Source organism: Chiroxiphia lanceolata, chromosome 15 (assembly GCF_009829145.1).
Source record: "Chiroxiphia lanceolata isolate bChiLan1 chromosome 15, bChiLan1.pri, whole genome shotgun sequence".
NCBI lineage: Eukaryota > Metazoa > Chordata > Aves > Passeriformes > Pipridae > Chiroxiphia > Chiroxiphia lanceolata.
The window spans coordinates 16,899,422-17,041,160 of record NC_045651.1 but is presented as its reverse complement, the minus strand read 5'-3'; the positions used below and the strand labels follow the sequence as shown (position 1 = coordinate 17,041,160).

The following is a 141,739-nucleotide window of genomic DNA, read 5'->3' as shown; positions in this document are numbered from 1 at the left end:
TGCACTTCCCCTCAGTGTGAAATCACTGTCACACTGCGTGGGAATAATTGAGAGGTCACAGGGGATTATGTGAGCATTTATGTTTCATTCTGGCTTAAGTGATATCAACCAAATTGTTTCCGTCTTCAGTAATGCTGCATTTGCTTCTAGGCCTTGAAAGAACAATACATTTATTAACTGCACATATTTATCTGTCACAGAGATCTCAGGTTTTCAAATGTTCAGCTACTGAACACACTGAAGTTTCTCTACCTGGGCTAAGGAAATGAAAAACAAGATAGTTAATGGTTTCAGAGCATAACACATCCCACCTCTCTCAGAGCAAGGCAGAACATTGCTGTAATGGCAGCAGGTTTTGCCAGGGAACCTGATATGTGGTGTTCAAGTCTTCGCCCACCCCTGCATGAGATGTGTCACTCCCTTTTCCCTGTTTTCCTTTGTCTTCCCTGTACTTCCCCTGTTGCTCTCAGCTGAGGAATGGCTCCTGCACTGCCTGTTTCTCGATTTTCTACTTTAACTATTAGCTTGTCCTTCCTCCCCTTCAAAAGGCAGGGACTTCTGGTTTGGAGAAACCTTCACACCATTGAAGTAAAACCTCTGGTTTTACTGAGCAGCCTCTCCTTTGGATTCACACTGCAGCAGAACACATTCCATGAGGTAATTAGCAGCTGTATTCAGGGGACTCCAGGGAAGATCAGGAGTGCTGAATTTTGAGAGGATGTTTGTATATCTGAGGTAATTTTGTCTCATCACAGCCTGTGTAAGCTCCCTCTGCAAGAGAACAAAGGAAAGAATTATCCAATGAGTCCAAAATACACTAGGAAAAATGACTATTTTCTTTCCAACAGCTGGAGCAACTGTTCCTCCATTAGATCTAAAGAGTGCTGTTCATCAGAGGTGTAAGAAGTACAGCTCTTACCATCAGTAACTCCCCACAACCAGCTAGAAAGGAAATCTGTTTGAAGCCCTTCAAAGTGTAAATAAGGTACTCTGCCTGACACATTCCCTGAAAATCAGGCTTTTCACTTGGAAAACGCCCTTCTGCAGTCAAGCAACTGTGACGTGGTTCTTAAACATTTATCCACAGGGGCAAGAAAATACTTAACAATTTTGATATTAGTTCCTCCACAGAAAATAATTAATCCCAAACAAATAGAAGGTGGTGGCAAAGAGCAGAAGTCCCAGAGCTGCTGGGTTGGTGTGACTGAGTAAAGCCTCTTGCACAGCCCCTGGTGGGCGATGCTGGGACGTGGCAGTGCCTTCACAGAATCACTGAGTAAAACAGATGTCCCTGCACTGAGTAGTTATTTCCACCTTTTTCCCCCCAGTTTTCTTCCAGCAAGAAGGTTCCTGCTTGTGTTAGGATTTCCTCTTTCCATGGTGTTCTCCTTGCTACCTCTGGAGGCACACAGCACATAGGCAGAGAATTACTGATTTCCCAGGGCCAAAGCATTTAACAGCAGAGAGGAGTTGATTATCTAGTCTCCTTTGACCACCCTTTTAAACCTGATAATTGCTTTTACCTGAACACACTGAGCACATTTCTACAGTAATTTAAATACTGGTCTTTTATAGGGAAAGTGCCACATATTATTACCAACTCCAGAATAGCATTTTCCATCACTAGCTCTCAGTGGGCTTTGCAAAGTCAATTCCACTTCACAGATGGGGAATCTGCCATGTTCAGCAATGAGTTTATTCACCCCAAACCATCTCAGCCAGCAGCACAACAAGGAAGGAACATGATCCAGACAGCCAGGATAGTGTCAGATCCAGCTGGCCATTTAAAATGGAAAATATTTCATTATTTATTCTGGGAGGATTTGCTAGCTCAGCCTCCCTTTCACACCTTTTTTTTTTTTGGAGCGTCATAGATACTCTTATTCTTTCTGGGACCTTCAAGGTGTGCTCTTCCTTCTCCTCAGCTGGGATGCAGTGGATGAAATCTGCTTTTCTGAGCTCTCACCCCGAGCCCACGCAAGGTTTTTCTGGATTTGGTGACTTTAAGCCCCCAGTTCCCTACTTACCCCAAGCCCTCAAAATAAATTTTTAGATGGGATTATGTGGGAAAACGCATTAAGAGAGGAAGAGGTTTTAAAAATAGCCTAGCAGCTAAATGTGGGTGTAACCTCCTCTAATTCCCCCAGTATCTGAGCACAGGGCATGGGGCTGGACTAGCCTGGTGTTGGTAAATTTGAGCCATATGCAGGACATACACTTCACAAATAGTAACAGCTGGCAGCAAACCACAGGCCAGAGAGCAAAAAGGAAAGGGCAGCACAATCCCAGTGCTTAAGTTTAATCAACAGTGCAAGGATAAAGAGGAAGAAATTAAGATGTGCCCAAATTATCCTAATTGTGATGGTGTGACTTTTAGTTGCCATGAGACGTTGTACAAAACTGTTCATATTTCAAGATTTTATATTGTAATTGCTGAATTTAAGTACTATAAAACCCCCAAATAAAGGAAATATTTATTTTAAACACAATAACAGGGCTCTTTATTTTTTAACATTGTTTATTTTTGTCACATTCCAGACTTCTCATAGCTTTTTTACTGTGTGCTGCTATTAAGGTGTTTGTGCTTTTTTTCCCTAGCAACATCAGTGACCACCTGCAAAATGCATGGGGGAAAGCTAATGAAAAATTTTAAATATGTGACAATGGAAACGTGATTTCAATAAGAATTGGAATTTGCATCCTAATTGCTGTGATCAACAAGGGCTTGTAGACTTCACAATTCATTAACTCTTCCAGTTTCCTTATTGCACAAGCTTTGCTGCTCAGCAACATTCTTTAAATACTTCACAGACACCTCCTGACACCAGATTATGTCTTGATGGAGCAGAAATCGCTTCTCCCAAAAAATCCAGGATGGACAAGAGAGCCCCAACAATGCTTTCCATGCAGCCCCAATAACACATTTTCTGTGTCACCCAAACTCCTTCCAGTTTCAGTTCAACATGTGGGAACAGCAGTTTAACTCACCTCCACTAAGTATTTTTTTAGTCCCAGCTTCTTTTACCACCTCTGCAGGTAAATTATCCTCAGTTACAATCCTGAATCACAATCTGGTTACTTGCTCAGACCCACCATCAATTGAGGCTGCTAACAGAAAACACAAGGATAACTATAAAATACCTATTAATTTTGTTAATTTTTTTGTTTGTTTGTTTGCAATTTATGTTCTGTAAGTCAATCTTCCTCCCAGAAATGCATGTTTTCCCTCATCTTACCTTATTGTGCAGATTCCTCATGTGTTATCTGTGTGTATCCCCATAACATGCCATTAATTCACAGTACACTCAGTTGTTTTAGGCATGGATATTGGAGAAACATAATTAAAACAAGACTGCAGTGCCAGAGCTACGCAATTTCTTTTTGTTTTCTTCTTTTCTTTAGATATTGAAGGGGTCAAAGTCACTGTAGGGGTTTCAGTTTGTGAAGCCAAGCCTGTGGCTCCATGTCCTGGGTGAAGCTGCCCCTCTTTTCCCTGTGTCCCTCCCCAGGTCACTGCCTGAGCAGTGCCACAGCATCTCTGGGAGGCTCTTTTGCAGGAAAAGGATCCAAGTTCAAAATACCCATCTTTGGTCAGGGTATTTTAGTCCAGATCAGCCCCTTGACGGGGTTCACTGCACAACCCCCCCGTGCAATCAGGCCAGCAGAGCTTAGGGAAAAGATGTGGGACTGCAAACAAACAGCACGACTGTTTGGGCTGCATCAGCCAGAGCTGCTGCCAAAAGAAACACTGATCAAGCTGTACCAAATATTTGTTTTGAAACAATTTTGAAATATAGTTTCAGAACACTTGTAGATGAAGTGTGTTTAGCTGGGATAAAAGGATACAGCCAAAGCTGAATCTGGCTCCTGATTATACAGAATAAACAGATACAAAATTGGACCGTGGAGCCTAAATAGGTAATTTCGCCGTGCATATTTAAATACTGGCTATTTAACAACAAAAAAATTAAATTAATGTTTTAAATCCCTCATGCTTATCATCCTCCTCCCCAAACTACAGCCTCTAATCAGTGTTTAGGAGTAAAGGAGGTTCCTGGGCAATGCTGGACCCCTCACTCAAGTATTTCCTCACATCACTGTAAAAGTGTACAAAAAATAGCTTTTGGCTGAAATGTCCCTTCTCACTTTTTCACATCAGTTTTATTTTTGTTAATGATGCTGAGGCTGGAAAACTTAAGAAACAGCTGTAGTTGAGAAACCATACCTGTAAAAATGTGTGGTTTAACATGTAAGAAAATACCTTTTGTTCGGTCTATACGTAATGTTTTTCATCTGACAACTGTTTTCCCTTTAAATGATAAAACATTAAAACCTGAACTAAAAATAATCCTGTTGACTGTTCCAGTTCAGGAAATTTCTATGAGCCAAGTTTTGTTGTTTTTTTCCCTGGCTGTTATTCCAAGTTAAGTCAGCTCAGCAATTGCTGACTCCACAATCACAACTGCTTTTGTACAATCTTCATTTGCTTTCTTTTATTTTTGGAAACTATGACGAAACATCAGCTGGAACACTCAGTCCAGTATTTTCTTAACTCACCTGGAATAAAACAGCAGGTGATCATCTGCAAGAGAAATATAACAACTCTGTAACAATGCAGTGTAACCCTAAAGGATGTCTCAAATCCCTACCTGGAAGATGCTTTAACAAGTGAGGACGTTTCTGATGCTGGTGTTTAAAATCACCAGTGGGTTGTAATTACAATAACGATTTTAGGCAGCAATAAATATTTGAAGAAGGGCAGTTCTCACCTTCCCAAATCCTTGACCATTCTGGCAGGCCCTAAAACCAGCATTTCTCACCTTTTAGTAGTTCTACATCTTTGTTGTTCCCTCTGTGCTTTGAAGGAGAATTTAATTTTGTTTCTTGTAAGAACTTGGCTGTCAGCTCTGGTAAGAATCTGACAGCAAAGGGTGAAATGATCTCTTAAGTTATATTAAAGAATATTTTCTCTTAAAACTAAACCTGTTATTTAACAACTCAGAGAGCCAAATCCCTCACGAGTAGCTCCAAGGATAACGGCAATTTTGTACACTAAAAATGGAGTTTGTCAGCAAAGGACACAACAGACAGTTTTCCTTTGCAGCGACAAATCCCGGGGCTACATCAGCGCAAAAGACACGTGTTTGCGGTTCCCCTGGGAATTCCCAGGGTGAAGGGATACCCTCGATGGAAGTGGGGACGGTGATGCCACCTCCCCGCAGGCTCCGGACGGACGGGAGGAATCCCTGGATTTCGAAAGGCTCCACAGCCACACCTGCTGGCTGGAGAGCTCGGCACAGCACGAGCTGTGCTGGGAGATTTGGGGAGAAATCACTCCAAAACAACGTGTCACAGAGGGGTGTGCTGCCCCCGGTGTGCCACAAAGAAAAAGGGTCAGCGTTTTAAAGAAGTGTCCTGTAAAAACCTCTCTTTGTGGCCAAGCCGAGCCACGACAAGGTAAAAAGCAGAAATCTGAGCTCCCACAACTCCTTGGCCTTTCTTTACACGTGAAAAGGTATCTGCTATTTCAGGTGGGGGGTTTCCTTTACTCACCCTCTGTCTGGGTGGCAACAAAATGGTTTTTCTTCACTGTTTCACTGTGTGATTTCTCCTCGCTCTGCAATGGGATGGATCTGACACTTCTCCAGGATACAGTTATGCCTTTGAAGGAGCAGGCTCAGCACACTGAAGATGTGGCCTGTGTCTCTGAGTCTACTCTTGTGTAGGAGAACATATAATTAATGATTTGTGGAAGACCCTATAGAACTTTAGGGAAATACTTCAGGCTTTTGGGGACCCTTTGGGACATTCCTGGGCTCCTCTGATCATCTCTGCTGCACACACACACACAAACCAAGGATAATTTGTTCTACAGGAGCAGTTTACCATTGTGTACATAACTATGAACTGATAACTGTTCATATAATTAGATAATCCACAAATTCATATCATTAGGCTATTAAGAATCTTCTCATCTGGTGCTATTCAGTGTCCGTTCTCTACTTAAATTATCCCATAATTTTTTTGTCATTGCAGCTCCTTCAGTAACATCTGGGGTGTCTGGGCCTTGTTCTGCTGCTGTGTAACCTAGTTCATGGTTTTTGGCTCATCATTCTGAATTGGTACAGCGGGTGGGTGGAAGGTGAGTTATTATTTTAGCTCCCAGTTCTAGGGTAGGTAAGGGCCCCAGAGTTTTACCTAAATTATACTGGAGAAAATGTTCCCTCCAGGGCACTCTTCTGGCTGAGGACTGTCCCAAAATACTCCTCTAATTTGTTAGCTAGGGGTTATGAATGGACTGTCAGGGTGGCTGTGGCAACTGTACATCGACTGAAAGCCATCTCACCTCTCTTTCTCTCTATAAACAAGGATCTGTCCCTGTGTCTTTATTCCCAAATGGCATTTACATGTGCTGCCCTACCCTTTATGTTTCTGTGGACACGATTCACAGCATGAACAGAGCCTGAAGTCCTTACAGTCATGCAGTTTTTGGGCACGGAATAGGAAACAAGGCAGGCACCATAAGATCACCAATGCAGATCTTCTGGGCAGCCAGGACATGCAGCAGCTCTGCCTGCAGAGTCTTCCCCCAGTGTGCAGCAGCATCTCTGAGCATGTCAGAAGATGCAGCAGGTTTGCAGCCCAGCCCAGGTGGGTTCAGGCTTCTGCCAGCAGTGTTTCCAGAGCTCATCCACATCCTCTTCTGCATGTCTCAGGGATACCACCCAACTTTAGAACTGCCAGCCTGGAGCTTCCTAAACTAAAGGGCCCAGGTGAGAGAGGTGGGATCCCTATTCCAATAAACAGAGGTATTCTTCCATAAACAGTTTGGAACATCTGATTTAATAGTTTAATTTTTGCCTAACTGGGGTCATATGAAGCATTTTCTGAGGATTTCTGCTTCTCTTCCTTGGCTGTTGGGATGAAAAACAGATGCTTCCAACCTAAACAAATAAATCAGATGTCTGAAATGGACGGACTGATACCCCTCTAAATGCAGAGGAAAAGACCATCTTCCTGTATCATGTCCTCATTCTGAAAAAACATCCTCCATCTCTCCACTTCCATTTATCTTCCAGCTACCACAGCTGGGTGGTTGTGGCCACTTCCAAAGTGGGGCACTTTATATTGTCCCTTTATGCTGTCTCTGTGGGATTCAATTACGTGGAAAACCCAAAAGAAAACCCAAATAAACATTCTAAGACAAAATAAAACAAATCCTCCTGGAATCTCTCAGAATGTTTGAGAGATGTTTCTCAAAACGTGGAAGGATTTTGAAGGGTTACAAAGCCCTCTGAGGAACCCAAGCAGCCTAATGGATAAACTGCTTTCCCTTTCCTCTCTCATGCACTTCAAAGCTCTTTTTCATTTTAAGTGTTAAACTTAGCTGTTACAATTCGAAACCTTCTGAAGATACATCTGTAACACAGAGTCAACCCACCACCAACAAATTCAGTGGCTCGGGAGGTTTCAACGATTTCCCTCGTAGAGATTTCCCTCTACAACTATCAGAGGTCTGGAAGGACAGAACAGAAGCAGAGGAGGACGGAGTAACCCCTCTCAAAGCTGTAATCCAGCCACGGGAGGAAAACTCGGCCTCTGGTCTTTCCTTTTCCCCGTCCCCCCACGGATGAATGAGATCCTTCATTCCTCTGCAGCGACTGCATTTTCGATTGCAACACAAAGAATGAGTCAGAAGAGCCTGCTGCTGGTGAAAGCTTTGCTGGTCTGTCATCAGGAGAGTGCTTCATCATTTTTTTGTTTGAGTTTTCATGGTGTTAATCAGTTATGAGAAATGCCTGGTATCGCCACGAGCATCCTGAACTTGTAAAAGAGCTTTTTTCGCTTGCCATTTATTTTAAGACTTAATGAACAAGCTCTCTTTGGGGAAGGAGACATCTTAGGTATGCTCTTAAAAATGAAATAGAGCAAGCTAGTAAAAAAGAAAATGCATCTCAATTAGATTATTCTTCCTCCATCTGCTCTTTCAGATCTTTTTATGGCAGGAAATTGCCTATTGGATTTTTGATTTTGCTTAATGGAAATGGCAAAACTTAAATCCATTCCCATTCCCACTGACATCAGGGGAAACGAGATTCAATGTCTGAACAGAACACATTTTTTTTAAACCATTAGTGTCTGCAACTGCATCTCAGTGAATATAGTAATTATAACATCAGTGAATTTAAATTAAATGAAATGCTTAGAAAACCGTGGATGGCACTTACACTTCTGAGTCTCCTTGGCATTTCTGAAAATCCTAACTTCTCCAATTAAAAGTTTCTGATGTGCCACATTCCTCCTGTGTGGACACCCCAATTAAACCCCCTGAACTCCCCATATGAGTTAGGGCAACAGACTGGAACTGAACAGGGTTTCTAACAGGAAATGGGGGTTTTGATAAGAAAAGCATCTCCAGTAAGGCAGTGAGCTGGGAAAACCTTTTCCCTGCATTTTTAGGATGCTAGGCTCCAGGAAGTAACATCCCTGAAAATCCTGGGCTCTATAAAAAAATCTCTGCAGAAGTGTTCAGCTGCTTGACAAACAGGACGTTGTGATCTGATAATAAATCGGCTGGTTAAAAGAGATATAAAGATTGAATACCATTTTCTTCTTGTACCCACGTGGGGATTGGTAAAATACATTCCAAACCTCTCCCCAAAAAGCCTGCTGTCTTCCAAACTGAGATGAATCCAACTGCCCTGCTGTGTTCCTGCCTGTGCTTCCCCTTGAAGAAGAGGGATGTGTAAGAGCAGATCCTTCCCGCTGACTCACTCTGCTCCATAAACCCTATCCAAGGTTTGAGACTAAGGGAATTATCCTGGCTTGTTAAGGAGCTATTTACCTCAATATTTATAGTTCAGCACTGCCAGAATAACTACAGCAGGGCACTGTTGTTGTTGTTATTATTATTACTAAGAATAATAGTAATCAATATCTAACAGCATGAATGAGAGCATGGCTTATAACAGGAGTTATCACTCCTCTCCACAATTCCAAACCTCTACAGAATTCCATAAGAATAGGAGGGCAATAACAGAATTTTATAAAATACAGAATAAAATCTTCAGTGGGAATTATGTACACACTTGGAAAAACTTCCAAGCTACCATGTTGTTACCCATGTGTGCTGTGTCTCCAAAGTTCCACACTGCTGTTCCCTCACTTTTCCAGCATTTTCTCTGGCATTGCTCCACAGGGCTCTTGTCACTGATCATCACAGGGGCTCACTGCCAGCACTGCTGGATGGTTTTGATATGGACAATATGGAAAATCATCTGCAGGGCAAACAGGCACAGGGTACCTGGGAATAACACAGATTACCATCTTCTAGATATTCATAAAACAACTCTGCTGTTTGGTTGGTGCAATAACAGTGCTGTATTTAGAGATAAACCTTGCACTGCTCTGAATTTGGAACCAGAGCATAATGGTAGCTCTGACCTCATATGTAGGCATATCATATGTCACCATTTTAATCTAGCTTTTAGATGATTATTTTCCTTTTGCTACTCTGACATTGTATCCAGAAGTTCATGTGCAGGAGACAGCTTCTTCTGTACCAGCTGAATTAGAGGTGCCCTCCCCCTCCAAAAAAACCCTCATATATATTTTCCATGTCTTTTGAAACCAGTTCAGGAGCCCTGTACCATCATGTAACCACATCATCTGTATAAACATCACCGGGGTAGCTCATGTTTAAGCAAAACCTAAATCAGAAAGTTCAGTAATTCCACTTTGTGTTAACAAAATATTCTTGGACGAGATCGTGGCATATAACAAAGGAAGGGAAAAAAATAAAATAAACCACCAAAATAACCCCAAAACAGTTTAATAAGAATCAGCTTCTGTTTGTTTTAAAAGTTCTCAAGGCATGAAAGTATGGACTGAAAAAAAACCCTCCTGCTCCATCAGAACTGGCTCTAAGGCACACAGTGCCCTCATTTCCCAAAGTCATCAATGTCCTGATCCTGCTGCAATTAGCAACTGCTAATGTAGGTGATGAGCAAAAGAGAGCAGGGCTTTGGCACAGTACCCAACCTACCAACAGGACAAACCAGAAGTGATTAGAAGAGATGAGACAGCACCAAGGAGAAGGACAAGGTGGGGAGGCAAAGTACTGAACACTTTTAACTCTTCCAAATTTCAGAGGAGGGTCCAAATTCTCTGCAGTGGCACCACTGCTACCCCAAGTCCTCCTCCCATCATCCATCCAAGGTCTCTCTACTGGGTTGTTCCAATTCTGCAGGTCATTTCACACCAGTTGGAAACCTTAAACCGTGAAACAAACCCTTGTTCTTAATAAAGAATTATCACGTTTGATATCTGTATGACAAATCACTACAATAAAGAAAAGGTGTGATCTAGAAGCAATAACATTTTATTTATGATCAGTCTTTCCCTGAGTTCTTACTTTATTGTTGTGAAGGTACTCAGATGCTTTTTCCAACTGGAAAAGGTATTTTTAAGCCCTTTGTTATCCAATCCATGGAAATAATGCTGAAGCTCCTCTGGAATTGTATGATGGATAAATTCCAACACTAAGTCTTTTTTTCCTACCTAAATACTCAAATCAGGGTGACAATATTCTTATGACAAAATCCTTGTTGGTAAAAAGAAGAAAAACAGTTTTGCCATGGCTTTTTATTTCAATTCATAGGGACTTCCTCTTTAAAAGGCTGATAACAGGAACTAGAATTTGCTTAATTAAAGATTGTCATTAATTTGAAAACATGCTAAAAGTCTTTGTCTCTGCTCCCTCAGCCTTCCTCCAATATTCACACACATTTACCACATTATTTTTCACAGTGCATCTCCAGTCTCTGAACTAACACAGCTATGCCAGGAATAGAGTAAAGAAGGGAGCAGCTCCTTTCATTAGCTTAAAATGCCCTCTTGACTGTGTTTTATTTACACTAATAAATCATAGATAGGAACTCCTGCACTAAAAGAATCACAGTAAAAATGTACTTTTTCACATTGAGGCCCATTTACCACTTCATTTTTACATTACTTTCTGTTGATATTTTGAAGCAGCTTTAGGTTAAACCCAAAGCTAGTTTTAACCCAATATAAAAGTATCTGCCATTTTAATTACCCTTTTTTTATTATTTTAATTGAGGGCTCCACTCTCCATGGTGCCACGTCTCCTTCATGCCACCAAGAGCCAGGACATCAGTCTGCATTTAGAGGGAACCTCGAGAGAAGCTGAGGGACCCATATGGCAAAATGTGCCATTATGCCTAATTAAAAATTGATAAGAACTAAATTTTTAAAACATCCAGTTACTGCAAAGAGTGCAAGTGGGCTGAACATACAGCACAGAAGCAAGAGCCCAAATTTATACCTTTATAATCTGACTGCAAGTTATTGTTCCTGTACTTTGCAGAAGTTCAATTAAATCAGAATGAGCTGCTGTGTCTAGCAAGGAGAAAATCCAACCTCCCTTATGTCCAGATTAAAATTCCAGCAGACCTTTCATGGACAGAGGTCTGAACTCAAACTAAACTCTTAGAGGAGATTTCCCCACTGCCACGTCTTTTGAAACCAGTTCGGGAGCCCTGTACCATCATGTAACCACATCATCTGTATAAACATCACCAGGGGTAGCTCATGTTTAAGCAAAACCTAAATCAGAAAGTTCAGTAATTCCACTTTGTGTTAACAAAATCTTCTTGGATGAGATCGTGGCGTATAACAAAGGAAGGGAAAAAAGTAAACCACAATGCTGAAATATCTTTGCAAGGAAATACTTGTCGATGACCCCTGTTGTGTTTGGGGATGGCACAGAACCGGTGTAACAAATACACCACCCCTTTGGTGGCCAATGTGCACTGGGCATGCTGGGAAGGGAGCCAGAGCACAGTGATGTAATCCCCAGCTGACAAAAAGGGCACCTGGGGAGGCTGGGGCAGGGCAGAGTGAGCTCCAACCCCGACCTTGGAACTGCAGAACCAGGAGAAGCCTCTCAGCCAGCTCTGCTTTCCCTCAGCCACGGCCTGATGGAGCTGAGGACAGGGGAGAGCTGATATGGAAACAGCCACAGCAACACCCAGGCAGGATAACCAGCAACTCCACACAGCCCCCAGAAAGGAGTTGAACTGAGATTCAGTGACATTATAATGGCAGTGATGCATTTAAAGTCATTAAGCAAGGTGGTACTGGAAATAATTATCAGCAGCTTTAAATCTAAAGTGCTTATTTAGTGCAGATTTCATGTTGAGGCATTTTAAACCACCTCTGCAAGGCCAGAGCCTCTCTCTAATTGTTAGCTGGGACTGACAATATATATTAATTTTAAAACATACATGTGCCATGCAATCAACAGAGCAGAAATTGCAGGTGGTTCTTCAGAGTTAAAAAAAAAAGCTTTCAATTTATTAATAAAACTGCAAGCTACACATGTTACTGCCAGGTGGGATTAAAAAGAAAATGTTCCATTAGATAATGTCAACACACTGTTCCCCAGTGGTGTCAGAGGAGAAGACATATTGTCACTGATGAAATATGGCTGACAAGGTTCCCAAGCCAGGTGGGGACAACAAAGGATTTCAGGTTTAACTCCAGTTTGTTGCTGGTGTTTGGGTTTTGTTTATTTTGCTGGGCAGGTTGAGGGTGACTTGAGCTTCAAAGGACAGAGAGCTGCCCTTGGGGCAGGGGATGCCCTGTCTGGGCACTGCAGCTGTGCCTGTTAATGATGAATTAATTAATGTTCTTAAATGACACTAATTATGTGTACAGGTCCAAGCTTGCACTTGTTTTTTTACAGTCTGCTTTAGCAGGAGCTAAATATAAGCTGTAGAAAGGCAGAGGAGCAGCAGTGGAATGTGAAGTGAAAATGTCTGTGTGATGGGAGGAGGAGGAAAAGTCCAGAGGGGGGGATTGCTTGGCAGAGACCATTCTTCACTAGTGTGGAGAGTAATGTTTTAGTGCCTGGGGAATGGTAGTTTCCTATTACCAAACCTCTTGGAAAAGCTTTCTCCCTGCAGCACCAGGCTTTACATGAATCCCTACACTTCTGTCTCACTGCTGGCAGCTGAATGTTTCCACTGGGGTGGGTGCTGGGTTGAAGTACCCAGAGGTAAAGCCTTGCGGAGTTAAATCCCACCCTGTGTGAGGTACCAACTCCAAGCAGTGTCTGATCAGCCTCTCCTAAATCCTCCAGTCAGTGGGTGCTGCAGCGTGGGCCTGGCACAAGCTTTCTCAACAATCAGAACTGAGCCTTGTGCTCTGTTAAACCCTGGACTGATGCTGCTCAAGCACCTGGATGGCTGGAGGCGAAGGGAATGGGCAGAGGACGCAGACAGTGTTTTTTCCTGTCACTTCCTTATGAGTCCCATGATGATTTGACCTCCTAAAAATCGCCTAGAAGCAAAGCAGAGGCACATGAACCACACTGACCCCAGTTCAGGGATAACTTCCAAGGCTCCACGGAAAACTGGGTCACGAATCCAAAGAGACCTGCTCCGTCTGCTGGAGTAATGGGATTAAAAGAAGGGCTCTGGGAGCCAGGACACCAGTCTGCCTTTAGAGGGGACCTGGAGAGAAGCTGGGGGACCCATATGGCAAAGTGTGCCATTACCCCAAATTAAAAATTGATAAAAACTTGAATTTTTAAATCACCCTGTTACTGCAAGGGGTGGAAGTGGGCTGAACACACAGCACAGAAGAACCCAGCTGTATAACCCCGTAATCTGACTGCAGGTTACGGCTGCTGTGCTTTGCAGAGGCGCCGTTAAACCAGGCTGGGCTGGCGTGCGTGGCGCGGAGAAACCGCAGCCCGATCAACGCCCAGAGCGGGATGTTTTCAGCGCACGACCCGGCCGGGCGCACACGTTCCGGTTGTTTCCCGGACCCTTTTCCCGGTCGCTCTTCCCGAACTCCTCCCGGCGCGGAGCTGCGCACGCGCCCCCTCCTCCCCCGGCGCAATGGGCCGGCCCGGCCCCCCCCCGCCCCGCCCGCACATGGGCCGGCCCGGCGGAGGCCCCGCCCCGCGCGGAGGGAGCCGCCATTGCGGGTTGTTTGTGCGGTCCGGCGGGCGCGGAGGGAGCGCGGGCCGAGGCGGCGCGGCGGCCGCGGACTCTTTGCCCGCCATGTCCACCCCGGCCCGGCGGCGGCTGATGCGCGACTTCAAGAGGTGAGCGGCGCACGGAACGGGGACCTGCCGCCCTCCTGCGCCTTCCTGCCGAGCGCGGGGCTGGCGCCGAGCCCCCCCGGGGCAGGGGCGGCGCGGGGGCTCCCTCCCGGGGAGCGGGGGATCCCACTGAGGCGTCGGGCTGAGGGGAAGGGGGGTCTCTCCGAGCGGAGCGGGGCTTTGTTCGTGCCGCCGAGCCCCGGCGCCGACGGCTGGGGGCGTGTGAGGATAAAAGTTGGAGCGGTGGCTGCGAACGAGGGCACCCCGGGAATGCCCCGGGAATGCCCCGGCGGGGGACGGGGCGTCGGGATGTCGCCGTGGGATCCCGGCGCTTCCAGGTGTCCGTGGACACCTCCCCCCCCCCCCCCGGCAAACACCCCCGGTATCCAAAGGCTCCGGCTTTTGGGGTAGCTCAGGCAGGATTTAGGAGCCTTCCAGGCTTGCAGTGTCTCCTTGAAGATTAAGGGTTTTTTTGGGGTAGGCTCCTAAAAAAACGAAGCGCACACAAGCCCAAGTGCCCTTTTGGTTGGTACGTACCAAAAACCGAAGTGCCCGTCGGTGTTTTTAAGCACATGGTGCCCTCTCTGAAGTTGCGTGAGGAATCTTTTGTGTAATGCATGCGAACTCCTAAAGGAGCAGTTATTAGTTGCACTCTTTTAAATGTTAATGGCCGAACCACTGACTCTGGAATAAATTGTTTCCAGTCTGACACGTAAACGCACTTAGAGAGTGTGGAGGAGGGTGGGGGTTCCTTTGTAGGATTTACAGTATGTCCTGGGGTTTCTCTGGGCTGGAGTTGCTCAGGAGTAGCTGGAGGTGAGTCAGCTTTGATAGTGTCTCTTTTTTTAGCATAGCGATGTTATCCCAGGCCCTGAAAATACATCAGTAAACAGTTGACGTGTATTGTAGTTGCGCGTAAGGCTACAGCAGGAAAGCCCAGTTCGTGGATTTCCAAGAAGTAGGAGGTTTTTTGGGACGTGGAGCCCTCCCCCGCTGTTGTGTGCGAGTGTTGGTGTTTGTTAAGAGGGTGTTTCTTGATTCCTGTTCAAATCAAAACAGGATATTCAGACTTTATTGTGTTTGGTTACACAGATGACATGAACCAGTGATTTTTTTCAGGCTGAGTGACTAAGTAATTTTTGAAGATTGCAATCAGATGTGGGTTTTATGCCCTTATAATCCTAGAATGACTGGTTTAATAATTTTGCAGTTAAGGCTGGAGAGAAGACTTTAAAGCTGTTGAAAAGTATAACGAAGCATACACAAAGCAAATAAAACTTATTTTTCATATATATGACGCCCCAAAACTTATGTAACCTTTTCATGTAATTTTTTGTTTTACTCTGCCCTTTCCTTCTTATATATTTGTTTAGCCTCATGTTACTTGTACTTCACCACACTGAAACAACACATCATGTGCTGTGAACTCTGATTCACGTCATCAAATACAAACTGCTTTCAGATACTGTGACTGTCAGGAGCAGTGAGGAGAGAACAGTTCAGCAGATTTTGTAGCTCCTCTAATTTGTTTGACTAAACCAAAAGTAAAAAAAAAACCACAACCCAGTTTTTTTTATTTATTTATTTATTTATTTATTTATTTATTTATTTATTTATTTATTTATTTATTTTTGCTGATAAAAAGGGATTACAAACACCACATTTTCCTGAGGTGTTTAAGACTTCCAGGTGCCGTTTGCAGTCCTTGCCAGACCCTTTCTGCAGTTAGCCCCTGTGACAGTAGGGTGCACATGTGCTTTAAAGTTGATTTAACCCCCGAGCCGTGTTCCAGATGCATTTGTGAGGCCAGTGCTCAGGCACTGCTGCTGGCAGGCAGCCCGGCTGTCACGGAGCAGGGAGTCCTGTTCCTCCTTTCCCTGACCAAAATAGTAGGTGGTTTATGCTGTTGATCCTGAGCTGTCTGAACTGCATGTGCTTGGAGAGCAGGGATGTAAACACGGGGTTCAGAGGGGCTCTAAGGCAGCACCATGGCTCAGCATCCATGGACACATGGGGTTTATCCCAGGAGGCAGTGCTGGTGCAGGAGCATTGCCTGGCTGTGCTTTTGTCAGCTCTCAATAAATCTGCATTTGCACATCGACATTTAGTTAAAATTTGTCCCTTGGTCTGCAGAGCTTTTCGTGGCAGCTTGTTCATAAGTTGCTGTGATGTGATCAAACCTCATGGTAAGACTCCAGAATTCCTTGTGAGGCAAAGGCAGTCACTGCATTTTCCTTATTCTTGCATAACTGGAGGTAGAACACTGAGGAGGTTTGATCAGGCAAGTTGTTTGGGGCTCACTGATTTGTGTTGTTCAGGCTTTCATGTGATGCTTAAGCAGAAACCCTGACACACAGAAGGCTGGGCAGAGGGGAGTATTTGAATCCTGTTCTTTGGCTGCAATACATGTTTCTGTCTGCTCCAAGTTTATGAGGCTTTCAGTAAGTAACATACTTTAGGATTAAGGAACTAAAAATAATTTTAAATGCTCCCGTGATTGCTGTAGAGATAAACACATTGTTGAACTGGTAGGAGGGAGCAGTACACAGGTTTTCCCTTTGCTCCCTTTTGAAGCAATCAGCTTGCCAGTCAAAATAGGCTTCTACCAAATTTAGCCACATTGCATGCACGGATCTGAGAATGCAGGAAAAGCTCCACTGACAGTCCCTTGTGCTGAGTCCCAGCAAGTGTGTGCTCTGTGTGAGTGTCACTGCCTGGATCTGTGTGAGTGTCACTGCCTGGATCTGTGTGAGTGTCACTGCCTGGATCTGTGTGAGTGTCACTGCCTGGATCTGTGTGAGTGTCACTGCCTGGCTCTCAGCTCCTGGTTGTGGCTGCAGCTTTTTCTCCTCTTCATGGTGGCAGCCAGCAGCAATTGCTCTTTCGTAGTTCACTATGCAGCACTGTAAATCCCAGCTGTCCATGGTGCTTTAAGTTATTTTACAGTTAATCCTTTGTTCCCTGAACACTTAATCAGACCTGTTGGGCTCTTGGAGTGTCTCAGAGTAAAACATGAGAAAACTTTTATGTGCATTGCCTTGTAGGTTTGTCTTTTAGAGTATGGATAATCTGCATGTAATGCTTTGTGTATTTTCTGATTTGGAATGAGAAAATATTTACAAAAGTGGATGTTGCTGTTAAGTTATACTTGCAGGTGGAAGTGTTCCATCTATATAAGACTTGTCGTTCTGTGTTTCTGATTTTTAGATTGCAAGAGGACCCTCCTGTGGGTGTCAGTGGTGCACCATCCGAGAATAATATAATGCAGTGGAATGCAGTTATATTTGGGTAAGAGTTTTTGGTCACTAGGAAATTCTATACCAGAGGGCTAAATATAATAATCTGGTGTTTGTTTTTACAATTATTCTTTTTTTCTTCTGTACATAAAGTCAGCAAACTGAGAAGAATGAGTAAGGATGCTGCTGTGGTAATAATTCGTTTTCAGGAATAAAGTGGAACGCATAGGGAAGAAAAACTTTAAATTTTAAATTTGTTCAGCTTTCTATGTTGAATAAAGCCTGCATGTGGCTTAATGAAAGGGTTAGATTGTGTAGGAGTTGGGTTATGAAAAAGCAGAACTCCTCTTTAAAGTACATAAGCGTCACATGTTCCAGGCCATTAAATCCAGATGTATTGGCAGTGATTGGATTGATTCCCAGTGGGACGAGGTACAGGTTCTGTCTGGGAAGCTACATGTATCCTACAGAAGAGGAGCTGGCTTAGTATCCTTTCGTAAAACTGCAGTATGTTTGCTAGTAATCTGCTCATTAATTCCAATCTGGTCACATAATGGCACACGTATTGCTTGGGATGATGATAAAGTAGATATCCCAAATAGCAGAGTGACTGTGGAGGAGTGTCTTAGATACAACAAAGCTCTCAGAGATTGCTTCTGCATGCTTCTCTAAAGATTTAGATTATGGCCTCTACCTATATCTTGGAGAGGATGAAGAAGATATAAATTTGTTGAGTTAATTTGCCTGTGTGGAAGTAGGTAATGATCACTTTTAACTGGAGTTTCTTTTCAAAACCTTTCAGGCCAGAAGGGACACCTTTTGAAGATGGTAAGCCACTAACTTTTATATTCTTTGTCATTCTTATAAATATTGCCAGTATTAACATTGTTCTGCTCTGGAAAAATAATAGATGTTATCTGTATATAATTTGAAAGAAACCAAGCAGGTGAAGGTTTGTTGGCCATAAAAATACGCATCTTGATCTAAGCAGTGTCTTGTCACAGTGGCTGATGGTTAGTTAGGAAGCTGTGAAGTGATGCTGCCATCAAGCCTTGTTTGTACATGTACACCAGAGCTTTTAGCAGGGGATGTTGGCCTAATGCTGCCAGATGTGTTTTCACATCTCCAGAGCTGAGCTCAACAAGACTCTGCTTTTCTCGTTTCATCTTCCTGGCACGTTTGATTCATTGCTGTTCTCCTAATGAAGAACAGGTGAAAAACCTTGAATTGTTCTGAATATAGAACTCAGTGAGGGCGAGGGAATCCCAAATTTGTACATAAACATGAAAGTTGGTGTGTAATGAACCTCCCTTAGGCATATGAGGAATAATGAGTTTAATAATTATAGTATTATTGCAGTAATTGGCAGCAGATGGGTTTTTCTCTGTGTTGGGTTGGAGGAGTTACAGTAAATTATTCACTGATCCATAATAAAGGTTTTCAGTGAATCAGTTATGAGCTCCAAAGACTGAGATTGCTGATTGTGGAATTCCAGTGGTTTTTTGCTGGCACCACAGTGCCTTCTTAATGAAACGCCTTCAAGTCACCCAAGTCCACAGAACCAGCATGTTGGGTCACGGAAAAAGGGGAGGGCAGTGGGATAATGTTGGCTCTGGCTGCCTTTGCCATGCATACAGTGAGTCTCCAACCTTCTACCCAGCTTCTGCTGCTGGGTTTATTATTACTCTTAAATTTCATTGTCACTCGAAATACATGAAAAGAAATCAGACTCAGTGTTGTTTGTTTATGTAATGGTGAGAAGAAATATTGATCATGGAGCACATAAATTAATTTCTTGTCTATGTTCCTGGAGATGTTCTTTTGTTGTTAGTTATCTGATTGTCCTTATCTCTGTTTGGACAGGTACTTTTAAACTAGTAATAGAATTCTCTGAAGAATATCCAAATAAACCTCCAACTGTTAGGTTTCTATCAAAAATGTTCCATCCAAATGGTGAGTGAATCATCTTTATTTAGCTGTAATACCCATTAAATATTATGGTGTGGTCATGTATTCTCTAAACCTCCAGAATGCTTAACAGCTCTTCATCTCTCTTCATTGCCATCTCCTAAGTAGATGTCTAGGACAGCAACTGCTTGATGAAAAATTAAGAGTTATGATGCTATTAAGAAGCAGCTATCTGCCTCTTCCTAATCAATATGTACCCTCAGTAGCAAAGCCTGTGAGTATTTTCAGCAGCAGCTGCACTTAGGTTGGTTTCAAGAGGCAATTCTGGTTGCAGCTTCCTGCCCCCTTCCATTTAACAGCAGTTGTGTCTGTGCAGCCACATCGTGACTGCAGGGACCTGATGGAGCCAAATGTTATTTATTTCTACTGGGCAAGATTTCAAGTCCCTGCTTTTGTCCTGTGCTCTGGACAGAGCTGGACTAGCACAGGGAGAACATGAGGATGCTCAGTCCCAGAGGAGGCAGCTGACCTGAACTCAGTGGTGAGGGCAGCACTGGGAGGGTGTGCACTGGGGTTCCTCCCCAGCACTTGATAGGTTTGGCTCAGATATTCCTGCCTGCATTCAGGTTTTATTGAGAAAACCCCAAACCCTGCCTCTTGCCCCTCTGTAGCAACAATACATCATGTCCTGGGCAGGCCAGTGTGTCTCTGCCAGGGGGGTTGTGCTTTGTTGGGTTTTATTGGCACAAACACCTGGAGCACAGGGGTGTAGGACTCAGTGGTGAGTCTCAGGATCACACAGACTCCATTAATCCAGACAGAAGCAGGATTTCAGGCACGCTTTCCCATATTTTCTGTTGTCTGCCTTGGTGCATCTCATAGTGAGCACAGGGTACGTGAAAACAGGGCAGGAACTCCCCTTTCCATGTGTGATGGCCTGAGTGGGTTCTAGTCCTGCAGTAAATGCCTTGCTGTTCCCTGGGAGGCCTCTCTGTGTGACAATATGGATCAGTCACACTGGAGGAGCAGCAAACCCAGTCTGCCCGTTCCTGTGCTAATGCCAAAATCTTCAGACCTTCCCTCTTTTCCTCTTAAGCGTTCTGCTAATTTCAGTAATAAATCTCCAAAACACAACGTGTCAAGCTACAGAAGCTTGTGAGACATAACTGCTGTCCTCTTTCCTAAAGCATTAATTTATGCACAGAGTGCTTTGGAACAATAACTCTGCCTTGAACAGTATGTAATGAACTATAAATCTGACAGGTTCTAACTGCTCTCTGTTGTGTTCGCAGTGTATGCGGATGGCAGCATATGTTTAGATATTCTTCAGAACCGCTGGAGTCCAACATATGATGTTTCATCTATTTTAACTTCAATTCAGGTAACTTTGCATCTGTTTTACCAAACAATGATGTTGTTTGTCTCTATTCCAGAATACCCAGCTCAGTGATGGGGATAAGCCAGGCATCTCTATCGAGGGGAACTTCAAACCCCTGTGAGCTAAGCAGTAGCTTTTCAGATCAAATAAAGGCAGAGGTGCTGACCTACATAATTACTGAGTCTGAGCTACAAAACTGCCATTATATATTTTTGGGCAGGAAAGCAATTACTGATTTGGGTTCATTTTTAACTGTTTTTAGTCAAGATAGGACATCAGCTGCAGAAATTTGCCTAGTGTTTCAAACACTGACCTTTATCATGAAGCTCTGCCCTTTGAAGTCCTCAAAGGGACAATACTGCTGGAACCTGCTACTTGGAATAAGTGAAAATGGCCTGGCACAGCAGAAAGGCACATTTCCTTTTCTCCTATGTGATTCTATTTTTCTACAGTGAAGTTTTGTAGGAGACATTGTAAGCCCCTCTTCAGTCCTGAATGACAATAGAAGTGTAATTATCAAATAGTCAATTAGCTTCATAGTGCTGACTGGCACAAGGGACCCTGTCCCTCTTAAACTTGTGAACCTACAAGTGTGTGCAGCACTAATGCTTAAGCAGGGTGTAATTTGAGGTTCAGCAATGTAATTATGGGTACCTAACCATGAGTTTAACCAGGTTTTATTCATCTGGCCCTTCTGAGTCATGTCTGCCCTCTGAAACACATTTGACTTGAAAGTTACAACTTGATTTTCCCTGATTTAAATGTGTTGGTTTGTCTCACATTATGTTTTCCCCTCTTTCCAGTCTCTGCTTGATGAACCCAATCCAAACAGTCCAGCAAACAGTCAGGCAGCACAGCTTTACCAGGAGAACAAACGTGAATATGAGAAAAGAGTTTCAGCTATTGTGGAACAAAGTTGGAATGATTCGTAACAGCTGCTGTGTTACTCTCCATCCTCCTAATCCTTATGTACAATTTAACTCTCAGTAGAAAGGCTACCAGAAATTTCAAGTGCCACAGTTCTATGAATTTGCATAAAGCCTCATTTGCAAACAAAATTAAGCCCTCCAGTTTAGGAAAGCTAAAAGCTTGTGTATCTCGATTAACGTCCTTTTTATTGCATGGTATGAACTAAGTTATTGCTACATAAATTTGTAATATATCCTGTTTGTATTTTTTTTCCAAGTGTATAATGTTGGTGTGGAGTTTTCATGACAGAATATACACATTTTGTAAATCTGTACTTTTTCAAATATTGAATGCCTTATTTTTGAATTCTTTAGATTTTTAAATTGGAGAAAAGCACTTAAAGTTTTTATATATGAATATTTCATGTAAAACTGTTAAATACATAACCTTAGTGCAAGACATTCTGCTCTCACTCTGTATCTGTTTCCAAGGGCTCATTTTTAGTTCATTTTTCCTTTTGGTCTATGCTGATGATACCATGCACTTTACAAACAGGAAAGTTAATCCATGATGTAACCATCTCCACAGGATGTCTTTGCTTCTGCACCAGAGCTTAGCTTGATTCTGTGTGTCCTCAGTTGTATGAGGAAGAGTTTTGGTAGCTGCTAATCACAAATGGGGAAACAGATGTAACTATTTTGCTAAAAGTCCCACTTTAAACCAGCAGGGGAGTTGGAAACACCACCTGGATGAACCAGGCTTGGTGCTAATGTATTCTAATAACTTTTATTTTTCAGGGAGATTGTATTTTACCAAGTTGTAAAATATTGTCATCTAAATCTGTCCTATATTCACACACTGTAATATAGTTTTGAATACCTTCCAGTAATTAAAGAGGTGTCCCATTAGTTTCCCTTGGGGGTGGGGAAAAAATTAATCACCAACAGAAGAAAACATGCCTGCAGATTTAATGGAGTTATTCTTTGAGGCTTGGCTGTGCATCACCTGGTCAGGTCTCGTGTCTGTATCACAGAGGTTCCACATACTTCTAAACTGCTGGTTTTAAAGAAGTTTGGCTTTGCTTTTGGAAGTGTTGATGTGGTGGTAATTTCTTACTGTATTCTGTAAATCAGGCTGGGTGACTACAGTAAAGAATTAGGCCGTTTTTTTTTTCTTCCAGCAGCAAAATTGTAACCCCTTTGTCATAATTCCAACCAGCATTACATATGTATTAAAACCTCCAAATCCTATACCAAAATACAACTCACTGTTGCCTGGAAAGCAGTGGAAGTTTATTTCAGCTAGAAGAGAAAATGTTGTTTATTTGCAACAGTCATGACTGAAAGCCTCAATGCACTGGAACAGGAATATCAGTTTACAACTCACACCTTGTGAAGTTCTGTGATTTTAAGGAGCAGCACTCTCAGGTTTAAAACCAGCACTCAGAGTATTGTCAAGGCTCTTAGGAGCTTGTGGAGTAAAACTGCTGTAGCTTAGACAGGAGTCAGTGTGCAAAGGCACAGTAACAGAAGCATCAGTGCTAAGCAACAACTGAACTACACTCCCATGAAGTCAGTTTGCTTTCCTTGAGTTGATGAATTTGTGTTTAAAAATTCTTCAATCTGCATCTGATTAACGGAAGCCACAGAGGATCCAATTTGCCTTTTGGCTGTGGTGGAGTTACAGTAACACTGGCAAAGTGGTGCTGCGTGGCCTGAAGCAGCATCAGGGCAGAGACTTTTTTTGTTCACAAACACAGTGTGGAAAAGCTTCCTGTTTCTAAGAATTAATCAAAGCTTTGAAGATTATTTTTTTAAATTCTACCTCCTGTTTCAGTATTTTTGTTCCTCTGACGTGTGCACGAGAGTCATTAGTATCCACATTAATTTGATTATTCCTGGACAACCACTTTGGCCTAGTTAGAGATCAGTGATGCTCAGAACATGTTTGTGTCTCTGGGATGGGGGCAGTGGATGTCTGAGAAACATAATTGGAGCAGAAGGAGGTTTAATTAAGTGATCAAGCACTGCAAACTGCCTGAGCTGGGACCCACAATTTGCAGGGACACGTGGGTGTCTGAAGGTTCTGCTGAGGGCGGAATTTGGAGCCTACACTGAGTAAAGTCTCAGTGGAAAATGTCCTGCTGGCCTCAGACAAAGGTGATGATTGTGAGTTACTGTATTCCCCGTGTATGGTGGGGAGGGACATTCCCTTAATTCACATTAACACTGTGTGATGGCTGTGGCAGCTGGATATGAACGTTGGGGTGGTGAGATTCCGGGTTGGATGAGAACCCCGGGGTAGACACTGGTATAGAGGAACCAGCATTTCTTGAGGTGGGATCCTGGAGCCCCTGGGGGGCTGCACAGTGTCCCACAGAGCTGGGGAGGGACTGGTGACTTCTGTGAGCCCTCCACCAGTACATGAAAAATAATCACAGAGCATAGATCAAAATCTGCTAAAACTTTGTAGAGAAACAATTTATTGCCAGGAGTCCCATGAAATTTAAGGACCAAAAGGTTAAAGTACATCAGTTTACAAGAGCACAGTTACCTTCTTAAACGGTGCACTGGTATGCTTGATTTTTTAATTAATTGATTAGGAGATACACTAAGCTTGCTAGGACAGTGGGATTAATTAAGGAAGGACTGATGGGTACAGGGTGGGGGGTTTACAGCTTCTCACGGGGCTTTGGTTCATTGATATTAAACAGCTCATGATCACATCTTTTCCATGGGATTCCATATAAAGATTGAAAATCACTGTAGAGACATCTTTAAATTATTCACCCCAGAGTTTTTGTCCTGTATATCCAAATCATTCCCCTGATTTTACAGGTGGAGAGATGGAGAGCTCCAGGTCTGCAGGATTTTAGTGTCAGGAAGCCCCTGGCAGGGCTGTAGGTACGAGCCATTCCTGGGCATTGCCCACCCTGAGTTTCAGCTCCACCTTTGCCTTCAAGTTTCTCGTAGCAACATTATTCATAAAGAGGCATCAAACACTGCACTGCTTGTGCTGCTTTCTTCAGATCTCGGTTCCCTGAAGATGTCTCATCCAAATACAGTCCCAAGCCAAAACTACAGGACTTGGATCTCCACAAATGTGATTAACTTCACCAGTGTGAGTCGTCCCATTGGGATTCTTACCGTACTACAGATAAATGTGTGTAATTGCAGAATTGAGGCCTTAGGCTGTGAGAAGTGAAGAAATCACAGCTTAAGGTACTATATCTTCAGCTTCTTTGTGGGAGGTTTTGTATTAATAGTCAATTAATCCAATGTGTCAAAACAAATAAAGCTTTAAATATTTAGAGATTAGGAGGTGCCTAATAAGAAATTCACAGGGAAAAAGGAAGGTTCCTGATCACTACAGCAGCACTGAGTAATTCAAAATAGAATAGGTAGGATAACAAAGGTAAATTCTTCACATTTAACATGTCATGGTTCTGCAAGGATTTTTGATGTGTATAAAAATGCACCAGGAGAGGAAGAGCCTTCTCATCCAGCCAGACTTCCCAACCTGTGTTTTTGTTTGAGCCTTTTTACTGTTCGTGGAAGCTGTCCCAGGCAAATACTATGCCTTTATTTGTTTAGAGTTGTTTTTTGGAAGAAGAAAGACGTGATCAGCAGGCAGTCTGCTGTAATGTGTGAGTTGGCAAGGCAGGTTCCCCACCTCCCCTCTGGACGGGAATCTGTGGTGAGTGGCTGGTTGGACTGTGAGTGGGAAACAGGGACCAGACTGTGGGTGAGTGGGCAGCTCCAGCACTCTGTTTAATTTGTTATTTAAGTATCAGAACATTTATCTGGCCTTCTCTCCCTGATTTTGGTAATCTTTCTAATGGAGGAGCTTCAGGTGAGTGCAGGATTCCTGTCCCGTGTCATGGCAGTGGCGATGGCTCACAGATCCTCCTCAGTGCACCCGACTTCCTTAGAAGGTGTGGTCTGTTATAAACCCTTGGATCCAGCCTTGGGCCATACAAACACCATGCAGCCAGAGTGGTAAATGATTTAGGAGGCATTCTTTTTATTTCATTGAAGTTTTGGGGATAAACCTAGTCCAAAACTGGGAGGTCAATGACGAACTGTGTATTACTGCACAAAAATGGACAGTTCTGTTGAACACAAGTCTTCTTTAGAGTTAATATCTGGAAATCTCTTCATATCAAAAGAAGAGTGGTGAAAGAGGTGAAGGGGAAAGGAGCTAAATCTAAAAAAAAAAAAAATAAAAATATGTAGAATCCAAGAACAAAACCCATTAAGAACCCAATGCTGCTCTGCTGTTGCTGTGCATTCAAAGGATATGAGTCATTTCAGAAAAGAATGTATCTTGGATTATGTGTGTGTACATAGGAGAGGGCTTTTTGAGCTAAACCCCTCAGTTAGATAGGAGTGTTTGAAAATAAATGGAATTTAGAGTTTGAGGGGTTTTTTTTGCTTAGCATTGTTATTGCACCTTGAGTTCATCTCGTGCCCAGCCACCATGAGCAGAGGACAAAAAACAGGCAGAACTTTTTAGACTCTGTGATAATGACTGTAATTAGCATCACCAGCTATGGAAATTGCAATATTCCCTACAGGTTTCTTGTCATTATCCCATGTTTCTGCAGTGAAAATAAAGATTTTTAGACAGGGTATCTTCTGTGTTTAGCACTGTCCCACTAATGGTAACGTTCCAGCCTCCGTGACTGCGTGAATCCATTCTTAATGCTTGTGTCTGCTGTGGTCTGTGTGAAAGCTGTATCCTGCCAGAAAGCAAACATGCTCCTGTCAAACAGTGGATGTTGTTCAGCATCCAGAATGAAGCCTTTTTCTTTATGATGTGGTCAGGGCACGTAGCGTGGGATTTTCGGAGCTGGTGCAAATGTTACTTGAAGAAAGTGTGTTTTAAAATCCCAGTTTGTGAATGTTTTAATTCACAAGTTCAGTGGGGTCATAAAATGAATTATTTTTGCCCTCAAACACGTGCCAGGGCTGGGTCAAACTACTGTATGAAGGCAGGGTTATGTCCTGATGGCACTGATGGAACTGAGACCTGGCTGCAGAGGCTGCCAGCGCTGAAGGTGGGCAGATTTCCCTGCCCAAGCCTCCACCTGTAGCACAGGGTGTTAGACCTCAGCCCCTAGAACTGAAAATATCTTGAGCTCCTTCCCTTGTTTTTCAGTTTGGGTCGTTAACTGCCGTGTCTGATGCATTGCTGAGCTGAATAATTTTGACAGCTGCCAATTTGGTACACATACCATGGGCTGAGCTGGGAGCCACCAGGCTGGGCAGGATTCTGCTCTACCTGGCACAGCAACAACCTCGGGTACAAACCTAAATGTTCATGAGGGAACTAGTTGGGCAGAGAAAGGTCACCCCAAGCATCTGAGACCCTCAGTGGTTTTTATCCTGGATGAACCTCTGCTTACAGAAATCAGTGAACACGCCCATGTTGTTTTCAAAGCTGTGCTGAACTTTGAACTGCTCGGTTTTTTAATTACATTGTTCATGATTGTCACCATTTATTTATTATTTATATTTCTGTTCATTTTGAAGCTGATTTGGGTGTGAACAGAAGATTATGTGGGTTCAGGGGTTTGTCTAGAATTCTGACACACACTACAGTGTCCAGTAAATGTAAATATTGTTATTTTATCACTTCACATTAGTGCTTTCTTGATGGGAAAAAATGATTTAGTTCTGAAATATGGTCCTTCACGGAGGCTGAGAGGCAAATTGTCTTCAATGACTGACCAGAGCGGGAAGAAGGCAGAAATGCCATCTCCTCTGAATTAATTATGAACCACACAGCTCTTGCTATTATCTGTTTACACATTATTGGCCTTGTGATGTGCTGGTGAGAGGATTTTCTTTCACTGTCTGGTCCAAACGTACGTTAAGTCCAATTTCATTAAGAAGGCTGCTCGCCTGCCCTGGTGAAAGGGTCATTGTGTGAGTTATTACAGTGTTTTCTTTGTGCTCGCTTCCCCCAAATTCCAGTAACTATTTTGTAGAAAAGTTTGAAAGTGAACTTTTGATGCCTGTGAAAGCTGCTTCATTGACTTTATTGACTCCAGAGCCTGAAGTTCTTTATCCACAGAGATCTTTAAAAGGACACTAAAAAGTTTCAGCCAAAGCTTATAGAATTTGGTGCTTATAGTTAAGTGTTATGGACCCAATGCTGTTCCCATGGAGACCTAAAGGAATTTTTCCATTGAATTAAGTGGTAGCAAAGCATACCCTTTATTAAGTGGGAAAAGGAGTAGACTGGAGAACTCCATTTGTTGTTCCCAGTCTTGTTTGTGGGCTTGCTCTGCTGTATAAAGAAATAAACCCAGGGAAATTTTAGGTCTTTTCACTGCGATTCATCTGCTGCAAGCTCAGTGTTTGTGGGTAAGGGGGTGTGTGGTTCCAGGGAGATAACCCACAGGGCAAAGGCAGAGCTCTCCTTGTGCTCGTTGCTGGTGTCTTTCCCTGGAATCTGGGATGTGGAGAGGGTTCCAGTCTCCCAGCTCTCCTGCTTGGCAGAGGCCAGTGGGACAGCTGGCTGCTGTTCCCAGGTGGTGTCAGTGCCTCCTATTCCTGAGGACACTTGTAATGTCAGTTTGTTGAAACAGCAACTTGTTAGCACTGAAACGTCAATTATTTACCAACACCCATAGAAATCCCAAGCAGACTCACATTCAGAAAGAGTTTTCCCACTCTGGAAGTTTGGGATGTTCTCAAGGGGTTGTTGGAAGACCCTGGTGAGCCCAGCTTCCAGTAGGGGCTCTGCCACAGGCACATGGATAGATCCTGCAGCTCTGGGGTATGAATTTACAGAAAAAGATGAAATTGAGGCCTCGAATTGTGCAATATGTTGCTAAAAAATGTTTTTGGTTGAAGCTGTGTCATGAAATCCTTGGCTACTGAAGTTAACAGATTTATCACTGATTTAGCTGGAGTGAGGATCTTGTCCATAATGAAGTCCTTTCATTTTGTCTCACTGAGATTTCTCTTGTTCTTTCTTGGTGCCTCATGACACATTCACTCCATCCTTGTCTCAAACAAAGAGAAATTATACTATCGTGATCGCCCTTTAAATATTTTCTATTTGAGGACCTACTGAAAAGGCTCCAGAGGCAAATTCTTGGTTTAGAAGTTGCTATTTATGTCCAGACACATCTGAATGTCGTTACACTTTGAATGTTGTAGTTTTCTTTGCAGAGATGGATGAGTCTAGAGAGGGAACACATTACTTTAAATTAACTTGAAATAAGCTCTAACCAGCTCAGGGTTCTACTTGTTGCAACTGGCTCCCTTGATAAAAATCCATAACAAACTAAGAGACACCACAAGGAAAATTCTTATTTATTGGTGTTTTAAAGCAGTGCAGGAACAGGTTCTCAATCTGTGACACTGGATTCTGTTGGCATATTAATACTTGAATTATTGTAGTGTCTCAGACTCCTGGTCGTGGCAAGGAGCCTACATGGACTCTACACAAACAAATCCAGCATACTGTCTTTCCTCCAAAGGGCTTCCAGCACAGGCAGGTGATGACAGGAACAGTCAGGCACAGAAGGAAAGTAAATATAACAAAATTATGAATTAGTGCCAAGAAAGCTACTGGTCTCCTATTGCTAATCAATTATCAAATATCATCATAAATCAATAGTTCAGTCTGGAAGTTTACACATTTCATAAAAGCTATAATTACAGAGTCAGGCACACCTGAAGTAGGAACTGTCCTCAGGGTGGGCATTTCAGCTCCAAAACCAGGTTACACAATGCAGTTTTCATAGACCAGGTGATCTCCACCTCTCTTTTTCTGCAGTTCTGCATTTCTGAAAGTATTCTAAAGCACTACAAGTTAAATTGCTGCTTGTTTCTGGTCTTTCCTGCAAACTGAATTTGCTTACCAAGCAGATAAGGCTTGTGAGGGTCAATATGAAGAGCAGCTCAGCTCTCAGCTGGCTCTCCTAAAAAAAATGGACCCAAAGCTCCTGCAATTACACCTTCCTTGCTGTTTTGTAGGTATTCATGTCACAGCATTCCTGTGTGGGTTAAATTAGCAAATACATGACTTTCTAGGATTTTTATTTTATGAGAAACAGATCCCCTGGGTCAATCATGAGACTTTTTGTTTCTGAATTTGTTGCAGCCAGGGCAGGACTCACGGCGATGTCAGCAGGTGAAGTGGGCACGTGCAGGTACAGATCCCAGAACAGAATCATAGAACCACTTAGGCTGGAAAAGGCCTTTGAGATCGTGGAGTCAAACTGGCTCCAAGCCAAAATCTCCTGGATCTCAAGGGTGGAACTGCACAGACACCGAGTGCCTGATGCATCCACACTCAGCTTGAGTGGAGTGTTTGTGCAGCACCTTGGGGGACATTGCATCCCTCAGCCTGGCCAGAGAGAGCTCAGGTGTGTGCAGGAGGACAGCGAGGCTCTCTGGTTTTACATCACTTTGAAGAACACAAAATGTCATCAAAACCTCTGTGTATCAGTTTATCCAGCTTAATTGTCTCACTGCTGACTGCACGCTGGTTCCATTCATTTTTTAAAGGACGAAGCAAATATTTCAAATGAATGATCAAAAGAATATTTTACTCTTTTCACATGCCGAGTACGGAGTCTATGAAACATTTATTCAGGAAATGAAGTATTAGGGCCTGACAGATATCTCCAGCATCACTGAATAAGCAGGTTATCTGGAGATTTCTAGTGCAAACAATCCCGTGCTTTGATGAATACACGAGTAATGCCATTACAGGGGGTTGGAAGCAAGATTAGATTGAAGGTGCAGCCATTTCAGCAATTATAATAAACTCTGAAAATTAAGTTGATCACAATGAGGAACATCTTTTTTTCATCTGTGTGTTTCTTAAGCAAAGAATAACAGAGCGTTTTTGCTTCACAGTGTAAATAATAATATTTTTATTGAGCAGGTGGCTGGATGTAATGGAAAGAGATTGATGTCTGGTATCTGAGGGAATTCTGCAGGAGGATCAGTGAAATGTTGCAGTCCTACATGGTCATAGCTTATGTTTGTCCTTGGTTTTGTGTATGACATTCATCTGGGATGTTGACACTTTATTTTCACTCAGTGTTGTTGTCAACATGATGCAGCCCCTCTCTGTTAACTGAAGTGTTTAGGAGCTCTGAGACCTCAAATTGTAATTACATTGCCTCAAATGTCAGGTTCTTCAACAGCATATCACTGCTGGTGATAGAAACCTAAGCAGCTTAGGTGATATAAACCTAAGGAGCTTAATAGCTCCACGATGCCATATAATGTGTGGGGAATCTCCCTGCGCAGGGAATCTGATAGGGGAGCTCTGAGTCACGGTGACAGCTTCAACAGGCAGGCAGGCAGGGAAGGCAGGGAGGGTGTGATGAGCTCAGAGGAGGTGAGTTGATGATTTGCTATTTATAGATGCACGGAGAGGCTCAGAGACAGGAACTCCAGGCAGAGCCACGAAAATGAGTCCTCGTCAGGGCTGCGAGAGAAACACAATTTGTAGCTGGCAGAGTCTCAGGGTGCCCTGATTGTACAAGCACGTGGGCATGCCACAGCAGCAGCCTCTGATGAGAGCCTGAAATGCAGCACATCGGAGCAATTCACTGCTGGATTTCATCTTTCTGTTCCTTGGTGAGCGTGTTTTGTTTTTTGCAGAGAAAGAATGGAATGATGCCGTGTGTCCTTTACACCGAGAGCAGTCTCCTCTCATTATTTTAAACTGAACGAGGGCCAATTTAGACTGGATATAAAGAAGTGGTTTTTTACAGTGAGGGTGGTAAAACACTGGCACAGGTTGCCCAGAGAGGTGGTGGATCCAAGGAAACATTCAAGGCCAGGTTGGATGGGGCTTCAAGCAGCCTGATGTAGTTGAAGGTGTCCCTGCTCATTGCAGGGTATTGGGCAAGATGACCTTTAAAAGGTCCCTTCCATCTCAGTTCTATGTTTATTATAGGGTGTCATTCAGGAATTACCTTTTCCAGTTTATTTACTGGAAGATTTTCTCTCTTGTCAACCAGTTCTGGAAACTAGAGTTATATAGTACATAAATCCAGTAGTCTTCTCTTCATAAGAGACATTGATGATTACAAAATCCAGGGAGAGGAGAGAGGAGAGAGGGAGAGAGGGAGAGAGGGAGAGAGGGAGAGAGGGAGAGAGGGAGAGAGAGGAGAGGGGAGAGGGGGAGAGGGGGAGAGGGGGAGAGGGGGAGAGGGGGAGAGGGGGAGAGGGGGAGAGGGGGAGAGGGGGAGAGGGGGGAGAGGGGGAGAGGGGGAGAGGGGGAGAGGGGGAGAGGGGGAGAGGGGGAGAGGGAGAGAGGAGAGGAGAGGAGAGGAGAGGAGAGGAGAGGAGAGGAGAGGAGAGGAGAGGAGAGGAGAGGATAGGAGAGGAGAGGAGAGGAGAGGAGAGGAGAGGAGAGGAGAGGAGAGGAGAGGAGAGGAGAGGAGAGGAGAGGAGAGGAGAGGAGAGGAGAGGAGAGGAGAGGAGAGGAGAGGAGAGGAGAGGAGAGGAGAGGAGAGGAGAGGAGAGGAGAGGAGAGGAGAGGAGAGGAGAGGAGAGGAGAGGAGAGGAGAGGAGAGGAGAGGAGAGGAGAGGAGAGGAGAGGAGAGGAGAGCGAGCCTTCTCTTCCTCAGGCTGAACACACCCAACTCTCTCAGCCTGTCTTCATAGGAGAGGTGCTCCAGCCCTCAGAGCATCTTCACAGCCCTGCTTTGGAGCCTCTCTAATAAGATATTTTCTGCCTTTCTTGCTGCAAGAAAAAAACACCTTTTTTTTTCCTTCCCCCTAAGTGAGTGACTGCAGCTCTGCCACTGCTCCGGCTTAGACCCGTCGAAGTCCAGGATCAATGTCATGCCTGTTTTCCAGATGCTGAACCGAGTGCTTAAGGCCCAGCTCAGAGCCTGCACACTGTTAAATCCTGATGAGCTCGGTGAGCACGGGAGGAGCTCATCACCTCCGCGGATCAGGCCAGCCGAGCCCGTGTCACACGCTCAGAAAGGTCAGCCCCATATTTACAAAAGCCCATCAGAGCTGAATTGTGCCCTGATTGAGGTTACACCGTGAGCAAGCCGTGGCTGTGCTGATGTTGACGCGATTTCCTGAGGAGGTAGAGCTCAGGCATTTATTTCTGATGGCTTTGCAGGGCTCGCAGCCTGATTTGTATTCAGCTGCTGCTTATTGAGGCTGGTCATCGCTCTTGTAAATGGGAGATAGGAAGAATTGCTATACAGAGAAATATTTCCTCTGTTTTAGTGTAGATTTTAACTGTCACCCTCTGACTCCCGATAACCAAAGCCAGAGTGATGTGTCTGGTGCTCTCTGCCCCACACTCCCAGTTATTTATTCCCCGATGTGCAGGAAGGAAGGAGACGTGCGCAATCTCCATTCTTGTTACCAGGAATTGTGCACTTAATTCTCTGTGCATTGTACTGAAAATGAACTAGTAAGATGTGTTCTGCATCAGCAAAAAGGCTCCCTTATTCAGCTGGAATGAGAACATGCACACTTTAACTCGGGAGTAAAGAAAATCGCTGTAAACGATTTCTTTAAACAGAATCTGTTGGGTTTTGCCTTCAATTTTTGCTGAGAGCGAAGATTCTGCAGAGGTTTTTTTTTTCTCCTTTTTTCCTACCCAATTGCTAACCTTGCTGTTGCATGAGTTTCTGCTGCTTCTAGCACTTTTCATTCTGATGGCAGTTTTTCATCTCTTCACTAGCTTATGGCTAAAACAGTCCCTGTAACAGGAATTTCAGTTACTCACTCTCCGGAATAATTATTTCCATTTGTTCCCACTCTGGTCCTGGGCACGGGGCTTCCTCGTGTCTTACCTTGATGGATCTGTCTTACAAAGTCCTATATTTCTTACAAATGTCTCCTCTGCACGTGTCAACACCAGGTGACAGCACGTCCCCGAGACATATTTTGAGTCGTTCTTAGCTAATACTTTGCCTTTACCTGTTAGGACTTACAATCAGCACTGGAATTTTCCCCGTTGGCTACTCAATTAATAAAAATGCATCGCCACACACGTGCATAATTAGGGAAATGTCTGTAATCCTGTGACTTACTCTGTCTGAAAACTTTGCAGAATGCTTCGCAGCAGCGCTGTGCAGTCCCGCTAATCACAGCGCAGGCTCCAAACAAGCACGGGGAATGGGGCGGGTTCTCCTTGCACTGCTACTCAACAAGTCCCTAAAATAACCAGGAAAACACACTCAAATTGGAATCTCCTCACCCACTGTTCTCTGTGTTAGCCACTACCTACATTTGAGGTGTTGTTTCTGTAGCAAAAGATAGAATAGAAAATGACAACTCGGGGGTTTTTACCGAGGCAAAGTCATTTGTACGCCGGGTGATTGTCTGACAGCACAGACCCACGGTACCCTGAGCTTTTAAAATTACATTTATGGATGGATCTGAAGGTTCTGAAGCTGATAGAACTCAATTAATGAAAAAAATCACTGAAATTAGAAGAAGGGTAGCTTCTTATCTGCTCCATCCACCCAACAGGTGAACACCATTCTGTGCAAGGTTTTTTCCCACAGAGGTGAAGGTAAAACCACTGCAGTTCTGTACAGGCAGACGTTGGGGTACAGCATGAGCACCTTCACACCAACCAAACAGCCACATACCAGGCACAGGACCAATGTTTGGAGCACAAGGCAAGGGGCTGCAGGGACAGCAGGGAATCCCTCTGCAGCTCCCCGTGCTGGCACCTCACCGGCTGTCCTCACCCACACATCTCAGAGATCATCTGCAGGAGGAAGCCACCTGCTACAACTGATCTCTACATTGCAATCAATACAAGTAATATCAATTTTTCCTGGCTTGGTTGGCACCACACTTGACTAACCCATAATAAGCCACTTTACATGGAAATCAGTGTGGGTGCAGCCCTCGCTCCAGGACTGTGTTGGTTTATGGATTCACGTAAAGTTCTGCAGCAATACAACTTCATTCTGTGGAAAAGCCCTCAGAGAGTCATCAACCTCCTCTGGCATCAAAGTGTGGAAATGTAAAGTGAAGGCTTAGGACATTTCAGCTGTATCAAAGTTATGAATTCTGCCTGAATTCATGAGGCTGTTGTATTATTTAATGCCTCGCTGTACAAAGACTCAGAGGTTTGTTTCAAAATTTATGTTGTCTGCTTCAGGTCTGAGCTTAAAGAGTTCTGAGAGGAATAACCCAGTGTCATTTACTGCAATAATCTGCTGGAGGGAGGTGAGGATGCTGACCTGGATGAAAGGCAGAGGAAATCTGGGCTTTGCAAGCAACTGACAGCAGTGGAAAGCCCCCAGCAGAAAGGAGTAAAGGCAGATGTGTATTAAGGGCTGTGAAGAGGGGACTTATCTGGCGATGGGAGAAGTGGTACAAACACACTGCAGGCAGGAATCATGAAGCAGCCCATGTCCAGGGAGCCCAGGAGGCAAATGACAAAATTAAGGCAGAAGCCAAGTGATGATGTGGGTTCTGAAGGACTCAGAATTGCCTGGAGATGTTTAATACACCACTTAAATCTGTGTGCACTCAGGCTGTGGAGGAGTAAATGCCTTTCGCCGGCTCTGAGAGCCCGCTCAGCCTTTATTCCTCAAGGGTTAAACTATAAACTGAAGTACCCTTGACTGCAGAGCTCAAGAGAGGGTGGTTTTGAGTATCCAGCAGTCTTAGAGGAGCTGGAATGCAGAGTCTCATTCCTGAGTGGTTGTGCCCGTGCACAGAATCCAGGGCTGTGTCTGCACAGACCCACTTGCGGCAGCTCCCGGGTTTGTGCCGCTCGTAAGCCCTCCGGTATTGACAGGAGGGGTTTCAAGGGTATAAACCTGCATAAAAAGAGAAGTGGTCTTTAAATAATAAATAAAAAGAGCCATTTAGAGTGTCACCACTACAAGGATTTTCTGCTTGCTGGGAGCAGTGCCTTGGCACTCGTGGACTGTGGAGCCGCTCAAGGAACGAGCCACGATGTGATGTGCAGTTCTTGTGTTCCTTTCTGTGGATGAGCACACACAAACAAAACACTGACCTCAGTTCAGAGCTTCTAAATTCTACCAAAATCCCTTTGGCTGGTGTTTCACGCTGGCCAGGCATTGCTGGCAACAGGCACAGGGACCAGAGCAGGTACAAGAAGAAACCACGTGAAGCCAGGAGAACATCCCAAGAGCAGATGCCTCCTTTGGCCATTAACATTAACATTCCAACCAATTAACATTGCACAAGACCTAGCTCAGGCATCTCAGGTGGGAGATCTTCCTGGGATGCAGGAGCTGGGACAGTGACCTCTCCACATCCATCAGGAGCCAAGGCTGTGCCCTGGCCTCAGAGCTCACCCTGCCTGACACGGACTCCTCACACAAACATGGCCCGTGACTGTGGCTCCACCATTCTCAGGTGGTTTTGTGACTAACTTCTTTCCTCCTCATGATGAAGGACGTGTTGTTGCCTTCTTCTCCTCGGGGATTAGTCACTGACAGGGCTTTTTGTGAATATTATCAAGCCCCTTTATTGGTAGTGTTGTGTCTCCCATAAAACAGCAGAATGACCTTGAGTCAAACCGTGGATGGGACACAAAGAGCTCTTCCATACAGCACAGCCTGCATCTCTTACCTGCATGAATTAAACACCAAGCCAACCTTTTCTGCCTCGTGCAGGGCCCAGGGAAGCAAAGCACAGCTGGATTGTGCTTTATGTGTGGTCTGTCACACCTCAGTAAGACACCAATCCAGAGGGATCCATAAAAGCTGACTTTCAGGTTATATTCAGTGAAAGGGTGGTTTTCTTTACCCTCCAGGGTTTACAGTGGGATTTACACCCCTAGGCTGGAGGACAGCTGGTTGTGTGACCGTGTTCAACAAAACCATCCACACTCAGGGACCAGTTTTCTTTATTTTTGGCTGCCTTGTGGCTTTTATTTTCTCTTCGGTCTGGTGACTCTGTCCTGCAAAGGAAGTGTGTTTAGAGAGGTACCTCTACAGTTGCAGCCTTTTCATTTTGTTCTCTTTCCCTTGTACAGGATATTTAACTGCTACTGCTGGAATGACTCTACAGTTGGTATACATTCCTAATTATTGAACACCCATTACAATTAAAGTACTCTCTTCTTTGCAACCCTGGGGATAAATTTTAGAGTATTAGATTTATTTCCTTTTCTCAAAACCAGTGTAAAGCTAAATTTTCTGAGTTGCCCCTGGGTTTCATGCTGCAGACTTGGTCAGTCAAGCATGCAAAAATCTGGTGAAATAAACCCTAGAGACCGGGTTTTAAATGGGTCTTTCACCATCCAGAATTCTCTTCTGCTCAAAGTGGTTGCCCAAACTCAGCACACAAGCCTTAATAATAATTAATTACTCCAAGCCAGATAATGAAAAAAGTGGTATGGACAGACTCCATGTAAGCATAGCAGTAAAAGCATTAAATTTATTTTGTTCTGGTGCAAACCATCAGTAATCAAATTTCCATTACTCAGTGATGGGTGCGAAGAGACAAGAAGAATACTGAGTCAACAGAATTCCAATTACAGTTCTGTGAGTATCCTGCTTAAAATATGGCAAAGCAAGGAGCTGTTTTCCCAGGAGGATGGTCTTCTGATGAGTAAGCGTGGCTGTGAGTATTGCACCGTAGGAAGTATTTGGCAGGAACAAGAGCAGTGAAACAAACCTTTCTCAAGTGCCTCTGAAGAGAGGAGGAAAAGTGGTTTCCTTTGTAGATGAGTCAGTCTTGCTCTGGAATTGCTCTAGAAAGCATGGAGAAGCTTAAAAGTATGATGGGACTGTCTGTCAGATGTGATTCTTCATGCTGGGTTTACAGCACAATACTATTTCTTCCATTTATTCTATTTTGGAGGTACTGCTCAGCTTTGGGTGGGTGGTTGTGCCAGGTGAAGGAGGCCATGAGAAGGTACAGAGCACAACCATTCCCTAGGAAAACATGAGCAGCCATCCTTGTAGCTGGGGAGGAAGCAGGTTTGGTCCCAAAAATGAGGGAATCAGGAGAGAGGAGGAGAACTGACTTCACTACAACCTTCATGCCTTTCACAACCACGTAACTTCTCTGGGTTTTGCCTCAAAACTGTATGTTTTTGCTACACCACACATGAGTTTGAGAGGTAATTAATATTAATAAAGCCCATTATGTAAAATTAGCCATAGACAGGAGATTCTTTAAAAGGTGAAATCACAATAGTCATGACCAGAGTGTCTGTGTTGCTTGGAAACTGAGAGCTGTCCTGGGCTGCTCCTCAATATTTGCCTTTCATTACAGATCTTTCCCTCTACTTGTGGAAAAGGAGTTTTAAAGGAGAGAAATGACTGAAAAGTCTTTCTCTGAGCATTGGTGTTTTTTGCAGTTGGTTCTTGGGCCTGGCAGGTGAAGGACCTGTGGAAGTTCCTTAGCAATGTTGCCCTGCAAGAAGCAGCAGCAGCAGCACAGGGGGATGCAGGGCACTATGCTTGTTTGTTTGGGGAGTATTTTTTGGGGGGATCCTAATTACTGATTTTTCCAGTCTGCCTTCAGGAATTTTGGGATTGGTTCCCAACCAGGTGTTGTGTCTGCCAACCCACCCATTTGCTGCAGAGAACTTTGGCCACGGACCCGCGAGCGCATCCTGCAGCCACTCCAACAGCTCTGCCCCCAGCATTCAGGTACAGCCTTCACATAAAGCAGCCACATACCCCTGAAAAAACTGCAGCAAAGGAGCATAAGCTTAAAAATAATCACACGAGTGGCGTGTTCAGCTAATCAGGAGTTCCGATTGTCTCGGCATTTCTGCTCACAAATCAGACGTATTTCAGAGGCTGAAGCAGGGAGTCACCACTGGAGCCTGATTACATATTTTAAGTGCTGCCTGATTAGATTAAACTTGGTGCTGTTTATGGCTGATTTTGAGCAAATGGGAAAAATCAGAGATGGGATCCAGGCACTTTAAGCTGATCCAGATTTCGAGAATGAAAAATTCACAACTCAAACTCAGACCCAGATCCAAGTTTTGTCCTGAGGCCCCTGCCTTCAGAGTAGACTGATTCAAAATCTTGCAAGGACAGGCTCTGGGTTATTCCCCTGTAGTAAACTTGTACTTGCTTAGAAATAACTGACTTAATTCTTAAGGACTCTGGAGGGCTGGTGTCCTCGGCGCTGAGTTCACCATAACAAAGATAAAGTGCTAAACCACAGAGTGGTTTACTTAAACACAGAAATATGTATCAGAAGGTATTTCATCAGTTCCTCCAGTCCAACCCAACATCTTTGCAGGTTAGCACACGTATTCTGTTTCAGCCTTTTGATTAATTGCATGGTACCAAAACCATACGTATTTATAGCTTGCAGAATTAGATAAATTCTCCAGATGTGGCTTCCTTTTAGTTATGCTGAGATGAATAGAGATCAAAGCCTTTGATCTTTAGCCTGACTGAAACCTGCTGCTGACACAGGTCTAGAAAATGATGCAGTGAGGGGAACTGGCCACTCTCAGCTTGCTCCAGAAGCGTCTCAAGCAAAATGTATGGGAAGAAACTTGTGAAGGATATTTCTATACACACCATTGAGTCTCTGCTCCTGAAAGGAGGAGATGGTTTTCAATGAACCTTTTACTCTTAACAACATATTTAAATAGATTGATTTTCTGTTCCAGCTCAGAAGTGATTTAGGACCTTTCAGTGCATGGATATCCTCTATGATACACAGAACTGGCAGGAAATGTCATCAAGAGCTAGTTTATAGCCTCAATTAAGGCTATTTCCATTGCTCCAGATGTGTAAAGCAGACTTATAGCCGAGTTCCTGGTATAGTGAACTCCCTGATGCATCCTAGGCTCAGCACTGCCAGCTCAATGATATCTTCTTCATGACCCTTGGAAAAAGTGATGAATAGCCAGGGAGCTGCAAATTCAGACTGAATTCTGGCAACGCGAACACTTTATACAAGTCTTGGCCAGTCAGGCAGATAGCACAGTCTGAAAACTCTTATCTGGTCCCACAGGCTGTTCCAGCAGCCACAGCTGCAGAGCAGTGCAAGGTGATGTGTGGCCACTTCTGCCCCTCTCTGCAGCTTCCTAAGCCCCACCCCATGGCCATAAACCCACAGCTCTTCAGGTGATATTGCCAGGAGAGTTCTGACTCCCATGGCCAAAACTATCCTGAACTGTTTTCTGTAGAAGAAGCTGATACTAGAAAAACTAAACAAAACAAAACAAACCCACAAAAAAATCCCCAACCAACCAACAGCAAAAAGAACCCTCAAAAACTTTAGGTTCAAGCTCGCCAACAAAAAAAAAAAATCACTCAAAGACACTACAGTACAGATGACCCACAGGAACCTGGAGAAGGGGTGAAAGAATAGAGAGAAAAGGATTATTAATAAGAGTGAAATAAAAAGGAGAATGGGCTGCTCACCCATCAAATACACTCTGAGTGTGCAGCAGAGTCGGGAAGGTCAGAGAGCTGATGCCTTTTATCAGAAATAGAGGAATCACCCAAGACCAAAGCAACAGTCAGAGGAGGTTTTGGAATTGGCTGGGGCTGACTTAATCCTGCAGTCCTTGAAGAACTGGCTTCAGTAATCTCAGAACTATTAATGGTATCTCTGAATTCATGGATGGGCCAGGGTGATACCAGCAGACATGTATTGCCTGTCTTTAGAAGGTGGGAGAGGTGAGAGGAAAAAGAGCAGGAGAATTGAACAGTCAGCTTACCCTCAAAATCCAGAAAAATGCTGCAGCAAATAGACACATACCTGGAAAATAAGATGAGCAACAGCCAATACAGATTTGTCAAGAACAAATCCTGTCACAGTGCTCTAAGTTAATTTTAAAGAGTAACAGGCCATGGGGATAGAAGAAAAACAGGAGACATCAAATATATTGACTTCAGTAAGGCTTTTGACACTGATGGTATTTTGCTTTTTGTCCCTTGCAGCATTTCCCTTTCCTTTAAAATTCCTTTAAAAATAACCCAGAGAAAAATGAAAACCTATTATTAACCAATTTAAAAGACCCTTTTAAGTGTAATGGTTCAAAATAAAGCATAAAACAGAGGATAAGCATTAGAATTTGTGAAGGGTGCCAGGGCAAACTTCTCCATGCCTCTCAGGAACTCACAAGGGGGCTTAGATCCCCTCTCAGGTGATGAGGACTTACAACCCCTCTTAGGGGATGGGGTGTTTGTGTCTGTCCATCTGTGACTACAAGGAAAGACCCAAGGAATGAGATGTCTTCCCACTGCAGGCTCACTAGGGGAGAGCACAGTGTGAAGGTCTCATTTTCCCTGTTCAATTCAGCCTTCTAGGAACACAGACCACCCTCAGGGGCCACCACCTCCGTGTTCAACCATCTGTTTGGGAGAAAGGAGCTCAGGGAAAGAAATGAAGACATTGTGCTGCGTGGGTAATAATATTTTAGCAGTCAAAATGTGTGATATTTTGAACAAAATACGTTATGTATTTGGGCATGAGGCAGGTGCAGTTGTACATATGAGAACGAGGATGTTGGACTGGTGGATTATGTCCCTTTACATTTCCCAGAAAACTGAGAAGTCTCCCTCCTGCTTCGTTATCTCTGCACGTCAGCACTGTTGTAAAACACATCACACACATTTCTTTCCTTAACAGCAAACTTCTGGCCATGCTTAATTACTGCCATTGCCTTTTATTCTACTTTGTGATGATTTGACTGTTTTACAGTGCAGAAAGATACTCTGCCTTCAGATAGGATGCAAGCTGCAAAATTCCATCTCCCTCTGCCTCTTCCAGAAGTTTCTTGGTCCTGACAGTTTTACTCTGCTGGTGCATCAATATTTGATATATTTGTGATAAGCATCATCTCCCTTTTAAAACTTCTTTTTTCCCTCAAATTGTGTTACCACTCCACTAAATGTCCCAGCTTAGGTAAAGGGACACAACCACCCTCTTTTCTTTCTTTTTCTTTTTTTTTTTTTTTCTGTAAGTCTGGCATTCTTAACCACTCTGTTACAAACCTACCTAATGGAGACCACTGGAAATAGGGAATGGAAAATGGATGGGACTGTGGAGCATGAACAATCCTCTTGTTTCTGAGATAGGCACAATGCAATAGTATGGAGGAAGCAAAGATGGGCACAGTAGAAAAAAGATCAGCAGTAAACAGAGAGATAAATGACCAGTACACAGCTTACAAGCCAAAATATGGCCCTCTGGAGCTGTACAGAGTGAGTAATGGGCACTTGCACCAGGTATAATGTGTGGTCTGAGCCCTCTCACCTCTCTGGGCTGCTCAGCTGAACTGAAGCCAAGCACAAGAGCAGTTTATTGTCTTCTGTAGCACTCAGGTATTGCCCTGAGCCTGCTGTTCAGCCAGCACTGTGCCTCTCAGAGGAGCAGATTTTGCCCTTCAGCCCTTATGTGATGTCCTGCTGTCACACCACACCCAGCAGCACACAATCACCTTCTGCAATTTTATCTCCCTGTATATTTTTATGGCATCACCCTCCATCCTGCTCCACCTGTCTGTCCTCATCCCTCCTGGCCTGCAGCTCTGGAGCAGGCAGCTGCCTCATCATTAGCTTTATCTGCAATGAAAAAAGTTTAAAGTCTCAAAAAGCCCCAAACCCATATGGTTCAACATCTGATTTGTTTCAAGTCACTTAAGTCACAGGTCGGAAACCCTCCCTTGTGCATATGCCTTGGAGGCAGGGTGTGGATTTCTCTGGAAAAAAGCCTCCTGTCTGCCTTTGAAGGGAGCAGCTTTGCCTTTGATGTAGCCATGAGTGAGGAGATGGCTTCATCTCACGGTGTGTTCCCTTCACAGATACCATAACTGTTGGGCATTATTTGCAGTTCATACAGAAAACTAAAAGCAGAGTCTTAAAACACATTGCTAACCCTGGCCAGGCTGGATTTAGTAAGATTTGGAGCATGGTATGGATGCAGGTATAGGTATTGGCACATATAAGGTGCAGATATTGTCATTATTCTTTGCTTTCAAGGGAAGGGAGTGTTCTCCCTGGGACAGGCTCCAGCATCAGGTGAGACCACTGACAGGCATTGATGACCCTGAGCAGCTGGGGTCCCTCTCAGCTGGGACACACCCTCAGCTCTGCCCAGCAGCCCATTTAAGCTCAGCCCAGGACCCTCAGCCTTTCCCTGAGCTGAGTCAGGGAGGTGCTGGTCTCCAGCTCAGCCTGTGCTGCCCCTGGACCCCTCAGTCAGGCTCAGCTCCGTGGACTTTCTGCTGTGATGGACCTGCTTGGGAATTGCTGGATGGTGTCTGACCTGGATTACCCTCCTTGCATCTCACCTTGACCTGTGGCTTGTCCTCTGACCTACCCCATCACCACGAACCTGCCTGATGCTGCGGGCTCTTGCTTGAACCTGGCTGTGACCCGTGGGTCTGCTCTGCTCACCTTGCTCAGGTACCGAGGGCTCTGCTGGGTGTGTGACCAGGCTGGGCTCCTGCCTTCCATCCCTGTAAGCACTTTTAAACCCTAAATCTGTTTGTTTTAAACTCAGTTTGGTGAAATGACTCATGGCAGGGGCTGAAGAAGTCGGTAAAATGTGACTCTTCCCCAGGACTACAGAGCTTGTGCTGGGGAGATGGTGGTGTGCAGGGCTGCCTTCTCTCTCTGGTAAATGAAGGTTTATTTTGGAGGGGTAAATGGATTAATGCAGTGTGGGGTGTGCCAAGTCCTTTTTTGGGTGCAAGAGGATAGTGGGGTGTTCAGGTGAGCCCGTGGACTCCAGCTGGACCACCAGAGGTCTATGCACCTGAAACCTTATGAATTACAAAAAAAAAAAAAAGGATTATAATGATAGGTGATATGAATGGTTAAAAACATAGTTCTGTATGTCCAGGTTATCAGTGTAAAATGCTGGCACCCAACCCAAGACTGAAACCCAGGGGTGTTGGTACTAACTCTGCCTCACTTCCTAGTAATACCATCTGTGAAGCAGTCTCCTGATGTCTGATACTTTTCTAAAGAAGTCTATGTGATATGGCAACAATGCAGTTTTATTTTGGTGTATAATTGAACTGACCAATCCAAATAACTGCAGGTTTATCCCTAATTGACGTTGAATCTAAATTCTCATAGCCACTGGCACCCATGGCTTGCTTTTATATTTTCAACCATTTCTGCTGCTTTTGCTTCCCCTCACAGGCCAAGGAGCTCCCTGTGAGCACCACAGACCTGTGCTGTTGTCTCATGGTTAGTCATCCCATGCACTGCTCCCATGTTTCTGCACTGGTACAAACCCAATGTTTTGTTTGGATTAATCACAAGCTGTAAGAAACAGTTTCCTGCATCCTGACATTGGCACTGAGCTCTGTCAGGGGGAAAACCCCCCTCTTTTCTGGTTATTAAATTGTCTATCCAAAGTTGAAGAGTGTGTTGCAGCTGAAATGCTGATAAAAGCACTAAATGTGGGGCTGCTAATACAAAGCTATAGCAGCAATTTAGTTTGCTATCAGGCAGTAAATAAGACTTACCTGCTATTCTTTGATCAACCTTTTTCTGTTATGAACTGCATGTGTTGACAAATTATGTCACCAAAAAGAAATTCGAGTCTTTGATGAAATAACAGGAAACATGCATGTGCTGGAAGTTTAAAAATGCGCTTTTAAAAAGCTGCTGTAGGATTTTGGAGAGTGGGAGTCTTGCTCGAGGTGCATGAGGTTGGAGATGGGACATGAGGGGTCTCAAAGCCACCCTGAGCCCCAAACAGGCTTTGAGGAGTGTTTTAACCAGAACACTGGAGCTGGTTCTGGAGCCACATCAACCAGATGTGGCTGATTCTGCTTTGGGTTTGTGACAATAAACTGGCAGTCTCTGTAAATGGGTGGAAATGGACGTTTCTTTGGAGGAGAGGCACCTCAAAGAGCAGCACCGTGTGGTACCACATTGTGACAAGCAACTGCTTAAGGGTGAGGTTTGGATCCATGGCTTTGACATGGTGAAACTTCATTATTAGAATGCTGACAGTGGTGCTTGAAGGGAGCTCAGACATGAGTCTCGGTCAAATTCCAGCTCCCTGAACCGTTTCCCAGAATGTTAGACAGGCCTGAAACCAAGATGTTTCCACGGCTGCTTCTTGAAAAACACGGCAGGAGAGCCAAGTGAAACGAGATCCCACAACAAGGGAGAAGTGTGAAGTTGGAAAGCGCAGATTTGGACCTGAACTCCCCCAGAGTCTGGAGGCTTTTCGATCCAAATTCTCCTCTTGCTCTGCCTCAGAGTGTGAGGCTGCCCCTTGCATCCTCCCTGCTCTGAATTCTTCCCAAGTGCAGGAGGCAGAAAGACTCCCAGCCTTTCTGAGGTCAGGTTTTTTTCTCCTGTAACTAAAGTCTGCAGTCAAAAATCTCTAAAAGCTGGTTCTTTCCTAACTATAGGCATGTGGTTGAGGTTGGCTTTTGTTTAGTGTATAAGGTCTCAGACTGTACCATGCTGGGGTCCAGCTGGCTCCTTACCCTGTCTCCAGCAGTCTCAGCCTCACCCTGACTCAGAGGCTGCAGAAGAGGATCCATGAGAAGTGGGGGACTGGCTTAAGTCTTGATCTTTGCCTCTGGATACACAGAAATTCTTACCCACACAGGACTCGGGTCTCTCCTTGGCTGTTGCTGATTTATGAGCACCCAGACCTCTTCTAGCAAATCTAACAGCACACTTTGCCAGTTTTGAGCTTGCCTCTTCACCCTAATGAACATTAATTGACCACTAGATTAGATAATAGAAAGAAATGGGGAGGGTGGGGAGGCCCTAGTACAGGTTGCCCAGAGAAGCTGTGGCTGCCCCATCCCTGGAAGTGTTCCAGGCCAGGTTGGATGGGGCTTGGAGCACCCTGGGCTAGTGGAAGGTGTCCCTGCCCATGGTAGGGGATGGAAAAAGATGAGCTTTAAGGTCCCTCCCAACTCAAACCATTCTATCATGATTAATCAATATTACAGTTAAATTATCCTTTATGTAGTAATATATTCAAATGAATAAGAATTAAGCTCAGAGGAATTATATGGGAATCTTTCATGTGTCTTTCCAGTGGCTCCAGCACTCACTGATCTGAATTCTCATCCCCTCCTCCTCAATGTTTCCCAAGGGAATGGGAGCTGGGCAGCAGCTCTGCCAGGGTAGCACTTCAAATCGACCTTGTCCAGCACATTTCAACCATGGCTGCTCTATGAATAAATTCATTTCTCCTTCCCCACTGACTGGCACATGCAGGATGGTCAGGCAGACCCCACAATTAACGGGGAGAGACTCACAATTCATCTTAATCTCTCTCACATAGATGGCTCAATAAATACATTTGATTGCAGCTTTGATGGAGCTCCAGCAGCTGCCAAAGAGCTCATGAAATCAGTGTGTTCAGTCAATTTTTAACCTGCAGAAGCACCCAGTGAAAGGTGTAGATCCATTTGTTGGGAAAACAGCTGAATTGGAGAAATGAAACATCTCACCAGGAACAAATATTGTTTGACAAGGTCGGGGGTAGAAAAATACTTTTCATGGTATTTTTCTGCCTGAGGCACCTCCCTTTTGCTGCCAACATAATATACAGGAGGGATGATGGTAGCAGTGGTGAGATGGGATTATTGACACCTTTCTCCTCTTCTTTCTTCCTGCTTCTCATCACGGCCACCAGCACAGTATGGGAAAAAAAACCTCTATATGAAATTCCTTTGCTGCCTTTTTGCTAAATTAACCTGCACAGGGATGATTGCCCTGGAAGAGGAAGGGGATTAGCCCTTCAAAATCCTTCTGATCCTCAGATCTGCAAGAGTCTCACAACTCCTCCAGAGACATTTTTCACTCGTGGTAAGTGGAGAGGAGTCCATGTGCTCCTTCCAAAGGTCTGGAAAGAGTAACTAGGGAAAATCAACCTACTGCAGCCCCTTAGGGGAAATCCTGTGGATTCCCAAAGCTGGAGAGGCTTCTGACCACCCCTTTGGGAGTGGAGGTACAACCAGGTGGAGCTCTGCCCCTGTCTGAGGCTGCTTTCTCCTGGCTCGGGGCTGTGCTGCAGACACTTGCCAGCTGTGGCTGCCCACAGAAACGGGCTCTTTAACCTAAAGGGAGGATTGTGATTCCAGACAAGCCTTGCTGCACCACCTGTGCAGGGGCAGGTCTTTCTCCTCCCTTCTCCCTAAAATTAATCCATTTGTTTTGTCTACATCTGCTGGATCTGGCAGGAGAATCTCTGTGAGTCCGAGGAGGAGGAGGTCACAGCTATGCAGGAGATGAGCACCTTTTAAATTTAGAAAAGGACTAGAGCTGCTGTGGGAAGCCTGGGATGGATTTCTTCTAAAGCCTTTTTTTTACCATTTGGGTGATGTGAAGGGGACTTGACATAACCTGACTTCAGGAGAAAGCCTAGAGTCCGATCCAAGAGCAGTAAAATGTCTGTGGACTCCAAACTTGCCCTAATTTGAACTTGAAAGTGAGCTCCAAAGCCCTCCTGCTTACTTTTGAAACTATAACCTTCTCCTTGTGCAAGTGAAGTTTAACCAGCTTGCAGGCTTTCAGATCCCCATCCCTGTAAAGAATAAACACTGCCTTCCCACCTTACTGATGTGCCCTGCACTGCAGGGAGAACAGCAGTGCCTGTGGAGGAAGGTGTGGCAGGATTATTTTTTTTTTCAGCTTCCTGTAGTCATCTCCAAAATGCAAAGGCTTTTATAGACTTTTTATTCTATTAGTGTAACACTGAATGCCCTCGTTCTTCAGGTATTTATAGCAGCTTCTGCAGCTCCCATAATAACTCTTGGTGGCTCAGCACCTCACAACATGATGTCTTGTTATCCCCATTTCACAGATGTGGAAATAGGGCACACGGAAATTAAGTGACTTCTGCAGGATTTCCTATAACCCACTGCAATGCCTTGACTGTAACACCACTTTCACCTAACTTTGTAGCTCCCATAGTGTTCTGTGGGCTTCAATATTCTCTTAATTTAAGATTATATAGTAAGAGATATAAATATCAATTTGAGAATAGTGCCCTCATTTCCAGTGGTTCTGAGGAACCTCTGATGTCTCTGGACTCAGTGCAGACATTCAGGACCTCAGAAATTTAGGCTGAGGTTTAGTTGCTCAAATAGCAGTAGTGTACTTGCAGAGACTAACAGGAGATGGAGGGCTTGGTTTATTCTTACAGGTACCCTTGGTCCCAACCAGCAGCTGAGCTGCAGAAGAACCAGAGCCAGGCTCCTGTGAACCCAGGGCAGCAGTGGGGTCAGGACCCCCCAGGAGCTGTGTGGGCACACATGGAATTGTGTTATGGAACAGTGAGGCTCTTCCCCCTGGCCTGGTGAGGCTGCAGGGTCTCTGAGATACCAAACATGCTGTTCTCCTTCCATGCCTCAGTTTCCCCATCCACAAATTACATGTGGTGACAGTTAACCACCACACCGAAGTGGCAGACAGCTGGATTCTTTTCCAGTGAAGTTATTTCTTGCCCCCCTGGACTAGACATGCCCCTGAATGTTTCTGTGCTGCTGCTGGACATGAGCTGATTCAAACTCAAGTCTGGGTGACAAAATGGTTCCTTCTGGGTGCAAACAGTTCCAGGTTCCACAGCTCTCATTCAGAATCTCTAAGTCTGATTTTCAAACTCAACTCTTTTTATCCTGGTTTGCCACTAGGGCAGCCTTACTCTGAGGTGTGAAACTCTTGGTGACTTCCCCAGCATCACCAGCTCTGGTTTCAGGTCTTTGACAGGAGTGTGATGTAGGGCTTGGATTATTCAGATACTTGATCAGTGTGATGTTTTGCAAGGTAATATGGTGGTGACACATTATAATTAAGCTCTTTACTACTATTCCGTAATGATGGAGCAGCTTTGGGATGTGTGGTGAACACAGTCACTGAAGGAGACATTTGGGCAAAGGACTGGTGTTGATACAGGTATCCTTCTGTAAGCTGATGGATATACTCCTGCTCTGGGATGGTTTTATGCATCCAGAGATGTTTCCTTCCTTTGTTCTGCACAGCAGGCCATCACAAAGCTTGGGCATCCCCAAAGCACCTGTGCTTTTTTTGTGCCATGAGGAACAACTCTGGCTAATCATAAAGAATCACAGAATGGTTTGGGTTGGAAGGGACCTAAAAGATCATCTTGTTCCAACTCCCTGCCATGGGCAGGGACACCTTCCAGTAGACCAGGTCGTGAATGGTCCAGTGAGTGGCACTGGGCTGAGCTGGATCAGCAGGTGCTTAGCATCAGTTCCCATCCTCCCCAAAAAAACATGCAGAGCTGAACCTCCAGCTTTGTTGAGAAGGAGAGCTTGCCCTGTCCTGAGCCACATCGCACTTGAGACTGTGTTGGAAGCTCCAGGAAAATGGCTTCTCCCAATCAAACTATACGAAGGCAGCAGTTCATACGGTTCTCATTAACCTTGCTCTGGGAATATCTATTACTTCCAGCCACAGGGTCTGGTACTGCTTGGTACTGAACACACATGGAACAAACCATTCCTGCCCCACAAGAGCCAGCAGTGCAAAGCTGTGCCTGCTTTGGGGAGGTTTTGCTGCAGCACATGGACATCAAAGGTCTGCAAAACCTCTCGTGTCTGTGTGTTACACAGATGGAATCTTGGAAAACTGGTAGGTAGGAACACAGGACGTTTTAAGAAGGATTACATATAGTGCAGTACAATAGCCCTTTATAGCCAGGGCCTTAATGTGCTGCTGTTCATGGTGGTAATTAGTTGGATTAAGTTGTACTGATATAAACAAAGTATTAATGACAGTTGCAGTAAATGGAGTGAGCAGCACCCGTCCCGTGCCGGCTGCAGGGACATGGCCTGGCATTTGGGATGCAAAGCCTTGGGTGTTTGTGCTACTGGGGAGGGCATTCACAGCCAACCCATGGACCTCCAGCTGCCTCAGGTGCTAAATAGAGCAGGATGGGGAACAGGAGCCCTTCTGGTATCCCAGCAGGCAAGCAGGTACCAAACCCCACACAGGCAATGGCAAATACCTCATGGTGTGAGAGATGGAGGGCTCAGAGGAAGAGGTGAAGCAGGAAGGCTAAGAAGTAGAACATAAGATCAGATTACAGCTTTGTTTTAATTGCATTGTTTAATTCCAGTTTCTAGTGCTCTGAGACTAGACATCAAATAGAGTGTTAAAATTATTCGAAACCAAGCTACAAGTCTCAACATCAGAACGCCTATTACACTTATCTGTGACCCTCTTAACATTAAAACCACCATATTATTATTATTGTAGGTTTTCAGATTATTATTAGGCTTCTGAACTCTGCTGCAGCTTGATTTATAGAAACTGCTTAGTCACTGGCAGCAGAGCTGCGCTGGGAGTGGGAGAGATGCTCGCTGGTGTTTCAGCAGAGGCTCCTGCCAAGAAGCAGCCGCTGCCCTTGACAGATCATTGAGAGCTGGTGAGCGTTTCCCTCTCTTGTAGAACTTCTGGAATAGCTGCAAACCAAACTGACCTCCTTCCCCGTGAAGAGCAGGGGTGAAAAAACTCCAGGCTCAGTTAATCCCCTCCAGTTGTTTGGGGCACATTTATGTTGTGTTTTGCATGGAAAGCGATCCTCTGGTTTGCCCTGTGCATTGTTGGGAGCACTGCTCTGGATTTTGGGGAGGTTGTGATCCTGTGAAATTGGGATTCAGGCTTTGGAAGGAGCAGTTAGACAGGACAGAAGCAGCTGGCAGTGTGGGAAGAGCTGCTGTGCAGCCAGGTGGGGATGGGATGTGGAGGGGCTTGGCATGGTCCAGGCACTGGGGCACTGAAGAGCACTTTCCAAATTCAGTGCAGGGGCAGGGTGCCTGCTGCTTCCTCCCAGCAATGATGGTGGTGGTGGTTTCTGTGACCCCACCCACAGCAGCAAATGCTCTGAGCAGAAGTTGCAGGACAGGCTCCTACAAGAAGGGTGTTTTCCCTGGGTTGTACATGCACCAGGGCATAGTAAATGCTAATAATTTACAACTGTCTGAACAAACCAATTACAAACCTGTTACTTTCAGTTATTTGCTGAGTAATGACTACGCTGAGCTCTTCATAAAGCACAGACAAAATCACAGTCCTCAGCCCTGTGTGCTCTGAATGGGTAGGGAGTGATGCTTTGTCCACCACCTCTTCAGTCAGGCTGCATCATCCCCAGTGCTGGTGCTCCAGCAGCCCTGCAGGTCTGAGAGCAGCAATCCAGAGTCCTTTGAAACCTGCAACAGAATTAAACTTTAAAAAAAAAAAAGGTATCAAACACTTCCATCCTGATTTCTTTTGTGGACATGTTTCAGAATCAGCTAGTGGAGTGTGCCTGTTTGCAATGTGCTGGTGTCCTGGAGGTTTAAATGGGATAGTTCAAAGAACACACATTGGGTAAGGAGCTTAGGCTTTAGTAAGCCATTGCCAGACACTTTCAGGGAGCTAACAGGAGAAAAACAATGGCTCTATTTGGCAGAGTCCAGTGGATGAAAAGTACCAAAGGTATAAAGTCCAAAACTGCTGAAAGTGGTGGAAAAATAATGGATTAGTTCTTTTCTCCTGACTCAATACCTTTATTCTTTGACATTTATTTTTTTATTGCCTTTGCTCCTGTAATGCATCGTGGTGACTCATGTGGAAGGTCTGTAATAATGTTTCATTGCTGTTGAAAGTCACCAGATAACCACTAATCATCCTCTGGTCCTGCACGGTTCTGTATGTTTAGAATATAGCCAGAAATGGGCTGACATTGATAGAATGGGGTAAAATAAGAGAGAAAGAGCATTACAAAGCAGGTACTGAGGAGTCATACACACAGAAAACAATGGTTTATGTATCTGCTGGGAATAAGAAAGGGTAGGTGATAGTCTGGTGATGCCCAGAGCTATTTCATGAGATAGCTGGTGCCACAGCAGTGAACTCCTGCCCTTCTGTTCCAATAATTGCACTTGCTCACAGACACAATGTTTAATATTTTCAGGGGCTTGGCCACTCACTTAGCCCCAGACCATATCTGGCTCTTTTTGCTCTTTCAAAGAGCAAGGCTTATTCCATGTGGTCCTGCAGAAGTGCAGGGCTGAGGCTCTGGAGAAGGGACCTGTTTCAGCCTTGGTTTTGGTGTTGGAGGAGGGAGGTGCCACCTCCCTTCAAGTCTTTGTGCCTAGTTCCGAGTTTCCCAGCTCATTCAGATGCCTGGGGGTGTTGCTCTATGGAGCAGAGAGCCTGTTCCCAGGGATTTGACTTGGTTTCCTCTCTTAGCAGGGACATCTGAGGGCCATATTCTAAGCAGAGACATCATGGCTTGGCCTAATAATAAACCTATTGACTCAGGGTGTTTGGGGGCATAAATACAATAAATTTGTACTTTACTGAGCACAGTGTTGGCCAAGTCCCTTCTAGCCAGAGGCCATCTCTTCTGAAGCAACCAGAGCCCCAAATGCAGCAAAATGGAGAATTTATAACAAAAAAGATCTGGCAAATGAAGAATTTATAACAAAAAAGATCTGGCTTGACAATATTGCACAGTCCCATCCCAGTCTGCATCCAGTTCTCAACTATTCTCTGCCTTCAGTCCAATAGTAAAGTCATATTTATTTCCTTGGCTCTGCTGTGTTAATGAAAAAGCCACTTAACAAAACAAATAGAAGGAAGGACATTTGCAACCAATTATGGTATTGCTGATCAGTCACATTGTGCTGGAAATTACACACTGAAGTTCAGCCCAGGCAGCTGATCAATGACCTGGCAGCTTGGCACCCGTGCACACGATCAACTTAATAAATCAATGTAACTTCACTGCCCGTGCCAGAATGTATATGTGCAGTCAACATGACATCAATATTATGTAATGATGGTTAAAACTAATTGCCCAAACACCCTCCTCTCTTACCTGCTGTGCAGCCCCACTGGTGCTCCAGCAGGCTGGGTGGAATTCGGCCACCTATTCCTTAAAGAAACCCCTGGGCATCATTTAAAATCGTGTCTTTAAAGGTTTTTTTTTTTCTTTTCTTTTCTTTGCAACCACAAGGGAAGTCAGCACTCCAGGATACCATTCAGGGTTTGACCAAACTGCCAGCCAGCTCTGTGCTCCCGGGAGGACGTGGTGTGACGGCGGGTCCTGGCGCGGGCGGCGGGAACTGCAGGAACAGGGTTTCTCCCCGGTGGCAGATGCACATCTTGGCTGGTTTGTTCTTGGCTTCCTCTTCTTAATTAGCTCTGACATTTTAGCTGTCGTAATATGGGCTTGGTTTAGAAAGTTAAGGCTGAAAACATTGAGTTTTGCTGCAAACAAGTTTGGTTTAAAGTACAGGGAAATTAGGATGCTTCTGACTGTCTGGAAGCTTTGGGATGGGCTGGACCATGGAAATACAGGAGCTTCTGGGCATCCTGGTGGTCACTTGCTCCCACACCTGATAGCACCACTTTCAGTGCTCTCTGCTCTTGTATTTCACTCTACAAAGAATCATAGAAATTATGCAGTTTGTACTGATTTAAAAAAAAAAAGGCAATTTATATAACTATTTAGAAATAGTTTTTTTAAGGACATTGAAGACATCCTAATGGGTTTTTTGTAAGTGCCTCAGACTCTCCAGCCAAGTGACACACTCAGCTCCCAACATCTAATATTTTAGACCAGATATTTTACCTGGAACCAAAGCAACATCCACTCTGGCACATACTCCAAGCCTCTAACTTGGCCATGGCCTCAGCCTTTCTGGGAACATGCCTGGCCCTTTTCCACCTGCTGTTTGTCCCAGATCACAACAACAGGAGAAGAGACATTTGGGTACAACAGACCCACCCTGACACAGTCACTTTGGTTGTGTCCTCACACCCCAGCTGCCTTTTTCAGATGCATCATGTGCTCCAGCCACGGGGAATACTTGCAAGAGATTTCTATATCCTTCCTCTGGGCTTAATTCTTATTAATTCAACTATATTACTACATAAAGAATATTTTAACCGTGATACTAATTAATCATCAAAGAATCATGGTAGAATGCTTTGGGTTGAAAGGGACCTTAAAGTTCATCCATGTTCTGCAGGTATTTATTGGGGATACAGCACATGCACACACACAAATATATATATATATATATATATATATGGCAATGATCTTTCTTTGGTAGCAATTTGGTTTGGCTAAAGCTTAGCTGAGAGCAGATGTAGGGGAGCAAGGAAAGGAGGGAAGAAAATCCTGGCTCATCTGTTGCCCAGCCACAGTCAAAGCTGAGTTTGGCTGTTTTTCTGGCAGAAGTGAGTTGTAAGGACAGTTTTGGAGGAGGGAGAAAGGAGTGGCTGTTCAGATTTTATCGGGAAGGTTTTCCCAGGCTCTGAACTAAAACTGGGCAGAATGTGAGTCTGTTCTTTGGGAAGGAGCTGACAGATGGATTATGGAGGCTGGTGGGGCAAAGGTTATGGGCTGGCCATTTGGTAGGTGGGTTATTGGTTCACCAGGTAAGAGGAGATGTGGAAAGGTAACAGGAATAAAGAGGAGAAGGCAAGAAGCTTGTAAATTATGTAAGAGGACTGCTATGGTGGTGGAGTGAATTGATGTGTCTTGAGGGTAGCTGCTAAAAGTGAAGATGGCAACAGCTGATATAAGAAGAGGGAGGCTTGGAGGAGATTTAAAATATAATGTTTTAGAGATGAGAAAAAGAGAAACTTTGAGACATGACTCCAAAGAAATCCAGCCTGGTATTACCTGCATGAGAAGGAAAGGGGGGAAAAGAGGAAGGATGCCAGGAAATCACCTATTCCCATCTTACTGGGAGGGGTGGAAAGCAGTGGCCGAGCTGCTCTGTACAGTTCTTGTGGGGTTTTTTGAGTTATCTGAGTATTTTTCCAATTTAATTTGATCAGTGGATTATTTTTATATCATTGCTGACAGTGTCCCAGAATGTTGGTGACTGCAGGTGTCTCCTGGCTACACGATCAGCCTCGTTCTTCCTCACAGGGCACCACCTCCACACAAACTTGGTTTCTTCTGCTGTTTCCAGAAATTCACAGCAGAAAAATACTCTGAGAAAGCTCTAACTTGTGGTGGTTTATCCCTTCTAACCCTGGCCATCACTCAAATAAAAAATGGCAGTGGGCTGTGGAAAAAAAGAAAAAATAATTGAAAAATAGATTCTTATGTCTTTCCAAACCACCAGAGCAGTTTACCCATTCCTGGGAAAAAATGCAATCAAGCAACATTTCCCTCAATGTCAGAATGCAGGATAAAACTTACATGAGGCTTTCAAAGAAGATAATTTTATATTTGTCCTGTCAAATGCAGAAATAATCAGCTTTTTCTTTCTCTTACCCTAAATATTTACATCTAGGTTTGTTTTCCTTCCTTAGTTTGCTTGGTTTGAAAAAAAAAAAAGATTAATTTGTTTGTTCATGTTGGATTAAAAAACCAGGATGTAGAACAGTTGGAGATGGGTTGGGGATTCATCAGTTACACTTGGAGGGTGTCATATCCCAGTATGGTATGATGGGAAGAAGGTATGAAATCCTGCATCCAGCAGCATCAGTAGCAATATTTCCTTTAGTTTTCATTACCTATATTAGATATAAATAATAGAATAATTCATACTTTCAAGAGCAAACAATGATTTCTCCAAATTAAGTGACTCAGTAGTGATCCTCTTCAAGCTGGAAGCCACCTTACTCTATTTGAGTCCTCAACCACCCCAGCAGCAATTGTGTTTCTATCTGGAGAAACCTCCAGCACAGCTCTGGCTTGGAATTCGCTCAGGTTTCCATGGGGAGACCCCGAGCTGCAGCCGGGGTGGGATGGGGAGGAGCAGTGAGGAGCTGTGCTGCTCGTGCCTCTCTGCTGGGGAGGGTTTGGATCACACCCGAGCTCCTGTGGCCTCGCTGAGGGGGGAGCAGCTCTGTGTGCTTGAGGCATCTCCTCCCGAGAGCTCTCCCCCAGGGAGCTGTGCAGCCAGGAGCTCTCCCGAGGTTTGCAGAGGTGGCTGTGTCCCTGCACCCCTGTGCCAGCATCTCCTCTCAGCAGATGGCTGGAGGGCAGCGATGATGGAGGTGAAGTGATGCAGCCTCAGGCTCTGGTACCCAGGAAGATGCAGCTTTGATGGCAAGTGAACCTGCGGATCTGCAGGACTGTCTCTGAAAACACGACCCCAAAGGAGCCCTGTGGCTGCCCTTGGTCTCAGGTGGCACACACAGCTGGACACCTCCAGCAGCCCCGGTCCCAGCTCCTCACTCTGCCATCCCAGCGCCTTTGCATAAGGAGCAACCCGTGAGTAACAGCTGCCTCTGCAGACAGCAAATCCTGCAAGTATTTTGTGGTAAACCTGCTGCTGCTGTGGGCTGGGAGGATGCACTTTACTCTGAAAGCAGGGGATGAAAAGCCTCTGTGGCAACGGCTGCGCTTTGAGAGCGGCTGAGCCCAATCCTCTGCACAGGCAACTGTTTATTATCAGAATAACTGATCTCCCCGAGCACTTAATGCCCTGCCTGCACGGAAGGAGCCAGCACACGCTGCAGCCTCACGGCCTTTCGCTGAGTATCTCGGTCTGACTCCAGCAGCATTGCTGTTAATTGCAATACAAGGGCATTTCAGGGATTTACCTCTTTCAGTCGCTTGTTCAGGGTGGTACACAGTGAAAATAACAACCTGAAATAGCTGTACTTGCCCAATTGCTAAGCTACAGGTGTGCTGTGGCAGATCTGTGCCTGTCAGCAGAGAAGTGAGTCCAGGAATTAAGTAGATTTGCACCTTGCCTATCTGTTTGTAGATAAGAGTGTTACCTCAGAGCCAGGCAGTGGATATTGCTGATAGACTGAGCCTGGGTGCTGGGTTACTCCTGACTTTGACCTTGGCCATCTATATCACTGGAGCAAAATTTTGCGTGCTTCTGTTTGCTCACGTGGAGATAAGGACACTGGTCTCTGGATTAAAAGTGTCATTAAGGGAGGCACATTATGATTATAATTATTATTTTACAAGCTGAACAGCGTGCAGAGGCTGGCAGTGCTGCTGCTGAGCCTCCTCAAGGAGCGTGTGCCTTTGCAAAAGGGTAGAGGAAACGGTACGGGAGGATTTTCTCATACATAAGCTGAGGAAACGGATTATCTGTGAAACAGCCAACAGTTTTTATTTACTGTGAAAATCTGAGTCTCACTCTCAATTTCCCATCAAGATAAAATGCAGGCATTTGGTTAAAATGGCAACTTAATGCTCCAGAGGTTTAATTACCACCACTCTATAATCAAAATCAACACAGAGTGCAGGCTGTAGCTCCCAACTCCAACAAGAAATGCAGCTCCCCACAAAGCAGTCAATAAAAAGAAGATATATAGCATGTGCTTGGATTTTGTGGTCCTTCCCACAGCTGAACTTGCAAATCTGCTATTGCTAATGGTTTTCTTTCAAACCTCAGGTTCTCCCTTAGCTTTTATCAAACTCCAGAGCTCCTTATTTCCACATTTTAACTTTCTCTGTATAATACCTATATACACAGTACTGAATTAAGGGAGTTCCCAGTGCTGGGAGCTAAACCTCTGATTTTTTTCCTGTATCAACAGAAAGCACTGAACTAGTCTCAGTAGTGGTGATTATTGAAACTTTGTGAGGGCCTTGGTTGGAAGAAGTGTCAAGAAGGCAGGTATGTTTGCTGGGCAGGGGCTGGTGTGACCTCTGGCATGGACCTCTACAGATCAAATGATTGATCCTCCTCCACTGCAGTTCCTGGTGCTTTTCTTTAAGGACTTTAAGATTTGTTAGATCATAGGACCAGCTTGGGTCTTGCTTGATACAGTCTTCCCTCTGCAAGTTCAGATTTCTTTTTTCCAGTGCATCTTCTGAATGAGGTGGTTATGCTGTCCCAACTGTTGATCCCTGTGAAAACTGCACATGCTCTATATTTTACCCATTCCTTTGCAAGCTGGGTTTTTAGGGAGCAAAGCCTCTACCTGCCTTGCAGCTATAGCCAAACAAAGCACAGGCACTGTTAGCAATGCAGTCCTCTGCCTTCTGCCAGGAGTTGAGCCCCGGCTTTATATCCCAGATACTGGAGTAGCAACTACAGAAGTTGCTCTCAAAAGAAAAAACCAAACCAGCTTTGCTATGGTTTCTGCTCTTTCCAAGAAAGGGTTAATTTTCCTCTTCATCATCATCAGCACCCCATAAAAAGCAGAACATTTTGTATCCTGCCCCTACTGACTTGTGGAAATAAGAGATACCCTATTAGCAATCCTTGTCCAAACACAGTGTTGGCCTGGTTAGTGCCAGCACTTTCCATCCAGCACTAGTATTTGTTTTTCCATGCTCTTAATCTTAGAAATTGAATCGAGTCTGATAAAAGTGACTTCCTGAATATTGCATAACAGTTTACGTCTGTCAGGAGGGAAGACAAACAGACCTGACCTTGAACTTGGAAAGTTTCCTCCCAGCAGGTAAGAGCTTCCAAAAGTCTGTGCTGGGGCTCCTGGTCTCCTTGCTGTCCAGGGACAGCAGCGAGGCTTCCCTGGCAGCCATCCTCTCTGCAAAAAAAAAAAAAGCTTTGGAAAATGCTTTGGATCCTCCCCTGGGGACCTGAGAATCCCCCGGAAAGAGCTGCAGCAGGAAGGCAGCTTCGTGTTCTTGCTCCGAAAAGAAGGCAGAGGAGAAATCCTGTCCATATCTGGCAGGGTTTAGCCTCCAGGGATTAATTAAAGGCTTTTTCAGTTTTTCTTTCAAACCTCACAACATTCATCCCCGCCTCACTGAATAGGGAAAAGGGAGAGGCATTTTCTCTGGTGAAACACCAGCCTGTTTCAATTTTCAGTTTTACATTGCAGTAATATGCTTTTCCTAAGGGAACACCACAGGAAGGGCAAACTTTGGCTTCTCACCATTGGAGCATTACATCATTAATATGAGCTGGAAATCCGAGCAGCGGGCAAAACAAATTCCCTAAACTTAATTCCCTCTTTCCTTGGTGCTTCTGTCCCTCTTCCTTGCCCAGGGGTAAAGCAGGTGGAGGTGTTGGCAGAGCCAGGAGGGTGGGGATCAGTGGACCAGGAGTGGGTGGTGATGCTACAGGAGCAGGGAGATGTCCTGCATCCTCTGAGCTGCTGGGACTGGACACCGACAGAGCTCTGGGGCAGCAAAACCCTTTCTTCTGTGGCTCAGGCTTGTGGTGGTGGCTGCCATGGGGGGAAGGAGCCACCTGGCTCTGGGGGCTCCCTGTGAAACGTGGGGGGTCTTTTGCACAGGTTTCCCAGCACCAGAAAAGTGCAGGGCTTGGGAGACTCTGGTTTTTGGGCAGCATCCTGAAGAAGCACCACAGCTCCCAGCTCAGCCCACCCCAAGTGTGTGTGTGTGGTGCCCTGCAGACCCCCCGGCTGTGCCCTGCCTGCAGTGTTTGTTTTCTGACCCCATTACTTATTCCAGTTTGGATTTCAGCTGCTTAGGCTTGATTATTTTAAACCCCCTCTATCTGATTATCATCAGCCCAGCCAGGCCAGATATGAAGCTTCCTGGGGGATCCCCAGCAGTGTTTCAGAAGGATAAATTGCCTCTCATTCATGCTTTTGGTCAGCCAAGAGAGGAGGGAGTTACGGGGATATTCCAAAGGGGGGGGAGGCAGCTCCCCCTGTATTTCCTGTGCTACAGCCTCACAAATATCCGACTTGGCCGTGGGGTGGAGTTCCTTGCTGCCCTGGGCGTGTGGGGAAATGTGTCCTGGCACGCACCCCGGGAGGTGTCAGTGATGGGCACACACTAACACACTGGCACGGAAGGATGCTTCTGGAAGCAGAGCAGCTCAGGGACACGCTGGCATGGCCGGGTACAGCAGATTGGTACCCAAACCAGGCAGCCCCGTGCAACCTCCCCAGAGCTGCCTTGCACCTTCTTTTCAGTTTTCTATTGTTATCCTAAAGCTGTCTTCCTCCTCCTCCCCCCAGCCCCCAGCAGGATGAGGAAGCCTCCAGCTGGCCTAGGAGGCTTATCAGCTCTGTCTGGCTGGGTGTTAACAGTTTATTTGCATAAGTACCTGTCCCCGTCATATGCCGCTTGCCTTTGTGACTCACTGGAGTTGTTTATTTTTCCTCCGGCAGCCAGGCTTGCGGCTGCTGCTCCCCGAGGGATGCCAGGGCAGATGCCACCACCCCCGGGCACTGTGGGATGCCTGGCACGCTCGGGACAGGACGCTCACCCTCCCTGGCTCACCCAATCCTCCTGCCCTGCGGGACCAGCTTGGAAATTAAATGTGTAACTGGTCGGGTCCTGTTTTCTCCTGGCTGTCAAGATAAAACGAAACTGAACCCCCCCAGCTGTCCCTGGCTGGGGAGAACAAGGCTTCCCCTGGGACCACAGTCCCAGCTGCTGTTGCAGGGAAGGTGCCTCTGGCTGCAGGGCTGTGTGATGTGATGGGTATCAGTCTCCTCACCACTGTTAGCACTCATGGACTCACAGAATGTCCTGAGTTGGAAGGGACCAACATGGATCACTGAGTCTGACTCCTGCCCCTGCACAGGACAACCCCACAAATCCCAGAGGGTGTTGTCCAAACGTTTCTTGAGCTCTCTTCGGGCTTGGTGCCACGACTGCTTCCCTGGAGAGCCTCTTCCAGTGCCTGACTGCGCCCTGGGTGAAGAACCTTTTCCTGATATCTTTGTTTTAAGGAGCTGAGATCCTTAAAGCCTCTTCTGAACTCAGGTCTCTGCTCCAAAGGCAGGGTGACCTGCCAGACCAACCCTCCTGGCTGTGCTGGGGCACCCAGGGTGCAGCTCTGCCCCAAGTGCTGGTCGTGACCCCAGAGTCACCTCCTCGGGTAGGAGCTGAGCGATCTTGTTTCTGCTCGTTTGCTCCGAAGGGTTTTTCCATCCGTAGTAAGAAAGTCATTAATGTTAAACTTCCGCTGCCAGGTACAATTGATTTGAAGATTATAACCCCTCTAAAGGGGGTATGTGCTGCATATACAATGTGTTGAAGTCCTGGCACGCAGGAATTGTTGCTCCAATGGTTGCCTGTGATCCGTGGAGCCCAACAGAGAACGGCTCAGGCAAACGTGGGGCTGCTCAGCAGCCTGGCAGGGCCAGTGAAGAGTGGCCAAAGGGCAAAGGTAAATTCAAATCAGCAGCTGGTACATCCTCTGCACAAGGGCTGTAATCCTATCCCAGGAGATGACAGACTTATGGTTTAACAAGTCTCCATGCTGTTGTTTCTGTGATATTTTCCTAATATGGTGCACATCCATGAGGTCCTTGGTGCTCACAGGAGGGCAATGCTCAGTGTGGGATCCTCCCTGCAAGGAGCTACCAGGACTGAAGTATTTTCTTCTGAATGTGGCCAGAAACCTGGGAGTTGTTGTGTGGTGTGTTCTGCTGGTGTGTTCTGCTTCCCCTCTGTGGCTGATGGACCAGTGAATCAGTTGTCCACCCAGCCAGCCACTTCTGGTATGTAAAAGTTATTTTAGACACGTTTCCGGTGTCCATCATATCATTCATCATATAAAGTGCTTTTGACAATGTACCAGTTGAGCTGTGCCAGTTGTGTTTCACTCCTCTGACTGGGAGGATGGATGGATGGATGGATGGGGGAAGCTTGGTGAGAAGAGCAAGGGATTTGGCTCAGCACATTCAGCCTCAGCTCTGACTGTGTGATGTTACAGGGCAGGTCAAAGTGTGAGAGAAGTGAGTGTGGAAAGGCAGATAACCAGCAATTTGCTGTGAGTATGACCATTGAAGAGGATCAGTGGACTTGGTTTGTCCAAAGAAAAATGCAGAGAGAGAAAACAGAGGGAGAAGGAAGCAAACAGTGCATCACGTGAACCATCCAAGAAGTGGCTAAAGGAGCAGAACCAGAGAAGGATAAATTCATGAAGCCAGGAGAGGGCTGCAGGAATCTCATTATAAATTTCATATTAAGTTGTGTATCTCAAGAAATCCCTGACTTTTAATCTTTATCTCTTTTCCTCGAGTGCATGAACAACTGACTTGTCCTTCTGGCTGCTCTCAGGTCTTTCTGAGCCATCACTGCCCATCCCATGTGCCTCCCTCTCTTCTGGCTGCACCCAGGCTGAGTTTGCTGCAAGGGAACACTGCTCAGGCGATGGAGTATCCATGTCAGCCCCCCTACGGTTAAAACCAACCTTGTAAGCAAACCCTCATAATTTTATTTATGACTTTTGGATGAGATAATGGTTTTCCACTTTGAAAAGAAAGCTTGCTACTTCAACATTTATTTTCTATAAATGCCTTGGCATTTATATTGCAACAGGAGACTATTCAGTGACATTATCTGATAAATATCGTGTTATACAGCTGCAATTTACAATGCATATATTTTTAACGGTGCTTCTAAGTTAAATTAAATGCTTCTAAAATATGGTACTTATGGAAAACAAATGTCTTTTCTAGCAATTTTGTTTTTCAGGGTACACTATTTTTTTAAAACCAGATACCATCTTTATCCTGTCAGGCAGTAAATTATGCACTTGCACTTTCATAAACTCTCCCCTTGGGAACTTAGTCAATGAAATGGAAATGTCTTTTTCACACCCTCCAACTCCAGAGAAATACAGGGAAATAGCCAACTGGGTTATAAACTGAATCCATACAAAATGTGGATTAATGAAGTCCTGATGCATGTATTGTTTAGCATATGTACCATTCACTCAAATGGTGCTTTGAGCTGTGACTGGGATCATTAATGTCTCTTTTTTTTATTTGGGGGAGTAATGGCATGCTCTGTGGTGGGATGTGCAGTAGGAAGACACCCACTGGCATGGGATTGTAACCTCCCTCCCAAGCCAGGACTCCTGTGGGAGGAGGAAAGCTCTGTTGGCCTGCTCAGGGGAGTAAAACACAGTGGCTTTTACACCTTGGTGGATCTTTCCTGGGTTGTGGAGTGGGAATGGGCAGGACAAGGGTTTAGAACGGCCTGTCCTGCCTTTGGGATAGTCTTTCACGAGGGAGAGCAGAGGTACTGAGGCAGCTGGACTAGATGCTCCTTGTAGGTCCCTTCCAGCTGAATTATTATTCTAAATCTACTTCTGTTTCCATCGTCCATCACCCACTGAGTTTGCCTGTAGCAGTCAAACATCTTCATACAAAACCCCACGTGGTCTGAGGAGCTGTGCTATTCCCTCACTGTGTTGAAGGTGGAAAGTGTGAAATGCCAACAAAAAGGAGGCAAAGGAATGAAAGCAGGGAAGGGTGGGAGGGTGTTGCAGGGGAGTCTGCTGTGATGCCCAAGGATCCCTCCAAAGCAGGAGGAGCTACAGCAGGTCTCCTGTTGCAGGAGGGGCACTGGAGCTGTTTACCTCTCTACTGGTGGCCCTTATTTTCCCAAATATAACTCACAGGCCCTTTGAAAGCCCCAGTTCTTCCAGTCTGGCGACTGCATGAAATGTGGGATGTATTACATGCACTTGGCAATAGAGGCAAACTTAGAGAAAACGGGAAAAGCAACAACAACAACAAAAAAAGGAATCTTGAAATTTGGCAGAAAAAATGCAGTGCACAAACCCCACAGGAATGTGAGCATCTTTGCACAAAGCCACTTATGGATGCATTCCTTAAAGGTAATCCCTTCAGACAGAGTGAAGCTGCCATTTCTTTGAAAGATATTAAAGCAGCTGTTGCTAGAACATAGAGAATTTCTGAGCTCTCTGTCAAGGGATGGACATTTGTAATGCTATATCTACTTTATTTACAGTTTGATACCAAATTTCCAGCTACTGAAGGTAATTGAGACTGCAAACAAAATCTCACTATCCACTGATCTGCCAAATCAAATTTCTTCTCCTGTAAGTATAGTGTTTTTCCTTAGCTTCAGAGAGGAAAAGAATTATGCAAAATGAATGAGAAAGAAAAGGGATTAGTTTATATAATGACCATAGCAGCCATCTCTCCCTTGATCTGTCATAGTTTATTCTTGAAGATGGGAATGATTATTACTGTAATTTAGAACAGAGCTTGTTCTCTTTCCTTCTGCTGCATCTGCTTACTACTCTCCAAATTAACACATATTTTAATAAAAACTAAACATCCCGATTATAGCTGGGGTGTTGGATGACCCCAGCTGGGATATGGGCACAGCAAGATTTTCATCATCTCTGTTTTCCCCTCCTGGAATGTCTGTGCACTGCCCTGGTCTTTGATAGGAGTTAAAGCAGCCATGAGGCTATTCTAATGACTTCTGGCTACCAGAGGCCTCAGAAGAGGGTATCCAAGGCAGCAAATCAGCAGCTACATGTCTCCTGTGCTGTTCTCGAGTTGTGTGGTGCTTCTGAGGATCTCTGGGAGCTCTCTGTCATCAGAGCAGCTCCCTGCTCCATGGTGCTCCCCCAGCATCAGAGATGGGTGGGTGTCACAGCAGGAGCAGGCTGAGGGAGCTCAGCCTCCCTCATGGTCTCTCACCAGCTAATGTCAGAAAATAGATTGTTTCTAAAGGTCTTCAAAATTACACTGGATTTTTTTGCTGTATTTGGGGACTACTCACACTCCCATGGTCCTGTCCCACCCGTGTGTCTGGTGCCCACGTATTACAGTAATCAACTCTGATGCCAACAAGGCAACTGGGTTTTCCTCTTTCTCTCCCCTGTCTGTACCAAGATCTTCACTGCTCTCAACTCTGACTGAGAGATTTTATTAAACCAAAGCGTTGAGAGGTGAACTAATTGATACAGTTGTTCTCCTGAAGTTACTTCAACACTTGTGTAGTTGTAATTCTAGGTTTGAGCAGAGTCACCCCTAAAATCAAGGTGTTCACACCTCATCACCCCAGCACAGCACTCCCCCAGCGTGTGGGGAAGCAGCCATGAGGCTGCAGCATTTTGGGGACTCATTGTTAGTGATGGGATTTAACTCTGCAGAACTCATACAAAACTTATAAAAATTCTGTCCTTCACTTCAAAACATCTGTTAATTCTGCTTGTGTGCTCATCATCGAGAGGCTGCCTATATTTTTCCTTTCAGGTTTGCAAAAATAAGCACCGGTGAATGAAGATGAAAGGGAAATGTTGCTGGTTTCTTCCCTGGAGATCGTATTTCTTACTTGTTGCATAACTGCTTATTTTAGCATCAATCAGCCGAGCCTTTGTTGTGCAGACAATTCTGTCCTTTTAGAGGATTTGTGCAGTATTGTTTCTTCCAAAATGCCTTTTTTTTTTTGTTTTTGTTATTAGATTTGTTTCTTCTCTTAGCAAATGCCAACTGACAACACCCCGTCAGAGCTCTTCATAAGTGTTACATAAATGTCATACTATGTAAACTGAGTGTTGGATGTATCATATACATGACCTTTCTTGGAGAACCATCCATCAGGTGCTATCTGAGTGTGTGTGTCACATTTATGTGTTTGTACACAAGCCGTGTTTAAGTGTGCATGTATGGTAGCCAAAATTCTATTACGGAAAGTACTCAAAATGCAGAAATGTCTGAACTCTTCTTGTCAGTGCAACTTCATCTACCCCCTTTCGTTGAGGCAGAACAAGACTTTAATTTCATGTTCAGATACCCTTTTCCTTCTGCATCGCTGTGTGTGCAGTGAGATGGGCAGCAAGGGGCTCAGTGATGCCTATTGTTCAGCACATGAGCCCGGGTAGAGTACATTATTCAGCACATTATTCACATGTCTGACCACTTTTGGATTTCACAGCGATAGAAAACACGGCTCAAATACTTCTCGGTGCAGTTTTCAAAGCAGAGCCAGGTGCTGATGTTCTGGATGGCAAAAATGCATTGAGGTTGCATCTAGGCTGTGGACCTGCCCTGCCATGCTGTGACCTTCCTTAGAGATGTTGTCCAGAAATCATGGAGAAATTGCCTCAGAGGGTGGGAAGGCTGCAGTGTGCAGTACAGGACCCGAGCAGGGGGACCTGCAGGTTCCTCAAAAGACACAGTTATTAATGTCCTCATGGTTCTTTCTATAGCACTTTCCACTACACTGCCTCAGTGCTTCAGCACCTTCATTAATCCTCCCCAAACGCCCGTTTTGAAGATGGGTCAGGGTGACACATGGATGGATTAAGGTCAGTTTTGACTAATTCAGGGTACTCCATCTGAAAAGCATAATGTCTGATTTTTCAGAGCATTTAACATGATACAGCACTTCACACATGCAAGCACAGCACCCACTGCTTCCAGCTGCACGAAGATGGATGTCAGCAATTCAGGCTAAAGGTTTCCAGCCACGCACCCACAGTGTGGGCACTGCAGCCTCCAGCAGCCAAAAGTCTGGGTTAATGACTTTGTTAGCATCATACAGCCTGTGGCAAGGGCACGGAAGGAATCCGCTTCTTTGGGAGAGTTTTGTCCTATTGTCACAGTCTCTCCGAATCTCAGAGCCCTTGCATTGCTCCTTGGGCAGTTTATGGTTCTGCAGATAAGATGAGGATCTGGCCAAAGTGTTTTCTTTTTGACTTACACAGCAGGTCCAGGGTGTGCAGGTGTTGTAAGGAAATCAGACTGGGGCAGTGTAATTAACAACTGCATTACAGTATGTATGCACAATAAAACTGGTATGGGATGCCTCACTTTGGACACTTCTGATGTTCTGACCAGGTAACACAGTGACCTTCACAATATCCCCTAAGGCAGCCTGTGCACAGGGATGAGGTGGGATCCACAGGTGAAGTCCTGACAGTGAGTGTTGCTGGATGCTGGAGAAGCAGTGTCAGCACCCACTGAGGTCCCTGGGGCTGCCGGGGACCGACAGACAGGGGCTGTGCTTGTGTATCCCACTACTTTTGTAATCCCAGCAAAGGCTTTTTAACCAGGGGCTGATGTTCCCTGGGGGGCCTGTTGAGTGGGTTCTGAGCATCTGGGGCATCTGGGCAGCAGGTGCCCCAAAAGCAGCATCTTCAGAGATTTCAGCAGCATTGGGCTTTTTTTTTTTTTCCCCTGTGTTGCGAGCTGCTCTTCTTCAAAGCCCAGTAATAGGACTAATTTGGGTGGGTTTATCTAAAAGACCACAAAAGGCTGCTTCATGCCAAATTTCAAGACCCTATTTCCAGAGTCACAGTCAAAAAAACATGGCAAGCCCAAGAATGACCAAGATGATGCTCTTCTACTCTGCTTTCAACTTTGGAAGAGGCAAAGGATTTGGAGCGTTCAGAAAACATCCAGTACAGGCTGCCAAGGCAGAAAGTTGCAGACTAATTCATTCAAGTTTGGCAATTTATAAGGAGCCACAACAGGGATGTACGGTGGGGAGCATCTGGCTACTGTAGCTGTGCTTCCTAGTGGTTTATAACCGGTAATTCAGCGTTTTAGAGCTCACCAGCTTAACGAACGTAAGAGATGATGGCAGATTGTGACTGAAAGACCGTAAGAGATGATGGCAGATTGTGACTGAAAGACTGTCTTTAACCTGAATTTTAATCTTCTGCAGCAATGGTTTAAAACAGTGCGAGCCAACTTCTGTAGGGCCCCCGGGAGCTGGGGAAGATGCACGGTGTGCACCCAGTTATTATTATTTTAATTCAAGAAACCGTTTCTATCCCGACAGCACCGCTGTCGTTGTTTTTAGTCCGGGGGAAAACAGCTGGCAACAGGCAGCCCTGAACCACCCAGAGCCCGAAACACTCGTTCGGGCAGCGCGCAGCAGGGTCACCCCGCGGGGAGGCGGGAGGCGGCCGCGCCGCTCCGCACCTCTGCGCGGAAAGTCTGCGAAGTTTTTTTTGGGGGGAACACACACGTGTACGCGCACAGGCGGGTCGGGGGGGGAGCTCTGCTGCCGCAGCAGCATCCCCAGCCCCGCCGCTCCTCGCCCCTCCGGTGCGGGCGCGGAGGCTCCGCTTCCCCCCCCCGCCCCGGCGGTTCCCACGCCCCGCGGCCGCGCAACTTCGCTCCGCGGGTGCGGGAGGGAGGGAAGCGGCTCCGCACCGCGGCCCCCGCCCGCCCCGCGATGGGCAAGAGCCGTCTTTTTGACGCAGGAGAAATGGCAAATTTTAAGTACGTCATTAATATGGCGCCAAAAGCTTTTTTTTTTTTTAAGTATAAGCTTATTTTTTTTCCCTCCCCCCGCTCCCCCCCCAAAAAAAAAAAAAAAAGAAAGGAAAGGAAAAAAAAAAAAAAAGAAAGGTTGGCGAAGCCGCCCCGTGTACGCGTGTGCACAGCGCGGAGAGGGGGAGCGGGCGGGGGGGCGGGCGGTGTGTGCGGGTGTGTGTGAGTGTGAGTGCGTGTGCAGGGCCGGGCGGCGGGACGGCTGCGGGGCGCGGGGGCTGCGGGGCTCCGGGCAGCGCCATGGGGCCCCGGCGGCCGGCGGGGGGGTGACGCGGGGCGGGCGGCGGCGGCGGCGGCGCGGCCCGCGATGGGACCCGCGCTGCCCGCACCTGGCCCTGCCGCGGCGCCCGGGGAGGGGAGAAGGGAGAGAAATTGAAGATTTGGGGCGGCCGAGGCGGCGGGGGGGGTGGGTGGGGGGGGGTGGAAGCGCCGCCACCATTATCCGTCCCCGCTCCGAAAGTCGCTTCCCCGCCTCCCTGCCGGAGCCGGAGCCGGAGCCCGGGCGGCGGCGGGGCGCGGAGCGCCGGAGGAAGTGCGGGGTGAAAAAGAAAGAGAAACAGGCGGGCAGGGCTCGCCCGGCCGCGGCGGAGCGGCCATCTCGGCTGGGAGCGGGGCCGCATCCATGGAGTTACCGAGCGGGCGCTCCTAAGGAGGGCCCGGGCGGCGCGGCCCCGGCAATGACACCGGATTGAGCCGCCGAGGGGGCTCTCCCGGCCGGGGACTGCGGGAGCATCCCCCGCCCCCGCCTCCTCCCGCCCGTCACCCCAGAGACCGGCGCAACTCCGGGCGGACACTCTCCTGGCCAAGGTAAAGGCTCGGCGGGGTGGCGGCGGGAGCGGGCTGGGTTTGCAGCGGATGGTTATTTTGCAGCTCCCCCTGCTTTTGCTGTATTTCTGTCTTTTTTTTTTTATTATTTATTTTTCACCCCCCTCCCTCCCCCGGCTGCCGGGCGGGGGATGTGCAGCATTCCCGGGGCGGATGGCGCACGGTGGTCACTCTCCTTTGGAAGTGCGGGAGGGAGGCGGCGGGGACGTAAACAAGAACTTTTCGAGGCTCGGTTCGCCGCTTCGCCCCCTTTATCCCCCCGAATTAATGACTGCGGCAGCGGCCCCGCGCCCTGCCCTGCCCGCCGGGAGGGGAGGGGGCGGCCCGGCGGCCCGCGGGGCTCGGGCGGGCTCCGCTCCCGGGGCTGTGCGGGCTCGGCGCGGGGCCGCGGAGCGCGGCGGGGCCGCGGGCGCGGAGCGCGGCGCGGGGCCGGGATGGCGGTGCCCGGGGGCGTGGCGGCTGCCGGCTCCCGCCTGCCCTCCCCTTCCTCCCCCCTTCCCTTCCCTTCCCTCCCCACCGCGGGGCTTTCCCCGCCGCCTTCCCTCGCCGCACCGCGCTGGTGGGTCCCGGCGCTGCCGGCCCCGGGGGGGGGTACCCGCCGCTCCCCCCGCGGCATCACCGCGCTCGAAAACATCCCGCGTCCCGCCCTCCCTTCCCCGCGCTGTGGTCCCCGCGGGGCGGCCCCCCCTTCTCTCTCCCTCCATCCCCGGCCACCTGCCCCCTCCCCGGGCGCTCTCCCGCATCCTCCGGGGATCCAGCGGCGCCCCCGCCGCGCTCCTGCCCCTTCCCCACCTGCCGAGCCGCTTCCCGCCCAGGGTGCGGGGCTGGGAGCCCCCCGCGCCCGGGGTGGGAGCAGCGAGCTGGAAGTTGGGAAGCGCTGCAAAGGCGGGAGGCTGCTGAATTGTCAACCTCGGAGGGGGAAAAAAAAAATAATTATATATTTATCTCTCGCCATACCTGCACATCCTGAGCGCTTTTTGAGTGGGAAGGGAAGGGATGGCATGGCACTCACAGGGAAAATTCCCAGCGCCTTCTCAGCACCCACAGTGAGAATTGTTTGCTGAAGGGTTTGAGCCAGGACCCTCCGACGGCTGGGACATTTTTAGGAGGAGATTTTGCTTGAGGGAAGAAAAATTCAGTGATCTCAGCCTTCTCCCCGGGGGTAAGGAGCCCAGCTCTTAGGAATGGTGTTTGACCTTTAAGCATTTATTGGCTACTGGGGTTAAAATAAGCTTGAGATAGAAGTAAAAATAGCTTGCAGAAAGGTTAAATCGAAGGTTAAATTTGTTTTTCCTAGGAAAATTGAGGCTTGATGTTCAAAAATGTAGGCTTGGAGCAAAGGATGGAGGGTACATGTTAGGGGGTCTATAGGCAGGGAGATGCAATTCCTTTAAAGTATCGATGGCTGGTGATAGTGTTTGGCACCCAAGTTCTGAAAGCTGATGGGTGGGTGGTCCCCAAACTATTTAGATCTGGTCTTTGCCTTTCTGTGGGTGTTCCGTAGAAAGATCGGAGTGCCCATAGCTCCTGTTGATTTTCTCTGAGCTGTGGACGATCAGAGACCTGCAGGATGGGGCAGCCGGCTGTGGGCGTGGAGCTGTGCCCGGTGTCCCTGCCCGGTGTCCCTGCCCTCACCCTCCCCCCCAAAAGGCAGAGATGTTTCCAGTGCCCTCAGTAACCTTTCTGATTACCTGTGCTCTGTCTGGGCTTGCTGAAAAAAAAAATAGATAATTAGAGGGTAACGAGTCAGAAGAGGCAAGTGGAGTTATAAATGTGAGTAGTGAAGAAAAAAAATTCCCTTGTAGATGTGGAGAAAGGCAAAGCACAGGAAGTAAACGAGGGCTTGTTTTGTTTTAAATTGAAATGAGATTAAATTTTGCCCCAGGGAGCCAAGACAGCCAGCAGAGTTGGTGTGGAGGAGAGGAGGGATGCCTCGCTCCTCACTGGGTACCTGAGCTTTTGCTGCAAAGTTGGGGCTGGCAACAACCTGTGGAGGAGGCGAGGGGCAGGCGAGCCCCGGCGGGCAGGGACAGGCTCCCACTGCCCGGAAAATGGGTGTTCTGGGTACCAGGATCCTGCCTGTCTGCTTTTACACTTCTGCAGGGTTTCCAGGGAGGTTAAGAAAAGCTTCCTCCCAGACGTGCACCACGGTTTGCTGAGGGTCTGTTGGCCCAGCCGCTGCTCATCCTTCGGTCCAAAACTTTGTGCCTCTGTCACTATGAAATTGGGGCTGAGCCAATTCGGGGGACGCTGCCGCTCTCTCAGAGCCTCCTGTAGCAGCGCTTGGCTCCAGAATCGCTAACGGGAAAAGGCGATGGGAAGAGGACAACCCTCCCACGGTGTAAAGACGGGGACGTTCCAGCCCTCCACCCTTCTTATTACACTTTCTAACAACTGGCGTTCCTAGACAGAGGAGGGGGGGGGGAAAACCCCAGTTAAGGCAGAGGGGAAGCGTTGAGGGGGTGCGTTGGGAGCAGCCCCGGGGCTCCACATCCCCCGCGGGGCGCGGGCGGTGGGACGGGCGCGGGGGTCCCCGGCGCGGGGTCCGCTGGCCGGAGCGGTGTGCGTGCCGCTGGGGGCACTATGTTCCGTTTGTGTTCCTATTTCTGGGCTGGGAGAACAAACAGGGAAGTGGTTTTTCTGCAGTCTCATTGCAGCTCACAAACAGAGCACATCATTCAGCCGGTGTTGCTCACAGCGTCAGAGGTGACGGCGCGGGGACCGGCGCATCCCTCAGCCTGCGGGGAGGCTGGGAGAGGTGATGAACAAATACTACCCCCACCCCTTTTTTTTTTTTTTACTGCAACTTACGCAGTTTTCTGTGCCTGTTCCCTGTGGATTTCGGGAGCACAGGCGTGTATGAATTTCTCTCTTTGCTTGCCACAGTCCGGAATGGTTCATTCTTGCAAACAGCCCTTGCACGGGGTGCTGAGGTGCCACTAAAATCTCCAAATCACACGGGGCTTGATGTACAGAAGAGTTTGCAGGGAGCTGGGAAACATCAGGGGGTTCCTCAGAGCACAGGGATGGTGGAGGGGTCCGCAGAGGAAGAGTTCTGTGCTGGCTGGAGGCTGGATAAGGCATTTTGGTTTAGTGTGGATGGGAGCTGGCACCTGTCCCTGGGCACTGTGCCCAGAGGGGACAGGAGCTCAGGACCTGGGCACAGGTATCTGTGCCAGGAGTGCTGCTGCCTTCCCCTCTCCCAGGTTGCATGGGCAAAATTGCATTCCCGAGAGCTCCTCTCCAGCCCTCCCCTGCTGTGAAGCAGGACCAGCCAGCCTCAGACCATCATCTCGATTTTAACGCCAATCCTGGTGCTAATTTGTCCAAGGCCCCTGTGATTTACATTTGTTTAGGCTGATGGAGGGCCATCATTTTCCTTGGTTTAGCATTTATCTGCCTTTCTCAGCCTGAACAAAGGCAATGCTAAACATGTGTTGGTTTGCAAGCAATTCTGTTTTTTTGGTTTCCAGGCTTTAGCCAGGGCTGTGCCTGTGGATTTGAGTTGCAGACACTTCAGGGGGATGTTCATTTGTTTATAAAAGAAACCCACATCTGTTTCTGTTTGAATTTTTTAAGCAAGCCTACATAGAAACCTTTCACTTGGTTTCTGGCTCTGTAAAAACTAGATTTTGGGCCAAGTTTGACCTAAGAGTGACCTTTTCAAAGTATTACAAATTTTTTTGGTATTTGTTTATGACTTTATTAATGATGCCATGCGGGGAATGGGTCAGTTAAAGGTGAAATTAACTTCTAATGTAAACAAAAGATTAATTTTGGAGCAGAGACCGTATTTTGTGGAGACATAAGTTGCTCGGTAGTTCACCAACTGAATTGCTCCTGAGAGCTTGTGGGAGCTGGAGCTCCAGCCCTGGGCAGGATGTGGGCAGTGGGTCCCCCCCGCGGTGCCAAAGGGGTGGTGGGAGCCCAGCCACCATCAGACTTTATAACTCTGTGATCCAGATGGGGAAATGGCCAAATTACCCTTCTTCTACAGTAAATTCCTCAGTTAAGTGCCCTGGGTTTACTACTGTTGGGCTGCTCCTGATGGGTCCCTTGGAAAACAGCATCTTCTTAGCAAGGCCTGGAATTTAACCATTTTCTGGAATGGGCTGGTCTTGGTCACAAATTTTGCTCCCTTCAGGCACACAGTACCTTGTGTGCCATCCCCTGCCCGGGGGGTCGTTGGCTTTCAGTGCTGCTGTTCACTTTGCTCAAGCCAGAACTTCATTCAGAAATTTGATGCAGTTTGGTTCAGAGGATGCTGTCCGGGATCCTGCCAAACAGTGGCAAAATGATTTGCTGAAGTAGAGCCACTGTTTCACCTGCAATGTGAACCCCTTCTGTATGTGAATATCAATCCATCCTGTTATGTAGTGAGCACGTTCAGGGCTGTTCTGTAGGGACAGAAGCAGGATGCAGGGACCAAGTTCAATTAGAGGGATGATCAGTGCATCTCCTCACATAAATATCAGAGCCAAAACCAGTCCCAGCATCTGATGCCTGTGCTGAGCATTGATTGTAAACCTTTTCCCTGCCTTGGAAGGAGAGTGATGTCAGTGATACTGTCTTGCTGTAAAGGCAAAGATGGGAAACCTGGGAAATCTCACTGGCTATCAGTAGCATTCCTTTGCTTCAGCTCAGGTGGGTTTTTTCCCTCCGTTGGCTTTGGCTTATTTAATCTCTGTGATTAGGAACTCCAGAATCAAAAAAAGCATTGCTCTGTGCTCCAAATGCCTGTTTGCCACTTCAGACCAGTAGAAACCAGTTTGAAAGGTTCAGGTAGAATTTCCACTAAAAGTAAGTAAGCTGCAGTTAAAACTGTCTTCAATTTCGTTTTCCCCAAGCAAAACCTAATGGCTACTTGGAACCAGGCTGTTTTAATAACATCTGTTTCCCCTTGAATCACTGGGGGAAAACTATTGATATTGCCATATTCTCAAGGAATGTTTTAAGTCACGTTTTGACAGGGCAATGCCTTACCACAACACTGATAGTTAAAATGTTTAGGATACTTTGTAGTATTTTCCCTGATAATGCTGTGATAACACAGAGCACATATATTGTAAAATACAGATATTGCATGAGTTTTTTTTGCTTATGTGGAACATTTCCTGATGTTTGGGGGGAATGTCATGCTCTAGCTTGCTATCCAGTGCGTGTGCTGCTTGTAGCTGCTGCGACCAAACGACACAAACCTGGTGTCTAATATCATTCCCACTTATCATTTGTGGAAGCAGTAGTGTGTATGGCATCTCAACGCCTTTAGATTCTTGCAGATATCTCAGAAAGAACTAGGAAGATGTGCATGAGATTCAATGTGCATTGTTTTCCTGTGGATGTATTTTGGCTCACAGCCTGTTGAGTATTGTCTGGTCCATGGGTATCCCTTTCCCTCCAGAGCTTCCCAAGCCCTGTGTTGGGGGCCACGTTCATCAGTCACTAGCCACATTGGTAAACTGGGGTCTTTAAAAGTTAGAATACCTTTTTTCTTCTGTGGTTTTTTTTTTTAAAGCACCTACCAGTACAGATACTTGACTTTCAGTTCCGAGCGCTCGGTTCCTGAGGGGCGAGTTCAGGAGAACCTGCTGATTTCAAGCGCTTCTGTGGCTTGTTCAAAGTCACAAAGCAAACCAGCTGAGCTTGAAACGGGGTCTCCTAATCGGTGTGGTGGTACCTGCTGCTGTGATTTTGACTCTGAGAGGATGGAGAAGTCACAGCAGCTGTGCAGAAGCCACTCGCTCAGCCCGTGGGAGCTGCTGGGGGGCAGAGCAGTGCAGGGTGATGGGAAGTGTGCTTTGGGCTGGGCTGGTGCGTGTTGCCTGTGTGACAGATACCCCAGAAGTCTTTAAAAGAAGGAGATACTGGCTGAATGGGAAGATGAGTCAGTGGGTAAAACCCCAGGCTTGTGGTACACAGAGGTTCTCTTCAGGTCTGGGATGCTCGTACTTCCCCTTGCAGACATACCGAGAGCGGGCACAGTTTCCATTCTTCTGTCTTCACATTTCTCAGCCTTGCAGCCCAGGAGTGTGGTTCACAGGACATCTTTTGTCCTGTCCAACAGCACCACTGTCCGTGGTGGGGCATCCTCTGCTCCATGGTGGAGCATCCTCTGGTCAGTGGTGGAGCACCCTCCCATAGCAATGCTCTTTCAAAGGAAGAACCATTTGGTTGCAAATCCCGCCTGGACAATTTGCCATGCAAAGCTGAGTGATCCAGGTGTACCCACGGTAACTCCTGGGAGTGGGGAAGGCTGATAAAAGAGGCACTCACACCTTAAAGTTTTAAAAAGCCCTGTGAGGATTGTTTTCTTCCTTTTTTTCAGCCTCTGGGTAGTTTTCTGTCTTGAGGGTAAGGACTGACTGGTACTGGGTTAACGCGGTGTGCAGATATTTAGAGGTAACAGTGATTTGGTGCTGAGGTGAGTTTTCTGTACATTAAGTATAACATTCAATTTCTTTTGTTACAGATGGAAGAAAAACGACGCAAGTACTCCATCAGCAGTGATAACTCAGACACCACTGACAGTAAGACCTTTAATTCAAAGCTTTGAACAAGATTCACTTCCAGCAGGGAAAATGCTTGAATAATTACTTTGCAAAGATTGGAGGAAGCTGCATTTACTGGGAAGTCCCTGCACAATGAATTGTGTGCAGGGCTGGGTTTGTCAGAAACGCAGCAACAAGCTGATACCAATTTATTTAAACACTTGGCTGTGGCTCCTCTTAACTGATGAGAGTGTCTCCCTCGTGTGAGGAGTCTGGGCGAGGAGAGCTGCTGATTGCAGATCTGCTAACAAAGCAACAAACACCCTTTGTAGATGAGCTGTCCTTTCCTGTGAGCTGCAGCCTGAGACTAGTTTGCTCTTGATTTGGGTCGTACGGGGGAAAGGGAAGTTTTTATTGGAGTCAGGGTAAAATTGGAGCTGCATTGTTCCCTTTTGCAAGCTGAAGAGTGATGTGGGAAAAGGGATAAAGCTCAAGCCAGCAAAACTTGCAAGCCCACGCTTGCTTTTCAACATCTACCTCACTTCATCCTCGTTCAGGAAGGCACAGGAGCATGTGCTCAACAATAAACATGTGCAAATGTGCTGAATTTTGGCTATAAATAGAGCACTTTCCTCTCCCACTTATCCCAGGGTTTCACCCACTGCAGACATACCGCAGTGCCTCGGTGTTCAGAACCCTCGAGGCACCAGCCTAATCCCTTGTCTGGGCTCCAGAGTTTCTTACTAGTTGCTCTTGGTCTTTTACAAATGTCACAGTAATTTCATCTGGGCCGTGCTGGGAATTTGCTCTCCACACTTTACAGGATCTGGCTGCTGGATACCCGAGAACGAAAGGGACTTTGCTAAAGACACTAAACTTCTGGGCCTTTTCCTAACAGGATGATGGGGAGATTACAGGGGGTTATGGAAAGGCTGATCTTGCTGGGTTTGGCTGCCGTTCCCACAGCTTCAGCCAAAAAAATTGTCAGTGTGAGAGGAGTTTGCACCAGCACTGCCGACAGGAACCTGCTGTTGGGCTGCTGGCGGGGACCCCCGTCCTGCTGCAGCCCTTGGGGGGCCTGAGAGCTGAGCTGTGCCTACAGAAAGTGTTTCAGGCTCTGTCAGCACCACTGGCTTCTCGTAAAATGAAACGTCTCTATCTCAGAAAGGGGTTTGTTTTGGAAGCTGTGCTTCAAACTTCCCGTCTCCTAATCCCCAGATGCTCAAAGGCTTACGGAGCAGCTCGTTGGCTTCGCTGCCTTTCGGGGGTAAGGCATCTTTAATCATGGCATTAAACAACGTGGCCTTATCTCTGTTGGGCTTGGATATTTATGCTGCAGGTGATATCTAAGCTGTTGACAAAATGCTCTCCTGCAGGATAATTGTAAACAGAGTGCTGACCATCTTTTTTAATTCTCTGCCAGGAAAGGGTGGTAGTGGTGTGTTATCCAGGTTTGCATAGTTGTAGCATCACACTGTAGCTTGAGATGAGGGGGCAAGGTGGAAATTAGTGGCTCAGTCTCTCCATAAAAGCTGTGGAGCTGCTGCTGCCCTCCTTTGAGCAGCTCACTGAGTAAAGCAGCATGTCCATGTGGCTGCAGCATAGGGATGTCTGTGGGCTTTGTCTGCACCATCCTGTTGTGCGCTGAAATGCTATAAAAAAAGTCATTTATATGGAGCCCTCTTTAGTGACATCTTGCCTGACACTGCAGTCAAGAAACCACCTTTTGGGAACAGGTGATGCCCCCACATTTGGTTTTCATTTGATGAAGAACAAGAAAGTGTACTGCAAGTAAAGAGTGCAAGGTGAGCTGGTGCCTCTTCCCCTGCCGGCAGAAATAGGCATGTGGGATTTATCTGGGCTCAGTTGCCTGAGCTGGTGGAAGAACAGACATTTCCCATTGCAGTGGTACTGCACCCTGATCCCTTGGGTCAGCTCAGCTCAGCTCCTGGCCAGAGCCCTTCCTCATGTGCAGGGCTCCATTGGGTTTGGAGGTTGCTTATGTGCACAGTGTTATTTCCTCCTATTCAGGATAAAAGGATAAAGTCAGTGGTAAACTGGACTGTCATCATTATTATACAAAAATTCCAATAATTAGTTTGTTATTTGTTATTAACAAATATGGGTTGGAAATAAAGATCAGTAATGTAGTGGTCCCAGAACATTTAGGGCTTTAGCTACCCTTGCCTTACAGAGGTGGTAGCAGTGGTGATGATATTGCTGCAGTGAGGATGATGAGAGATCATTCATAATGCTCCCTGAGGAAAGTATTCCCAAATCTCAAAGCAAATACTCTCTTACTACTGAAAAGTGTAAAGTGCCTTTGCTTGATGTGTTCTGTTGTGTGGTTCCCAGTGGATGCTGAACTGCACACTGCTGTGGGAATTCTTAGTCGTGGTGTGGGCAACGGAGTTCGACCCAATTTTGTCAGTAGTTTTGTCCATGGGGTCTGAAGTCCATGAGCTGTTCAGATACCTGTCTTTAAGCCTCCTTGGTAGAAAACTTTTATCTCCTTAATTCCTAATCCCAATAGACTCCTGATTCCAGGAATGAGCCCTGATTCATTCCCTCTCAGAAGCCTGTCTTGCTTGTGACTCTGGGTTTCTCGTTTCTGATGTCTGCGTTTGAAAACAGTGTTTTTAAATTTCAGAGGCCTCTATTTCATCATCTACATCATCATCAGTAGCAGGAGAGTGATGTTAATGTGTTTTGGTGAGGTACCCTGGGGTGTCAAGGTGTTGTTGCCTCTTAGTGCTGACCCAGAGTGTTGGTTGAGGCTGTAGCAGTGGGGCTGGTGGCAAAGACGTGGAAAAAACTTTTTGACTCTTTTCTGGGTAACCTGTCTCTGTTGCCTTGTTGCAGGTCACACCACATCCACCTCCAGATGCTCCAAAATTCCGAATACCAAATCCCCCTGGTCACGGCAGAAGGAGAAGAAGCCCTCTGAGGTATGTGGGCTTTCAAGCTTTTCCCACGGAGGGGGGTTTCCCATGGCACTGTGCTTGCCCAGATGTGTCAACCAGCGTGCCCATGGCTGGCTGTGAGCAGTGGGTGCCAGGACAAGGCATCTCCGGGAGGGCAGAGCCACAGCTCCTGGCAGTGGTGCCAACCCCAGCTCTACTTGGAGGGAGCAGGGGGGGAAACCCAATGGGCATCTCTGATGAAGGGTGTGGGGTCCTTGTGCCTCCACCCCTGTTGATGCAAGTAAACGTGGGTTGAGTTTGGTGGGATTGGGAGGTCCTACAGTTTTGGGGTGTCTGTGTACCAAGGTTCCCTGGTTTGGGTGCCCACCTGGGTGCCCTTTCTTTGGTGGCACAGGTCACAGCACTGATGGCAGGGGAGGGTGACGTGGAGGCTCCTCCCCGTGAACAAGTGGGAGGCACAGGAAGCTGTGAAATGAGAGACAGCACAGCTGAGTTGCAGATCATGTTGTGTTGGTTTCCTCCTGTCACGGGGCTCAAGGGCATTAAGCCGAGGCCGTCGGTGTCTGACCTTGTCCACAGGGTTTTCCCTGGCTGGGACGGGCAGTGCTGCCCACCCTGGGGACACTGCCCAGGTTCCCCTGCCAGCTCTGAGCGCAGGGTCTGGCTCTGGGGTGGGAGCAGCCGTGTGTCCCCGGGGCTGTGGTGGAAGGGACAGTGCTGTGCCCTGTTTTCCTTCGTGTGCCTCGGATACATTTCCACGAGCCATGGAAACTACAGCAGGCATGAGCTGCTGTTGTAGCAACCACAGTGTTTGGCAGTGGTCATCTTCATTTCAGCAGCAGCCTGAGCAAAGCCAGAGGGACATTGTTCTCACATTCCCTTCCCTCTGGACCAGGGTCTGGAGTCAGGCAGAGCTAAGTTTAGAGGCAGGTGAAGCTGGCATGGCTAATGTGAACTCCTTCCCAAGCTCCCCCCTGTTTCACCTCTCCTGATGCTGTGGCCTGGTGAGCACAAACCTTTGTAACATCCTCCTTTTGCATCAAGCTGAGTAGAGATTTTGAGGTTTTCCTGTGGTCACTGCCTGAATTACAGCTGCACTTGGTTTTTACTGCTCTGACAGGTTTACTTTGATACATCTTAAGTGTTGGTGAAGGACAGAGACTGAAAAAGTCCAAGTTGTTTATGCCATGGGAAAAGAGAGGGACTGGAAAGCTGTTAGGACCAGCTGAGGTAGTTGGAAACACTCCAGAGAGCAAGAACCAGGGGTGCAGATGTCACTGGCTGCTGACAAGGCTGTTAGAAAGTTGAACATTAGCACTGGTTATAGATGTGTCTTGATACAGATCAGGGGGTGATTTTTGTGAGGTGAATCCTCCCAAGGAAAGCGAAGGATTTAGGGTACCTCCTCCTCCTCTGGCACCGTTATCCCTTTCTGAAAAAAATGCTCATCCCTGTGCCTGATGTGCCCAAACAGGCCTGGGGTGAGCCCTTCAGGTGCTGTCAGGAGTCCCTAAGGTGGAGATGCCCAGTGTTAGACCTGGTTAGATGTGACAGGATGTGATTCATGCATCAGGACAGTGTGATATGTGCCACCCTGCTGCTGCCCAGTAAAACTTTCCTCCAGGAGTTGATGCATCTCTTTACTGCATCAGTGGTACAGACACACTTTTGCTTATGATATGAATTAGTTTAATCAGCCATCTAGGATTTTACCCGGCTGCTAATGAAGTTACTGGATATAAATCTAAGACTCCAAGTGAAAATGCTTCTGGACTTGCTGAAGGATGGTCAGACCTGGATCCAAGTTGCTGCTCTACAACAGCTGGAGTGAAAACTAGATCTTAGTCCATGGCACCCAGGGAGACGTCAGATGTGGTGCCTGTGGAGGGCCAGGCTCATCCCTCTGCTTCATGCTCTGTTATGCCCTGAGGAGGATTCTCAGTGAAATGTAGCTCTGGAACAAATAAAGTGGAGCAAAAGCTGAACAGTGCCCAACTTAGCAACAATTGGGACAGAAAGTGAACCTCTGTGGCTTATCTGAACTGAAACTCCAGGGGAATTTGGGAGGCAATGTGTGATTGCTCAAGCTGGAGTGTGGTCAGGATGCTCAAGCTGACAAACCATCTTTGCAGAAGCGTGGTGGGAGCACAAGCACATGGAGCAGTCCAGATCTTGGCCGTGCTCCCCTTACCCTCCATCACCCCTGCGGCTCCTGTGTCCAGGTCTGCTGGAAATCAGCTCCAGGTGAAACCCAGGGGTCGGGACAGAGTGTGTGAGGTTGGACACAGGATTGCCCCAAGATCTGCAGCAGTGCAGGGTGGTGGTTTGGAGGTCATTGCAGTATGGATTTCCTCTACAACAGCATCTTCCAAAATCTTCCACGAGTGACCCAACGTCTGCTGTTCCTGTGATCACATGTGAACCTGTCTGGTCCACGTGTGGGATCCACTGCCTGTCATCTGTGACACGCTTCAGGGTTTGGCACATCCTTGTAGGAACCCTGGAGGATTTCAGGCACAGACTGGGATGGGCATCATGTCCTGCTGGAGCAGGTACTGAGAAATGTAAAACATAAACCACACCACTGTCAAACTACTTCACGTGAAATGGTGAAGTACCTTTCTCTTGTCCATCCCACTGAGGATGGAAACCACAGGAGGGTAACAGGGAGAGCAGGATGAATGTATTATCAGATGTTGAACCCCCAGACATTTGGGTCTGGACAAATCTTTTCAAACAATAACTCAAACTCCAGTTTTACAGGTGGCTTTTAGATTTGTCAAGAGCTGCAATGGGTGCAGGCATGTCCTGAGGGATGGTGATGCTGGAGGATGGGCTGGTGGAGCAGGGCCCACTGGCCTCCCCTGCCCCTCTCCAAGTCGTGTCCCCATTTCTCTGGGAGCTGCTGTCCTAGAGAAACATGCATTTGCCCTGACAACCCAGGCAGGAGATAAAAAAATCAAAAGCATTAGTGTTACATAGTTATTAGTCAGGTCAGGGGGTGATGTTTATTATGAAAGACTCTGTGAGAAGGGATTAACTATACACATTAAAAACCACCCGATACAAGGCATCTGGAAAAACAAGCTTCTTACCATGGAAAAGTACTGAGCTGTTTGTAAACATCCGCGAAGGGGCCATTGCCAGGGAGGGTGATTATATTTATCTGTGCCTGTCACGGGGCTCTGCCCGGGCTCTTTCCTGATGTGTCCCAGGCACCAGGGCTCTGTCTTGGCTGTCTCCCTTGCAGAGGTGACAGCCGTCCTCCCGTGCCCCTTCCTGGGCAGCAGAGCCTTTGGGGCTAAGCCTGATGGTGCCCCGGGCGTGGGCATGGCTCTGCTGCCCTGCTTCTGCCTGAAGGCAGAGGATGGACGTGGGCAGCTGCCAGCAGCTTCTTGCATCTACAGTGATAGCAGTCTACCAATCTCGTGATTTTAATTAATCTCATTAGAGCTTGGATTCAGACTGAGTGTGGTGGCTGGTACCCATCCCTGGGTCCCTGCGAGGAGACGCTGGTCGTACTCCCTGCCCTGGGAGCTGGAAGGAGGGGATGCTCGCTCAGGTCCTACCTATCATGGCACTCAGTCTGCAGCAGGGAGTAAGATGTGCCTGAAGTGCGGATTTCTGCTTGTGTTGGTGGCACATTAGCACAGTCCTGCCCCCGGCTGTAGGGCTGCTGGGGACGTGAGCACAAAGCCTCGCTGGTTTGACTGCAGTCATCAAGCCTCTCTGCTGTTCCTGACAGGGAACAGTTGTCAGTGTCTAAGGAGAGAATATAAGAACAAGGCAAGTGTGTAATGATAGTGGCCGGTTCTATCTGCCAGCTCCCAGCCATCAGCAGCCCGGGGACTCCCTGGGATGCTGCCTCTGAGTCACTGCCTGAACCGCTGTGTTCGTCATTAGCTCCAGAGCTATTTGAGATCCAAAATGCTCACCTGCGCTGCTGGAATACATTGTGGAGGGACAAAAGCCTGCATTTTTGTGCAAACCACCTGCCTGACAGCGCTCCAGCTGTCCCCTTTCTCAGCTGGAGAGGAGAGCCCTGCGCAGTCTCAGCTCTGCTGCTCGTCCCACCGGACATCCTCATGGCCCTTCTCCTTTGCTCGGGACCTTCAGGAGGCGAGGGGAGACCACAGCTGCAGGCAGGGCTCAGGATGAAGGGGAAACCACAAATTTATACAATTTACGTTATTTTCTGCTTGCCTTGTTTAGATGTTACTTCCGTGTTTTGAAAGATGCCTTTTCCTATCTCTATACAAGGTTTTAACTCATTTAACAAACATCCTCGTTGTTTCCCTTATAAAAAGTAATTATTCATGCATTGGATCATGGTTTTTTTCCCCCTGCAGTAGGTATATAATGGCCCAGTGCAATGTGAATTTAGCCATCCATGCTTGGAGCAGAGCTTTTGTGAGTATGGCCAAGCAAGACTGGACAAGCTTTTATCGGGCTGGATGAGAAGATCTGTCTCTGTTGAAAGGTTTGACTGCAGTGGCTTTGTCAGTTTTCCCATGCTGACATGGGGATAACAGATTAATACCATTGTCTTCTGAATGCTGAGAAGGGACAGACAAAAATGCTTCTTGTTCCTATTTTAAGTTCTGTTGTTCATTGGATCTTTAACATCCAGCATTTCGAGAGGAAACGAGACTAAATGAAGAGATAGGAGGCTGGCTCCCAAATGGACACAGGAGTTCAGGATTTTTCTCCCCACAGGCAAATATTATTGCTGGTTGCACACACACTCCAGGCACTACCACGTTTCAGAGCCTTGCTGCCGAGTATCAACGCTTCTCTCATTTCAGAAGGGACTGGAAAAATGTGATATAACAGCAGGGAAGCAGGGCTGGGAGTCTAGAGGGGGGAGTGGGACTGGGCACGGAGGTGCCGTCTCAGGCTGATATGAAGACAGTTTGTACAACCAAAAACTATTCCCAGGGCTCCCATTGTTCCCGTTGTTTTCTCTTTCTCCAAAAAGCCTTGTGACTCATGAGCTACAGCAAACAACTTTGTGCTTCAGAGAGTGAAGGGCTAACAGAGCCCACTGGAGGTGAGGAGGGAGCTGGAGACTGCCCTGGTCCCGACATGGATGGAGGAGGGTGGTTATGGCAGGGAGTGTAGCAGGACACAGCTGCCAGGCTGCAGTCAGGGGGGAAAAAGAGCATTGAGCCAAAACCTGAAGAGAACCTGTTATCTCACTGTCAGAAAGCACTCCCACATCCCCATGTGGTGACCTGCTGCTGCCCATCCTTTGGAGCACCCACTGCCCGTGCCTGCTGTGGCAAGGTCACCACTGTGAGATCCCACACAGCTGCTGTGTGTGTGAGGGAATTGGAGGAGGATTGCAGGTCCCTTGGGTGATGGAGGGAATGGATCAAATGTGAGAACTCGGATGCAGGCTGTGACCAGTCCCTTCCCACCTCTCCCATCTGCCCTCTCCCTAGTGACCTCAGTGTGTTCTCCCACATGGACTTCATTTTGAACAACCAGCTTTGCTTCTCTTACATTTTGTGCCACTGCCTTGCAGCGTGGAGTGCTTTGGAAAGGTTTCTTTTTGCTAAAACTGTTTAGCAGACAAAAAAAGAGATGTCAGTGCATATTTTTAAAAATGCCATCCTTTCCCGGGACTGGGAGGAGGGGCAGAGCTTGTCCCTCCGCCCCGAAGAGCAAGGTCTGAAGGCTCCAAGGTCAGCTGGGTGCAGATGGCAGGGGAGAATGTGTAACAGAATTCCTGCCAGCCCGGGAAGCCTCGTGTGCAGGGACACGGCCTGCTGGAGCCCATCTGTGTTCTGCTGAGCTGCCTGGTCCCTGCAGAGCTGGTTTTCTCCTGGGCTGGTTTGCAGCAGGCGCCCGGAGCCGGGTGATGCCGCGGCCGTGCCGCCTCGGCAGAGCGATGGGCCAACTCTGGATCGGGCACAGCAGTGCCTGGGCTGGCTGCTGCTCTGAGGGCTAATTATGCCCGGTGCTAGACGAGTGTTTCGTTTCGATTTAAAGCCCAAAACAGATCCGTCTTTTTGGCTCCCTCCCAGCAGCCGGTTTGGTACGAGCGGAACGTTGTTACCACGGGATCCGAGTTTGGTGGCTTTGGGTGGGTATTTGGGGCTAAGGGGATAATTGGCAGGCTCGGACCTACAGGACAGTCACTGGAAAAGCCGAGCCCTTGACAGAGCACGTGGAGTAGGAGCTGAATGATGGGGAGATTGTCAGCCACTTCGCTAAGAGGGGTTTGTGAATGAATCAAAGAGCCTGGAAATCGATGCAAGGATTGCATGGAAAGGTGGTGGAGAGGCTCTGAGAGGGGCTGGATGGTGATGGGGGAGAGGCAGAGGAGGAGGAGGAGGATGCTGGAAAGCAGCACAGCCTGGGAGCCCTTTGCTAGGAGAGGGATGGAGTTTCCAATGCCCATCATCCTTCCTGTCATGGCAAGGCACCGTGTGCCTGGGCATCTCCTCCCAGGAGTATGTGTTTCTCTCTGAGGTTGTCCAGGTGTTGGACAAATTGCTACTGGTCCATGGAGAGCTCCTGGAGATGCCTCACAGCTGTTGCAGGGCACAGGGAGAGGCTGCAGGGCTGTGTCTGGTGGGAGAAGCAGCAGATCCTCGCCAGGGTGGAGCAGCTGATGCACGAGGCACTGGGGGCTCAAGGAGGAGCCGAATCCAACCTCTGCCTTGCAGGTCTCTGCCATGCCCACAGTGTCATCCTTCCAGTGCCAGGCTAGATCCAGGTGAAGCAATAGGCTGTCAAAATCAGAGAATGTGTTACATTTTATTAGCTCAGGGTTTTTTTCTTTTTGAGAGATAAAATCAATACAGCTTTTGCCTCAGAACGGCAAATTACAGAAATAACAAGTGACACTGATGTATCATTTGGGAATGTGATGACTTTGGTTTCCCAGTGACTTCTCACCTTCCCAGGCTGCTGGGACTGTCTCTACTGCTGAGGCAGTCAGTCCAACACCACAAATTGGTGGGCTGAAAGGTTGGGGAAGTAGCAAGATGGGTAATCTAGATGCCTGGCCTGTGACATATGAGGGAGAGGGACGTTTTCTCCATGTGTTTTTTTTTTGCCTGGGGTCTGAGACTGCACAACTACACTGACTCCATGTCCCTCTCATTTGGCAATATGAAGGCAAAAATATCTTGGGATTTTGCAATTTAATGTTCTTTTTCCTCATCTCTAAAGCTGACACTAGCAAAAGGGGAGGCTGGCCCTGGGCATCAGTGTGATACATCTCCGAGCATCACTAAACCTACCTGAGGTTCCTGAGCAAACAGAGGCAATAAAGGAACATCTTGGTTTGGCCTTTCCCAGTGCTGGCAGATCGATAGGCAATAACCTGGATCCTGCTGCCAGGCTGGAAGGGAGGACAGAGCCTGGCCAGGGCTGTGGTGGTGGCAGGGGGAGCAGGGTGCAGGGCAGCAGACAATTCATCTCCCACGGCCCTGGAGAAACAGTAAACACTCCTATTGAGGGAAAATTGCTTGTTTTCTGGTACCCAACTTTTTCTTCACCGCCAGGTCCTCGGTTCATCAGTGCCCAATTTATCCTTTATTTGGTTTTCATAAATAATTCAGAAGAGTTTGAGTAGAATAATTGAGTCTTTTCCCAACCCTAATCCCAGACAATTCAAAACAAAAAGACATTTAGATTACAATTTGAGCGTATTAGCTGTTGGGAGATTTCCAGACAACTGATCTGCTTTCCTTTACAATTTCTGCGCTGTTCTATCATTTCTAAAGTGTTCTGCTTTGATAGTTAATAATTTGAGCATATCCAGTTCTTCATGAAAAGACAGAGGCGTCGCTGTGATAAAGTGCGGGCGCGCGTGCTGCCGTCGGAGGGGCGAGCTTATCTGTTTTCCAAGAAGGACTAAATAAATGAAGTAGTGAGATTGCAAATCCAGCCCCCGATGCTCCTTATCTTCAGGGAGATAGATACAATCGTGCTTATTTGGCTTAAAATTAAAACCGAGCTGCCTGTGCCGACGCGAGCTGAAAAGCCAGGAGGGATGAGTTTGGGGAAGGCTTAATGCAGGAAAACAGGAGCCTGGGATCTGCACCGTGCAGAGGGGAGGAATTATACCGAGGGTTGGTCCCATTGTTGCGTTTTCCAATGCCCAGGCTCCGAAGTTCTGGAGGGTTTTGTGTCTGCTGAGGGTGTTGGGAAGCATTGGTAAGGCTGAGCCTTGTTCAGAGCAGTGGTGAGCAGCAGAAGGCTGCCCCAGGGCACCTGGGCTGCTGGAGACATGACCTCAGCAAAGAGCTGAGATCACTAAAGAAGTTTCCTGATAGCTGTAAGCAAAGGAAAATGAGTTAAGCTTGTGACACGAGGTTTGTATGGAGCTGTTGTGTTTCCTACCCGTGGATGGCAGCCCCGGGGGTGGCCAGGGCTCCCCAGTGGTGCTGCCAGCTCCTCCCTAGGTTGGTTGCATGACATGTTGCAGGCTTCTCCAACTCCCTCTTCATCAGTAGGAGGAGGGTGATGGGCCAGGATTTTGGTTTAGAAGAGCTGTTGGGTGCCCCACACCTTTGGAAACCATTCCTACCTGGCTTTGCCCACAAATCCCCAGGGCACGTGTCTCCAGAACGGTGTTTTCTGTGACACCATTGTGCTGGTGCCAGGGGAAGTTTAGGCTGGAGATTAAGAAAACTTTCTTCACTGGAAGGATGGTTAAGCCCAGGGCTGTGGTGGAATCACCACCCCTGGAGGTATTCAAAAAACATATAGATGTGGCACTTGGGGTCATGGGTTAGTGGTGGCCTTGGCAGTGCTGTGTTAATGGTTGGACTCGATGATCTCAGAGAGCTTTTCCAACCTGAATGATTCTGTGGTTCAGTGGTTCTGTGGTGCTGGTGGCCAGGGCAGGGAGGTGGCACTGGTCCCCATGCTGCCCTCAGCCCGTGTGGTAAGGGCACAGGAGAGCATCTCATCCACCAAAACCAAGTGCTCCAAGGAAGGGACACTAACTGGGGTTTCTGTTGTCCTCATTGCGACTGGGCACCACAACTGGGTTATGAGGTGGTGTTTGCCCAAGCTGTGACCTGGCAGTGCAGGGCTGGCAAGAACAGGGTGTATTTCTACCCTGTCTTGTAGAAAATGAGCTTCAGCAGGATTCCTGTGCTTGTTTGGATACTCAGACACAGCGCTGGAAGGACTGTGATATCTCCCATATCCCTTCTCATGTTTAATTAATGCCTATTTTAATTTTTCTTTTTTAAATCTCTCACACTGGCAGTGTATTAAGAGGTTACTGTGGTATCTCTAACGATGCTTTTGTAGCACATAGAGGCTTACAGGACCATGATCTTTCCCAAACTGAGCCTAATTCTGCCTGTAGTATATAGGCTGTTAATTATGTTTGTTGAAGGATGCACTGAGATTATCTGACCAATTCAAATCAGGTTTATATAGGCATAGTCAAAAATGTCTCCAAGCAGCTGCATCAGGAGGAAAGCACCAGGAAAATTCAAAGAGGTCCCAACATAGCAAAGGTTGTTTATATATTGTATTTAACTCTAATTGGGTTAGCAGCTGAGACTCTGAGGATTAAACAAACTGACCTAAATACTGGTCTCAGTGGTCTTAGTTAATGTCTAGTTTCCTGCATCTCAGCCGATTTGGGTTCCCCAGTACTCTCCAAAGCATGTTATTTTTGTATCAAAAATGTGAAACTATATTGTATTATTTCTTGTGGTTCTGACACAGCAATACTCATTTGGAGAATAGGCTCTGAAGAGATTAAACAACATCTGAAGAAAACATCTGATCCATCCCGGCCTCGTGGAAGGAATGCAGAAGTAGCAGGGATGGAGTGGATGGAGCGAGATGGTGTCCAGGCAGGATTGCTGGCACTGGCAGTTATTATTCCAGCTAATAGCAGATGGTAGAGAGGAGAAATCATCCATTTTCATTTACAATTTATTTTTATGCTGCAAGAGGCAGGATTGCTCGAGTCATTGCTGTCAGGCAGCCCTCTGGAAGGAAAACCTTATTTACCGTGAGGGATATTTTTGGAATGAGTTTTTCATCCTAGTGTATTGGGAGAAGATGCTGCAGGGCCAGCAGTGAGATGGAAAATGAGCCCTTTCACTGACTGAAGGACTGGATGATTTTCCTAAAAGAGGGGTCCAGTGTTGATCTGACAAGGGTTTTTTTGGGTCAGGACACATCTCGATGTGTTTGGCTGTGGATGTGTGAGCAGCACCTTGATTACCTTTTAGCCAGTTATTTTCCACCTTTAGCTTTTGGTTGTCCCTGCTCAGGACGATGAGGGGCCATGATGGGCACACAGAGGTGCTTGGGACAGCGAGGTAACATGACAGGGACATGAAGGTTCTCAAGGTGATGAGGTAACCACGATGGGGACATGAAGGTGCTCAGGGCAATGAGGCGACATGAAGAGGACACAGAAATGCTCAGGGTCATGAGGTGATGTGATGGGGACATGAAGGTGCTTGGGATGATGTGCTCTTTGTCTCCCACAGCTTCATTCGTGTCAAGAACATAATTTCTCTTCCCCCAGGAGGGCTAAGTGCAGAGAAGCCCAGTTGCAGGACATCCCTTGGCATTTGAGTAGATATTTGTGTGGCTACATTGAAACCATCAATCCCCTAAGAGAAGGCAGCCTGTTTCTTTAGCTTAATCCTAGTTTTTGGATTAAAAACTAGGATTAATCCAAGTTAATGTCTCATGGGAGCTCACACCTTGTGGCTGGATTTCCTGACTGCCCAGTTCGTGGGACCTCGGAAGGGTTGCAGCTGCAGGGCTTGGGCTCTCAGCACTGCCTGGCTGGAGGGGAGTCCCTGCCTGTGTGCCGTGTTCTCCTGCCCAAACCTCACCCTGAAGTGACACAAAATGACACCCTGAAGCCATACCACTGGTGATGCAAACCCCCAGGACATTTCCCCAGGACACACATGCCCCCAGGCCCTGCCTGACCCCTTCACTCAGGATGGGTTTTTCTCCGGTGCAGGTTTTCCGTACGGACCTGATAACAGCCATGAAGATCCCTGACTCCTTCCAGCTGAGCCCTGACGAGTACTACGTCCTGGCTGATCCTTGGAGGCAGGAGTGGGAGAAGGGTGTCCAGGTGCCAGCGAGTGCCGAGGCCATCCCTGAGCCTGTGGTCAGGTAAGTGAGCGCCGTCCCCTCTGCCTTGGTGGGGTGCACACCATCTCAGGGGGCGTGCAGAGGTGATGCATGGGAACCTAGGCTTGCACAGGGATTCACAGGGACCTCCCACCACACCCTGAAAAGTCCCTCTCGTGTGCCTGGCTTTTTCTGGGCAGTGGCCAGGCAGGCCAGCTCCTTGCTTCCTCTTGGTCGGGGAATTTTAAAAAAGATGTGATCAAATCAAAGGGAGGATAAAAAAGTACCAGCAGAAAACCACCCAGAACTCCAGGCTCTGCCTGGCTGGCTGATGCCTCTCTGCCTAGAAACACGTGGCTGTACCGCTGGTATTTCACGGCAGGGGAGCAGGAGTTGGCCCTTAAATTAAAAACTTCCCTCTTTACTATGTTTGTGTGGATTGGGAACGTGCTGGGCATGCTGAGATTCAGGGCTTGGGAAAAGGAGCCCAGCGAATAGAGAAGCATCTCCCAGACCTTGTAGAGACGACGTCTGTCAGCCGAGATCGGGGGCTCATTAGCTATTTTAAAACAGGGAACTGGGTTTTAAAATAGACACTTAAACAGCTGCTCAGGCAAAAAAGAAACGTGGGGGAGCTGCCGCCCGCTCAATGTGTGCGTGGGATTATCCCAGGGCAGTGGCCAAAGCTGTGGGGGAAAGGCTGGTGCTGCTGCTGGGGTGATCCGGGCAGGTTGGGAAGGGACCCCAAAACTCTCAGGGTCAGAACCAAAACTTCCCGCAGGGTTTACAGGAGCTTTAGAGCTCTCGTGTGTTCCCTTCGTGACGTGTGACGCCGGGGGTGCATCCTGCAGGAACACTGGTGAAGCATCGTGCCTGGGTGCTGCTGGGGTTGCTCGTGGGAGCAGGGAGGCTGCAGGGGGGGTGTGTTTTGCCCAGGGATTCGGGCAGGGAGCAGAGGCCGACGGAGGCTCCGCTTGTCCCACAGCAACAGCAGCTGGTGCTGCAGCTGCCGACCCCGCTCCTGAAGTAAACTTTTGTGTACGCTCCCCTTCCTCCCCCGGGGAAGACAGAGAAAGAAATGAAACTTTAATGAGTCTGAACACATCAAAAGGGAAGTTGTAAAGGGGGCTGTTGAGTTGATTTAATCCTTGGGAAAAAAAAAAAACAAAACCCCAAACCGAAAAAAAAAAAAAAGAAAAAAAAAAAAATGAGGGAAACCCCCCCCCCGTGTGTGTGTAATATCTTTTTTTAGTTGTCTTTGATAGCTATCCACAGCCTGGCTTTGCCAGTGCTCTGCTCCCCAGCTGAGGGCTCGTGTGCCGGGGCTGTTTCCAGCTGAAAAGTGATCTTGGTGCTGCCCGGGCTGGCAGTGCCCATTTAGATCCAGCCTGGCAGTGGCTGCCTGTAGGGTGGGGTTTGGCATCCCAGACCTGGCAGCCAGGAGCTGTCAGGGCAGAGGGTAGGCTGAAAATGTGCCCTTCTGCTTCTCTCTAAGCTCTTGATTTTGGGGATCCTGGGGCAGCTCTGCCAGTACCATGTGTTCCCAGGCATGGATATTCCTAGAGTTACTCCTGGTGCAGGTCATCCCTCCCATGTCCCCATCTCACTCTGTCTTGCTCTGGCACCAGCCCTATCTTGATATCTTTCACATTTTTCAGGCCACTCTCATGTCTTCTCTCAGTCCTCTCCTCAATACAAAGCAGATCCATTTATTTTAAGCTCCCATCAAAGGTTGTGTTTTCTGGAGTTGTGAACGTGTTTGTCAGTCTTGAGGCTTCCCCTGCTTTCACCCACGCCACCACCACAGGGGCATGCCCACAGCTTCTGGAGGGGACATCCTGGTGCTGCCCACTCACCTTGTGTGTGAGGTTTCACTTCCACCATCGGATTCCGCTCTGAAGAATTTCCCAATTCTTGGGGTAATTTTGCTTGTGTGATTATTCTCAATCTCAGCACGATTCCATAATCCTTGATGCATTGCCTCCTGCCATGGTTCCAGCTCTTCCTTCAGTTCCTCAATACCATTTGGCATTCAAGCCTTTCTCTCCAAAGAGTTTGTTTTATTTTTGAAGTCTGATAATGTGTATCATGGATATTAGAAAGAAATTCTTCCCTGTGAGGGCGGTAAGGCACTTACCCAGAGAAGCTGTGGCTGCCCCATCCCTGGAAGTGTCCAAGGCCAGGTTGGACAGGGCGTGGAGCAACCTGGGAGAGTGGGTGTCCCTGCCCATGGCAGGGGGTGGAACTGGATGATCTTTAAGGTCCCTTCCAACCCAAACCATTCTATGCTTCTCAAATCTGACCCATTCTCTGTGACCTTTTAGAGATACTCATTGCTGGCTCCGTCACTCTCAGCTAATCGCAGGTGGGTTTCTGCAGCCCCTCAGGTTTGCACTGTGTCCTGCTCATCCCAGGCTGCTCCAGGGATGCTCTGGGATTGTGCTGCTTACCCAAAGCCTTAGCTTTTTTGGAGTTCTTTCCTTTCTTGTTGCTCTGTCTGTCCTGCACCACGTCCCATCTGCCTGAACCATCTCTCTTTGCTGGCAGGACATCAATCAATCCTGAAGGACTTTTTCCTCAGACTGAAGCCTGTTTGGGATATTTTGCCTTCACTGGTGTGATGTGAGTGGAACAAAGAGCTCATTTTACAGCAGCATTAATAGTTGCACCTGGTTTGTGGCCATGATGCACATCCCAGGGGGACAGGCAGTGACATTGCCAGATTTGTTTTGGTCAGGACAGCATCTCTGCACATGCTGCTTTGCCGCACCAGAAGGCACGGTGGGGACAGTGTGCTTCTGCCAAGCAACTCTCCCTCCAAAAGCATCCCTGCCCTCAGTGTTTTCCCACTTGGGTCACGCTGTGAGAGTTGGAGGTGGAGAGGGCAGCGTTGGACTGCCAGGGACGGTGTAGACTGCAGCTGTTTTCCTATCTCCAGGGTTAGACAACTCCCTCTTGCAGCTTGCCCTGCGTTGGAGAAATGTCAAGTGTTTTTTCACAAGAGATGACTGTATTTCATCTGCCTAAAGAGAGCAGCCTTAAAAGGCCTTACAACTCCATTTACCTCCCTAGCTTAATTGCTTTAATTCACCCCAGTCTCCATCCCAGGTGATGGATGAGCAGGTACCTCTCTGGTCCCCCCTGAGCTGCTGCTTTTGTCCCCACCCTGTGGGGATGTTGCCCCATGGCCTCAACATCACTTTCCCCCTTTGCTTCCTAACTTCCCATTTTCCCTATTCAAAACAAAAAAAATTCACATAAACCTAGCAGATCTTCTCTGTGTCAGATATGGACCATCCAAATTCCTTTAATCTGCTGAAAAAAATACCAGCAGTGATGTTTTCTGTAGACTGGAAATGCTGAGCCCAGCAGTTACCTCTCTTCCTCACTGTCAGGGCAGCACTTTGCTGTCCCCCCATCTCAGAGGCGTGACACAGCACCCTGCCCTTAGAGAGGGATGCCTATGGTAATCCAGTCAATGTTGTCAATTCTGACAGCCACTTCCATGTGAAATTCCTAGAGAGAGGCAGCAGGGGGGAGAAGCCACTAGAGCCCCAGGAGCTGGCGAGCAGGCAAGCGCTGCCTGCAAAATAATACCCAGCCCATCATCCTGAAGCCCAGGGGTTTGGTTCCTGGGCTGAGCCATCACCAGCCAGCGGATTGTGCTGCGGAGTGTGTGGGAATTGCTTCCTGCTCCAGAGGTGGATCTTGTTCTCCAGAGGTGCTGCCGTTCACGCAGCTGCTGCTGCTCTTTTCATCTGCCTGGGCGCTTGGAAACCAGCCCTCCCTGCCCGCACCCTGCCTCGAGGTTTTGTGCCTCCGAAGCTGAAAATTAGATTTTTGAAACATCTTGTTTTACTGGAGCCTCTAAAATGTCAAAAGCTGGGGGTGAGGCAGAAGGAAAGAGCTGTATTTTAAGGAATGCTTTCCCCAGAAAGCAGCTGTCTCAAAATGCCTCCGCTGAGAGCCACCTTAAACTCAAGGGTCCTTTCTAGGTTAGCACAAATCACGGTGCAGTTGTGAGGAAAGGAGTGGGGGAAGAGGTGCAGCATCTCTTTGCTTGGTGTCCCGGGAGGCATGGGTGCTGCTGGGGGCCACCTGTGTACCAGGGTCATTAGGCAGTGCAGGAGATGAGATGTTTCCTCTCCATGATCGTTTCTGGCTCATTGCTACTGAAAAGGGTTTTATTTTGTATGGTACCATGTCTGAGAATTGCCCAAGGCTTGAAGGGCTCCAGCGTGGTGATAAAAGCTGCTTGCAGTCAGCTGGGAGCAGAGGAGTGAGTAATGGAGGCGAGTTTCCCTCCCAACAGGCAGGCTGGCATCCTCTGCCCGTGGGTCTCCTGGTCACCCACCTGGGATGTGGGTGGTGGTGACACTCCACCCCAGTGGTGACAGGACATTCCACCTGTGCTGAAGGATCCCCACTGGCTTTCTAGGACCAGAGATGAGCCTCACAGCCCCTGTGTGAGCCCTACAGTTATTTTACACTTGGGCAAAGTGAGGCATGGAGATTTACACCATAAGTCAGTGCTAGAGCCAGGTACAAGGTCCCAGTCTGGTGTGGGGTGCAGTTGGGTGCTGGATGCAAAGCTGGCCCACCTCAGCACAGCTTGAGTTTAAGGATTAAGCAAGATAAAGTGCGGGTAAGAGTTATCACCAGTTTTGGAGCATTGGAGCTGTGGGTACCTCTCCTGTTGTAAATGGGAAGGAGATGCTTCAGATGAGCTGTGTCTACCCGGAGTCACACTGTGATAAACCCAAGGGGAAAGTAGGCTTTGCTGGTTTGCCACGGGTGCTCGTAGGAGGCTGTGAAGCCCTTTTTGCACAGTGGGTGTGCCGGGATCAGACCCAGGCTCGTCCCTTCCCACTGATGGCGATGCCAGTGCTGATGCTGGCGGAGTGTTGAGCTCACACAACAGAGCACCCCTTCATAAAGCAGCATCATCTACGTGGGATTTTATGCACCTATACAGGTTTTATTTCCTCCTTTATTTAATGATTTAATGCTTTTGGCATGTGGCTCCTTCCCCAGGCTGACAGGGATGTAAGCAGGATCTCGAGGTGGCTCTTGGATCTCGCATTAAGCCACATTAGTATGTGCTGTAGATTCTGTTTCCTGTGAATTTGCACACAGCGGGAGGACGAGCAGGAAGGCTGCTTCTTGCTGGCAGGCTTCCCAGATATTCTTGGCATTGCAGATCTATACTTGCATCGTCGCTGTGGCCCTGTTTTAACAGAAAACAGAAAGTGCTGTGGCAACAGGAAGGCACAACCTCGGCGAGTACCAGCTCGGCGATGGCGGCGGCACCGGCGCAAACGCCGTCTGCCACGTCCCACGGGGGCTGTGTCCCTGCCCCGTCCTCCTGCCTCAGGTCCCCTCTGCCCTTCTCTTCTGATGGCCACGCATAGAGGTCAGGCAGCCCCTTGCTGTGCTGCTGGGCACACATCAAGGTGGTGCAGGGCTCCTGTGCCCGGATCATGATGGTGTGGGGCTGCCCAATTGGTGTTCATCCATCTCCTTCGAGCTGTGCTGCTCTTTGCTGGACTCCAGTCCCATAAGGAGTTGGCTTCACATCTCCAGGAGTTCCAGCAGCTCTTTCAGAGGGTACGTAGTTGTTGGCAGGTTGTGGTTTTGCAGTACCAGCATCACTGGAAGAGGATCACCAAGGAGCAGGTCTGCTCACGAGGAGCAGTGCTGGAGATGAGTGCACTGAGGCAGGGAGAAGAACTAACTGGGGCACCAGTAGAGGGTTAGGACTGGGACACATCCCTGCCCCCCATCTGGCAGTGAGCAGACACCTCTGCTCATCCCAGCAGGGCTGGGTGCTGCATCCAGAACACGTGGTCCTGGGAGGGAGCAATTCCAGCCAAGGGAGAAAATCCCCCTGGGAGCAGCCTCTGCTGTGGTGTGGAGCGTGGTAGCCCGAGGAGCTGTGGCCAGGCTGGCGTGGCAGCAGGGTGGCACGGTGCAGATGTCCCAGCAATGTCTGGACGTCACCTCTCCCTGTCCCTGGCGTGCAGCAGGAGCCCTGGCTGGCAGCCAGGCTGGATCCTTGCTGCTCCCAGCCCGGGGAGGGCTTTCTGAGTCTGTGTTCAGTGTGTACTGCATGAACCAGCACACTTTGTTCTCGACTGGTGAGATTGGACTTCCTTTCCTCGGTCGGCAACGCAGGCTGGCTGTTGACTCATCAGCAGCTTCCCTTGGGCTTTGCTGCAGAAGGGGCAGGCAGGATTCTGCAGCAGTTTGAGCAGCTTTTGGAGCAGAGCTTTTTTTTTTTTTTTTTTAACATAATCCTTTTTTTTTTCCTTTCCCCCCCCTTTTTTTTTTTCCTTCCCTCCAGCTCATCACGAAAAATGTGTGAGTTTGGAGCTCGCAGATGGCACGCTGGTGATTTTACAAAGGGCCCTTTCTTGGGTTGGTTATCCCCGTTCTGTGGCTGCCTGCCCTTAAATATGCCTGGGTTCTGGTATGCTCCAGAAATACGTGTACGCTTCCCTTTCAAGATCTGAGGCTGTGCTCTGATCAAAAGAAACGAAAATCCTGACTTCCCTGGGCCTAAATGTTTAGATCACAAGCCCTGGGATGGGGGAGCGTGCGGAGAGGAAAGCTCGCTGCCTGCCCACTCCTGGGGACCCCCACAGGGACACCTGGCCACGGGGAGGACAGGCTGGCTGGTGGCACTGATCCAGGGCAGCAGAACCACCCCAGTGATGTAACATCAGTGAGTTCCCTCTGCCACTGGCAAAGGGAGGATTCCAGTCAGATCTGCTCAGGAAACCCTTGTCCCTGCAGGCAGTAGGGAGGGATGGGCTGTGCACAGGGTGGTCTGTCCTGCTGGTGGTTTGGGGTGGGGTGGAACACTCCCAGGACAGCAGTGGTGCAGAGAGTCTGGGCAGTGCAGAGGGTGGTGCTGGTGCTGTGGAGGGTTGTGAGCTCATGCCTGGTGCCCACAAGTGCTTTGCAAAGGAGTAAGTGTGATTTACTCTGCCTCTTACTCGTCCTCAGCTCTGGTTTACTCTCTGCTTGACAAGTTCTTATGTAGCCTTTCAGCAAGTCCTCACCTTTATTAGTTTGCTGTGGGAAATGTATTAATCCAGCCTGTTCTTACCTTGTTCTGAGCCACTTGGACTTTTATTTTGAATGTTTGCTAATCCTCCCAGTGGATGCCTGTGGTTTTTACTGGATCCAGCACACAGAAAGTCAAGTGTATTTCAGCAGCAAAGGTATAGAATGAGTGAGCTTGATTTCCTACTGCTCTGTAACGAGGTTTACAGCTCTTGGGACCAACTTCAGTTTGGTACAGCTTTGGGAACCTCCCCATCTCACTCCATTGCCTCTGCTCCCCATCCAGAACCATGGATTTAGTGTCTAGCCAGGCAAACCCCAGCAGCTCTGGTTGCTGGGCTTGCAACCGCAGCAGTAATTAAATCACCTCTTAGTGATTTAGTGCACCTTGGGTCCCCATTGAACTATTATTTTTAAGTGCTCTTCAGAGTGATGGGAGGAGTGGGACAGCCCAGCAGCAGGAATAGCTTCTGGGTTCTTGGTGCTGCTGCACATAATCCTGTTGAATTTAGGTGAAGCCTGTGTTGCTGGAAAGTGAGTGTCCCTGTGCTCCCAGGACCTTGGGGAGGTGGAGGAGAGCTGGTAGGTGTTTTTTTTCAGTGCACTTGAAGAAGATCTGGAAAATCTGATCTAGTTGAAGGTGTCTGTGCTCATGGAAGGAGGCTTGGACTTGGAGACCTTCAAAGGTCCCTTCCAACTCAAACCATGGTAGGATTCCATGAAGTGCACCCAGACAAGTGTAGCTGCACGTGGCTGGTGCAAGAGGGAGACGGATCCCTCCTGGTTTTCTGGGATGGGCTGTGAGTGCTTGGGGTGACTCAGCGTCAGAACTGTTCTCATGTGTTCAGGGTTCAGCGTCAGTGCAGCCAGCCAGAACACATTAAAAGAGTCTGGATGCTGCCTTTTCAAATTCCTCAAAGCTTTGCTTTCCTTGGGCTGGGTTTATGTCAGGAGACCCATGGGATGACACCATGCTGAGGATGGGAATTGTCTTCTTTGTGCTCTTGTCTGTATTTTGAGCTCTCAGATGCTCAGCTCTGGGAGCAGCAGTGTCAGGGGCACTTGACCAGTTCCTGATCTGCTGTGGCTCATGCTCAGACCATGGCAGGTGCAGAGCTGCCACCATTTCTCACATCTTCTGTCTCTGGTCCCCATTAGGAGATGGATACAAAGGCAAGTGGAACTGTTTGCGTTACTGGAGTAATTGTGCAAACATTATCTGTCTGGGATAATTAATTCCAGATGCTTTAATGTTAGTAGCTTGGCTGAAGTTACATAAAGAAGCAACTTTTTTTTGTCTTTTTATATCCAGAAAACACACACTCAAGTGTCCCTGGCTTCCCTAGTAGCAATTCCAAGATATATATTGCTTAAATGGAAAAGAGCAGAATGCTAGCAGCCTGTGGGCTGGGTTTGGAGAAAGTTGGTGTGTGGCATGGGTCCCTGAAGGGCCACCAGGTAGGTCAGTGATGTTCTGGGAGGAGGAGGAGAGCAGCACTCACAGGTGTTGGGGCTGGGGCTGGCTCTGCCCTGCTTGCCTGTGGGGAGAAGATGCTGCCTGAGCATCCTCTGCAGCTGCCCTGGGGCTGGAGGCTGCTGAGGTTTGCTGGGTTTCAGAGGCAGAAGAGCAGCACAGGCTATGCTCTGTCCCAGCAACAAGGCACAGTCCCCTCCTGCTGCCTTCAGCATTGCTGTTAAAACTCAATGGCACAGAGAGAAAGGGGGGAAAGGAATATGGGGAAGATCCTTGCACAGCATCAGAAGTTACGTGTGTACTTTGCTCTCAGCCCAGACACCACTTTTGTCTAGTCAACCAGAAAAACATCTGCATTTTGTTGTTCCAGCCAGCCCACCAGCAAACCACTGCCCAGCCACTGCTGTGTCCCTGCAGCCGTGGTTTGCTTCCCACAGAAGTGTGGAGATGAGCCCAGCTGTGCCATGGTGCCTGTCCTCTCCTCTGCCTTGGGAAGGCAGACTCTGCTCTGCACCTGAGTGCTTCTGTTCCAGGTCCCTGTTCCCTTCTACGTCCAAATGATTTTCTGGGCACTGAATCAGGGTTGCAACTTAAATAATTCATTTGTTGAACTGAATCTCGGTGAGATTTAGGCTGGAATATAAACGTGAGGAAGACAGGGACATCAACACTCTGGTCTTTCTCTAGTCTGCTGGGTATCAGGCTTTTTATGTGGTGATAAACAGCTCAGAAACGGAATTGGAAAAGCTGTCTGGGTTTCACAAGATGGCTGTTTAGTGCCTCCTGTTCACTTGTTTTCCTCTTTTTATCACATCAAAGAAGAGTGAATCACTTTCTCCTTAGAGGATTACATTATTCCAGAGGCCTGGAAGGACCAACTATGGTTACAGGCTGTTACTGGAGGAGATTTTAGGTGGGCGGGGGGAAAACTGAGCATTTTTTTTTATTACACCTGCTAATTGTGATTTGGAGCTTCAACTGCATTTCTGTAAAACTTCCAGAACGTGCCTGTGTACATCCTAAACTGCCAGCAGCTTGGGAGGGGCCACCCTGCCCTGTCCTTAACATTCTGCACAGAAATGGGATTGTCACAGGGGGATTTCCAAGCCCGGAGGGAGAGACCTTGAATGGTCCCAGAGCCCAGAGGGACCCTGCCGATGCTGTGCCCTGTGTGTGGTGCTGGTCATGGATCAGACACTCCCGATTGCTGGGGATGTTTTAAGAGCTGATAACAATAATTTCTGACATTCACCGGGTAGCGCCGAGTGTCGGAATTCAACGGGGAAGGACAAGGGCGTCAGCTGAAGGGACGGTGGGTGTGCCTGAGCCTGGCAGAGGGCAGCAGGGTCCCTGAGATGTGCTGGGGTCCCTGACGCATCCCGTGGTCCCTGCCCGGTCCCTGACGCATCCCCAGCGCAGGAGGGATGGGGTGTGCAGGGATGGGGTGGATGTGCAGCCTGCAGGAGGGATGGGGTGTGCAGGGATGGGGTGGATGTGCAGCCTGCAGGAGGGATGGGGTGTGCAGGGATGGGGTGGATGTGCAGCCTGCAGGAGGGATGGGGTGTGCAGGGATGGGGTGGATGTGCAGCCTGCGCAGCCACCCAGGCATTGCATTACGTCACCTGGAGCTGCACTCACTGGCTGCTGGTACCCGGAGGGCAGGACGCTGCTGCAAGCAGCATTAACCCCTTCCTGAACGTCCTCAGTGCCACTTGGGTAGCACAAAGGGACCTTCCCGGGGCTGAGCAGTGGCCACTGGTGTCTGTGCAGTCAGGGAGTGCCTTCTGGGGATGGCTGCTCCTGTTACTGGAGCTTGGTGAATCCTCCCAGGTCCAAATCCAGCTGCTTTGTTCTCCCCAGAACTGCCACAAAAGCCGAGCAAGAGCTTCAGAGCTGAACCAGGCATTTGCTGCCTGCGTAGATTTTTGGGACAAGCACTTTACAGAAGGTTTAGGTTATACCAAGGGCAGTGCCAGCCCAACCACATGCTGTGCCCAGCAGCAGCAGTGGGGACCATCTGCACGGTGGCACTGGGCTGCTTGCTGGAGCAGGGATGTGCACGGCAAGGGTTGGTGTGATGTTCCCTCCATCAGCTTTTTCTTGCAAGGAATGTGCTTGTTACAGCCCCTGACATGTGGACAGCTTACAATGGCACAAAGAGGGGTGACAGACAGGGCCATCAGCCACCACAGGTTCCTCTTCCTGGGCCCAGCCCTGATCCCCTGGCTGCTATTAATATATGTAGGAATTTTCATGGATTTGCAGAGGCTGTTGCCAAATCTTGAGGGGGTTTTGGCTCCAACAGCCAATAAGGAAATACTGCAAATCCTTTATTTTCTGCACAGAGTGGTCCCAGCAGTGCCATCTGATTCTGCTCAGGTTCTTGTTTGTTTTAAAATAAAAGGGTTTGGTGACAGTGGCCCGTTGACATACTCTGTGGGACCAGCCACCTCCAGCCCTTTCTCTGCTCCATCTGCAGGAGGATGTGTTGGCAGACCCTGGGTACCAGTGGTCCCTCCTGTGGGGTCCAGGGGCTCTGGTTACAGGTGACTTGTGCCGGGGGTGACAGCAGGATGCCCACAGGGCTCTGAGCTCTCCAGCACCCTGTGCTGGTGACCAGGGTGCTCCAGATGTTTCCTGGAGTATCTTCAGTGAAGGAGGGGAGGGGTGAAGTGCACAGGTACCTGTTAGCACCAAAACCTGGATCCTAAAGATGCTTTTAGGCTCATCCAGCCGGTCCAGCCAGCTTGCATGCAGGTCTGAACATCAGGCCAGTTAATTTAAAACCTAACCATTTAATATCTTCTTGGCGTTCCCTTTCTTCTTTGAACCCAGCTTTGGGAGTATAGTTTTTGGCTCATGGTTTTATAGACTTTACTAGAAGCCATAAAAATGCCATAAGTAGGCGTAACATGGTCAGTAAATCCGGGTGTGGGTACGCTGAGGGTCACAAAATCTTGTGTGTGGGTTGCAGCTCATTATTGTGACCATCCACCACTGTCTCCAACCCCATCCTTCACCCTTACTACCCCCAGGCTCTTTTCCTAACATCTTAAATTCTGCTCTGCTATGGAGAAGCAGTAGCATCTATAAAATCTGTTAGCTTGAGTTCATAAGAAGATGGGGCATCTGGTCCAAATGGCCTGCTAGGTACTATTTTAATAAACAGAAAGTGAAAATCATCCTTTAAATTGGCCTTTTAAAGTTGTCGTGTGCTGCAGGAGAATTCCCCTGGGAGCAGAGCTGGCAGTAGGAACAGTATCAGCATCCACTGAAGGTTGCTGGCAGAGTTATCTTTCCACTGACTTTCCTAAGCTGATTTATTTATGGACACTGGGCAAGACTAATTTAGACTGGAATGGAGTAAAGAAAAGATGACAGACTAAAGCCTTCGCTGTAATAAAATTAAGTATTTTCAGATGAGAAACACTATGCAGGATTAATTATTTCTATCTGGTATATTAAAAGGGAGCATATAGAAAAAAATGCCTTCTCCCTTCAGCCAAGTGAAGCATTCAGTTTACAGAGATGATTAACCATGGGAATTTGCTGAGTATATTTTATTACTGTGTAATCTTCTCCAGGGATGGATGTGATCCTCAGGAGTGTTGGGGTCCACTTACTCCTTTTCCTCAAGTGCCCTTGAGACCCACTTTCAGACTAATGGCCTCAGGTTTGTTGTGCTTTTTCAGGCTGATCCCAATTTTCAGCCCTTCGTTTAAATGAGCCTTTGACTGATACAGATTTTTTTTAAAATGTCATGTCTCTGGCTGGATAAATAAAGGAGTGAATGTTCCTCCAGTGTGATGGAGCTCCTGCAAATGGTTTGGCTCTTGGTGGAGGCTTTGCCTCCATGATTCTTCACCCTGATGCTGCAGGGAATTTGGGTGGGTTGCTGTGTGCAAACTCCTCATCGCCCAGCCTGGGTTTCTTTTTGTCCACCGAGCAACTATTTGGAAACTTGAGCGTTTCCAAAGGGATTAAACCTTGTTCCTGCATGGAAGTGGAGCCCTGATGACATGCCCACTCTCAGGACCCAACAGGAGATGGGCAGGAGACCCTGCTGAGGGCAGCCCCCGTGGTTTGTTCCCTTTTTCTCACTGTGTCTCCACTGCAGTGTGTCTGGGCAGCACAGAGCTGGCAGTTTTTGGGCTAAGTTTCTTGCTGTTGGAGTTGAGGAGGGCTGCGCAGCTTGGTCTGTTTTCTGTATTGCTGTAAGGCAGGGCACAGACTTTTCCAAAGGGTTGCTCTCTTGTATTAAATTGTAGGATCTCTTCCTTCTTAGCCCAAGGCACTGTCACTGCAGTCATTGATCTTTATACCTGAACACCAAGAAGCTCTTTGCAGGTGTGTTAACTTGTGTCAGGAAGGAGCGAGCTGCTTTTTAGGAACATGATTTTACCCACTAAAGCAAATCCAGGAATTGATGGGAGGCTGTGCACCTCTGGGCATCATATCCTGCTCGGTCTTCCCAGAGGCTTGGGGTGTCCCATGTGAGCCTCAGCTTCTGGCAGCCTCCAGCTCCCCTGGGGATGGGAGGGGATGCTCATGGGAGCAGGCACAGCCTCTCATACAGTTTGCTGAATTGTTTGCAAGCCAGGAAAACCTCTTGTTTAAGTGCTGTGGATGAGTCAGGGGGTTGATCTGGACCAGGCTTCCAGCGGGTCTCTGTAGGGTTATACAAGCTGCTCGCTGTATGACAAATAATTTAGCAGTTATTTCAGTTTGTTCATTTCTGACCTCCTCCATTTGCTGATATTTGAAATGGTGAGAATATGGCACAAATGTGTCCCAGCATCCCCAAGCCTGAATTAACTGGGAATCCAGCCCATGCTGCCTGATCAGTGTGGGGGCATGGGGTCGTGCCCATGGAGAGGAAACTCCAAAAGTAAATTTTAGTGGTTCTCTTAAGAAGATACATCTCATAATACTTATTCCTTGTAGGACCAATAACTAGTAATGGAAAGTGGCTGACGAGTGCTGCAGCACCTGATCATCCCTCCCTGATCCGTGTGTTCCCAGATGGGGGAGGCACCTGCCATCTCTGCATTGGCACATTTCAAACCTTTGAACAGAGTACCAGCAAGCACGTGGAGCCTGTTAGATGTTTGTATCTTAATTACCTTGATCTTCATCATCAGTGACACGGTGAGAAGCAAAGTGTCACTCTGTAAGTGCCAGTTCCCATTAAACCAAAGCAAACTCCATTTAATTAGTGTCAGGAAAAACTGGACGTCAAGGGCTGGTGGTGCTGTTATCATCAGTGAGCCCCTGAGCTCCCTGTGGTCTCTGCATCACCAGGGGCTGTGCAAAGCCAGGGCCTGAGAGTCTGCACACATCAGGTTTGGAGAGGTTTGGGAGCACGGGGCAGGCATGACTGGGGAGGGGCACTTGTCTCCCATCTCTGAGCACCAGGTCCAGCAAAGATCCTTCTTCATGAGGTATCTGCAGAAAGAAGGTGAAGGCTGGCTGCACATGGAGCTGACATGCCCAGGCTCAGGCAGGTGCTGTGTCCCTCACTGGCAGTGCTCAGCTCTCAGTGGTGTCGTGTGTCCCGTGTCAGTGAGAACCCCAGGAAGTTTCTCCAGTCACGTCAGCATCCTTATCACACCGAGGGCATTGCAGTGTTGTCAATACAGTGAATGACCTGCTCAGGATACTCCTGTGATATGTACACAGAGCATTAATCTTTGCCCTTTTATGCCAGGGTAAAAATAGCAGCTCCTTCCTGCTGCCATCCCGAGCATCCCGGGCTGGCCGGGTGTCAGACCATCACCTGTTGCAGCCGCCTGTTGGGTGAGCAGCTTGTGTAACTCGGCTTAGGGGAGGCTTACAGGGCCAGCCTCGTGCTGCTCAGGCAGCTCTTTCCAGCCAGAACATCCATTGCAGTTGGAGGATTGTTTTTTTCTCAACAGCTCTGAGGTCTCTCCTGCCTGGCTGCTGATCCTCCCAGCGCCTGTTTCTTGTTCAGGGATGAGCTGGACGTGGGAAGGAGAGGTTCAGTCCTCTGTGAACCAGTGCACGTTACACCAGCAGCTTCTGCTTTTTTTTTTAATAGCATCTTCCAGTGCCTAAAGGAGCTACAAGAAAGGCTGGAGAGGGACTTTTACATGGGCAAGTAATGACTAGACAAGGGGAAATGGCTTCCTGCTGACAGAGGACAGGTTTAGATTATTTATTAAAAAGAAATTCCTCTCTGTGAGGGTGGGGAGGCCCTGGCACAGGTTGCCCAGAGAAACTGTGGCTGCCCCATCCCTGGAAGTGTTCAGGGTTGGACAGGGTTTGGAGCAACCTGGGATAGTGGAAAGTCTCCTTGCCTGTGACAGGAGGAGGGGGAACTGGATGGTCTTTAAGGTCCCTTCCAACCCAAACCATTCTGATTCTATGATTTTAGGGGTTTGGGAGCTCCTTAGATGTCAATCCTGAAGCTTTGGCTGGAGCATGCCTAGTTTCAGTGTTATTACTCCATCTGCATTAAATACAGACATTACTGAATCCCCAAGACCTGTTCTAGATTACAGTGAGCTCGTTTTAAGATGTGGGGTCTGAGAGCTGTCCTTTCATGGGGTTATTTTCATTTCCTGACCTGAAATTTGGAGAGGTACTCAGGGCATTGGGTCACATCTTTATTTTCAGTTTACTGGTGGGGAAAGTAAAGCAAAAGAGATGAAAATAGTCCATGTCTTGATGTTTCAAATTGTTGCTTCTCCTGCTGGTGGCTCCTCATCTCGTCCAGTGTTTGTGACTGCAGAAGACAGCAATTAAACTGCATGACTGGGTCTGTAGAAACTCCAGGTTCTTTTTCCTGCCCTGCCACAGATTTCCTTCCTGACCTTGGGCAAGGCAGGTAGGATCCCATTCCAGAGGACAGCTGGGCACAAGTTTCTTCCCCTGGCACTTAGAGACCTTGGAGCATCTGGTACCACGATTCATCTGGTTATGTGATGGGCACGATGGCTTTGCCCCAGACACATCACAGAGCATGAGGCACTCAGTGCTCTGACATCAACTTACATAGCAGGACAGAAGGCAGATAAAAGTCTTGCAGGCATCAGAGGCCTTCCCAGCTGGCTCTGGTGCAAGAGCAGGGCTGGGTCCTCCAGCTCTGCACGGGGAGAAGCTGCTTAGAAGGGGTTGATGTGCTGCAGCAGGTTGCTATTTGGTTATTGTTTCTTTGCAGCATCTTTCTGTCTCGGTATCTGTGCCAGGAGGTGGATTTTGTGGGAGGAAATGTGAGCTGTGCAAATACTGCAGCAAGCTCCAGCTCCCAACTTTGCCGAGATCTGTCAGCTGGCACCACGGGCTGCTTCTCATTTCCAGCTTGCCCTCTGCTTGCATGTCATTAGGCATGACACTGTTGACATGTGCATGGCAAGTACCAGGCATATTGCTGCAGAGTTGCCAAGGAAAGGCAGCAGAGCTGACAACCAGCGCCTGGTCGCTCTCTGGGCAGGGAGTTTGCAGCAGATAAACTCCTCTCCCCCCCCCGGGGTTGTGATTAGACTCAGAACAAATGTCACAGGCCACCATGGGATGTCCTCCAGTGCCAAGGCTGCCAAAGTGCTGCTCAGCACGGTGTGGATGTGGCACTGCAGTGGCACAGCACGCTGGAGGTGTTCATGGGGGAGGTAGTGGCTGGGGGGGTCACTGTTGCTCTCAGTGTTTGGACCATCATATCCATTGTAGCTCATTTTTCTCATGTAAAGATTAAATTTCCGCAGGTGAATGGGAAAACTATTGCTGTAGTAGAAGGAAAGTTACCATGGACCTGTGCTGGGGCCACTGTCAGTGCACATGGGTTGACTTTGGTGCTTTCATTCTTGGAGTAGGGTTTGTACACGGCGTGGTCTCACCCTCCGGGGCAAGAAACAGAATTTTTGTGAGTTGTAGCTCTTTTTCAGCCTCTCCTTCTTTCCTTCCAGGATCATCCCCCAGCTGGAGAGCTCCCTTTCACAGGTGTCACCGAGCAGCCTGCCTGGCTCTGAGATTTCGGAAGCCACAAGGACTTACTTGCAAGGAATGAGCCGCTATGACCTGGACGAGCTCGATGCCTGCTGGTTGGAGCTTGTCAATATGGAGCTCAAGGAGATGGGTGAGTATTGCAGGTGTTTTTTTTCTTTGCCTGGGTGTCCCAGAGTGGGCATTTGGGCTTTCTGGGTAATCATGTGGGGCAGAAGGCCCTAAGGAAGAAATCTCAGAAACGCTGGTCCTGATTGCCTCCTTTCCCAGGCATCTCTAAATATCACAGCATAACATTGCCTGCACCACTGCTGTTATATCACTGCACATTCTTCAAATCCTTTAGTGCATTTTGGTTGAGTGCAAGTACCTGAGCTTGGAATTTGACCATTGGCACTAAGTGCTTAGCATGGTCTGCTGGGCAGATTTGTTGGCACAGACCCCTGGGTGTGTAGTCCTGCCAGACCGTGGAGGGATTTTCCAGTCCTTGTTAGGTAAGGGTTGCTGTGATGTGGCTGCTGCTGAGCAGGTAAGAATAACACCTCAATAAAACATTCACCTTGTGAGGTCAGTGAAGGCTGAAGTGTGCCTGCATTCCTTGCAGTGGCAAAGGTCTTTCAAGGGTGGGGCAGAGTATGTAACCAAGTGCTTGAGCAGGTGGGATCATGCCTGCAGAGCGGGAGGGTTGTGCTGGGTCTCACAGGCAGCTGGCTGAGGGCTGCAGTGAGATTCAGGAGGAATGCAGGAAGATGCACTTCAGTGAGCTTGCCTGGAGCATAAACCAGCTCAGAAGTTGGCCACCACATTGCCTGATCTTGGAAGATGTCTCTCTTCTGATGTACTCATGATTTACAACTAAATTTTGTTACCATGACCTTGGGAAAGTTACAGAGGCTGCTTTGACAGTTGCTCTGATTATCTAAGTATCCTGCATATTGGAATTCCCATAATCTCAGCATTGTGGAGCCTGCAGCATCACTTGCAAATCACAGTCAGTTTTGCCCTTGTTAGCTGGTCTTGCCTTAGCAGCCTCAGCTCTGTCGTGGGCAGAGGTTTGGCTTCTCCAGCTCAGTTTGGTTAAATTTGGCTCACTTTATTATTTCTTCAGAGTATTAGGTTTCAAGTGCAGTGTCCTAAATGGCTTTCAGATGTGGAGCTCCTGTGCTGATGGAAGGTTGAGATAGCTGGAAGGTCTCAGCCCCAGGCCAGCCAGGAGCTGGCTGCTGGTGTCCCCACGTCACCTTTGGGCCCAACCCAAGTGTGCCAGGAGAGAGAGGCAGCTTCTCTGGTGGCACTGCCTTGGGAGGCAGCTAGGCTTAGGAAGGGAGCTTGAGCTTCATCACATCAGTACCCCCTGGTAGCCCTGCTCTGTGCAGGTGCTCTGGGTGGGCTGACACCTCAGCATCCCTGTGGATCGATGTCAGGACACAGGTCACGCTTTGCCACTGACCCTTTGCAATTCTGAGCAAAATCCGTTCTTCTTCCTCCATCTCCTTGTCAGAGTCACATCCCCCATGGCAGCCACGCCCAGCACAGAGTCTTGGGGCAATGGACTTCTTTGGGGGGGTGTATTTTCCCGCCCGTGGCAGTGGTGGGGTTTGGGTGCTCAGAGAGGAAAGTTGGTGCGGCACATCTATTGCTTCTCACCTCCTGGGCTGTGCCAGAGCAGAGGCTTTGCTTCCTCTGCTTCCCATCTGGGAGAAGCCAGGGTGGGATCTGGGTGCCCTTCACCACCCAAGACAGAGGATTGCTGTGGCCTGGGTTGGTCCAAAGGCAGTCCATAAATAGTGCTTTCTCCCGGAAGCCCTTGACATTAATGACACGCTGAGATTTCCAAACCCGCTTTGCTAATCTCTGAGATCATTAACGTGACTTAACTGGAGAACTGCAGCCTCCCCTTCCATTGAGAGGAGTCAGGAGTTATCTCCCAGCCTTAAGAGATAGGCAGAAGTTTAAATTCCTCCAGGGCGTTTGGCTGAGTTGTTGTCACTGGGCAGTCCAGGGGCACAATATGTCATTCCCAAAATATTTAATGACAGAGAAGGATCCTGATCTCTGACTGGCTCTTGAGGATCTGCGGGGAGGAGAGCTGGAAAACGCCTATGAGATCATCCAGCTCTCCTTTCGTGGATCCACGTAGCACATGCCTTTTCCAGTCCTTTTTAGGTCACCCCAGGGATGGAATTTTATCACTGGGATCAGATAAACCTCAAGATAGCTCCATCTCTCTGCGTTCTGCCTGCTGATTCCTCTTCCAATTAGGTGGAATTGCTGTGAAAAGCAAAACTTCTACATGAAAAGCAAAAGTTTCAAACATAAAAGAGCTTTAAATAGTTTTAAACCCCCCAGTAAGATGCCTCAGGAGCTACTGCTGTACTTGGTGGAAATGTGCTGTTTAAAGAACCTCTGTGTGCTAGAGATGAAGTCAGTATTTAGGCATGCCTAAGTGTTTTATTTGTTGCTGCTGCAATATGAGATTGTAAAAAAAGTGGGTCTGAAGAGGGCTGAATGAAACCCTGAGCCAGATTTATGTCCATGCCACTCCGGGCAGCACAGGCCTTTCCTTTTAGATGGGAGCCGTGCCGTAAGTTTTTGGTTTTATATTAACATTTTATGCTGTATTTTGTGATCTCCACTAAATCCAAAGCCATTGTAAGAGCAGGGCTAGAGAGACTTCAAAGAGCAAGGCTGAAAGATCCCTTTGCAGTGATTGGCACTTCATAAACACACGGAAAATCCTGAAGAAATTGCTAAAATTGTTGTCGGAATCAATTTTGCTGAAGGCAGAGTTGAAGTTTCTAAGTATTCCCTTGACTTAATCCATATGGTGTATTCTGCTCACATATGCCCACCACAGCTTCTATCTTGGGAGCTGGAGGTGTTCCTGGTATTTTATGGCAGGAACATGCAAAGGTCACATGGATTGCTTTTGAAGCTCTGGGGGGAATTCATCGCTGCATACTTGAGATATGTCTGTGTACTAATGAGATGATACCTCCCTTGGCAGAGGTGAGATTGGTCAAGTAGATGTGAAATAAGCTGAAGTCAGTGGAGGACCCCTGGGGAAGATGTGCTCTCTGGAGCAGAGGCTGCAGTTAGTTGTACTCCCGCAGACTGATGCTACCTCCCTGGCAGTGCTGAGGCTACTCCCATCCCACTGCATGCTTTTGGGATTCTAGGAGCCCCTTTTCCACCCTGAGGCAGCAAGTTGGCGTTCCCCAGGCAGAGCCTGTCTCCAGGCAACTACTGCCCACCCACGGGTGTCCCTCCCCATGTCCGGGCTGTGCAGGGCCACCCTAGGGTAGGATCCTAGAATGGTTTGGGTTGGGAGAGACCCTAAAGATCATCCAGTTCTAACACCTTCTTTCACAGGCCTGGACACCTTCCACTCTCCCAGGTTGCTCCAAGCCCTGTCCAACCTGACCTTGGACACTTCCAGGGATGGGGCAGCCACAGCTTCTCTGGGCAACCTGTGCCAGGGCCTCACCACCCTCACAGGGAAAAATTTCTTCCTAGCAGCCAATCTAACCCTGCTCTCTGTCACTGGGAAGCCATTGCCCCTTGTCCTCTCTCCATGCCCCTGTCAGAAGTGTGTCAACTCTCCCATTATTTTATCAGCTTGAGGAGCAATGCCCCACTGTGCCGTGGCTGCAGCATCCACTGGTGCATCCAGCTGCAGGGGATCCAGGGCTGCTGTCCCACCACGAGGGTGCTCCCCAGGCCAGGCTGGCAGGAGGAGGGGCAGAGGTCTGTCATTTTTTTAGTGGGATCTATTTCCTTTAACAGCCATAACCCCTTCCCTGCCGTGCCCCCGCACCCAGGCTCACCCTACTTTGCCACTCAGAGCTCGGGAAAGCCCATTAATAACTCAGGGTCTGTTTGTTTGGATACTGTTATTGTTGTTGTTTTGAAGAAATCCTGCCAGTTTGGAGCTGTTTTGTAACGTGTCTGTGCTGCAGCCCACAACAAACATCCGTGTGTAGCTTGGAATCCTGGAATCTTTGTTCTCCCCCGAGTTGGTAATCTTGTGGCACAGGTACCAGTTCAGCAGCAGAAGGGTGGGCTGTGTGGACAGAGGAACCAGCAAACCCTCCACTACCTGGTGGTGTTGTGCAAGCAGGAGATATTTAACAGAGGTACTGATGTACAGCACAGAAGTGTTTTGGGAACAGATTTAGGGCTGGAAGCTGCTCTCAATGTCACTGCGTTGGTCTGGATTAATGCTGTTGCTGTCAAAGGGAGGAGGACTCACCTGAGCTGCCCACAGGCAGGTGCCACTTTCACACTTTGCTGGTGGGCTGTTGCTCTTCGTGTAGGGGTCCATCCCCCAATTTAAGTCAAGAGCAGAACTCACCTTGTAAGCAGGTGAGTTGATGGCCTCAGAGGGTGAAGGGGCACAGGACTGATGGCAGTCAGGAGTGATGGCATACAAGAAGGTGAGAGCACACTGTGGCAGGTCCATGGAGAGCTGCTGAAAGTATGGTGGGGGTCTTGGAAAGCCAGAGGTGGGTGTGTAGGGCTTCTACCTCTGCTGTGAACAGCATCACTCCCACGAACGCCTCCATCACTGGCCAGGGGTGCTCCCAAAGCAATGGGAGCCACTGTGTCCAGGTGAGAACAGGTGAGATGGGACCATTTGCTGGGCTGCTGCAGCATGGGGTGACTGAAGGGAAGAGAGGGAAAAAGAAGAAGAACCCAAGCACAAATAATCCACTTATGTGAAAATAGCCTTGGCCTTTAAGCTTATCTTTAAGCAAGGAAATCCAGGAAAATTTTCAGGTGGCAGTTCCTTAAGTTGTTGGCAGAGGTGAAAACACTGCAAGCCTCTGGAAGGGGGCTCTGGGCTTATTTAGCTCCTTAGAGAAACAGATAATCTATACCATGTGTAAGTTAATGTATTAATTTTATGTATATGATGTATTGATGTGCAGAATAGCAGGGTTGGAGATCAGTGGGAGACCCTTCAGACGTTTTGCCTCCACATTTTCCAGCACAATCAGTTTTCACGTCGGGCTGTTGTTTTGCTGTTTCCATAAATTCCTGGCAGTAATTGCAGTAGTTTCCAGCAATACTCCAGGTTTTGCTGCTGGGTGGAGTGAGGAGGCTTTCAGCAGGAGTGCTCCAGGACAGCTCTGTCAGAGCCGAGCATCGCTGCAGAGAGGCAGCGTCTTATAAAGTGGCTCCTGAAACATTTTGTCATCATCTTAAATTTGAGCAATAATTGATGTCGGTGGGTGGCAGAAAGGGTGATAATTGGTTCCTGTAAATCTTTTAAGTGCATTAGCAGGCTGTGTTTGTAACAAAATGTCTGGAAGTTTTACTGTGGATGCTCAGCTCGCTGTTTCTTGCGTTGGCCACACTTTACGTGCAGGGTCTGTTTATAAATAACATTGATAAAAGATTAATGTACAATTGCTGCATCTCCCAAGCGCTGTGTGCCTGCACATGGGGTAGTGGAGGTGACTGGGGGAGTCCCAGATGGCCCAGTGTGGTGTTCAGGTGGTTGGCTGTCAGCCCCTGATGTCCCTGAAGGAATCTTGGTACAGGATGTGGAATGCCCTGGGGGTCACCCAGCCCGGGGCAGGGTGGTTGGTGTCCCCTCAGGTGCCAAAACAGGCAGGTTTGATGTGTCTTGCCTGGGGCGAGCTGGAGGGACAGTGAGCTGGAAGGAGATCTCTGGAGTCTGTGATTCCTGTGCCATGTGTGAACACCCCATTCCCATCAGGGACCTGTCATTCTTTCACTCCCAGTTTTTCAAAGAGAGTAAGAGACAAGCCTACATCATCTCACAAATGCTTTTCCCTTTTTTTATTGTTATTATAAAGAGGCAGTAATTTTGCTTGTTTATAGATATATTTTTACTGAAAAGTAGACTTCTAGGTTTATAGGCTGTGAATCAGCAAATGGCACAGCCTGCAGTCCTGATAGCTGTTTGTTCATGAGCTGCTTCTATCTCCATGTATTCTCCACAGGGGGAGAGGATTTATTGTTTCAGTAAATTGATATTAGTGGAGCACAGTTCAGTCAGAAATAGGTCTCGGTGTTGGGAAAGGTGGCTCTCCAGCTATTTTTTTCCTCCCCTGCACAGTGAGTTGGCTCACACTACGACAAGGAGTAGCTGAGAATTCATTTAGCAGAAGAATATTGCTCCTTCATGCCACATAAATTACGATATTGCAGACACAATTATAAGGGAGAGCGGCGTTGTGTGAAGGAATGTGCCTGGTGCTTCTCCCAGACGCGGCGCTGTGGCTCCAGTGCCAGCCCAGCCATCCCAGCCCCTTTGGGAGAAAGCATTTAAGTTCTGTGTTTCAGGTGCTGTACGGGCAGCTGGGGGAGCTGAGTTACGTGGGGTTGGGGCTGGGCCCCTTGGAAGCCCCCTGGGATAAGTGGAAGGCTGGGTGTCTGTGGAGCTTCAGGGGTCATGGCAGACCCCGACGCAGAGATACGGTGAAGAGTTCCTTGCTTCGAGCAAAGTTCCTTCATGTTTTCCCTTCCTGAATCAGAGCTGGAGACCTCCTGTAGTGCATCATCACCTGCACCTCTTCTCATCCTCTGTTTCTGAAGCAGAGTCCCCCTTTTTGATCCTTCCCTTCACTGGGGATGTACCACCCCCCATCAGCCTGCCCCACGCAGAGAGGGGACATCCTTTGTCCATCTGGGATGCCATGGGAGGCAGCACTCCCTCGATAACAGCCCTTCCCACTGCAGGGTAAGGCCAGGGTGTCTCGGGGAGGCTGGGTGACAACATCAAAACCCATCATCATTAACACACTCAGTGTTAATAAGGAGAGGGTGCAGATGGCCTCCTGGAAGGGGTGATGGGACATGGAGCCTTTTCCTCCTGTGTCAGTGTTCTGAACGTTGCTCCAAATTGCTGGTGATTGTGTTGGCATGAGATGGAAGCCTCACTCCTGCCTGCATTCCTCTGGACAGAAACTCTGGAGAAGTTTGTGGCTACACTGCCCTTCTCTATAGAGGCTCAGAAAAGCTTCATTTTCTCCCCAACTTTTCATACAATACCTTGACATACCTTAACCAGGTGAAAGTAGTTCTGTTGGTCAGCAGGTAGAGTCCACTGTCCTGGTGATGGTCTCAAAACGTGGATGTCACTGGATTTATTAATTGTAGCCAAGATCAGTATCTGTGTCTTTACTTTTCCTTCCTTGGGGACAGTAACGGTGTCACTTGTCCGTGTGCACAGGGAGTGCACAGTGGAGAGGTTTTTTGTGTTTACCATTTTGGCTGGCCACGGTCAACAAAGAGAGCGTTTTCACAGCCAAAAAGATGACAGTTTTGTGAATGGAATTTAGCAGCACGAACCTCCTGTGATGCAGGAGGAGATAAATGGAGCACAAATGGAAAAAGCACTTCACCCCCAGGCCCCATTGTTTAGTGTTTCATAAACGATTAATCGCTTCATCCCCATCAAGTGCAATTGTCGATTCAATGAGCTCGGAGGTACCGGGAGTGACGCCTGGCAAACGCATTCCCAATGTAATTACATCTAAATGGAGGGGGAGAGCGCCTGCGCGTGCAGGACATGGGGATCTATATTCTCCCATCTAATGGTGCAACAGCCACACGGCTCGTGGGCTGACAAGGAAACCCCGCCGAGGGGCTGGTGTCACTCCGGCGCAGGAGTTTTGGGATCAGCGTGAACTTCCTTCCCGGGGTTAAGCAGGTGATGCTGGAAAATGCAGGAGGTGGGGATGGGCGCTGGTTCTTTCCGCTTGAGGTGAAGCGGAACGGTGGCAGTGCCAGCGTGATCCCGACCCCGTGGGCAGATCAGGGTCATGATTCCTGTGGAAAACGCCCTCCCTTTCCTTCCTCGTGCTGCCTGCAGCTGCCAGCTCTCTGCCTGCCCTGTCCTCTGAGCACAGGGCAGCTCTGGAAAGCACATGGGGAAAAAACACTGGGACCACCTTAATGCTTTCCAGAGAAGCACAGCCTGAAATGTTGAGAGGAAGGGAATAACTCCAGGCTGACACTCCAGTGCCCAGGCTCGTAGTCACAGACAGGGAGTTGAAACCCTGACCAAGAGGAGGATATTCTTGCTGGACTGGTTTGATGCTTGCATAAAGTCGTGTTGAGCAAGTGCACCTTGGGTGGTGTGTTTATGAAGGGACTCCATTAAGGCAAAAATAATGCTCTGGCTTTCTCTGTAACATGCATGCAATGATAGGACAGGTGGGAGTGGCTTAAAGTTGAAGGAGGGTCGATTTAGATTAGATATTGGGAAGAAATTCCTCCCTGTGAGGGTGGGGAACCCCTGGCACAGGTTGCCCAGAGAAGCTGTGGCTACCCCATCCCTGGAAGTGTCCAAGGCCAGGTTGGACAGGGCTTGGAGCAACCTGGGAGAGTGGAAGGTGTCCCTGCCTGTGAAAGAGGGTTGGAAAGAGGTACACTTTCAGGTCCCTTCCAACCAAACCCATTCCATGATTTTGTGGTTCCTGACCACATCCAACCAGCACTACACCAAGAGCAAGACGGTGTCTCTGTCCCAGCTCTGGTGCTCAGAACTCGCTGTTCTAGAGCAGGATGCTTCACACTGCTGAGCTCCAGCAGCCCCAAGCAGGCTGTGCCAGCCTGGGGCTCTGCAGGGATCCCGCTCCCATCGCTGGGGCTGCTCCGGAATCAGACAGGTACCAGCAGGTTCCTTGGCGTGTTGCAGCACAGCAGCTCCAGCTCTTGAAAGGGCTGTGATAGGGAACAGTGTTGTCTGTCTTAGATGGTATCTCAGACTCGACATAGACGTGTAAAATGCCAGGCTGGATGTTTGCAGAGACTTGTCAAGCCAAGGGAAACCGTGCCAATGCGAAACATTGGGGAAGAGCTTAAAAAGGCAGACAATGGTGTGTTTGCTTGCCGAGCTCGCCTACGGGATGCTTTCCCCCTTGACAGAGTTTTTTTAGCAGGTCGGTGGCTGTGGGGGAATGGTGCAACCTCTGCCAGCCCCATCCAGCCAGAGGTACTGGGAGCACTGTCTGGGGTGCCCTCAACCCCAGCCCTCCCCACCCCTGGGGGCTTATCAGGGCTCCAGAGCTCAGTCCAGGACAGGACATCACACCGTGGCTTGAGAGATACCCAAGAAGTGAGATTTTTCACTGAACATTTAATTAGTAACTGCTCCTTATGAGTGCTTCCTCCAGCCTTTTTTTCTCCCTCTCTGCTCATAAGTGGGGTGTTTTCTCCCATTTCTTTGCAGCAGGGAGGGTGGACAGTAGTGCAGGTCGTGCTCCTTCACTATCTGCCCCATTCTGGGTGATACACTAGTGAAATGCAATGTTTAATTGTTTTGTATTGCATCCTTCTAGTACTTCTGTCCTCATCTCTCTGCCACCCTGGATGATGAGATAGTGCTCATGGGAGGAGACAGGGTGTGGTGAGGGCTTAACTCTGCCTCTAGCCCTTTGCAGAGATCCTCAGTCCTGCTGCTGCTGAGATTTTTTTGCTGCTGGCAGATCTTTTTCCTTCTTTTTTTCCTTACCTGGAGTGACCTCACAGTGTGTTTATGGCACCAGGATCTTTGTGTGCAGGTGAGAAGCATCACTTTTGAGACCAGCATTCAGTGTGGCACCATTTCAGTGTGGCTGAGCTCCTGGCAGCAGCATCCCCCCTCTAAAGGCAGCTGAGTGTCTCACTGCTGCTCTGAAAAAGCCTCTCCTGGTTATTGACCTTGTATTCCTGGTTGTCTTTGTAGAGAAAGCTCTGGTGAAGCATCTCTTCCACCTCTTGCCATTAAAGATCCTGGTGTGGGGGGAATAAAAGATGCACCCAAGTCCAACCTTCTGATCCTCCTAAACCCAACCAGGGAAAAAACCCCCTCATTTACCATCAATTTCCACCTTTGTCTTCAGTTTTACAGTTCCATTTAATTGGCTTTAAAAGGGTCAGTTTTCAGTCTTAACAATTAAAGCATTGACTTTGTGTTGCCAGAGCTTGTCTGAGCCCTCGCTGCAGAAAGCATCTTTGCAAAACGTGTCTCCTTGAACATTTAAACTGTCAGCCCCAATTATCCGCAGTGCTTCGGCTGAATGGGTTTCTTTCCTCTCAGCCAGCAGCAATATTTCGTTACTGTCTATGAAATATAAACTGCATCCCGAGTTAGGAGCAGCCGTTTTCCGAATCGTCGCTTTTCCCGTCGCCGTGGATTTGCCTCTGGAGTCGCGATCGGAGACGCTCCCCGAAGGCGCCGGAGCTGCATCGGTGACTTCGCCTTCATCCTCTGCCTTCTGCGTTGCAGAAAAGCCTGAGCTGGACGAGATCACCCTGGAGCGAGTGCTGGAGGAGCTGGAGACCATGTGCTACGAGAACATGAACATCGCCATCGAGACCGAGGAGGGCTTGGGCATCGAGTACGACGAGGACGTGGTGTGCGACGTGTGCCGCTCGCCCGAGGGGGAGGACGGCAACGAGATGGTGTTTTGTGACAAGTGCAACGTCTGCGTGCACCAGGTGAGCCCCTTGTGCTCTGGTACCTTCCTCTGGGTTCCTCCCATCCCCACTGTCCCCCTGCCCCTGGGCTGCTCCGGACTCCTGTTAAGCTTTCCCGCTGGATTCCCAGGCAGCTCCAGTGGAGCGAGCATAGCAGTGGGGTTTTGGATAGCTGGCAGTCAGCAAACTTGCTTTTCTTACTTTCTTACCCCCAACCCTTTTGTAAGTGCCCACAGAAATGCACAAGCAGAGGCTGAATTTCTCCTTCCTCCTTATTCTCTGGTCTCTGTTATGTTTTATGTCTCCTCATCCATTACTGTGCTTATTATTCTTTCTTTATCCCATTTTTTGAACTGCAGTGGGACCTTTAGCACCCCAGCACCGTGTACAGGACTGGCTGGTGGTTTGGTGGGATGTAGTTCTGCAGCCCTGCACTCACCAGAGGGGTGGGATTGCACAGACCCCCCGACCTCCTCCTCCTCCACTTTGTCTGGGGGGTGGTAGGACCTTCCCGCTCCACCAGCTCTGTCTCACATTGCAGGGTTTCTGTCCCAGCTTCCCTGCTGCATGAGCGTGGGATTTCATTTTATTTTGCTGCCTGGAGGAAAATAATTTTATTTTTAGAATTGAATGCAAATGCTTCGAGCCCTTGCTGGGGGGGCCTGTGGGCTCCTGCTTTTGGGGAAACCTTGTCAAGGAGGAGGTAGCCAAGTGAGGGTCTTCTGGGTCCCACGTGGGCCAGGGAGGTTTTATTGGTCATGCTTTGAGGGGAAGCAACGTCTGGTGGGGGACAGCAGCTCCTGGGCTTCACCCTCTGTGTGAAGGGTTTTGGTTTTTTTAGTTCTAAAGAGAGCCATTTGCTCATCTTTTGGGCAGGTTTTCCATCAGCTCTTCCTGGAGGTGGGAGAGCACTGGAGATATCTATAGTTGTGGGAGGTGGGTGTTTTGAATGGTTTCCATCAGTGAATCAGATCCCACAAAATACCAGAATGATTCAGGGTTGGGATTGGGGTACTTTTTTTGTGTTGGGTTCTTTTCTAACCAGCCCAAGTGGCAATGTCAGGCTGTGGGCTGGCATGTGCCACAGCAGGGGCTCAGGGGGAGCTCTGGCACCCTGTGGGCTCTGCTCTCAGCAGCAGCCCCAGTGCTGCAGAGGGGGACACAGTGGGATGGATTTCAAGGCTGTTGAAAGAGGGATTTTCCCTTGTTTTCAGGGAGCAGAGTCCAACCCTAAGCTCTGTGCCAGCCCATAAGCTGCCCCTGATTTAATCTCTGCCCCAATTTACACCCTAAGCCACTAAGCCAGAGCCACAGTGCAGGGTGTTACATGGCATCGTGGTTCTTACCTAACCTGCCCCACATCCCAAACCTGCTGGGGACCATGCTTCCCTGCAGGCATAGGGGTGCTGGTGCTGGTGTCATCCTGCATCCCATCAGGAAGGGGCTCAGGACCACACGGTGGTGGGTCACAGTGCCAGAAGGTATCGTTGTAATCATCTCATCTGCATAACAAGCCACGAGGCTTGCTATTAATTAATTCCTCTGAAGCGTGGCTTTTAGGAGGCACATGCAGTCGTTTTAAAATTGCCAGTGAGGTGGAATCGTACCCCCTGCTGCTAAATCACAGTTCACTGCTCTGGCAGTGACAGCGTCACACTTCTGTTCAGCATGGGAACGATCCACCTCCAGCTTCCAGCCACCCTGCCACGGTCCTCTCATGGCTGAATTCCCATTCCCTGGTGTGGGCACATGGCTGAGCCCACCCTCTGTTCCATGGGCCTGATATGGTTTGAAGCTGGCTCCCTGCCAAGTCTCCAAACCTTACCACCAGAAGCCCCCCCCCCCCCCAAAAACCTCAGGGAGAAGAGGGAGAGGAAAAAAACCAACCAACTAAGAAAACCCGAAACGAGAGAGAGACAGCTAAAGTGATATATATAAATATATTTACACTTATGTTACAATTGAAATATATACACAATTTAAAAATATATAGAATTTCACAAGGGAAGGGGAAGGGGGAAGGGAAAGGGAACAAAACCAAAATAATATATATATATATATATATATATATATATATATATATATCCCAATCAGTAGCCCGAGATCTAGTAACTAAGAGTTAGCAAAGAAAATATCCCACCACTCTCCTTGGGACAACCGAGAGTCGCTCCGGTACGATCGCCGGCAACCTCCGCCTCCCAAGGTCGACAAGGCCCTACCAGGCCTCGCTCCCCAACACGGCAGACTCAACAGCAGGGAACCTGCACCTCCAAGCCGCCGGAAGGAAAGAGAGCGAAGGCCTCTCCTCCTTTCTTCTTATAATCTGGCTTACGTAAAAATCGTAGGGAATACTGGGTAAATCTGGACCCTTCCTTGGTTACAAACTGGTCACCAAGGAAGGCCTAGCCCAAACCACCACAGGGCCACACCAAGCTTGTCTGTGGCTTGGCATCCTCCCTGGTTTTTTGGCACCCCCTTCTCAGTGATGTTGCACCCGTGACAGACAGTGATAGCAATAGCTGCTCTGCTCCTGTTCAGCATTCCTCTGGCTCCATGTTCTACCTTTTACCTGGTGCTGGACTTGGGAAAGTGTGTTTAGCTGGTAATGCACCTCGTTTGTAGAGCTGCTCCTTGTCCAGGACAGAGGCCCTGTAGTATTTGCTCCTAAGGAGCAGAATTGCACCTTCAGCTACCCTAAACCCACTAGAAATAAATAACCAGGAGCCAAGAATCTGCTAGGGATGGACACCTGATCATAATTCCTGCTTTCCCCTGGATTTTGAGATCAGTCTGCCAGTTTACTCTCCTTGTAGTACATATCAGGCTGAATCTTGTCTGGTACTAAATCATGTGCTTTATAAAACTCTGTTCCAGAGATGATTTATCTGCCAGATTTGGAGGTGCTGTGAAACAGACAGTTAAGTCTCTCTGAACCATGTAGACTCACAGCAATAATATTACCTCCCTTAATTCCTTGTTATCCCAATAATCTGTTCATAAAGTGGCTTTTTCCCCTTGGAAATCACTATCAGAGTCAATTTATGATTTGGGGCAACCTAAAGTCATGTTCTAAAGTCTGTTCTTGGCCAATAAACACCGAAGATGTGTTTTTCCCACACTCACACATCTCCGTGTGCCCCTTCTGTCCCCTTCCCCTCTTGCAGCACTGTCACTCACGGTGACAATGCCCTGCAGCAGCAGGATGAAAAGCTGTTCTTTTTGGGGGTAAACTTGTAGAGTGGAGCTGACAAATGCCTGGGCTCAATGTGAAGCCACCAGCGCTGGGGGTCCTGCCTGCTTGCCTTCTGCAGGGATGTCAGAGCAGCCAGATCTAGAATTAATTACATCTCCTCACTTCAAATAGAGACACAGCCCTGTGCTAGTGCCCAAGGCAGTGTGTGTCGCCCTCTGAAAACCCTTTAAGTGCGAGTTATCAGGACCTGCTGGTTAAAAACTGTCTGGTTTTAGTAGTAGCTGTTTAATATAATCATGAATTATGGTCAAAGTGGAAAGTAGTTTATCATTATGTTATACAGCTTAGCTTATCATTTGGCTCTTCCCCAAGTACAGAAGAGAAATGTTTATGAAACACTTTGGCTTCTCTGCCTCCTGCGTTACCACAGCAGGTCAGGGAGCTCCGTGGGCAACCCAAGTCCTTCAGTTCTCACTCTCTTGGCTGTAGATTTGTCCATTTGTAGATTTGCCTCCTTTAGATGTGTCATCCTTAAGATTTATCACCCTTTTTGGTTCCTCTCATCTAATTTACATTCATGACTATTGGTTTCCCCTTTTTACCTTTCCATAGTTATTTTTGCTTCCTCTTTGGGCCGCTCTGGGTCTGTAACCAGTGTGACCAACTTTCTTAATCATGGGCTTGTGGCTTTTCAGCCCTCAGTGACCTCAGAGGATTTCTCTGCACAGCATTTCTTACTTCCCTGAGTTGTCATGGGTCAGGAACAGGCAGGAGATGAGTGGGCAGATGTCCAAACCACAGAGCTGCCGGTGGTGGGTGCTCTGACGGAGCAGCCTGGTTGCCCACTCCCAGCCTGGAATTTTTAATTAAAGCCCAGGACATATTGGTCTGCCACGAGTATCCATGTGAAAACAGGGAAGGTCACAGGGAAGGAAGAGCTTAACTTCACTGTCTGTGGCTTTGTCTGCTGTTTATTGGGAGGCAGTGGCGGTGAGAAAGGTGGGAGTGACGGAGGAGGTCTGGGAGGATGCTCATCCTGGCTGCTGGGACTAACCCTCCTCCCTCCTGTCTGCACAGGCGTGCTATGGCATCCTGAAGGTCCCCATCGGGAGCTGGCTGTGCCGGACCTGTGCCCTGGGAGTTCAGCCCAAGTGTCTGCTGTGCCCCAAGAGAGGGGGAGCGCTGAAGCCCACGCGGAGCGGGACGAAATGGGTCCACGTTAGCTGTGCCTTATGGATTCCTGAAGTAAGATGTTCTGCAGCCTCCTCGTGACACGTGGCTGGGCACAGACCTGGTTTCATTCATTAATGGTCTAAATTGCAAACCCAGTTTGGCTTGTCAAGCTGCGCCAGAGCGATGCGGGGCAGTCATCAGGCCGTGTGTTTAATTAGCAGCCAAGGGGCACCCTGTGGAGGGAGGGCACAGAGCTGGGGTGCAAGGGCACAGAGCTGGGGGGCGTAGCTCTATGTAGTGGAGTAAAGCTAATTTCATGTGCCCATTTGAGATATGCAGCAACAGCCACGGGAGGAATTAATTCAGAGGAAACACCAACATACATTTTTCCTTCTGTTTCATCCAGACCTGGGTTTGGGTTTGGGTTTGGTTTTTTTTTTTTTCAAAATTGCAACTGACCCCAAAAATTAATGAATGTAATCCATCCCTCATTCAGACTGCCACAGACACCCCCTTGTAGGAGATGTGGGAGGGTAGCCAGTATTTACAACTTGTGTTCTATCTCATGGCCAGGTTAGCATTGGATGTCCTGAAAAAATGGAACCCATTACGAAGATCTCACATATCCCAGCAAGCAGATGGGCTTTGTCCTGCAGCCTCTGCAAGGAGTGCACTGGGACATGTATTCAGGTATGTAGCTTGGCACTGAAGACACTCAGACCTCCAGGGTTGTGCCTGTATCAGCCACTGGAGATTCTGGAGGTGCTGGAGGACACAGTCTGGCCAGAGGCTTATTTCTGCTCTGAGTAAACCTGATGACAAGAGCCCGTCAGGCATCATCAGATGTTGTTTGCAATCACTTAATGCATTGAGTGCTAGAAATCTAGATTAACTTTCTTTGCATAACACAGTGATGTTGCTGTAGTGACACTAATGACTGGGACTGCAAATGACCTTGGTTTGGATCAGGAGTTTCCAGCAGAAGAGCTTTGTGAAGCTGCCAGGAAAGTGAGATGCTCATGAGATACATAGCCCAAGTATTTCACAAACACTTGGGGTTTCAGTTGGGAGGATCCCAGGGAACCCCAGGGTTGGAGAGTCCTCACTAGCCTGCTGGCTTGGAAAATAAAGTATTTACCATGTACTGCATTTCCACATTTTCTGTTTTGCCACACCTAACCGAACTACTGCAGACATCTGATTGCCTGCCCTCCCTGCAGCAGGAGGAGCAGACATTCTCTTTTCAGATGGAAAGCAGGATGCTCTGGGCTTTCCTGTTGCAAAAGTGGGACAGAGCTTCCCACCCTGTGATCCCTCTACTTGGGGAGCAAAGAGTAGAAGCTCCCATCCCAAATGCAGCACACTTGGTGTGAGAGCATCTGGGGAGCCTTGCTGAACCCCCTGATTCCCCCTCCTTCCCCCTGCTTGGCCAGTGTGATCCTGGTGATCCCTGGGGAGGGGCTGGAGCATCTGCTGCTCTACAGTGCCAGTTGCTTCCATTGGCAGAGCAGGCACTGGAGCAGCCTTGCCATGCAGGGGGAAATGGAAGAGCCTTTAAGCTTTGAAAAATGGAGAGAAAGTTTGGGATGTGTAGCAGTCCCAAGGGATCAACTCTGGTACAGCAGCACAAGCTGCACCAGGGAGGTTGGTGTACACAGTGGTGATGATGTGGGACCAGAACAGCTGCCTGTTTCAGAAGGACATCAGGGATAGGAGGTCTGCAGGCTCCACTGTGTTTGTGCCATCATCTTGGGTTTAATCCTTTAAAGGGAGCTATTTAAAAGCAATCCCCGTAGTTTGAAATGAAATTTCACAATATTCCTTTAAATCTGTAGCATTGACTCACTTCTTTTTTGATGGCTCTGGGTGCTTATTCACCCTGCCAGATGGAGATACTGTGTCAGAATGGCAACTGCTTTCAAAGAACAGAGGGGCAGGGAAGGAGGCAAACAGGCTTGGCAGCATCAAAAAGAATTCAGCGTCTCTCAGGCTTCATCCTCTTAGCACCAGCATGACACGGGAGCCACGAGATCCCGGGGACTGGGTGGATTTGCATTAAAGGTCACCTGAGATGGAACAGGAGCCTTCTTGTCTCATGTGCCAGCAGTTCACAGTTTATAAGTCTTCGTGAAATTGTCACTGGAGCATTTGCCGAGGCCACCCTGGCATGTGCAGGCTGGTTTTGCTTCAAGGAGAAGGGGGAGAAGTGAAAAAAAAAAAAGCAGGCAGTGCCTTTATTTAAGGATTTATGGGGTAAATGAACACCCATAGATAAATAAATATGCTCTGTACTCTTCAGTGGTACAGAGCTCTGTTTTGAAAGCTTATGTTTATGGAGCATACTTTGTGCTAGTGCCTGTTTATGCAGGTGTGATCTACCTTTGTCAGCATTTCGGGTTTGTGACCCAGCTCTGAAAGGAGGAGGTTGTTTTCTGCAAAAGCACTGGGTGTTTATTCTTGGCAGCAGGAATCAGGTGCTGCAGGTGGGCAGGTCTGGGGAAGGAAGGACGTTGCTTCCAGGAGGGGGCTTTCCAAGTGGTCAGTGGGATCTGGGTTTTGGAAAGGTGGAATCTGGGAGGCAGGCTGGAATCTGGGAGGCAGGCTGGAGGAGGGGAAGACTCATCCCAGCAGGGCATGGGATGCTCAGAGGCAGCACCACAGCTTAAGAAAACACCCACCTGAACTACATTTGCAAAGGCAAATGTGAGAAATCTTTGCACAGGCACCTCTGTGCATGGAGGTGTTTTTCCCCATCCGAATTTGTCCATGAAAAGGGAAACAAACCCAGGGAAGCCTGAGGAAGGGCTCCCCACTGCTCTCAATGCCTCTCCCCTTGCTGCTTGCATGTAACTCATCCCTTGCTTCCTGGTACACAGCTGTGAGCCCAGTGTAATTTGGTGTGGCTGTAGCTGAGCCAGAGCTCCTGGACACTGTGCAGGGATGCAGTCCTGGAGACACCCTTTCCCTTGCTCCTGTTAAGGGGAAGTCATTATTTCATGGTGGTTCTTGTGGTCAGACATCAGGAGATGCCAGAGAGCTCGGTATGTAGCAGGAATTTTCTTGTTTGCATTGCTGAGGTGGAAAAGAGAGTGCCAGGAGCCAGGCTCTGGTGCAGCCGAGTCCTGACCATGGTTTTTTGGGACCCAGCTCCCTCCTCCTCGCTTGTCAGAGAGACAGGAAGTGGTAACTGAGGCAGCATGGAATGCCAGGGCTCTGTTAGTTGCTGGCAGGCTTCTCCAAAGGGCACAGTCTTCTGCTGTCATCATCTTCAGGCTTACCTTTTGTTGTTTTTTGGAGAAAAAGCCCTTGGAAATGTCCTCCACCACTCACTTGTCCGTCGTTGCTCCTCTGCTGCCCACTCTCCTTGAGCTGCTTGGGCCACTGGTCCCCATCCAATAGGATAACCGGTGTGGTGGTTCCCAAAGCTGTCCTCTGGTTGTGCCTGTAGCCCTGAAAGCACACAGGATGACACAGGGGAAGAGCAGCCTGTGTGCCCCCCTGCCACCCCCTGCCCCACATCCTGGGAGGGTGTCTCGGAGGCCGACAGTGCCCGTCTCGGCTGAGAGGCTCTGCCAGCATCCAGACCATCTGTGGTCACAGAAAATCACATGGCAGTTCTGTAAGGATGCAGAAGTGTTGTCTCTGATGGCTTGGCCGGCGTTCAGCACCGGTAATTAATTTTTCCTTCCCGAGCTCCCCTCGCAGGTCTGTTGGAGGAGCCGCTTCCTTCCCCTCCGGCCCCAAACTGCAGCAGAGCACCACTGCAAGCTGCTGAACTTCTGTTTGAATTTCCTTGGCAACTGAAATCATCCCTCTGTTTCTTCCCAGTAAGAGTGATTTGCGGGCTAATTGACAGCCCACATTAATCTCTGGGGCAGTTTTCACCCTCTCTCTCTCTCTGGGAACTGTGTTTGGGGATGGATTTGCCTGGATAAGCAATATGCTGAAATCCTTGAATGGGAGGTGCTGTAAGATAGCGAAGCACGATCAATAACGAAGCCAGTTTTTGAGCCTGGTTTATTCTGGGTGGCAGATCCCTCCCTGCCATCACGAGTGGCTTCATTCCAGCGCCGTTCTGGGATGGATCAATATGTTTTTATTGTTAGTTTATCCAAGGTCCTTCAGTAGCTGTGGCCGACCAGGTACCTTTCTTTGTTACCCTGTCAGCTGAGCTGCCTAATTATTTTCTGTTTGCATTTTGGGCATGGTTTCTGATGAGTGCTGCTTGCCATCTGTCACAGGAGAGGTCCAGGACGGATGTCACTGGATTTGCTTTATTCCTAAGGTGGAGTGATGGCCATTCCTGTTAGCAGGACATTGTCCTGGCAGAAGACACGGCCCTGTTGTTAATGCTGTTTTTAGCACTGGTGGCAGAAACAGGAGGGAAGGGACATCACTCTGTGTGCTTTTAAAGCCAGTGGGTGATATACTGACTGCCCTGAGTAAATCTGGAAGCTGCAAGTCAGGCTGGGCTCCCTCTGTCCCTCCCTCGATGCCAAAAATAAATACTGGAGAGTGGAGCCAGTGCTTCAGCCATGTGGGAGGCTGTGACAGGGCTTGTCCCATGGGATGGGCAGGGTGGCAGGGCAGGCCCCTGCTGCCTGCCGTGGTGGTGGGTGCCCCAGGCTGGCACGGGGAGCACCAGTGGGTCCCTCACAATGCCAGGCACCAGCAGCATAGCAGAGGGAGCTGAGCTTTGCATGTTATCAACTATTTTTGTGAACAATTTCAAACTGAAGTTAGGACCAAATGGCCATATTTAACAGGGTGTCAGAGTTCATAATCCAGTTGTGTGTGGTACCTGCAGGAGTTAGTGCTCAGCATCACTGCCTGGAGCTGTGTTGGTACAGCCAGAGCTGCATCCAGCTCTTCCCACTGGTCTTGGAGGCTTTGGAACAGGGCCTGGAGAGCCCTGGAAGTGGAGGACTTGGACAATGCTTGCCTGTGCTTTTCTTGGCCCTGGCAGCTGCATGAGCACCAGCAAATTCATTAAAAAAAAAACAAAGGAAAATATCTAAAAGCAGCAATGTCAAAAGTTCACACCTAGATGCCTGAGCAGGATTCAGGGCTGATGGATGGGGTGGAGATTAAAAGCTGTAAAACTTCTGCTCCTCAATTACTGCCAGAATGTATTTAGTTTTCTCTTTGAGAATTAAGGTGCAGTAAAACTGAGTGGTTTGTCATCGACATCCAGGAAATTTCACCTGCCTCCACCTGGTCCTTCAGACCACAAGTGCATCTTCATCCTCCACGAGAACAATTCTTCTGTTAACTCCGAAATTGTGCCTACGGTTAATAGCCCACTTAAAATGTCTCATTATTGCAGTTTAACTGGTCATTAGCAGCTGGAATAGACTGATTTCTTATGGGTTATGGTTGAAATAATTACCTGACACTCTGAGCCATTAAAAAACAGTTAATGAGTAGAGGGGGAGAAGGTGCTGAGGTGGACACGGGCTCAGTACTGGCTGGTGGGGGTTCCTCTGTAGGACACCAGGCTGAGATTTGTTGCCTGTGGGATCCCAAGTGTTTTAAGCCTGAGGTAAGTTAGGAAAATGGTTAAAAAATTAATCTGATACAAGTTTGATGACATTCTAGCCACATGTTTTGCTCTGGTTGCCTTTTTTTTTTTCCCTTTCTTTTTTTTAAATGGAACTAGTTAGAGTGTATAATTTCCAGAGGAGGAAGGCTTTTGGGAGCATTGGCTGCTGCTTAGATCCCATGTTCACAAATAAACTTTGCCATGTTCTCTGTGCTTCCAATAAAAATGGCATATCGGCTTTAGATGTGGTAACAGAGGGGAGTAGCTTAAGGGTGAAATAAAGATGAGCATTTCTCCATCAGGAGAAACAAATTGACATTCTTGGAGCATCCTGTAGGCCGGTGCTGTTCTTTGGCTTTTGACATACCCTGTTGGCAGAAGCATTGGAAGCTCCTGGTTGTGGTGGGTGGGAGATGAGCAGGGCCTGTCACAGAGAAGGATTAAAGAAGGTAAGGTGGGAAGGTGCCCAGTGATACCTTTTGAACCCGGGGGTTCTGCTTGAGTTTCTGGTGTTGGGCATTCGGGTGTCCCCGGCTGGGGCAGTACCGGTGTTCCTCCATGGGAGTGTGTGTGGTGGAGCAGCCGTCCCTGGGACAGGTGTCACTCAGGTGGCTCTCCTGGGTTCCTGGGAAGCACTTTCTGCCCGCTGTGTTGGTCGGTGTCCCCCTGCCCCGGTGCCTTGCCTGGCCCTGAGCCCTGTCCCTGTCCCGCAGTGCTCCATGCCCGCCTGCGTCACCGCGTTCCACGTCACCTGCGCCTTCGACCACAACCTGGACATGCGGACGATCCTGGCAGACAACGACGAGGTGAAGTTCAAGTCCTTCTGCCTCGAGCACAGCACCGGTGCCACCAAACTGCCCGAGGAGGCGCGGACAGAGCCCGACCAAGCCCAGCTGGACTTGGAGAAGGTGACGCTGCGGAAGCAGAAGCTCCAGCAGCTGGAGGAGGACTTCTACGAACTCGTGAAGCCTTCGGAGGTGGCAGAGAACCTCGACTTGAGCGAATCGCTGGTGGATTTTGTCTACCAGTACTGGAAGCTAAAGAGGAAAGCAAATTCCAACAAGCCGCTGCTGACACCAAAAACGGATGAAGTGGACAACTTGGCTCAGCAAGAGCAGGATGTTCTCTACCGACGCTTAAAGCTCTTCATGCACCTCAGGCAAGACCTGGAGAGGGTGAGTACAGCCTTTCCTTCAGTCGTGTACCCCACATGCTCCACCAGGGCTGCTCTAGTGTGTGCTGGGACTGTAGACAGCATAAGCCCTGTTCCCCCCAGCTCAGTCTGACCCCCTTCCATTTTCATTCAGAAACATAACAGTGCTCAGTGTGTGTGCATCACCCCTGCCAAAACACTGACACTGATGGAGTAAGGTAGTGTTGGTCTCTGCTGGGGGTTCAAAAGAACAAATGTGTGCAGGGAGAGTGCCTCAGCTGGGCTGGGTGAGTGGGAGGCAGATGATGCTGCAGTTTGTGTCCACTGTGTCTAAATAGTCTGAAAGCTCAAAATTACCCTGTGTTGCTTCTCAGGTGTTTTCCAGCAGCAAGGCACGGGAACACGTCATTATTTACTTCCATTAAACATCCAAGATGTGTGAAAGGCAGGAGTGAGAGCAGGGCCAGTGGGACTGGGCATTCCCTGCCCTGCCGCAGCCGAAAGTGGGTCGGCTCCTCAGGGAGCTGCTGGCAGAGGCAGAGCAATGCCAGAGGATGCAGACAGAGCATGCAGGCACCTGCAGGTCCCCGTGGTGCAGGACATCCTTGAATCCTCCCATCCACAGGGGAAGGGAGCAGCTTTTTGGGTGAGGGCATTGGTGGAACAGCCAGGCTCAGGTGGTGCCAGAACTCCCCGGGCTGGGCTGGGTGCTGCACCCTGCTGCTCTCTGTCATGGCTGCACCACTGTCAGCCCCAAAATCACAACCACTTCCACCAGATTAATTGCTGAAGACACTAAAAATGACGTGATGCCCTGTGGACACCCCTCCATACTGCTTATGTGGAGGGCAGAGGCAGGGATGGGGCAGAGGCAGGCTGGAGATGAGGACTGGAGAACTGGCAGCAAAGGTGAGAGGCAGCGAGGGGAAGAAGCACAGGGAAGCACAGGGGAAGAAGCACACACAGAACCTGGGGAGGGGACAGGTACAGTAGTGGTGCTGCTGGGGAGCACATGGGCATAGCACAGGGGAGCAGTGGGACAGGGACAGGCAGGGCAAGGGTGCTCAGCCTGGCATGCAGAGCCCAAGCTCCCTCTCCTCCTCTGCTTAAGACCCAAGCCCTACCTGGTCCCCCCTCTCCTCCTTCTGCCAGGGGGATGAATCCATGGCCCTTGCTCAGGTCCCTGCCTGACTGCCCACTCAGGGTGCAAAAGCCATGGGAGGGCCCAGGGGGTCTCTGGGAGCAAGGAAGGAGGAAAGCAGGAAAACAGCATTGCTTTGACTCAGTGGGTGTGGTGCTGTGGTTCCCTGAGCAGAGGGCTGGGGGTGCTGCAGCTCCCTGGGTGGTGAAGGTGGTGAGGATGCTGCCCCTGCATGTCCCTGAACCCTCTCTCCAAGCTGCTGAGGGTCTGTGGCAGAGTTTAACCTATGGGTGGGAAGGTGGTGTGGGTGGGCACTGCATTCATGTCCAGGTGGGGTTTCAGCTCTGGACCAGCCTGTTCCTTCCTGCACCCACCTCCCAGGTACATCCTGGAGCCAGAGAGCCTTCTCCTGTGTAAAAGCAATTGGATTTGAAGCTATTAATCTCTTTTCTGTGGTCCTGTCTGCCTTCATCCCTGTGGCCATTACTGCCATCACTCCTGCCTTTACCCCCTCACGTTCCCCTCTCTGTGTGGGTCTGCCACCATTAGTTGGTCTCCATCACCAGGCTATGGCAACAGGCTGCAGCTGCCCATCCGAGGGTGACAAGTTCAACTCACTTTTCCCCCCTCATCTGCTCCATATTGTAAGTCTAAACCAGGCTGCTCTGCCTCCCACTGCTTCCCCTTGTTCCCAGCTTGGCTTTCCCAGCTGCAGTGAACCACTGTGCACCCCTGGGTACCGTGCTTTGCTCACAGCGGCTTCTCTTTGATTTCTTTGTGTCAAAACTTGGTGTTTTACCAGATTTCCCATTTTCCAGAGTTGCCTCCAGGCTTTGTGGGGTGTGCCCATCGGCGTTCAGCCTCTGCTTAGCAACTCCCTGCCAGGTTTCACTGCCTGGCCGTGGAAGAGCTGTTTGTTTGTTCTACTTCCAAGAGTGGAACAGTAAACACCAGCTGGATCAAAGTCCAGTGCTCATATGGGTGATACAGGTTTTAATCCAGTTGTTTCCAGTGCATCCCAGGTGTCTGATCCTACTTGGCAGTGCCAGTCACAGCCACCCTGCTTCACATCAGATTGGGGTCGGAGACAAGCAGCCTGGAGGGGTGACTTTCAGAGGGTGTCCGTGGGGCATCAAGTTGGATTTTAGTGTTTTCAGCAATTCATATGGAAATGGGTGTGATTTCAGGGCTGATAGTGGTCTCTGGATCCAGGAGTTGGGGAGGCAGAAGCAGCAGAGCAGATGACATGGGGACATCCAGGGTGATGATGTTTCCCTCTGCCATTTTTTAACCCCTGTCGTTTCTGCACTTCACAGTGTCAGCAAATTTAACCTATTGCCTGGGAATCCTAATACATTCCCCTTGTTTTCTTTCTGGCCTTTTTTTAACACTCTTTGCCTTTTCTAAAAGCTTTTTCCCAAGGGCTGAGTGTTTAAATTAACTTTAACAAAAAGCTGTAGTTTCCAGGCTTTCACACCAGCATCTAAGCTTGGCTTGGGGAAGCAGCACTGGGTGGTGTTGAGCTGTGTAAGTGTGGGTAAATACCAGCAGTCTCTAAGCAAAGCTAAAGTAATGTTTTCTTCCAGGAATATCAAATCATAGAGAAGAGATACCGCCAAACGCTTGGAGATTCAGGTTGCCAGAGGCAGTTGTTTTCTTCATAAAGAAATTTTAGTTTGATGTTTTCTCCAATCCAGAATGAAAAAAAGATATAACAGAGTAAAATACACTACAAAGCTCACTGCCTTGTATTTACAGCTAGGGGATTCAACAGCAACAACAAAAAAAGAACAGCTTTTTCTCCTGTATCCCTAAGCATTCCCAAATTGTCCTTAGGTAAGAGCAGTGTCATTAAAGGACAGCTGCAATCATCCTTTTGCCCTCATAGCCTTTGGTGGCAGATACCAGGTAGGCATGGACAGTGTCACTGTGAGAGGCACAAAGCCTCCTGACCACGTAGGGACAGTCCCCCAAGCCTGACAATACTCTCCAGAGAGGGCTTTGGAGACTAGAGGGGGGAGGAATTGAAGACATCAGCATCACACAGGAGTGTGGACGTGTCCACACACATTCCTGTCCGTGAATCCCACGCCTCCATTCAGGCCACCTCCTCCTTACCTTATTACAGGCAGCTTTGCTCTCTCAGAGCATCAGAAAGCTGAGTAAATGCTGTCAAATCCTGTTAGCTGCCATTAGCATTTCTGTTCTGCAGCCAAACGCCTCCACTTCCTCCCGGAGCCTCGGTGCCCGCCGCAGCCATGGTGCCAGAGCCTGGCTCTGCAGCCACCCATGCTCAGGGCTGGCAAAAGCGTGGCACTGAGACTCATCAGGAGGCAGGTGCCAGCAGGTATCAGCAGCAGCTCTGTCATCTTATGCTGCTGGGGTGTTTTTACCAGCAGCCCCGTGTGATAAGCGGGGTTTAGCCACTGCTACATGTGAGCAGTTGCACCTTGTGCCTTGCTGTTTGTGTTTAGAGCTTCGTGTAATCGTAGAATGGGTTGGGTTGGGTTGGAAGGGACCTTAAAGATCACTTGGTTCCAACCCCAGCACCGTGGTTAATGAAATTCCTTGGTCTGGGACAAAATGCAGCAGGGATTTGCAGGTAGATGTGGAGCAAGGGTGAGTAACCAAATAGAGGGGCCAGATTTGAGGTAGGGAGCTGCACTGGCTGCTGACCTGGGCCAGCATCACTGGGGTATTTTGCTGTGTTTTCTGTGCTTTGCCCTGGTACCTGCTTTAGGGCATCAGACATCTGTAAGGCTTTCAGTGTCCTTAGCCTGATATGGACACCTCCATCCCAGCCCTGCCCCTTCCCTGCACTGGCTGTGGGAAGAGGGTCTCTCCCTCCCTGCAGAAGGATCAATTTGTGGGTGAGAACTGGTGTGTTGACTCAGGGTACCAAGGTACTTCTCAGCATTTGGCATTTTTTGGTGCAGGTGTCTGTGACAGGGATGTGCATGATGCAGCTGCTGGGTGGGCTCAGCACAGTGCTCAGGGGCTTGGAGCTGGACCTCCAGAACTGTGTTATAATGCTCCTTCTACAGCATCTTCCTTCTGAGACTTCCCAGTGTCTGTGCTGGAGAAGGCAGCCAGCCTTCCTTGCCCCCATTGAGGTCTTGGCTGTTGGAGCCAGAACAGAGAGGTTTAGGCTGGGAATCATTCACCACGTGCTTTTTCCCATATGTATTCCACAGTTTGGATCACTGCTAGTCCTGGCTCACCCAAAGGGCCCTGGTAGGAGTTCTGGTGGAACACAGATGATGGTGAGGTGAAGAGGACCCAATCCCAGGGAGTGGGGATTTCCCTGGGCAGCAGAAGCAGCAACACCGCTTGAGGGGACCTGTTTTGACCCTGCCTAAACCAGACCCTGTTTCTTGTGTTTCTGTAGGTAAGAAATCTCTGTTACATGGTGACGAGACGGGAGAAAATGAAACACACCATCTGTAAACTGCAGGAGCAGATCTTCCATCTCCAGATGAAGCTTATTGAGAAGGATCTTTACCCAGGTCAGTACTGCTTCCCAGAGCTTGGTCTTGCACCCACTGTCCCTGCCATCCTCTGAAGCCAAAGTTGGGTGCCCAAGGCCCCACCCCAAGGAAGCCAGGGCTGTCCCTTCCCCCTGTTTTGGAACACATGGTTCCTGTGTTGACTCCGAAATACAAAAATAAGGCCAGACCCAGGATGACCAGTGAGCTGGAGCTCCTGTTTTCACAGACCCCTCTTGATCCTCCTCTCCCTGGGAATCAGTCAGAAGGACCAAGCATTTGCTTAGGTGAGGATGCTGAGGCAGTGTTTGGTGCCTTTTGTGGAGCTGGAGCTGTCTGGGAGGAGATGGTAAATCCTGGCCACGGGGCTGATCCGTGGCAGCTGGTTCCCTGGCCCCGTGGCAGCCCCGCTTCGGGCTCTCCGCATTTTCCTTTGGCTCTGTCAGGAATCAAGGGTTAAGCTGCTGGTGGGGGGTCTGTTGCTCCAGGAGACCAGCTCCTTCAGCTCTGGAGGGCTGCAGCTCTCTGCTCCATGTACCCATTAGTGGAGATCATGCTGCTGCATGCAAAGCCTCTGGCAACTTTTATTGAGCAACTGAAATAAAGTTGATTTCCTTTTGTCCTACTTTTTTTTCCTTTTGCACAAGCAGTGCCGGAGCCCACAGCTCCTTCTCCCTCCTCCTTCTCCTCCTTTCCCTTCGGTGGCAGGGCAGAGCAGACCCCATGGCTGCAGAACAGTTTTTCCAGCAGCAGCATCTGGCGCTTTGGCAGCCGCTTCCGACGGTTGTTGTGTTTGTGGCTTTGGAGTTGTGTTTGAAACCATCACATGGTTGGGGTTGCTTCAGGAACCGTCTGGGCTGAGCTTTCCTTGACAAAAGTCTCCTTTCACTGAAGTTTTGGAGGCCGAGGGATGTGTATATTGAGGTGCCTGTGACTCAGGCCCGTGTGAATTCCTCTGGATGGCCAAAGCCAGACAGCGATGGGGACAGGGGTGGCTGGACCCCAGGGTTTCTCCAGGGAGATGTGGGATCTGTAAATCCTGGTCCCTGTGACACTGTGTGTTGCTCTACGTCCTCACTGAGCCAGCCTGAACACACACAGAATGGTGTTCCCAGCTGTTCCCACCAACTGCATTGCACATCCATTCCCCGTCTCCCGGGATGTTTGTGCTGGGTGGTGCTCCCAGCAGTGATGTGCTTGCTGGGGTGGTGAGGTGGGAGATCCAGCTCAGGAATACAGATAGAAGACAAGAGGAACAAGCTCAGATCCTGAAGGCAGGTGCCGTGCACTGTACTCCTGGGTTCTCTGGCCTTCAGGGGGATCTCAGGGGACCTCGGGATGCTTTTCAGTTCAGCTGGTTGAACCCAGTTCATCATTTGCAGCTCTCAGAAGGAGACAGGTGCAGGGTAGTGTGCCAGGAAGGGTTTTTGAGCTCACCTCCCTTGCGGACAAGGTGTTAGATAGCTGGAAATGCCCCTGGGGGACCTGTGTTCCCCAAAATGCCTTGGGCAGTCTGACCACCAGTGCATGCCTGACCCTCTCTCTGATACAGTGATGGGGTAGGACCTGGCAAATCCTCCCAGGGAGAGCTGAGCCAGGGCCTTGCCAGTGGGGTGTAGATGCCAACCAATGATGGGGAGCTGTGTTGGGGCTCTTCTGATAGTGTTTCAGGGTTGTCTGCACTGCCCAGTACCTGTGCTGTGCAATTGCCTTTCCCCAAAATGTTATGTGTACTTGAGAAAAAGCACAGCTGCTGTTCCCATGATGTTTGTTCTGCCCAAAGGTGAGTGATCAGAGACAAACCCCCAGTTGAGAGGGTGGCCCAGCTGGGAATTGGTGTTCAGGCATCACTTCAGACCCTGGGATGCAGATGCTCTTCTCTCCTGCCCCACCTGGCCGGTGTTTGCCCATTCATTTTCCACTGAACCCACTGGGATGAGCTGCTTGTCTCTCCTGGGATGGACTTTTTGGTTGAGCATGAGCAGGGACTAACTGCTCCCTCTGGCACCCAGGTCCCAGGAATCACTGCTGCCAGAGAAAGGGCCCAGCTGGTGGGATTTGGTCCTGGAATCTCCAGGTGGTTTGGGCATCTGGGTCCTTCCTGTGCCAGGGGGACATCAAGGACCTGAATGCCTTTTGTCATCAGTCCGTGGAGTCTCCTGAGCTTGGGAGGAGTTCCTTTGCCAGGTGATGGTACCTGGAGCTGCAGATACTCAGCACCCAGTGGGACCAAAGCTTTGGACAGATAAATCACTGCTGAATTTTCCAGCATTACAAAGCACTTACTGGTATGGAAACAGGGGATGGTTCCACCCCCCCCCCCAGCTCCCAACAGGGCTGTTCTCCATACCTGGGGTTCCTTGGAGAAAGGAAGAAGTCTCAGTTATTCCAGCCAGATGAGGCCAGTTTTTAACTGCTGTTACAGTAGCCATCGACCGAGATCTGTTGGGGTTGTTCCAAAGATGGTTTTGGCACAAAGGTTTTTTTGGACTGGCTCCCACATAAAACTCAGAACAGGAGGGGTTTATTTTTCCCGCTGTCAAATGATCATTTAAGCAGGAGATTCTTAATAAAATCAGTGAGAACTGCCCGTGTAAAATGAACCCTCCTCTCCTCCCTGTATTTTTCTTGCACGGAGTGAAAAGTAAACACTGTCTGGCTTTGAAACACGGCTACTATTTTGACAGGTTCCTCTTCAGAAAGTGCTGCTCGGGTTTCTCTTCAGCCCCGTTGTGCTGTCTAAACAAAGTTAAGATTTTGATTTTGTAAGGGAACTGAAAAATGTGTCTGCCTTCCTCCCCTTACTTGGCAGGAACGTGGCAAATACCAGGTTTGCCTTTGCTTTTCTTTCTTCCTGCGAGTCCTTGGGTCAGGAGGGGTTCCTGGCTTGGCAACCCCAGGACTGTAAATCCTCTGTTAATCCAGACTCAGGCAGGTGCAACGCAAATTCCCTCCCCAGCTCACCCAGTACATTTCCACTGGCACAGCAGGGGCACAGCTGGGGTTACTCCCTCTGACCCATCCACTCCTTGGCCTCTCTGCCAGGTCTGTTGAGGATTTGCTGCTGGCTGACACAATAAACTGATTTCTTCCTTAAAATCATTGCTCAGCCTATGGACCAGCCTCTGAAAAACTGCCTGTCTCACCTCCACTTCCATCAGCCACCCACATTTTGGTTTAAGGGCAATATCCTTCTCCCTCTGAAAATTAATAGAACTCTTAGCGTGGACTTCTGAGGGACATTGGCCTAACGGAGTAAATAAAAACTGTTGTAAGTATTTTACTTGGCAATGCAGGTTGTACTTTTATAGGGCATTTGTCCTGTTTACCCAGGAGGAATAAATCCAGTAGGGCTTCAAAGCCATTTAGGAAATGCTAATTTTTAGGTGAATGTCTGCATAGCTAAGAGTTTGCTCCCTGCCTTTCCATGGGCAATCCTGGTCATCTTTCCCGCTCCATGTACTTATATCATTTTGGGTTTTTTATCACCCCTGCACAGTTTGAGTGTGAGCAGCTGCTGTTGCTGAAAGGTCAAATCGAATCAAGATCAGCCTCCTGGCAGGTGTCCGAGCAGGATTTGGGGTTACTCCTTTGTGAGTCCTCACCCCAAAGCCCTGGTCCAGGGGGGCACCTCGGTGGTTGCAGGGTCTCCAGTGAGTCCCCTGCCTTCAGTGGGGCTGCTCCTGTGGCCTTGCCAAGCTCCTCTCCAAGGCCCAAACCTCTTTTTTATATAACCTACAGGATTCAGATTTTCTTAAAATACAGAGAGCATAGCCTACAGCTCTCCAAAAAGTGGCTGTTGTTCCCCCTTCGTGTTGGAGTTGCTTGCAGGTCTGCTCCAGGTCTCCACTGTGGGGTGTCCCCAGGGGAACTTGTTCACTGCAGCGTCCCTGGTGCCTCGTCTCACACGGCCTTTTCCTTTTTTTCCTAAAAAATGCCAGAACAAACTGGGAAGAGGACAAAGGGTAAGAAAAGTGACCCAAGAAGGAAAGGAAGAGATGGTAGAAAAAATAGTCCTGAGAAGACAGAGAAAAGGAAATCAGTCAACGAAACTGTATTGGGACAATTGGGTAAGTCTGATTTTATGGGTGTGGAGCTGACCCGTGCCACTGGAGACTCCCTGTTTTGGGGAGCAGGGTTTTAAGAGTCCCAGCCCCTGATCCCTCCTGCACGTACACGGTGGAGTTACACCTTCCATCTCTCCTTTGTAGAACTCAACCTGAATTATCCAGGTCCTGTGAGAGAGACTGGGAGTGAAATACAGTCCCTGGTGGGGCAGGGGGTGTAAAATCCGCCTCCGTAGCCCCAGGATTGGGAGAATGTGTTACAAAACCTGTGGTGTGCTGCTGGAGCGTGATTTCGCTTTCGGGGGATAAAATCAGACTTACCCAGCCCGTGGTAGGGCTGCTCCCCCGTGTCCTCTGTGCTGTGCAGCAATGGTGAGCACAGCACATGGGCTGGGAGTTCTCATGGCATGTACTGCCCCTGGTCAGGTGCCAGGGTGAGGTGTTGTCTCCTCCAAAAGGACCACGGTAAAGTGCAGGAGGTGCAGGGTCACATCCCATCGTTGCTCACAGGTGAGGGTGATGCAAAGCTGTCACCACAAGCAGCAGACATTGTGGACGTGACTCACCCTGCCCGTGCCGCTGCTCTTTCCCTCTCTGTTGCCAGAGTGACTGCTTCAAAGGAAATCCAAAATCAAACCTCATTTTTCCTGCATCCGTAAAACCAGCTCTGATGTTGAACCCGTGGGTTTCTGTTTCTGGGATTAAAATGCTTGTGCCTGTGCAGGTGTGTGCCTTTACTAATTAGACCCAGCCCAGCCCACGGTGCTCACTCTTGCTCTCAGAGATCATTATTAGGACGTTTTTCAGCTTTTTCCATTCCAGTCTTAATCTCTGCTCCTCTTCTTCAGCCTCCTCACCTCTCAAGATGTTCTCAGACCTGCCTCCCATGCAGATTTAGCACCAGTCCCATCACCACACTGGCGGCCTGGCTCTGGTGCTGGCCCACATGGTGACCTAGTGGCAGCTGCTCCCTGGGGAACCTGTCACCCCTTGCCTGGGCACGAATCCTGCTCTGTCACCAAATTTTTCAGCATATGTTTGGATTGTTTGTCTGCCACCTTTGCATGGGGATGTATTTGCCCCCTTGCTGGGATGGGTCATTGCTTGACGTCTTTGCTGAAGAAAGATGCTTGATTTGGATTCAGGGAGGTTCATGGAGTGTGGCATGTGAAGGACAACTCAGGTTGTTGTGCTGTGATCTCAGTGAACCCCAAATTCAGCATCAGTGCTGGAGTAAACCCTCCTCTCTCCTGGTGTGCTGTGTTAGAGTTGACCTTTAGAGTGTTTCTCCGGTGCCGGGGAGTTTTGGTGAAGATGGTGGCGGTGGTGGAGGCCAACGTGCCTGTTCCTGGCTTCTGAGGCAAATCTTCCATTCTTATTTTTTTCCAGGCTTGTCAACCTCCTTCCCCATCGACGGGACCTTCTTCAACAGCTGGTTGGCGCAGTCGGTGCAGATCACGGCGGAGAACATGGCCATGAGCGAGTGGTCCCTCAACAACGCCCACCACGAGGACAGCACCCCCGGCCTCTCCGAGGAGCTCCTCCAGGACGAGGAGACCTTGCTGAGCTTCATGATGGACCATTCCCTCAGGTCCCCGTTCAGGCAGAGCGAGGCCACAAAGAAAGTGAAAAGCAGAACGAGAACGAACACTAAGAAAAAGCTGCCGCGGAGCAGCCCCCCCGCTGTGGGCGGGGGCCACCCGGAGGGCTCAGAGCCCTGGACTACCAACGCCAGCAACTTGTTGGATGATCCCGCCAAGCCCTTCGCTCTGGATTCCAGGCCGAGCAAGTCGGAGAAAGGGGCGGCGAAGCTTCCCACCGACCGCAAAGGGACGGGCGAGGCCAAAAGGGCGGCCAAGAAGGGCTCTCTCCAGAAAGCCAGCGAGCCTCACGCCCCTGCCGGGACACGGGGCTGCGTCAGCAAGGAGGAGGAGGAGGAGGAGGAGGAGGAGACGCCGCGCTGCGCTCAGCCCGAGCCCAACCCCGCGGCCAAAGTGCCTGACTCCGTAGGTAGCCCCAAAACCATCGTGCGGTTCAAATTACCAAAGGAGAGCCGGGGGGCGCGGCGCTCGCAGCCCCCCAAGCCCGAGGGCGCCGGCGGAGCTCCCCTGCGTCGCTTCGACGCCGACACGGACGGATACTTCTCCGACGCCGAGATGAGCGACTCGGACGGGGAGTCCCGCGGCGGCCGGGCACAGCGGGGCCAGCTGGACGCGGCCGGCGAGGACATCGTCAGGATGAGCATCCTGGCGTCCTAACTCCTCCCACCGCGCCGGCTCCACGAGGCCTCAACCCAGTTCCAACTGCCATGTCCGATTTCTGCCTGGTATCACGGCGAGGGGGGTTTTTAATATGTGTATATAGTTGGAAGTTCGGCACTGTTGTCTTTCTCTTCTCGATACGCCTGAGACACAGCTTCAGCTTCACCGACATCGATGACTGTGACAGCAGCGGTCCCTCCCCGGCTCCCTGCCAGACCCCACTCCCCAGGAACGCGAGCCGGCGCCCGGCAGGACCGATGCCGAGGGTGCCCGGAGGGTGGAGGGTGCCGGTACCCGTGCTTTCTGCAGGGATGACAGTTCAATTAACGGGCATTATTTAATGAGGGGCAGGTTCCTGCCCGGGACGGTTGCCCTCAGAGCAGGGAGCGAGCAGAGGGTCCGGCAGTGACCAGCTGTGGGAGGGGAAATTCCCGCCCGTGTGTGCGGAGACGAGGAAGCAAAATAAGCGATACTAAAATAATTAATGACTAAAGCACAAAAAGCTTGTTGGAGGAAAACGCTTGGGGTGGAAGAGAGCAATGTTACATTTCTATTTTTAGGAAAAAAAACCCCCTCGGTCATTGTTTTTCCCCTCACCTTTCCATCTGGTCGGGATCCGTCCAGGGGCCAGGATGCAAAATTTCCCCCCCCGTCCCTGCCCCCACTGAGGTCTTTAGAAAAGCTGAAGTGATTTACTCAGATGAATGGATCAGCTGGCAGGAAGATGGAAAATGGAAACGTGGGGCAGGGTGGAGGAGAAAAGCATCCTTTAAAACCACCGTGGGGAGTCAGGGTTGGTGTAACCTGGGAAGTTGAGCGATTTTTTTCTGCCCGTGCTTCTCTGTGATGCTGCCGTGGTCCCACCATGCCGGGCTGGCACGTTTGAAATCCCCTTTGCACACCAAAACGATGGCCCCGAGGCCAAACGTGCCATCACCGAGGGGAAATGGCAACCCTTGGCATCACCGTTGTGTTTTCCTACAAAACGCTACAGTGGAAATGGTGAATTTATTCCTCTCCATCCTTTGGGGTTTGGTTTTTTTTTTTTTTTTTTATTCCTTAAATCCTGGTTACAAGCTGTTGACTCGTTGTGGAGGGGTGATTCACAGAAGCTGACATTATAAATATTACAATAATTTAATGCATAAAATGTCCCCAATAAGCCTTAAATGTTGTTTAAAAGCCCATGTTACCTATAAGTCAGGCGAATTTCCATGTTTGCACTTAATTGCACCATTACTTCGGTTTTGGCTTCAAAGGTCACAGTTAAGTCATGCTACGTGTTTTATTGGAGTGACCCCAGTGTGAGCTCAGGGAACAAAAAAAAAAAAAAAAAAGGAATTCACTGAAACTTTTGTTGTTGTTGTTTTTTAAAAATAAAAAAATGTTAAAAAATAATAAAAAAAAAAAAATCACAAATAAAACCAACCCAAACCTGGGACACTTCTGCAACCGGTTAAACCCATCACTAAACAAAAAAAACCTTGCAATTGTCAAACCGATCAGTCAAAGAATTTTGTGGATGCCAAAGAAATATTTTGACAGTCAAGCAGCACAGCCAGAAACCGGAAACTTGTCACTATGAAAAAAAAAAAAAATTGGAAGTTATTTAGCAACCAAGGACTAAAGACACACTCATACCACACTGCTGCGGCGTTAGGTTCCAAGCTTGCTCCGAGGGATGCTGCTGCTCCGAGACCGCATCCTGCCGTTTTGGTTTCCGATGCTTTTTGCTCATTTCACTGTGAGCTTTCTTTTTGAAACTCTGAGACTCTTTTCGATTGATGTTTTAGAGTAGATCATCTTTATCAGCCTTCCAAAAGTCCTTATTATTGGTAAAATTTGCAGCACAGATCAGCGCTGACAGCCCAGCTGATCCCGGGCACGGCGAGCGGCGGCGGCGGCTCCGGGTGGGATGCCCAGCCCTGCCTGAGCCCAACACTCACCCGGCTGAGACTGACCGTGCCTGGGGAGGAATCTTCCTCAGATGGGAAAAATGTGACACAAGTTATTAGTGGGGGGGCGGGGGGGGAAAGGAAAACAACAAAAAAAAAACACATCAAAAAACCAACAAAACGGGAACCACCTTTGTTATAAATTAGCGTAATCCACTGAGGTTGGAAATGAAAATCTGCTCATTAATTAAGGCTCAGTATGTTCAGATAATGTTAAATACAGTAAATAGGACTTAGTTTATCTTATCAGGCTTGCTAGCTTTAGCTCCAGTATCCTAGTATAAGAGTCATAACAATAATCAATATGCTGCCTTTTAATGAATCTTGCTTCCGTGTGCTTCACTCAATTATGGTTAAAAAAAAGCAATCCACAAATTTCGCTGTACACAGCTCCATTCATCAGCTTCTGCACTACTTGTCTTCTCAGTACAGGAAAGCAAAAAGGGGGACACTTTAAAGAACAACCAACCCTGCACCACCAGCACCGGGCAATAAACCAGTTTGAGAGACTCCCAGAACATCAGGCATCGTGTTTTGCCATCAGGAGATGGCATTTAGGTTGGGGAAAGCTGAGGGGGCTGCTGGGGCACAGGGAGAAGAATGGGATGGCGGGAATAGAGAGGAGGGAAGGGGTTCTGGTGAGCCATGGGGCTGAGTGAGGGCTGGACCGTGGCGGGAGGGCTGTGGCCACCCCGGAGCATCCCCTGCCTCGTGCATCCTCGGAGCAGGGGAGTCTGGTGTTCTGGAGAGAAAATGCACAAGGAAAATATTTTTGATGTTAATGTAAATGTATTTTGAAACGAATAGAAAGAAGAAGAAAAAAAAAAAGGTTTATTTTAGTAGAGAAATGTTGTCTTTTAAGATGTATAAACTGCAGGAATCGACATTTGCACTGTAAGAGCACCTGTTTCCTTGGAGAAGCAGCAGCTGTTGAGGTGAGGATGCACAAGGCATCATGCCCTGACCACAGCCCCACACCAGCCCCAGCCCTGATGGCTGTTGGAGTTTCCCAAGTGCAGCTCCCATTCCACGCTCCCATTTTCCCCACACCCATCTTTCAGTTATTTTTCTTTCCTGTATTTTTTTTTTTTTTTGCTTGCACCTGTTTGATGGGGTTAGGATGCCTGCTGTCCCCGAGGGGGGATGCAGAACAGAGCTGGGAGGGATGCAGGATGCAGGAGGAGGATGCTGCTGCAGGGCAGGGCGTGAGGTTTGGTTGTTCTTTAAAGAAATCCCCCCCAGTTTGCACCATTCCACATCCAAAACAACCCACTTCACATCAGTTACAGGAAACGATATGAATGTCGCAGGAGGAGAAACCCTTCTGTTTTCTTTGTTTCAAAGAACGTGATGTGCCATTTGTTAATACAAAAGAGAAATATTGAAAATATATTGAAAAGAGCAATTTTAAATTATTTTTGGCTTATGTTGCAATATTTATTTTCTTGTATTAGAAATTCCTTTGTAGAGAAAAAATGTATTTTTCATTAATGCAAAAACCTATTTCTCCTTTTTGTACATTTTCCATGTTAGTTAATCCTTAAAGCAATATAATGTTATCAGACTCGTTCTGTGTGAGACTGTATTATGCATGCTATTTGTGTTGCCTTGGAATAGCTCTGTCTGCCATTATTTTCATCCTGTTTAGATACAGTGTATGCTTTAATACACATTGGGACCATGGCCCATTGCTTATGAAAAACCCCTTTGCATTCCTCAATGTGTTGGCAAATGCAGTCAATAAAGCAGTGTTTTCTGTGTACCTCGTGTTGTTGGAGTGAGCAGTCACACAGAGCAAACTCACCCAGGGACAGGAGAGCCCATGGAGCATCCCAGGGATGCAGCTCTGTGGGGATGCAGGGCTGGGTCAGCCCTGCTGGTGCAGCCACTTCTGCCTGAGAATAGCAAATTCCTGAACTTCTATTGCACTTCCATTTACATTTCCATCGCCAGACCTCAGCCAGCCCTTGGAAAACGCAGCTGGAGACATTTGTCACTGCTGGAAGGGCAAGCCCAAGCAAGAGGATGTTCACAGAGTCCCCCGTGCCCGAAAGTTTCTGTAATTCGAGGTAACCACCTTTCTCCTGGAGATTTAAGTCTCGTTTTGCAGAT

General features: G+C 48.3%; 2 protein-coding genes and 1 long non-coding RNA gene across 6 annotated transcripts; all 3 read left to right on the top strand.

The window, feature by feature from the left end:
- The first annotated feature begins 13,982 nt into the window (after positions 1 to 13,982).
- Positions 13,983 to 22,655, top strand: UBE2B (ubiquitin conjugating enzyme E2 B). The gene is made up of 6 exons (XM_032702931.1): positions 13,983 to 14,137; positions 17,342 to 17,422; positions 18,173 to 18,198; positions 19,234 to 19,323; positions 20,571 to 20,659; positions 21,460 to 22,655. The coding sequence occupies exons 1-6, from the start codon at positions 14,094 to 14,096 to the stop codon at positions 21,586 to 21,588; spliced, it is 459 nt and encodes a 152-aa protein (XP_032558822.1). The 5' UTR covers positions 13,983 to 14,093; the 3' UTR covers positions 21,589 to 22,655.
- Positions 22,656 to 60,481: 37,826 nt separating this feature from the next.
- LOC116794223 lies at positions 60,482 to 65,892 on the top strand. Of its 3 annotated transcripts, XR_004359728.1 has the most exons (5): positions 60,482 to 60,839; positions 61,364 to 61,537; positions 62,750 to 62,968; positions 63,103 to 63,193; positions 64,365 to 65,892. It is a non-coding gene; the product is annotated as an uncharacterized LOC116794223 (long non-coding RNA). The 3 variants fall into 3 exon arrangements; XR_004359727.1 differs by lacking the exon at positions 60,482 to 60,839 and having other exon boundaries at positions 60,911 to 61,537; XR_004359729.1 differs by lacking the exons at positions 60,482 to 60,839; positions 62,750 to 62,968 and having other exon boundaries at positions 60,911 to 61,537.
- Positions 65,893 to 67,796: 1,904 nt separating this feature from the next.
- JADE2 (jade family PHD finger 2) lies at positions 67,797 to 141,389 on the top strand. 2 transcript variants are annotated; one of them, XM_032702732.1, is made up of 12 exons: positions 67,801 to 68,201; positions 74,689 to 74,746; positions 77,570 to 77,655; positions 88,604 to 88,761; positions 105,184 to 105,353; positions 115,467 to 115,678; positions 119,928 to 120,095; positions 120,597 to 120,713; positions 126,279 to 126,740; positions 131,248 to 131,365; positions 135,286 to 135,414; positions 136,801 to 141,389. In XM_032702732.1, the coding sequence occupies exons 2-12, from the start codon at positions 74,689 to 74,691 to the stop codon at positions 137,667 to 137,669; spliced, it is 2,547 nt and encodes an 848-aa protein (XP_032558623.1). In that variant the 5' UTR covers positions 67,801 to 68,201; the 3' UTR covers positions 137,670 to 141,389. The 2 variants fall into 2 exon arrangements, with proteins under 2 accessions (XP_032558625.1, XP_032558623.1); XM_032702734.1 differs by lacking the exon at positions 135,286 to 135,414 and having other exon boundaries at positions 67,797 to 68,201.
- Positions 141,390 to 141,739: the final 350 nt, after the last annotated feature.

Coding starts and splice junctions, on each gene's coding strand:
- UBE2B (XM_032702931.1), top strand. CDS start 14,094: ATGTCCACCCCGGCCCGGCGGCGGCTGATGCGCGACTTCAAGAG. Junction 18,199..19,233: donor AGGGACACCTTTTGAAGATG/GTAAGCCACTAA, acceptor CTGTTTGGACAG/GTACTTTTAAACTAGTAATA. Junction 20,660..21,459: donor CTATTTTAACTTCAATTCAG/GTAACTTTGCAT, acceptor CCCTCTTTCCAG/TCTCTGCTTGATGAACCCAA.
- JADE2 (XM_032702732.1), top strand. CDS start 74,689: ATGGAAGAAAAACGACGCAAGTACTCCATCAGCAGTGATAACTCAGAC. Junction 77,656..88,603: donor AGGAGAAGAAGCCCTCTGAG/GTATGTGGGCTT, acceptor TCTCCGGTGCAG/GTTTTCCGTACGGACCTGAT. Junction 115,679..119,927: donor GCAACGTCTGCGTGCACCAG/GTGAGCCCCTTG, acceptor CTGTCTGCACAG/GCGTGCTATGGCATCCTGAA.